Genomic DNA, 144,179 nt, shown 5'->3' on the forward strand with positions numbered 1-144,179 from the left:
TGAGAACATTCAAATCAAATCAAATGGTTTTTTTCAAAATAGGTAATAAATTACACTTTTTGATAGTCGGTTGTTGCATTTGTAAGAAAGCTACAAGGGTTCCAATCGCGCCCAGGTCTGAGAAGAGCCCACAACAAACTCAGCCGTGTATTATTTTTATTATCAAGATTTATTATTTTTGGATAACTCTCAGGCATGCAGATTTCCTCACGATGTTTTCTTTCACCGATAGAGCGCTAGCTTAAAATGCACATAACTTCGAAAAAATAGAGGCCCTACCCTAGATTATGTTTAGTAAACTTGTAAAAGCAATAGCGTTTATTCATTACTTAAAAGCCTTCGATTCGATTTCACACGCTGGTTAAAGTATCATCAAGAGATACCTAACAGCAAAATACATAGATGTTACAGGCCAACATAATATTAAAAAATTGTAGAGCCTTTGTGAAATTAGATAGGATTGGCGCTTAATTCCCGATAAACAGAGGCGTTAGACAAGGAGACCCAATCTCACCAAAATTTACGGCTAAAATAGAGCACATTTTTTACTAAAGCATCTATAGGTAAAGATGATATTAAAACACTTTTTTCTCAATTTAAGTATTAGTAATCACCCCGCCGCGCGGGTTAGTGCGGGGGCTGTGAGGGTGTGTGGGGCGTTACCTCTCGATTGCCATCTCGACCTGTGGCATACCTACTAAAAGTACTTATTCATATTACAACAGATGTGAAACCAATCGAATTATCGTTTTACATATTATATCAATATCAAATAGATTTGATCTAAAATCATAAAGTTAACGTTAGTAGATATCGTTAGTAGGATACTCTCAGGCCAATCGAATTAAGCCGTTAACGATTATTCGATACTTACTTAATAATAACCGGGATCGAGGCCTAACGAGGTTTTCTAAAGGCAGTTCCGTTAAAATAGGATCATTTATTATTATTATTCTATCGATTCACAAGTGATCTATTAAGTCGTAACAGAGTAGATAGGATAGAAACTCTTAGTTTAATCACATTATTTATACCAGTACCCGTACTATAAGATTTTACGTCTCACCAGACGTTGCTAGAATTCGGGTACTGTTAATAAAATATTTGTTGTTTAATCACTTAGTGCTTTTTTTGAGTACTAGATGGAGTTCGCGCGATGATGCCCGCGACTCCAGTCGCGGGCATCATCGCGCGAACTCCATTAGGTTACTGAAAATCCCGTGGGAACTCTTTGATTTTCCGGGATTCAATGTAGCTGATGTCCTTCCCCGGGATGCAAGCTATCTCTGTACCACAATTTTTCAAAATCAGTTGAACGGATGGGCCGTGAAAGGTTAGCAGACAGACAGACAAATGTTCGCATTAATAATATTATGATGGATTTATTCGATTTATGTGCTTAGGTAATATTAGGTATAACTTGCTCAGTTACAGTACAAACAGTTAAAGACAAAATAAACGTCTTAAATTACAAATTTAAAGTTTCGCGAATTTAAAGTTTTGCGTAATTGCTCGCAAGGATTAAAACGGCGTTTGCTCAAATTGTCGTTTTAAGGGTTCCGTAATCCGTACGCAAAGGGTAAAAACGGAGCCTTATTAATGTCACTCTGATATGTCTGTTTGTCCGTCTGTCTGTCTGTCTGCGTGTCAAAAGTCTCTAGCTAATTTACGACATGAGTTACAAACGTGATATTTGATGTAAAATACTGACCCAAAACTGGACTTTAAATTAGAAATTTGATTAAACTATTTTCCAGGGTGCTCCCATACATGACAAAGGAGCCAGATTTTTTTTAATTCTTACCCTAGCATGTGGGATATCATTGTCTATAACTCATTGATTAGAGCACAAAACTATTTTTTATTCATTTTTCTTAAAAAATAAGGAAATGGAATGGAATTGGAACAGCTATTATGACGTAGACATCTCTGCTAAGAAAGAATTTTTGAAAATTCAACCCCTAAGAGAGTAAAATAGGGGCTTGAAGTTTGGGTAGTCCACATGGACAAAGTTGCGGGCATAAGCTTGTGGTTAAATAAAGCAAAACGTAACATCACTGTCGATTATATAATTACAAAACATTTACTTCTTTGCATAAGATAAAATAATGTAGCTAGATATAAGTATTATCTCAAATCAATTGAAAAATGAGATAAGTCTTTATCATAATACAGATTATTCTTTTAATTAGGTCTACTATCAACAGTATTGCGTCATTGGAATACCTATGTGACTGAAATAAGATAAAAATTACGTGCGACAGAAATAGTTGGTTATTTATCTACCTACACTACTTCTTGTTCTCACTGTTCTACTTTGAGTGAACTAGAGTGAGGGTTTGATCCTAAATCAACGATATGTCAAATATTAGGCTATGGGGAAGTGAAATCGAAGAAAAATACGGCTACTTTAGCGTCAGATGTACTAACATTGAATGCCTGCCAGTGACGTCCAAGCATCGACGTTTTGTAAGAAGTTCTCTACCAGATCCTCGATTTTTTGTGGAATTTTTGTTTACTATTTTATAATTCTTAATTTGAAAGTATTAATAATATTTGTATGTAATAATATTATGCTATACTTAGTTGAGATTATTATGATATTTTTAACGTCATACGAGATAATATTATGATTTAACTATTTGAAAAACTAAATAAAAAACAGCAAAACACAAACTTAAATTTTACAAAAAGATGTTCTACTTAAGTGGGATCTATCTCTGCTAAATTAGCGAATGGCATAGAGCTACCGAAACAAAAGAATGAAATAAAAATAAATTAATAAAGATACTGTACAAAACTTAATACATCATAACTACACAAAATAAACACTAACAGGTTGCAACAAAAAAATCTAAGTATTTACATTATAACAATAATTATAAGACTAATAAACTAACTATTCTTAAATAATCACTGTTCTAATATATTTTTAACTTGATATTTGTCCTGTAAGTATTAAACACGAATTTTAAAATTGATTTCATTACCCAACACACAATAGCTAAGATTGTTACTAAAATTACGAATATAATAAGCACTAGCTTTATTTCATAGTATTCTGTCCACGGCATATCAGCAGCGGGCGCTTTTAAGTGTCCTCCACCGTACTTGATAATATGTTCTGTCCACCAAACAGCATTATCCAGAGGCTTAATGGGATATTCTCTCATAAGTGACTTTAGTCGTGTTATATTTTTCTTGAAGCTTAAACAAAATAACAACATCATTAATATCATGCAGCCATAGAGTGAACAATATTTTGAAAATAAGCGTAAGTACAAAATATTATAGCCTACCAGTTTGGAAAGTATAATAGGAGCTGACAATTCTATTAAGTAAACTTGAATCTAAATTAAAAGTAAAAACAAAAAAAAAACATTAAATTAAAACTAAAATAAATTAAATTAAATCTAAAACCTCATCGAGACCGCGCAGCGAGGCATTGTACCCAAGATGATGCCAGCATTACCCTTTGAATGGGACAAACTAATTCCTTGTCCAAGGTAGCTACCAGCTCTCGGGTTATCATATGATATTATTATTATTATATTATAGCCTACCTGTTATCATTCATAATTTCTTCAATAGATTGCTTAAATTTTTGTTCTGTCAAAGTCGTTATATCCAATTGTAGTCCAATATTATGGTGAACATATTTCTCAACATTATACCATTGATCCACTAACATCGGTATGCCTATCATAGGCACTTCAGCATCTATAGCTTCATCTGTCGATTGTAAACCTCCTTGGGTTATGAATAATTTAATTTTTGGATGTCCTGTAAAATTAAAAAAAAAAGTGAACAAAATGTTTCGTAAATGCAGTTCTGAAAAATTCAGAGTAGGCATATGTTTTAAAAAAATTAAAAATTATGAAAAAAAACTAGATGACGCTTATGACTTCGTCCGAGTAGAATTGGGGTTTTTTTAAAATCCCGTGGGAACTCTTTGATTTTCCGGGATAAAAAGTAGCCTATGTCACTCTCCAGGTCTTTATCTATAACGATGCAAAAAATCACGTCAATCCATTACACTATTGCGACGTGATTAAAGGACAAACCAACAAACAAACACACTTTCGCATTTATAATAAGGGTACTGACAGATTACAGTCATTCATAATTTTTAAATTTTTTAAAACGCATAAGCGTACTTTTAATGAAAATAAAATGGCAGTCAGTGGAGACTGCTGGCAGAAGTGAAAACTTAAAAATGAAATACCAGAGATTTTTTCAAATTAATCGTAGTGTCAAAAATTAAAATTTCACAATTTGTAAATTAAAACCAGTGACATTAGTTTAGTTTTTAGTTTTTTACATCTATAGGCACTCCGAGCATTAGCATGTCAGTGACGCAACTTCGAAGTTTTTACCCATCCCAAAATCCCTCAACGCGCTATCGATATAAATAGAATTATTAATCAATGCACGTAAAGAAATTTTCACTTGGTCCTCACTGTTCGATAGTACCTAGTGGTAGATGCATCCGACTATTCGAAAGTACTTGTAAAAGTTTACTTGAATAAAAAAGATTTTTATTTTCTATTTTATTTCACTATTCATTACTTACTAGTTATTACTATTTCTAAGAATATTGGGATTATTTTTCCAAGTTTTGCTACACAACATTAAGTATTATACCTGTATTAGAATAGCTGATTTTTTCTAGTTTAACTACTATAGTCCGTGACAGGTTGAGATGGCAATTGGGGTATGAGGGGCAGGGACACCCCACACACCCGCACGTCACCCGCGCTTGCCTGCACCGGGTTGGCACGGGGACTGTGCGGGTGTGCGGGGCATTCCCTCCCCGATTGCTAATTCAACCTGTCGCGTACTATGTACAGTAGAAAAACTCCGAAAAATATTCCCACCTCTGAAATGCCCACCCGAATACGATCTACTACTACTTACTTATAAGATCCGGTTGAGGAAACCACTTAGATATATTGATATTTTTTGAGCGTCCAGGCAAAATGTCTTTGTCATATTTCCACAAAACGTCATATGGTAATTCAGAAAAAACTTTTGTCATAATCTTGATCTTTTCTGGAGGAAGTAGTGATGGCAAAACGTTGGTACCAAAACTAACATATATTACTCCATGCTTTGAAGAATCTAAATAATTTTTAAGATCCTGAAAATGTGGTAAGCAAACATATCACAAAAATTAAAGTTGCTGCCTAAAGAAAAAAAATTGACAATTATTTTTTGTAGGTAGGTACAATTTTTTTTGTTACAAATATTTTTAATTTATATCTGAACTATTTTAGATAAATATTGAAAAAAATATAAACCACTTACTGTAGGCAATTCCTTAACTTTAGTTTCATGAATACCTCCAATGAAAAGAACGCTTGGTGGTACGGGATGATTGTCAGCCCATAATGGATGTTCATTCAGAAACAACATTTGAATTTTTTTCGTCAACTCTGGAAAGGTTGGAGTATCCTTGCCAAAAACTTTTTTCATTATTCTATGATCGTAATCATCAGATTCGGTAATTAAAAACTCGAACAAGAAGTGCCCTAACAGTTCAATGCTCTTTTCCAGTAGAGAAAGATGATATAACCGTTGTCTTCCAGGTGTTGGGTACAATAATGGATGTACTGGAGCACCCATAGTATGGTATTGTGCAGGGACAGCCCCAAACGAACTAATGGTAATAACCGGTCCATCAAATATATGTGAAAATCCCATCACGGCTCGATTACACGCTTCAAGTAGCAACAAATCAAAATAGTTCCTGTCCTTCTTTAAAATTTCTTTCACTTCCAATGTTTGCGCTTGTGCATAAAAGATGTTGGTAAATTTTTCAAAAACTGCTTTTACTTGCACTAATAGATCTCGTTTATTTCCTGTATGATGTTGATAAAGACCTTCCCAAATTTCATACGAGATGTCATGAACGTCAATTTCTGTTAAATTGGATGGTGTTTTCCCCTTTGGAAAGACTGGATCTGTCGTGACGACAATCACTTCATGACCACGCGCTGCCAAAGCTTGTGTTAAGGGACGAAATACCAGTTGATGACTTATTGAAGGTGTAGGAAAGTATGCTAATATCCTCGCACCTTTTATTCCAGTTATCACAATGGCAGTTAGTAAAAAAAATAAACTTTTATTTTTATCCATGATTAATTTTGAGTAAGTAACTGACGAGAATTTGTTGCAGAATGCCTTTATCGAATATGAATTGATATATTATAGCTGTTATCAATGACGAAATTGACTGTAGGCTGATTTTAACTGATAACGTGTTTTAATTTCATTAAGTAAATTATTCGAGGACGCCTGCCTATAATTCTGATGTCAAAATAACTAATAGATACTATTAATAACTATTGACCATAATATAATTTATTAAATACTTAAGTACATTTTAACAAAACAAATGACTATTAACTATAAATTACGTGTAATAGTTTTTATACATACTATTTTATTTTTCGACTCAAAATTCTAGTAGGTATCTATTTACAATATTATTCAATTATTCACATGCAATAAACAGACAATCCTTGTATCATGTTGTATCACACTTTATTAATTACATGTAACTATTTAAACAAATAAAAGAGACATTCTCACAATATTGTATTTTATTAGGCCACTTTTAACAATTGAACATTTTAGTGAGTACTTTCGACTCTCAAGACCATAGAGCGAGTACTGCTCACAGATACTAACCTATGATAGTATGCTACATCTTTCTCCTTACAAATACAATCCTAAAACCTAAAATTCTTAATTACTAATTACGATGAAGTATCATAATACTGCAAATAGTTAGGGGGCCTTATGAGTCTTTTGGGACGTTCATAGTTCTCCAATTTGGTCAATAATTTGTCTGGTGACAAATCTTGTAATGTTTGTTCTTCCAAAATTACACTTTTTTTAATCAACGGTTTTAGTTGAGATGTATTTCTTCTCATATAATTATCTTTATCATCCTTTATTATGAAGGATCTTGGAGAACTATGTGCGCTTACAATATCAGCTGGCAACCAAACATTATCTTTCAAAAACATAATCTTGTCCCCTTCTTTAAAATTATAATTAAACTGTTTAGCATTTCTGTCATAGTTTCTTTTATTTATTTCATTTCTTTTAACTTGAAACTCAGTAAAATTAGCTATGACCCTTGGTATCAATAATTTGTCATGCATTGGTAATATTGATCGGATATTCCTACTCATCAATAGTTGTGAAGGCGAATATGGACTATTAATCACTGGGCTGTTACGGTATTCTAATAGCATTAATTCAATATCTGACTTCACTTCCTTACACTTTTTAAGCATACTCTTTGCAACACCTACAAATCTTTCTATAAAACCATTTGATTTTGGATATAAGGGGCTGGATGTTACAACTGAAAAACCCCATTGTTTTGCGAAATCCTTAAATTCTTGTGAATTAAATGGCATATTATTGTTGCAAAATGTCAAAAAATCACAACCAATCTTTTGAAATGGGAGTTTTGGAATTTCATCAATAATCATAGGTTCCTTTGCTTTCTTCACGCTATATTTTTGGCACAATGGACATTGACTTACCAATGAAATAATATCATTTTTCATATTAGGCCAAAAAAACAACGACTTAGCCCTGCCCAAAGTTTTAGTTGTACCAAAATGCGATGAATGAACTTTTTTTAATACTATTTTCTGAAGTGAATCTGGTACTATAATTCTGTGATTTAAATAAACCAGTCCATTTTCCACAAAAACATCATCTTTGAATTTCCAATAAAACTTAGCATAATCTGGAACTTTATCAATACTCTTTGGCCACCCATTTTTATAAAAATCAATTAACTTCTGCATTAAAATGTCACTAACAGTTGCCTCAACAATATCACTTAAAAATTCATCACTAACATTGACTGAATGTACCACTACATCCAGAGAATTTTCAACACTCACACAATCAGCTTTAGAAGATGCTCTACTAATAGCATCTGCAATCAACATTTCCGACCCTTTTACATACTGTACATCAACATCATAAATATTAAGTTTTAACCTTATCTTTCTTAAACGCTGAGATGCAATGCAGTGAATTTCTTTTTTCATCAATGCAACTAACGGTTGATGGTCAGTTTGTATGATAGTGTGTCTTCCATAAATATAATAATGAAATTTTTTGCATGCAAATAATATGGCCAAAAATTCCTTATCAATTTGTCCATATTCACATTCAGCATCATTTAGACTTTTTGATGCAAATGCTATTGGTTGATTATTTTGTAATAATACACAACCAATTGCATCCTTTGAACTATCTGTTTGAATGGTTAACGGCTTATTAGGATCAAAATTTCTCAAAACAGGTGGACTAGTTAAAACATTCTTAATTTTTTGTATACAATTATCATGACTCTGATTCCAGACAAAATCAACATTCTTTTTTAATAGCTCTCTAAGTGGTCCAGTTAGTTCTGAGAGATTTGGAATGAATTCTCTTAAGTAATTAACCATTCCCAAAAAACGTTGCAAACTCTTCTTGTCATTAGGTACATCATAATCCATTAACGCCTTAACCTTATTCTTATCAGGTAACAAACAGCCATTAACTATTTCATGTCCTAAATATTTAACAACTTTTGGCAAATATTGAAATTTTTTCAAATTGAATTTTATATTTAACTGTCTAGCCCTATCTAAGACTTTTTTTAAATTTACATCATGTTCCTCCTTTGTATGTCCAAAAACCAAAAAATCATCAATATAAATAAATACATTGTCAATCCCTTTAAAACAAGTTTCACAAGTTTCTTGAAAAATTTCAGCGGAAACATCAAGACCAAAAGGTAACACATTAAATTGATAAGTTCCAAATGCAGTGGAAAAAGTACAAATTTTTCTACTGGACTCTGCAAGTCCAATTTGCCAAAAGGATTCTTTTAAATCCAACACCGAAATATATTTTGCATTACCAATCTTAGCTTTCAGGTCATTAATGGTGGGTATCTCAAAATATTTTTTCAAAATACATTTGTTCAAATCACGTGGATCTAAACACACCCTAATGTTATTTTCATCTTTTTCAACAACCACTATCCTATTAACCCATTCAGTAGGAGTATCCACTTTAGATAAGACACCCTTATTACATAACCGTTCCAATTCAAATTTGAGCTTTTCCTTCAATTTTAAAGGTATGCGATGTGGTGGTTTAGAAACAGGCACAGATCCTTCTTTTAGTAAAATTTTGTATTCGATAGGAAATTTACCTGAACCAGTAAAAACATCAATATATTTATCTATAAGAATCTGTTTTTCTGGGCTATCTGAACTTAGATTTTCCACATCTACGCTACTAACCTGTTTCTTTCGTTCTATAAGGCCTAATATAATGCAAGCATCTTTGCCAAGAGTTGGCTGAAAGCACGAGTCAGTTACTATGAAATCAATGTAAAAGTGCTTATCTTTTAACCTCACTTCCAATAAAACACTCCCGAATACTCTAATATTTGTCTGATTATAGGCATGCAATTTAAATTTACAACATTTTAAATTCAACTTCTTACTGTCGCATAACGAATGAAACACATTATATGGAATCAAATTGACATCTGAACCTGTATCCAACTTAAACTTACAACTCTCTTTATCTTCTAAAATGAGTGTCTCCGTCCACTCAATAGAACAAATATTAACATTTACACTATTACAATAAAACTCATGGCCAGATTCTCCTCCAGAAAACTGACTAAAAGCCACTGTTTTAACTTGCCTAGTACGGCACACTTTAGAAAAATGGTTAAACCGATTACACTTTTCACACTGTTTTCCTCTTGCTGGACAGAGTTGCAATTTCCGCTCATGCTCATCACCACACCATTTGCACCGTATCAACATGTTTAATGTCTTCTTTTCGATGAAATTTTTATTAACTTTATTAACCTGAACATTTGAAGTACCTTGAACTTCAGCAGCGTGCTGATTCTCAACCTCCGCCAGTCTTAATCTTTTTATAACATCATCCAATAAAACATCACCCTCCTTGATTAACTTTTTCTGAGTCTTTTTATCTGTAGTACCAAAAACTAACCTATCTCTTATGGCCTCCTCTTCTGAACCAAACTTGCAGCCCTTAGTCAGTTTTTTGAGATCATTTACAAACTGGTCAAAAGGTTCTTCCTCCTTTTGAGACCTTTGGTAGAAAAGGTATCTAGAATATAAAACATTTTGTTTTGGCTCAGAATACTCTCTGAACAACTGAATTACTTGCTCATAAGTAGCATCGCTAGCAAGGGAAAAATTATTAAAAATTTTCACGCCTTCTTCACCAATTATATTTAGAAGAATCGCAATTTTTCTCTCATTACTGGTTTTGTTAAGACCCGCGGCTGTTAAATATATGTTCACATTCTGTTCGAAAAACTTCCAATTTTCAGCCAAGTTTCCTAGTACATCCAATTTCTCTGGTAAGTTGAATGACGAAACCGCCATTTTGTTGCTTGATGTTTCTTGCTTACGATTTTATACGTAGGTCAACAAAGACTGCGCCATGTATCATGTTGTATCACACTTTATTAATTACATGTAACTATTTAAACAAATAAAAGAGACATTCTCACAATATTGTATTTTATTAGGCCACTTTTAACAATTGAACATTTTAGTGAGTACTTTCGACTCTCAAGACCATAGAGCGAGTACTGCTCACAGATACTAACCTATGATAGTATGCTACAATCCTAATATATTTTTAATTTTATGTTTGTTCTTAATAAGTAACAGATCAATTTAAAGCTCGATTTAATAAGCCAACCTAATAAAATTAAGACAGTTATCATTATTATCAGTATAAGAAGCACTAGTTTTACTTCATAGTATTCAACCACCGACATGTTAGCTGCTGGTGATTTGAGATGACTCCCGCCGTATTTAATGACGTGTTCTGTCCACCAAACAGCAAGGTCCAGAGGTTTAATGGGATATTCTCTCAAAATTGTCCGAAGTCTTGTAATATTATTCTTGAAGCTAAAAATTGGAAATAAAACAATTAATATAATTTTAGTTTGCATGAAATTAAAATTTTGACAAACTATTTTTGCTAATAAATGTATGATAAGTCAGACAAATGATTCTATAATAATATGTATAATAGTGAAATAAAGCCTAAACAAGTGTCCATAGAAGACAATATGAGAATGTTTGTCACTTTAAATACAAACAACTAAAGTTTCAATTAATTGCGCATATTATAGAAACAATTTTATTGCTATTTCATTACCTTTTATCATTAATTACTTTTTCAATGGAATCTTTCAACTCTTGCTCTGTTAAAGTTGTTATATCTAATTGCAGACCAATATTATGATAGACATATTTTTCAACATTGTACCATTGATCTACTAACATCGGAATACCAATTACAGGCACAGCAGCATCGATAGCTTCGTCAGATGACTGCAATCCTCCCTGGGTTATGAATAATTTGACATTTGGATGTTCTGCAAATGTGAAAAAGAACTTTTTTTTAGATAAAACTTAAAGCTAGCCTTATCTTATTACTAAACAAATCATGCCCACGTGGAATGGTGTCAAGAATACTGGCTGCATCTCTGCGCTGGACAGCGCAGAAATGCAGATGCATTAAAAAGAAGCAAAAATTCACGCTGAGATCATAAATAAATAAAAGCTTACTTAAAAGATCCGGTTGAGGAAACCATTTTGATAATTTAATATTTTTTGACTGTCCAGGTAAAACATCTTTATCGTATTTCCATAAAACGTCATAAGGTAGTTCAGAAAAGACTTTTACCATAATTTCAATACTTTCTGAAGGAAGAAATGATGGCAAAACATTGGTACCAAAACTAACGTAAATAATTCCATGCTTTGAGGAATCTAAGAAGTTCTTGAGATCCTGTAAAGATAAAAATCAAAATATTTTTTAACGGTACTGTTCTCTAAACATTCTATCAAAAAGCCATCTCCAAACTGATGTCATATTTTGTGATACTTTGGGTGTTTGCCCTTCTTGACAAATTTTGTGTATATTTATGAGTTTTTGGGAATGCATGATTCCGGTTCTATTAAATAATCTTCGAACTAGACCTTATTAAGAATTGGAAATACGTGTGAGTAAAATATTACAAAAAAAAAACAAGCAACTAACCGCAGGTAATTCGTTTTCTTTTATGTGATGTATACCACCAATATAGATAATGCTAGGAGGCACAGGGTGGTTATCAGCCCAGAATGGATGTTCGTTTAGAAACATAATTTGAATATTTTTGGTCAATTCATAGTATGTTGGAACATTTTCACCAAAGTTTTTCTGCATTACTCTATTATCATAATCATCAGTATCCATGATTAAAAATTCAAACAAAAAGTACGACACGAGTTGAATGCCCCTTTCCAGTAGTGAAAGGTTATATAATCTAAGGCTTCCAGCTGTTGGATATAATAGTGGATGTACAGGAGCACCCATAGTACTGTATTGGATCTGAACAGCGCCAAATGAACTTATAGTAATCACTGGTGCATTGAATATATGCGAAAATCCCAGAACTGCATGATTACATGCTTCAAGTAGTAGCAAGTCGAAATGATCTTTGTCCTTATGAAATATTTCTTTTACTTCCGGTGTTTGTAATTGCGCATCTAAAGTTGTTGTAAATTTTTCAAAAATTGTTCTCACTTGTAACAGAATGTCTTGTTTGTTTCCTCTGTGATATTTCAAAGCGTCGTCCCATAGTTCGTAAGATATGTCATGGACGTCGATTTCTCGCAAATTGGCTGGAGACTTTCCCTTCGGATAGACTGGGTCGGGGGTGACGACAGTTACCTCATGACCACGCGATACTAATGCCTGTGTGAGTTGACGAAATACAATTTGATGGCTTATTGACGGTGTAGGAAAGTACGCTAATATCCTGGCGCCTTGGATTCCCATTATCATAAAAACAAAAACAAAACAAAATGTACACCTGGTAATACCCATGACTATGTAATTAATACGTGACTGCCGAAAATCGTTAAGTATGCCAATAATATATTTTAACATTTTTCATACATATCTATTTGTTATCTATAGAGCAATATACCCATTAAGTAATTTTCAAATGATAACATTTTTTATTCACTAAATAATTGTAGTTAGTGATTGTACTCGTAGTTTTACTTGACTAGATGACGCTTTTAAAAAACCCCGTGGTAACTCTTAGATTTTCCGGGTTAAAAAATAGCCTGTATTCTGTACTAAACAGATGATAAGCAGACAGACAGACACACTTTCGCATTCATTCACCTGAATTTAAGTTTTGTTGTAAGTCCCGTGGGAACAGTCCGATGTTTTGAGATAAAAAGGATCAGAATATTCATTTCCAGGATGCAAGTTATCTCTTTAGCTAATACACGATTCCCACGAATAGATACGATATACTCGTAGGTTTTTAAAATTACGCGGGAACTCTTTGGTTTTGCGGAATAAAAAGTAGTCTATATCCGTTCACAGGCTGGAAGCTATCTCTGTACCCGTCAAAATTGGTTCAACAGATAAGCCGTGAAAACTAGCAGACCGACAGACAGACACAGCCATGTAAATCCATTCGACTGTATTGAAAAAACATTAACACTATTAATAGTACCTATGTTTATTTAAATGAATGCTCAATAATAGCTACTGGCGTCATTTAAACGACTTGATGTAACGTGACTAATGTTGTAGACAGACCAATTAACCGTTCTAATGGTTCTAATTTAGCGTCGTTTGATAAATAAATAGGAAATTCAATCAACCTTTCTTCTGCGTAGAATAGAAATGAATATTAAGTGAGAGTGAATAGGTATCTTCTAGACAGTGTATTATTTAATTTTTTATATATTTGTGGTGTCAGATATTCAACCTATCAAATAATTTGATGTCCAATATAACAATTAGATATGACCGCTATCAAGATCACGCAATCCTCTGTTCATAATAATTATTTCAAATAACCTTTGTAAACGTTTGGTACAGTACGCGGCCGAAAGTAATGTACATCGGCCTTTAAAATGACATTTTGGCTTTGTAGAGCTCTGTCTCTGTCACTCATTCCTATATGACGTTTTGTTGGCGTCAACGACAAAGACAGTGCTCTACAAATTTGCTATCTCCTTCTAAAGGTTGATGTACATTACTTTCAGCTGCATACTGTACAACAATGCTAATAACCACTCGTAAATAATCACAAGTTAATCCATTAAGCTCGTATGGATATTCAGTATACATTGAGATGCTTTGTCATAAACCGGACATTATGTGGGCGGTCATTTTCTGCCTGCCATTTAAGGCGGATATGGCTATTTTCTTTGGTACAAGTAACACGCAAGAGCGAGCAAAATTTCAGATTTTTTTAAATAATGTATAATGCGCTTGACGACTATCATGCGCACTGGAAAGCAGCGATGAGGCCTAGGTTGGAGTGAGCTTGTCTAGAAGATGCTTATTTACTCTTGCCTTCACTTCACCCGTGGCAGTAAACATAGACGCCGGAAGGTCAATCCATACCTAAGCGGTTCATATCAGAAACGCTGAGGAAACAAATCATGCTATTAGATTGGATGTTGACAATAGTGAATTTAATTCTTAATGAGAATAAAGTTCTTTAACCGTAGAAGGATGGCTCACGATTTCGCGCTGTTCTGTGGTAGAAAGATAAAGGAGAAACAAGGCTGTGACATTTTTTATATTAGGTACCTACCTAATTATTCTAAGCAGGTTCAGGTGAACCAAAGAGGAGGCTGACCGACACAAGATCGAAGAATGTACTTAATATGTCTTTGCAGTGTCACTTCATTTGGCTCATTTTTACACTGTTCATCATCCAGCGTGACGCTAGGCATTCAACAGGACGTTTTTGTATTGGAAGACCTAATTTTGTTCCTCTCTTACCACTATATTATTCTATTGGTTTGTATCATTTATACTCTAACTAGCCTCTCTAAATATATTGGCCCCACTTCTTCTATGTACTAGTTCTTCCTCCCCAGACACTGTCATTTTAGTAACTAAACTATGTAACTACTACGTGTTTACTATAGGTATGAGAAAGAGAAGGTGAAAGTGGTTAGTTACCTTTTAGGTAGCTTATCCATACTAATATTATAAATGAGAAAGTGTGTCTGTCTGTCTATCTGTCTGTCTGTCTGCTAGCTTTTCACGACCCAACAGTTCAACCGATTTTGATGAAAGTTGGTACAGAGTTAGCTTACATCCCTGGGAAGGACATGGGAGGCTACTTTGTATCCCGGAAAATTAAAGAATTCCCACGGGATTTTTAACAAATCGAAATCCATGCGGACGAAGTCACGGGCATCATCTAGTTTTAAAATAAGTTTATCTTGAAAAAAAAGAAAAAATAATAATACTCTATCCACATGATCTCATAACTTAAAATTATTTCATTTTGAAGTGACATATGATAAAGTTGAAGGACCAAACAAGGACTAACGACATCGATCTATGCCTACTCTAACCTAAAGCCTTTGTGATGATTATTTGTAAAATGTAACTTATTCCCAAGTTTTATGGGGAATTTGATGACAATAATTTCAGAGACACTTTACTACTCCAGTTAACTTTTGTAATATCCTTTTGACTATTTAAAATTACCAAACGCTCAAAGAATGAAATTATTGCTATTAGGTAGATAATTATGTGGTTAACAGCTGTTCACATCCACATTTCATTAAAACTGCGAAACCATCCATGTAGAGAAACCATTGTGAAGCTGAAGCTAAGTAGTAGACCTAATGGAAATTAATTTTAATATCTCATACCTAATCGATCATATAACATAAATTTAAAATTCCCGTATGAACATTTTATTTTACCAAGTTTTATGTGTCCTATTTATCTCCATATTTAATTAATACTAACTGACCCGGGCCATTTTTGTTCACCTATTCTAAAGACTGAGATATGATTCGTGTTTTCTTGTGCCGTGTAACCCGGATCTTGCAACCGTGCCACTAAACCCGCATAAATAGTTCAAAAGCTGCATACCGAGTACTGTAACTTACTCAGGGGGTGGCTCTTCCAACATCAATAGTTACTTATATGACCCATAGTGGGAGGTAAAGCCTTGCTTCTCGGTCTAGGCTAGTAATATCGCACTATTAGTCCCTTCAAGAGATCTAAAACCAGCAGTGGATATCTATATACCGATGACGATAATGTTGATGATGATAAAGACAAAGATATAAATATTTCTATAGACAAAGGCATGGATAGTATTTGCTGGTGCCGTGCCTGGGTCTTGCAGCCATTTGTGACCTCACTTGGTTTTTTTCTTTAGCCACTAAACCCGCATAAAAAGTTTAAAAGTTGCACACAGAGTACTGTAACTTACATCAACCATAGTGGGAAGTAAAGCCTTGCTTCTCGGTCTGGGGTGATTAGCACTCTCGCGTGCATTAGCGGTTATTGTTCAGGTGAGTAGGCTCCACGCACTTGGCACTTCGCCAGACGCCATTGTCACAGGTCTCATGCTCATTCGTGACTGGGAACGTTTATGCGAGAGAGAATCAGCAATATAATATCTCTACTACTACAAAAAAAAAAAACCGACTTCAATAACCACCAACGCTAAAAAGTAATAAATAATTTAATTTATTACCCAACATATTATGTACTAGCTGATTCCTGCGACTTCGTCCGCGTGGATTTACGTTTTTTAAAATCCCGCGGGAACTCTTTGATTTTTCGGAATTGTTGTCGTTGCTTGGTACCTACAATATGAATTCACTATGAACACTTCCTGAATCTTGATAACCCAGGCGGGCAGTAACCCTGCAGCATCAGGATTAAGGAGTTGAATCCAGAATTTTTTATGTGACCACGACGTAAACTTTTTTGTTGATTTAAAAAAAAATTTTGCAAATCGGTCCAGAAACTTTGAAAAAATCGATGTAGAAAAAAGAACCACCTCCTTTTTGACAGTCGGTTAAAAACCGATGACCTTGAAATATTTACGGAACAATCTTTAAAATATCCCTTTTCTAACAAAAAAAGAATGAATGAAATCGGACTACGCGTTAATGAATTACAACTCAGTATACATTTTAACTTTCGTCCCCTCTCCTACGGAAACCATGCTGAATTTCGGGATAAAAAGTATCCTATATTCTTCCTCATAGTATGACCTCAAATCGTACCAAGTTTCATTGGAATCCATTCAGTAGTTTCAGCGTGATGCGCGGCCGTGATACAGACAGACAGACAGACAGACAGACAGACAGACAAAAATGAAAAAAAATACAGTTTTGGGTTCAGTGCCCTCGAAAAAAAAATTTCAAAATATCTTCCATGTACAGAATTTGACCTGTTACAGTTTTATTATACACAAGAGTTAAAGAGTTATAGTAGCTCTATAGTAATATTTTTTGGAGCCGGTGCCAATTAGCCGCACGAACCGTCTATCGCCTACTCTTCATAGTGTTTTGCGACTCCACGTTGGCACCGACTCCAAAAAATATTACTATAGAGCTACAATAACTCTTGTATACATAATATATTGGGTAATAAATTAAATTCTTTTTTTACTTTTTAGTGTTGGTGGTTATTGAAGTCGGTTTTTTTATTTTTATTTTATTTTTTTTGATTTCATAATTTTTAGTGGCCCCATCGTACTAAAGTATGATATGCCTGGTTAAAAACCTACTGTTTACTAAGCTGTTACACTGATCGCGAGCAATTTACTCTTATTAATTGAGGAGTTCCGTTCTCCATCTCCGAAGATATTCATCAGATCTTTACCAAATTAAAATGGGACTACCTCTGAAGTATGTCCTAAAGAACAAAAAAAGAATTAGCAAAATCGGTTCATAATTGACGGAGTAATCGCGTAACAAACATACAAAAACATACAGTCGAATTGAGTACCTCCTCCTTTTTTTGAAGTCGGTTAAAAATATAATCAAACTAAAGCACACTAAAGGCAAAAATTTATTTGTTTTGTGTGTGTGTGTGTGTGTGTGTGTGTGTGTGTGTGTGTGTGTTTGTGTTTGTTACTCTTTCACGCAAAAACTACTGGATGGATTTGTCTGAAATTTTGAATGGAGATAGCTTATATCCTGGTATTTTTATTATATCTGGTCTCAATAACTTCGATTTCAGTGGCATTACTACAATAATTGAACTCGAAGCTATTGAAACGCTAAGATCAGTCAGGAAATATAATATAATTTATCATTTCTTTATTACCAAGTGGTGGAGACCACTCTTCGGTAGTTAAAGATTAACTTCTGAATGTATTCAGTCCTATCCAAACGCGCTTAGCGCATTGGTGCACTTATATTCGTTTTCGTAAAAATACGATTTGTACATTTTGTATGAGGGCCATTTCTAAACTTACGAAAACAAATGCGAATCAAATACGAATGAGTACACAAACACCCTTAGTTAGTACAAACCACCTGTAACAATATGACGTAGTGCTTTTGTACGTATTACAATAGTACCGATTACATTAATACAGTGTCCTTACCTATCTCATACGACCTACATACCTGAAACAGATACTGAAACGAGTATGCTGTGTTTTTATGCACAAACGCACAATAATGCTGTGTTTAGTGAACACAGCGTGTTACGCAATGCATTTCCATGTTTATACGCACAATAGAACCCCTACCTTTAGACACAATTCTTATTTTGTGCTTTATTTGGAGCTAAAATTAAAAAAAAGTAAAATCTTATTAAACCAATTATTATAGGTACGTAGAATCGCAAGTCGTAAAAGAAAATTTTACCCTTTAAGCCTGCTGCTAATTAGTCTACGTTTCTCTCGTAGCATTTCTGTCTCAAAGTCGTATTCTTTATACGTAATTAAGACTTATGCCATTATCTTTAATTATTACGTTTCTAAATTACATTTTCGTTATAATGATGTTTGGTCTAATGGAGTCTTCTTGTATGATTTGGATGAGTTGGAATTAAATAATTATTTTATAATATTTTGATAATACTACGTGTTGGTTTGTATTTCTCTAGTTTTATACAATTAGTGAAAAACGTATTCACAAAGTATCACAATTTTTATAGTTCAATCTGTACTTAGTCCGCGAAGTCGAGATGGCAATCATAAAATCGCACATCTCCCGCGCTAAACGATGCGGGCGAGCGCGGGTGACGTGCGGGTGTGCGTACTATAGTTACATGGATAGATTGCTATTTCTTATTAAGCTTATAAATATATTTTAAATACTAAAGTAAAATTGCTTCCTTCACTGTTGCGTAACGCGTCCACGAAATGGAAGGAAAAACAATGCACTAGCGTAAGCGCGGACAATCGGTATGCTCCGGATGGGCGACCTCAATGTGTTGAATCTGAATCTTGTGGTATGTGCAACGAGTGATGGGATTGGAAGTGAGAGTGTATTCTTAATAACATAATGGATCTGATTTGGTTCTTCACAAACCTCTTATAATATCCATTGGCAGGTGAAAGAGCTCAAAGCAATCACTTTAAGCTACGAGTACCTACACTGTGAAGTACAATCCACCCTTTATTGTCAAACACAAGTCCGCTCCGTGCTCATAATCGAGCAGTTGGCAATGGCTCTCGTCTCGTCAAAGTAACTCTCGGTTTAATCCTGAATCGACGGCATAATGTCAAATATGCCGTCTATGGGTGACATGAAATCATGGAATTAGGAAGTGGTTCGTAAACTGGGTACCTACCTACTAGTACTTAAAAATTCTTTGCATGAAATCTAAGAAAAATAGTCGTTTCATGGCTAGGTAGGCCAAATGTAGGTAACAATTGACGCCTGTTAGTGACGTCGAAGCCTCGACGTTTTGTCACAATTTCCATTACTGTCGTGAACTGTGCTGTTGTCAACTGCTATCCGTTGTTCTAGGATCAACTGCTCGAGCTGTCAGTGTATGATCTCAAAGACACAAAAAATGGGCGTGGCTGAGGTTGTGGGTGCAAGTGCAGGTGCGGGTGCGAGCGTGCGTGCGGATGCGGGCACGAGACCAAGCGCGGATGCGTCTGGATTGAACATATTATATTGAGTCGTGCTTCATAAACACATCGATCGAAATGTGAATGTTTAAACTAGATGCAATAACCAATCGCACTTGGCCAGCGTGGTGGACTATGGCCAAACCCTTCTCTTACTGAGAGGAGACCCGTGCCTACTGCTTAGTAGTGAGCCGGTAATTTGTTGATCATGAGATCATGATGACGCAAGGCCAAGGCACGGTGTAAAGTAATTAAATCAGAAACAAAGATATTAGTATCTACTGCAGTAAACGTACAGATAAGGCGGCTCCTCTAGTGCTGCAAATGTTCATGGGCGGCGGTAATCACTTAATATCAGGTGACCCGCCTGCTCGTTTGCTCGCTATATCTCCGGAGTTATTTTGAACGATTTGACGTCATCAAACTTGGACCTCATTAGGGGAGAAACGTTTCTGAGCTCGTTTTCTATACCAACCTCTTGAAATATAGGTTAGTGGGAAACGTTTAGCATCAGAAATAAGCGCGCCATTTGATGATTAACACGTGTAAAATAAATAAAAATAAGTACTTAATTTTAGCGTTTAAAGTTTAAACTATCGTGAATGATATCGTGAGGGTTCGAAACAAGTCGGAAAGTGAAAGTGATCCTATAAGGGTACCTTTTTCCCTTTTGAGGTCCGGAACCCTAAAAATTAGCGTTGGTAAATACCCAAATAAATTTTAGTAAGAAATAGGTCAATAATTGGTGATCATATGCATTATCTAACTCACATGAAATTGAAAAAAGACTGTTAGATTAATCTTACAATTCAGTCCCTTCAAAAAAGAAAATTAGGGACACTGAGGTAGGCATGATTTATATCTTGGAATATGAGTAGGTCGTAACATTTATAATTTCAAGATTTTGAGAATCTCAAGGATTTTCTTTTTGTTACTTGACTTTATGATTTGTTGACTTTAGGGTAGCTACTCTACGTCCATGCTTGAATGAACATAAAAACATTAGTACGCTCACACTAATTAGAGAACTAATAAATAGGAAGGCTTCCATAAAAATATCTTCGACAAGCAAGCTTCATGAAGCATGTTGACTTAGGTAATTATTTTAACTAAAGTAAAATTAAAGACCTAGAAAGAATTATACAAGGTCTACCTTGAAAAAACTTACAGATGCCTATTGAATACTGACTTCAATTGCTTGTGTTCTAATTAAACTTGGGAAAAACTTTACTTACCTGTAATATAAATTTTTCTTTTCATTGATTTTTTTTAAATTTTAGGTCTAGATATTAGTTAGATACTCGTAGATAAAAATATCATTTTTATCAGTTCGATGAATCATTTCAAATATAAGTTTCATTTCCCGTCTAGGCTATGACCTTCTATGAGATAAGAATTTAAAGAAACACAAAATTAAAAGAGAAGGCTTCGACTATTATAACAATGTGTAGAGCTTGGTTGCTTATGGCGACTACGTTCAATGTTGCTTATTATTGCTACTACAATCTAAATATATAAAGGGAAAAGATGACTGACTAACTGACTGACTGACTGACTGATCTACCAATGCACAGCTCAAACTACTAGACGAATCGGACTGAAATTTGGCATGCAGATAGCTATTATGACGAAGCCATCCGCTAAGAAAGGATTTTTGAAAATTCAACTCCTAAGGGAGTGAAATAGGGGTTCGAAATTTGTGTATTGTCTGTTGATGCGTCAACACTATAAGCACTATGAAAATGTATGACACCGTTTCGGAGTCCCTGGCCTCAGACGCGTGCGGTTGACGTCATACCATTTCATTTGCATTTCATAGTGTATAGTATTGTAGCGTCAGCTGCAGCGCGTCTGTCGCTTTGGCCGCGACCCACGCAAGTCTATCTTAAAATACTCCTGAGACAGTAATCAGACTTCTTCTAAGTACAGAGGTCATCAAACCTGGGACTAAGTATCTATTCGTTTGATAACATTTTAGAATTTTCCACAGGTTCTTGGCGCATCGTGATTTATACGTGAAGATTAAATATTTTAATCTTATAATTAATGACTTCCTACTTAGACACCTACATAGATAATTACGTAAGCAAAAAGTGATTAAACGAATGATTTTTATGTCTATCTTGATTAAATTTTGTAACTAATGCGCAACGACGGAACATGTTACGCTGCGTTTCAAACTCGAAGATATCACACCAAAATCCGGGAATTTTGGCTTCATATCAATGCAAAGAGGAAGAGCATCTGTGCACACATCCGTGAAATCACGGATTCCGTAAAAATACAAATCGAATGAGTATGTATTTGCATGACGGCCACTTCCAAGAATCACGGATACGAACCGAATACGGATGAGTGCACAAACGCCCGAAGCCAGATTTTTTAAGGTATTTGATATCCCTCATGATATGGTCGGTCCAACCAGATAACCTAATCTACTTTTCATATTTCCCGTCCTATTTGCGCTACGTTTTCCTTCTTCCTACGTGATATTTGACACGAATTATTTGATGTACAATTGTCGCATGGTAAAAATCAAAATTAGCTCTATTTATTAATTATTATTGCGAGGAATTTAAATAAAGAGCATGAGAGAGCGGCTACCACGCGGTGGCCGCACGAAAATTTTCTAGTGGTTTGAACTTAGCTGTATTGTAGCTATAGACAATACGGTATTTGACAACTACTTAGTCAAATCTAACTTTTTATCAAACGTCAAAACGCGCGCTTAGTATGCCAGATTCTATGACATACCGGTGTGTGACGTCACAATCATTTGACGTACTTTTTTTAGTTTAATCGATAATTTAAAATGGTTATTACACTTAAAACCAACAAAGGACGTGGATTTTACTTATTTTGGAAGACCCTCTATTTAATAATCACTGAGAAATAATTTCCTTTTGATGTAGTCAAATACCCAATTGTATAGGTTATTTTCTCTGGAGAAAATATTACCTCATACTCTAGTCACCATCAGTAAGTGCGTAATTATTATTATATCCCATCTAAATAAAGTTAAAAATATTTTTGTTATAAGTGACGATAAAAACGTAATTTTGTTATTAATTAACTTCTTTTTCATCTCAAAAGAAACGTAGTTAAATATAACTTTATTTGCCCCCACGGACAAATGACGAGAAATTCGGTGTTTAATTCATAAGGGCAGAGCGCGACCTAATAAATATAAAAGACTTATTATACAAAGGATAATTATATTGGTACATTCTTAGCTATACGCAAGCTTTGCGTATGATACGCTAGAGTGAACCGCATTACGCAAGAATGGGGTTCCGGAAATAGAGTCACGAAATTGTAAGAAATGGCATTTTGTAAAATTGAAATGAAGATAGAGCTACTCTATAAAATTTTACTGAGTACTATTCTTTCACCTTTCACATTATGGCTTGGGACTCATTAAGTAGGTAAATAGTTTGCGGCTGACTGTTTGCTTTAGCTGATGCTGCCACTTTATTTGAGTGAATTTAGTTTTTGAAAATCACTTAGGAACTCTTTGATTTTCCAGGACAAAAAGCAGCTTATGTCACTCCCCAGGTCTTTAACTATAGGTACTTATGCAAAAAATCCCGGCAATCGTTTTTCCATTGGAACGTGAATGAAGGACAAACTAAGAAACAAACACACTTTCGCATTTATAACATTAGTTACCAGAATCATAATGAATCAAATAGAATAAGTTATGGAAATATGGTATATTTAGAAATGACGATTGGCCATTAAAGGTAATAACGTATATTGATAATACACACTACGTCTCATATTTCTGTAGGTATATACTATCACATAGACGTACATAAATAAAAATCAATTTAAAATTATTAATACTTAATTTATTTACTGTCACATCTATTACATCTTCAGTCTATATTAGAGTCCTTATAATAAGATATTTAATGGTAACAGACCCCGAAATAAAATGGCGGAATGTCGCCTTCGAGGAAATTATATTTTAGCTACAAGACTTCATAATTGCGAGCTTATTATGTTAGAACAAATTACCAAATGGTTGTTTTGACGGCTGGCGTAGGCACACAATAATAATAATATATACCCATATACAGGATGTAGCTAATCCTAGGACGCTATCGAAGCGCTATTATCACACAATCTAAACATTATCCAACACCAATAACCATTTGCCTTATGCACTTGTAATTTTAGATATTTAGTTTTTTCAAACTCGCTATGTAGGTGTAGCGTGCAAGACTTGGGCTAAATGCCTAACCTACGACGACGCGGCATTGACCGCGGGGCACCTGTCTACGTCAGTCAAATGTTTTATTTGCAATCAATTGAAAATGGTTTGAAAGTATATGGTTTTTTCCTTTTTTCTTATTTTTATTTTGTGGTAGGTAGATATCTTATCAATAATCACCTGTCTCCTTTTTTGCCAGCGTTAAATTACATCCCGTAAGTATATCACATATGGACGTACATTTTTTATTATATGTACATAGTAAGTTTTGGATTTTTAAAACAGAGTTTGCTTATTAATACTAACCATATTGATAAAATATAATTTATAACACATAAAAACAATAGACAAACCCTGATGATCAGAAATAGGTATCAGATGCGATTCCGTCCTCTAAGAAGGATTTAGTTAAAATAAATGAATGTAGTGCAATGTAATTCCAACAACCGGTTAAGTGCGAGTCAGACTCGCGCACTAAGGGTTCCGTAGTACAATCGTATTTTATCGACATTTTGTACGATAAATCAAAAACTATTATGCCTAAAAATAAATAAAATTTAGTTTTAGAATTTACAAGTAAAGCCCTTTTATATGATACCCCACTTGGTATGCCGTATGATAATCTTACTTTGAAAGTGGAAAATAGCAATATTTGTTCATGACCACAATTTAATTCTTTTTGTGTGATGTAACCACAAATTCACGGTTTTCAGATTTCTTCCCCAAATGTCTGCTACAAGACCTACCTACCTGCCAAATTTCATGATTCTAGGTCAACGGGAAGTACCCTGTAGATTTCTTGACAGACAGACAGACAGACAGACAACAAAGTGATCCTATATAAGAGTTCCGTTTTTTCTTTTGAGGAACGGAACCCTAAAAATAAAACAAATTCTTTTCATTTTTTTTAAATCTTTCACATAACATGTGTAGGTACCATCACGCGCTGTAAATGGACTGTGCGACTGTTAATGTAGGTTTAACTATTTTTATAGCAGTACTTCGCCTGATTTATCTTCTCATAAACATACACTATCAGCACTCGAATAAAACCCGCACTTTGCAATGAAATCGCAAATAGTGTTCTTATCCATACTTAATCCAATAATTCCCAAGCATTAAAATCGTGGGTTTTTTCGGTTAATATTTTTGACTTTGCTATCAATGCATTGAAATCTAAATACATACTCGTAAATATAAAAGGAAAAGGTGACTGACTGACTGATCTATCAACGCACAGCTCAAACTACTGGACGGATCGGGCTGAAATCTTGCATGTAGATAGATATTAAGACGTCGGCATCCGCTAAGAAAGGATTTTTGAAAATAAGCCTAAGCTAGTGAAAACTATATTCAAAATACGGAAGTTTCTTTAAAACCTATTTGTAAATATAGAAGCTCCCTGCTATACTCACGGGATTAGTCGTAGTAATAAGCCCGACTAGTTTCGAACCAGTGGCGTGCATAGGGTTTAAAGCCAAGGTAAGCAGTAGTTAGGTAAGCAAGTCAAAAGATAATGAGCATTGAGCAATTTCAACCGAGTTAACTATTTCTTGGGTAAGCAGCGCTTTTATGCCTCTATGAGTTGCACGCCACTGTTTCGAACCCACCCGTGGTCCTTTTTCACAGCGACTCAGCTCGGGCCCGGCGCGCCGTCGCGGCGGTTGAAAAAAGGACTCCAGATGAGTTCGAAACTAGTCGGGCTTATGTCGACTAACTACGTGAGTACAGCCGGGAACTTCTGTATTTATACCTAATGGAAATCACTCACGATAGTTTAAACGTTAGTATGTTTTTTACCATTATTAAATAAGCTAACAATAGCTCCATCCACTTTTTAATTAAAGCTAATACTTGAAATCAAAGTTTTTGCGCTTACCGGTTTCTACGAGAGATGATTAAAAAACTATACTTAAAAGTTTCTAAAGTAAATAACTCCACTTTACCTGGATCGATGTAAACCTAGTTAGAAGTTAACGATCTGTTTGAGTCTAAGATTTGTTGGACACGAGCTATCGAAACTATTGGAAGTAAAATAGACCAGTACAATGAGATACAACGGGACACTGTTAAGGGAAAGCTCTGTGATAATACTTTTTTATAATTTTAGAAGATGATAAACAAAACGGTATAATTGCAACGGAAAACTTTACAGGAGGAGCAAATAACTGAATGAAAGCTTTTGAAACTTCACTGTATTTGTACCGTTTTGATCGAAATCACAAACTTTGGACTCCTTTATAACAGTTACGTCGTTTTGCTTCGAAATAAGATCAAGTTGATTGAAATCATCCCGTTGATGATTTTACAAAATTTTAATGTATGTAATAAGCACAGAAAGATAAAAATTATAATATAAATAAGTATTTATTACAAATAGCAGTCTTATCTTAAAAAGAGTCATATCCCTCTACTTGACTACCTTTAGATTAAGAATCACAAAGTTAATTTCTTATAATATAGTTTACAATAGATATCAATAAAATTGTGTTATTTGTACTAATAATTTTGTTAAATTGCATTCAAAATAGTTGAATGTTATTACTTAGTAAATTACCTAATCTTAAACTCTTTTCTCTTCTTTAACAATAAAAGCAACATTCGAAACCGTTTAATGTTGTTTGTTTGTATTTGAAAGGAACTTCGCCATGAGATAAATAACACAAACAAGAGCTTTTTTACCGAACAAATGTAAATAGCTCGACAGTACTAGAGCGAGCAATGAGCTTACTGACTATGCGCTTTGTTGTTCTAACCACTTTTGTTTTCCATTTAACGTCTTCTTTTATTAATTTAATTATGAATCGTTAAATGTTAACTTTTAATATGAGTAGAATATTGTTTTTATTAATTAATAAAATAGATTTCAAAATTTTGTAAAACATATTTCATATTATCATAGCGTCATTTGTCCACGCACAACATACGGAAACGTTTAAGTGCGGAAACCAGCCCAGAGTGAAGAAGAAGAAACTTCATTTATCATATCATTAATATGAAATTTTAAAAAGTGAACCCATAAATGAAACTACTTTCAAATTATTCAAGAAAATTCACCAGACTGTATGCATTCATTTCTAAGTAATATGCAAAGCCCTTTTGAAGAGCACGCCACCAAACTCGGTCCTTTGCCTTTTTGACGGTATTGGTCCAGTGTTGTAGACGTCGCCACATTGCCAGAGTGAACTAGAGTAAGTGAGCTCTCGGTTTGATCCTGAATCGATGATATGTCAAATGTTAGGCTATGGTGACGTGAAATCAAAGAAAAATAGGGCTACGCTACCTGCGTCAAAAACTAACAAATGTTAGTTTTTGACGCAGGTAGCGTCAAAAACTAACATTTGTTGCCTGCCAGTGACATCGAAGCCTCGCCGTTTAGTTAGAAGTTCCCTAACTGTCGGGAACTGTGGCTTTGCGCTTACCAATACGCGGTCCCCACACCAGTACACGACGTCTGCCCCATCAGATGTCGTTTCTGCGACATACATTACCTGCCCACTTTGACATTAGCTTGCTAGTCGTTTGAGCTATTTCGGGTCACTTGTTATTTTGTGAACGTTAAAATAATACAATACTTTTAAACAAAGTAGCTTACCCTTAACTGATAATTAGAAGAACAGTTCGGATATTCGTTTGGCGATACAATCTTCCGCTCTATTTACCTCGCAAATGGAAAGAGTACTTTTTAATCGAATTACTGCAGTAGACCGATTACAAACTAGAGTTACATCGATCAAAAAATCACTTTCAATGTATTCCTACATAATGTAGGTGAACATTTTCGCTGTTTTCAGAAATGTATTATGATGTATTTACACATTCGCAATAAACGGCGAGGACACAAGTTACCTGTTCACACATTCGTCTACAGTCTCGTCTTTTTAAATCGCGTAGTGCACAATAAAGAGATATATGCATGCTACAGCCCGATCCATCCAGTAGTTTGAGGTGTGCGTAGATAGATCAGTCAGTCAGTTTAGTAGTTAAAACTAGTTGTACCTTCTTATTAAGGGCTTCCAGTCAGAAGTAGTATTTACTAGATATAAATGGGCTTAAACACAAAATAGGTTCTAACTGTGACATACTAGTATACATACCTATTATTAGGATGCAGTAGTTCTCTGGCTTTCTAGGATAACACGGTTCCTTATCCGCGTTGAATATCTTGCTAACCTGCATTGCATTACCTTTATAAATGAATGAATGAATGACTGAAATAACCTACACCAACAAAAAAGCACTAAACTAAAATAGAAGTAGCATTTAATTTCAATTTTTCAACTCAAAAAATATAATCGAAAGTGACAAAGCAGTAAATAGCGATATGCTGGCAACATTCTTTGTATTTTCATTCATGCTTCGGAACAAAAAGCTTCCTCTCGAAAAGCGAGGGTATTCTACCATAATCCATCAAGCTACTCCACTGTGAATACACGTCTTTAGAATTTATTTTCAGCCCAGCGCGATATAAGAAAATATTGGAGTGCTGTAAAGTAGGTAAGTACTATATACGTACGAGTATGAATGAATGTGGATAATACAGTTTATGAGCTGAGTCCCTGCGAAAAACGACTCCGGACGAGTTCGGAAATCGGAACTAGTCGGGCTTACGTCGACCAAACACGTGAGTACAGCCGGAATAATCTACTTATATTTATAACTAGCTGATGCTCGCGACTTCGTCCACGTGGATATAGGTTTTTAAAAATCCCATGGGAATCCAATCCCAGAAAATATTAGAGTGCTCTAGTAAAGTAGGTACGATATACCTATGAATGTTCATAATAGAGTTTAAGAGAAGAATCCTTGTGAAAAACGACTCCAGATGGGTTCGGAAATCGGAACTAGTCGGGCTTACGTCGACTAAACACGTGAGTAAATACAGCGGGAATAATCTACTTATATTTATAATGCAAATCACTCACGATAGTTTAAGCGCTAAAATATAGCTTTATGTCCAAACTGTAAACTCCATATCTAATCTGAGTAATATAAAACAATCGTTTATAGGTTCACGGCCGAATTTAGTAAGCGATCTATCTGTTATCTGTAGGTAAGCTACTTCGCAACGCAGTTATTTTTCATTATAATTCAAATCAGTTTTTCAACATTAGATATCATTTTAAACCGACTTACAAGAAGGATGAGTATACAATTCAGCCCATTTGTTTTTTATTCGCAAGATTTGTGTTGATAAGGATAGCTCTATTAAAAATTTACAATGTTTCATACAAGTACGCTCGACCGAAATTGGCAGCGCACGTGGGTAAACTGTTTGCTTTGCACTTGATATTGTATGAGAAAGGTGAGAGGCACGATGATTTTCACCGAAATCAAGCGCGCGAAAAGGGTTTAGGTAAAGTATTTTTGAGAAAAAACTACTGAATTTATGTTTACAAAGTATAGTTATTTCAACTAATGAATAAATAAACTTTTTAGGTCTTTTTGTGAAAACAATTTTGCATAGGTACTCAATGTTTTGGTCAAGCTTGAACTGTCAATAAATGTCGATTGACTCAGTTTCATGTAAGAATCATTTCATTGTACAGAAATAAATAATTCGGGACGGAAATAAATAAGTTGTTCAAATTTAAACAATTATTTTTCCATTCTAAATAATAACTGTCCCGGCTGTACTCACGTGTGTAGTCGACGAAATTCGGGTACGTCGCACTACATACGATTCGACAAGGTTTCCGTATTGTCCCGGGAAAAGTTTCTAGTACCGCGGAAGATACGGGAAGCGATCGAAATTAGTCGCCACCCGAATTTCAATCGTGACAATGGATGGATGCTACCCTCAGCGTGGAAACCGCTTTTTGATGCTAAGACAAGGGCATCAGTCGTGGGACGGGACACCATTAGCTCCGCGTGCCTGGATGTCGGTGACGGTTCCAGTGATGAAGAACAGCAGGAACTGTCGGGAGACGATCGGCAGCTGTCTCCCCCCCACCCCAGCCACCCTCACAACGGGCGCTACGGGCAGCGGCACGTGCGTCCCGCAGTCAAAACCGCGGCGCGTGCGCGAACGGACTCCCTTGAAAAAGGACCCCGTATGGGTTCGAAACTAGTCGGGCTAACGTCGACTACACACGTGACTACAGCCGGGACAGATATTATTTAGAATGGAAATCACTCACGGTAGTTTAAATGCTAAAATTATTTTTCCATGAAATGATGTAAGCACAAATTCACAGTTTTCGATTTTTTTTTTCCTTTAATTGTGCTATAAGACCTACCTACCTGCCAAATTTCATAATTCTTTGTTAACGGAAAGTACCCTTTAGGTTTCTTGACAAAAAGACAATAAAGTAATCCTATAAGGGTTCCTTTTTGCTTTTGAAGTACGGAATCCTAAAAAATGATAATAGTCTAAATGTTACACGGACAAAATCCCAGGCAACACCTAATCACAGTACGTGGCAGAAAATAATGTACATCGACCGTAAGAACGAGATAATGGTCTTGTAGAGCATTGTCTCAGTAATTGAGACCGACAAAACGTTACATAGGTATGAGTGACAGAGATAACGCTCTACAAAGCCGAAATTTTATTCTAAAGGTCGATGTACATTACTTTTTTGCCGCGTACCGTAAATATAACTATCATAATTATATTACCCCGCACGGGGCTACAGTATGCTGATTTCTACAATATTCGCTGGCAAAATGATTTAATTTTCCTCAAAATTGGGTGCCTACCATCATTGTCAATAAAGCCTGCAAATTGTCTGCTTTGTTGTCGCCATTTGATTTGTGCCCGCTATTTATTGTAGCCGTTTCGGGCCGCGTTATAATAAGCTTCATTCCCAATACGGCGGAAATTCTCTGTAAATATTCCGAAATAGCAAGAATATAATATTTTTGCATAATTGTTATGGCTCTTCCGGCTCTTCCTATATCTTCAGTACCCTTACTTATTATAAATGCGAAAGTGTGTTTGTTTGTTGGTTTGTCCTTTAATCACGTCGCAACGGTGCAACGGATTGACGTGATTTTTTGCATGGTTTTTTGCATAAAGACCTGGAAAGTGACATAATCTCGGAAAATCAAAGAGCTCCCACGTGATTTTTAAAACCCTAATTCCACACAGACGAAATCGCGGGCAACAGCTAGTACAAAATAAATTGGTGTATTTTTATAAATTGTTGATTTTAAGTCTCTATCAAGATTTGTTGTATTTTTGTTCTAGTAGGAGGCTTTCGCAGTGGCTAGTTACCACCCTACCGGCAAAACCGTGCCGCCAAGTGATATAACGTTCCGGTACGATGTATTGCAGAAACCGATAAGGGGTATGGGCTTAATGAAGCTGCTATACCCCTTCAAAGTTAGCCCGCTTCCATCTTAGATTGCATCATCAATTACAATCAGGTGAGATCGCAGTCAAGGGCTAACTTCTATCAGAATAAAAAATAAAAAGTACATATCAAAACAAGGACTGTTTACTTATATGAAACTTATTTAATAATTTTCCTTCTTTTCGAGGATGTAAACAGTTTGTAAAGCAATTCCGGTTTCACCTTGCCCTGCCTCCTGTGTGAAATACGAAGATTTATGGGGCCAGAGAATGGGCGTTGCCTTTGTTGCTGAAGCGCTTCACTACACTGAATTTAGTCGTCTTAAATGGTTCAGTTACTTAATTCAGGCAAGTGTAATCGAATTTAGCAAGTTAGTATTCCAAAAAGTAACCTAATTAGGAAAAAGTATGGTAACGTACTTAGTCATTCAGCATCCTAATTAGGAAAGGATTTAGGAAGGTGTAATAGCATTTAGTCGCATGATTGATTCAGTCACTGCGTGTCCTTTAAAGGAAAAAACCGGCCAAGTGCGAATCAGACTCGCGCACTGAGGGTTCCGTACTACAATCGTATTTTATCGACATTTTGCACTTGGCTGTTTTTTTCCGACTTAGAGACTATTTTAACTAGATAGACTAGATGATGCCCACGACTTCATTTGCGTGGATTTAGGTTTTTTTTTAAATTCCGTGGGAACTCTTTGATTTTCCCGGATAAAAAGTAGCCTATGTCCTTCTACGGGATGTAAGCTAACTCTGTACGCATTAAAGTCGGTTAAACTGTTGAGCCGTAAAAGCTTGCAGACAAACAGACAGACAGACACACACACTTTCGTATTTATAATATTAGTATGGAAGTATGGATTATTAGCTGGTACGGTCTCAACTCGCTGTTTTGGTAGCTCGATACAATCCTTACTTTAGCATTCCTTTCGAGGCGCTGACAGAAATTGGCCTCGACAAAATGAGAGTGATAATTCGGTTAATCCGTGACTTGCCTGGTAATTCGAGTATTTTAATTTGTCAGTTGTTTTCTATTGTTTGTTGAAATTTATCCGACTGCAACTGGGTGATTTGGGCATCAGGCATGTTTATTGATCTAAATGAATACTGGATTTTTTATAATTTTACTAAAGTGTTTTACTTTAGGAAATTTTGATTTTTGTAAAATATAAAATCAATTACAGAACCGCGGCAGGGATTGAACCTTTTACAAAAATATTAACACTGGTTAAGTACGACTCAAAGTCGATCTGTTGACCAAAAACGTAACTAAGTGGGTCCAATAGCCGACAAGAATTAATATTGTACTTACATCAACCATTAGAAAGAGATTTCGTGGTCTGTCTGTCGGTTTCGTGGAGCGTTATCTCTGTCGTTGAGATCGACAAAACGTCACATAGACAACGCTCTACAAAGCCGAAATCTAAAGGTACTTCTTGCTTGCTACTGTACCTATTGCTGATTGTGAAGCTGTAGTAGCCTAGTGGTTAGGACGTCCGCCTTCCAATCGGAGGTCGGGGGTTCGATCCCGGGCACGCACCTCTAACTTTTCAGAGTTATGTGCGTTTTTAAGTAATTAAAATATCATTTGCTTCAACGATGAAGGAAAACATCGTGAGGAAACCTGCATGCCTGAGAGTTCTCCATAATGTTCTCAAAGGTGTGTGAAGTCTGCCAATCTGCACTTGGCCAGCGTGGTAGATTATGGCCAAAACCCTTCTCACTCTGAGAGGAGACCCGTGCTCTGTAGTGAGCCGGCGATGGGTTGATCATGATGATGATAATGATGACTGTACCTATTTAGTTTCGTTTTAATGGTCATTACATCCGTATTTTACGACCTTTAGTCGTACTTGACCAGTGTTATTATTAAGTCGTAATCTGGTCAGGTAATTGAGATAAACACTTTTTATAACCTACCGAATCTACTGTGCATTTTTTCCGATGCATTTCCGGCTGTAAAAACTCCACCTGCTCCATTTTGATAATTTATAATTTTTTGATAAGTAGTTGATAAGAATCATATTGAAATAATCCAAGGAGATCAAAGCTAAGTATATCTTGAAACAAATACCTAACAAATTCCTTCGTATCTGCATTCTGCATATCATCATCATCATCATCATCATCATCAGCCTGTGGACTTCCACTGTTGGACATAGGCCATCCCTAAAGAGCGCCACCCCACCCGGTCCTCTGCCTTCCTCATACAGCTACTTCCCGCCAGCCTCTTTATATTATCGGTCCATCGTGCTGGAGGGCGTCCCACACATATTAATTATGTATATACTGTTTCAAAAAATACAATATAATTTTTGACAAAATAAATAACGACGTTGAGATTACAGATAAATTAATTAAGTTACGATGTTAGACCCAAATATCTATGTAAAATTTAAAACTTTGTAGTACCTAACGACTAGTTTGATTAAACACTGTGGGCTAAGAGCCAGCACGTGCCAGACCTTTGTTATTTTATAAAAGATCAAAGTTTCTCTGCGTATTTTCCCCAACACTGGAAGGAACGTTTGTTTGGATGTTTGTTTGGATCATGGTGGCTTTGGTATAACAGGTAATAAAGGTGAATCTTACGTATAAAATAGTACTTATTAGAAATCACGTCATGTATTGCCAGACAGTGTCGTGGCAACCCCATACCAGACCCCTTTAAATTTTAAAATGGCAGCCTCCTGCCAGAGACCCTTAAACTTCAAAAGTTGAGTGGTGTCTGGCAGGGGTTTGCCACGACGGGGGGTTGTCTGGCAATACATGACGTGATTTCTAATTTACTATTCCAAAGAAAATATAAAAAAATTAGACTTTTTACACTTTGACGTAAGATTTTTAAACCTTTATTAAGTACCTGTTATCTCTCAAAGCCACCATGATCCAAACAAACATACCAACAAACGTTCCTTCCAGTGTTGGGGACAATACGCAGAGAAACTTTCAGCTTTTATAAAATAACGAAGGTCTGGCACACGCTGGCTCGCCCTCTATGGATTAATGTAGGGTCCCCGTTTTTGTTAAACGCATGGGCGGGGACATTATCAAAGTTTATGCTTAGGAAGACAAATTTTCAGGAGTGTTTTACCCTAGTGGCGGCGGTTTCAATTGAATTGAATTATTTATTTGCATAAAATATATAGGTGTAGGTATTTCATACAGACATTACAAAACTTTGGCTCTTATGAGTACCTACCACCATACATAGCCATACAATTTTGTTCCAAATGTGGCTGGCTGGTTTTAGGGTTCCGTAGCTCAAAAGGAAAAAAGGAACCCTTAAGGATCACTTTGTTGTATCACAGAAGATATAAGTTGTATGTCTGTCTGTCTGTCCGTCTGTCATGTCTATCAAGAAAACCCATAGAGTGTTTCTGGCTAACCTAGAATCATGAAATTTGGCAGGTGCCTTATAGCACAAGTAAAGGAAAAAATCCGAAAACCGTGAATTTGTGGTTACATCGCAAAAAAAAATTGTGTTCATAAACAAATAATTAGTATTTTTTTTTTCGTCGTAAGATAACTATACCAAGTGGGGTATCATAATATGAAAGGGCTTAACCTGTATGCATAATAGTTTTTGATTCATCTTGCACGCAGTACGGAACCCTCGGAGTGTCCGTCCAACTCGCACTTGGCCGGTATAGGTAAGAATTAAGAACATAATAAAATTATAAATTCAACATCTATTTTAAGCCTAGGAGGGGGATTCCAACATCAATGATTTTAAGCCTTGCAAAAAGTCAGAGGCAAATAAATCACCCGAACAATCTGCTCAGTTCAAAGTCAATGGACGAGTAAGTATTCTGCTCTATTATCGTGAATTGTAGTTTGATTTTAGCGAGCAATTGCGCTGTGTACCATAAATAAAGATTACCATTGCGTTTCAGACCAAAACACCCCTTGGTTTGGGGCCAGAAAACCCACGGGTTCTTAAAACATTAAGCACACAACATCAACATTAGAAGTTAGGATTTTTTTTTGTCTCAACTGCAATCACAGGCTCACTACTGAACATGGGTCCACTCGCGAAATGAGATACCTATTACCTACTTATTACGGCTTACGGCACGCACTTCCGTCATCCGAGTTATCTACGACATAAACAGTATCATAAGCTCCCATACAAGACAAAAAGGAACGTATTTTCACGGACTCGGATCGGATGAGTGCGTAACCGCCGTTAGGCCATAGTCCATCACGCTTGCAAGTGTGGATTGGCAAAAGTCACTCGCTTTGAAAACATTGTGGAGAACTCTCCGCATACAGGTATCCCCGTCGTAGGATTATTGTTTGTGTTTTAAAAATAAGATTTTATAAGTACCTACCTAATTTTAAAACATAAAAAGTTATTTGGTAAATGAATGAAAATGAAAATTATGTATTTCATGTAGGTAGGTCGCACGGTTTGAAAAGCATATTCACAAAAATGTTTCAAGATAAAATACAATTTTGTAATAACCTCTATTTAACAAATACGTTTTTTTTTTTTTCATTTTAACAGTAAATATATAACTCGTAAATCCTTGCACGTTCCTGTCATTTAACAGGGCCTGCTTATTATTCTACACAGATTTGATGAACTGCAACGCTATACGTGCAGTGATTGCTATCTGACCTCTGCAACCATTTAAGGATGTCCTTAGCTCTAATAAATTTAAAATCACAGATCTCAGTAATCAAGGAACATAAAAGCGCAGTGCCTTAATCTTGTAAATCAAGAAAATTGTAAAATAAAAGGTTCTCCTTATTAATGGCCAAACACGCGAAACGACAACGTCCCTCTGTCGTTATCATCGGTCAGTTTAGTCGTTAAGCCTTAATAAGGGACGATAAATATGCCAAAATGAGAATGCTCCGGTACCGCAGCAGTCTTAAAGTGATGACAGGGACATAGTGGGTCTCTGTAATTGGTCTTATGACCTTATTTACGGAATAGGGTTGTCCAAGCTTTTTCCTGTTAGTAAGCTGTTAGGTGTAGGAACTTGAATTTATTTATCGATGTGCCTAATCTGTTTAGTGGCCAGCTATGATCGTAAATCTGAACATAGATCGATAATAAGTTACTTTAACATCGTCATCATCCTACTGCTGGACATAGGTCTCTTGTAGGGACTACCACGTGCCACGATCTTGCGCCGCCTGAATCCAGCGGCTCCCCGCGAGTCACCTGATTTCATACGTCCACCTAGTGAGAGGTTTTCCAACGCTGCTCTTTCCGTTGCGAGGTCACCATCCCAACACCTCTGAACCCCAACGTCTTTCGGTATTTAGGGTTCCGTACCTCAAAAGGAAAAACGGAACCCTTATAGGATCACTTTGTTGTCTGTCTGTCTGTCTGTCTGCCTGTCTGTCCGTCTGTCTGTCAAGAAACCTACAGGGTACTTCCCGTGGACCTAGAATCATGAAATTTGGCAGGTAGGTACATCTTATAGCTGACATTTGGGGAAAAATCTGAAAACCGTGAATTTAGGGTTAGATCGTACAAAAAAAAAATTGTGGTCATGAACTAATAATTAGTATTTTCAACTTTCGAAGTGAGTGACTATATCAAGTGGGGATATCATATGAAAGGTCTTCACCTGTACATTCTATAACAGATATTTATTTATTTTTAAGCATCATAGTTTTTGAATTATCGTGCAAAATGTCTAAAAAATACGACTGTATTACGGAACCCTCGTCGCGCGAGCCTGACTCGCACTTGTTTTAAATAAATGTGTCCTGTCCATTGCCACTTCAGCATCGCAACCCGCTAAGCTATGTCGGTTACTCTAGAGTCTAGTTCTCCTACGTTCTACTCTCTCCTCGTTCTAATTTGATCCCGTAGTGTACCTACGTATTGCAGCCCTTACCGGGCACTAACTATAAGTAGGTAATATAAGTTGATCTTTAACAAATTCGTATCATTGATTTCATTTATCCACACATCCCAACTTTGTTTGTTAAGGCTAACCCAACAGTATTATTTTTAGTCTTTTAAATAACTTTGGGTGTTGTTGTGAGTTTGCAAAATGCTATAAGCTCAGTTTGTAGTCATTTTCTTCCACTCGGCCAAATAGGTACTATTATTGACTCAATAATGAAATTGACATAACTTAAAAATAAGTAAACCAACCAAGTTATTTTAAAACACTTAATGAAACTCCTAGAATTTCTTTCTGTTATCTTTAGAATATCTTCGTTGATCAAAAGAAATTTTGATCAACGAAGAAATTTTCTTAGAATACAACTTTCTCGCATTTCCTTTTTTTATTTAAAAGAAATCCACATAAGTTCTTGCAACTTATTCATCGATGTAGTCTGAATTGTAACGTCTTATCTTATCTAGTAGAACATAAGGCGATGCAGCCAACCATGAAACTAACTTGTTTATTGTATATTTTTTTAAACTTAAACAGCCATATTAATATAGGTGTTTCAATATTGATTTACAGATTATGATTTTAATTCTAAGAAAAATGTTGCAAAGATACTATTATTTTAATACGTAATTAATACTTTTTTATCGATCCGAAATAAAATCCTAGGTACCTAGATGTACCTGCTTGTAGATATAATAATTTTATTATTCTAAAATATTTTTACGAAACTGAAATTGTGATGTTAATTATTACTTAAACAGCACTTCTTTTTAGGAGGTATTATAAAATATATACTACCATTAATCACAGGTATTTTTAATCAAACAGATACAAAACAAAACAACCAACATTATTATTCCAGGTTTTAGATATTTTTCATCACATTCTTAGGAGGTGTGCTAGTCTTAAGTTAAGCCCTTGATCGTCAATCCATTCCCTCAAAGCTGATATCTTGGCGTACACGCCAGGGTACTGAGGTCTAGCGCAGCCCAAGCCCCATGAAACAATTCCAGCAAGCTTCCCGTTGCTAACCAAAGGGCCACCGCTGTCTCCCTAAAAAATAAAAATAAATATTTTCCTTTTGCACAAAAGAAAACTAAAATTCAACTATTCTTTAATCACTTGTCTCTCAAGATATGTTTTGTGTAATGCTTGACGACAATGCTTGTGGGCTTTTTAGTGGGAGGTCCCGGGTTCAATTCCCGGCAGGGGACATTTGAGATTTTATAATTTCTAAATTTTCTCTGGTCTGATCTAGTGAAGGCTTCAGCCGTGGCAAGATACCTACCACCCTACCGGCAAAGCCATGCCGCCAAGCGATGTAGCGTTACGGTACGATGATGTGTAAAAACCGATCAGGGATATGGGTTTAATGAAACTGCAATACCCCTTCCAAGTTGGCCCACTTCCATCTTAGATTGCATCATCACTTACCATCAGGTGAGAGCAGTCAAGGGCTAATTTGTATCAGATAAAAATAAATCTTTTCCATAGAAATGTTTTCAGAATGTTAATAACATCATCATCAGCATGATCAACTCTTCACCGGCTCACTACTGAGCACGCGTCTCCTCTCAGAATGATAAGGGTTTAGCCATAGTCCACCACGCTCAAGTTCGAATAAGCGGACTTCACACACCTTTGAGAACATTATGGAGAACTCTCAAGCATACAAGGTTTCCTCGTGATGTTTACTTTCACCGTTACAGCAAGTGATATTTAATTACTTAATTACGCACATAACTCCCGGGATAGAACCCCTGAATACAAAGGCGGACGTCTTAACCACTAGGCTATGGCGGCGTTAATTATATAGAATATATTTTTATTTACAGTACGCGGCAGAAAATAACGTACATCGACCTTTAGAAAGACATAGCGGTTTCGTAGAGCGTTGTCTCTGTCGTTGAGACCGAATAAACGTCACATATGTAGGTACAGATACTTCAACTCATCTTGGCGCGCGGCTCTAAGTGTGCGTGAAGCTCGTATAGATACAGTGACTGCGTGTGCGTGACAAGGACGACATCTGCTGCGTCACTGTCACACAAATCAAAGCTGCATATATTTACAAAAACACGCACACATAGAGCCGCGCGCCAAGATGAGTTGAAGTATCTGTATCAGTGACAGAGACAACGCTCTACAAAGCTAAATTTCATTCTAAAGGTCGATGTACATATTTTCTGCCGCGTACTGTGCTGGTATAATAATGTACCTGGCAAGCATCTTTTCCTCCTCCAGGCATGCCAGCACATAGCATCCTGGGTGTGATACTGTACAAAGGCGCGTATGCGTCGCTGCATACCTCTTCGTTGACTTTAGGGATTAGGGCTACCTGTAATGTCTTCGGCATACCACCACCTTCCTGGTATAATACAACGAACAAAATTTTAATTCGTTCCAGATGGGTAAATGTTTCAGGAAACCATTTCTGTGTTGTCAGCATTTATACTCTCCTAGACTAGATGATGCCCGCGACTTCGTCCGCGTGGATTTAGGTTTTTAAAAATCCCGTAGAAACTCTTTGTTTTTCCGGAATAAAAAGGAGCCCATGTCCTTCCCCGGGATGTAAGCTAGCTCTAATACCAAAATTCGTCAAAATCGGTTAAACTGTTAGGCCGTGAAAAGCTAGCAGACAGACAGACACACTTTCGCATTTATAATAATTATTAGTATGGATAGAAAACTAAGTGGCTTCGCTATAAAAATGGTAACTGGATATATCTCAAGTCTTTTGAATGAAATATTTACTCACAATATTATCACCATCATGATCAACCTATTTCGCTCAGAAAGAGAATAATCTCAAATGAGGGTCTCCTTTTAGTATGAGAAGGGTTTAGGCGATAGTCCGACACGCTGGCTTAATATAAATTGGCGGACTTCACACACCTTTAAGAACATCATGGAGAGTTACTTATCTGCAGTCATGCACGTTTCCTCACGATATTTTCCTTCACAGTTAAAGCAAGTGATATTTAATTGCTTAAAACGCACATAACTCCCAAAGTTAGAGGTGAGTGCCCGGGATCGAACCTCCGACCTCCCGAATAGAAGGCTGACGTCTTAACCACTAGGGTATCAACTATCATCGCAAGAATATAATCACAATATGTACCTATATTATACTCTAATTTAATCCAAACAGGTGACAAGTGACACCCAGGATTTCGTTTGCCAGACGAAAAAGTACAGTACGCAGCCGAAAGTAATGTACATTGATCTTTAGAAAGAGATAGCAAATTTGTATAGCACTGTCTCTGTTGTTGAGACCGAGAAAACGTCATATAGGTGTGAGTAACAGAGACAACGCTCTACAAAGCCGAAATGTCAATCTAGAGGCCGATGTACATTACTATCAGCCTCGTATTGTACCGCTGTGACTGCTAATGAAAAGAATCTTTGAATGAAATCCCATAAGGCTAGGTTTCATCCCAATCAGTCTGATAGTTTTACTGTGATACGAAATAAAAAGAGTTTCTTTGAAATACTATTTTGTAATAGTTGACATATACTTACTCTGGTATTACCCCAGCCTGATACTACTGTCAAATCACCATCGTTGATCTCCTCACCAGCATCAACCAGAGGTATAGGAGCAACACTGTCACCAAGCTCCAAGGGTTTGGTCAGCCATAGTAGCGCAACGTCACTGTCCATTTTGCTATAGGTAAACTCGGGGTTCCACGCAAAGTCACCAACTTGGTACAGTTCCCCACCGGTTTGACTGGAGGAAGATCCTGCCCGAATTTGAAGGTTTCTTGCTGAGCTCCTAGAAAAGTAAAAATAATAAGTAGCTTTTTTTTAATACTCAGATACAAGTTAGCCCTTGACTGCAATCTCACCTGGTGGTAAGTGACGATGCAGTCTAAGATCGAAGCGGGCTAACCTGGAAGGGGTATGGCAGTTTTTAATAAATCGCACAAAAAAAATTAAATTGTTGTCATGAACTAATAATTAGTATTTTCAATTTTCAAAGTAAGATAACTATATCAAATGGGGTATCAATGAAAGGGCTTTATCTGTGCATTCTAAAACAGATTTTTATTTATTTTTATGCATCATAGTTTTTGACTTATTGTGCAAAATGTCAAAAGATACGTAGTAGGTACGTACGTATACGTACTGTAGTACGGAACCCTCGATGCGCGAGCCTGACTCGCAATTGGCTGGTTTTTAAATATTTCTACCTAATTGCAAAGCTGGAGACCGTTTCCACCAATAACACGTCAGATCAGAAAAATAAAGTTGTAAGAAGTACCTACCTGTCTGTAATTTCAAAATAACTCGTTTGAAAATGGTCATCATGTTTGTCTTTTTGTTGCAGCTAAAATCTACGGAATGGCTGAGCCAAAACTTCATAGGAAGTTCTTATGTAATCTTTGTTAAAATATCCTCGCACCCGAAAGCACAGCATTGGAAGATCGCCTCTAGATGGACGGATGACATCAAGCGCGTCGCAGGGAGCCGCTGGATCCAGGAGGCGCAAGACCGTGGCGTGTGGAAGTACCAACAAGAGACCTATGTCCAGCAGTGAGCGTCTATTGGTTGATGATAATTATGATGAGGTAAGTAACTAAGTGAAGTTAGTTGAAAGAAAGAAAGAAAGAAAGAAAGAAAAACGTTTATTTTTTAAGGCTGTACCACACATTACCATTATTAGGTTAGGTTATCCCGGCGCCTCTTATACTTGAGTAGTTGATAAAATCTTACCCAATAACACAATGAGCCGCAGTCAGTACGAGATCAACGTCGATGATAGCACCACCACATGAATGCCTTCCTCTGTTCAGCACCGATACTTGGTAAGGAACTTCCTTTATGTCCACATCCTCCCCGCCCACTATTCTTGTGTCTTCTTCGAGTGGTTTTGATGCTGCGTGTCAAAGATTTGTCATATTACTAGAGCAGCAATTCCCCAAAAATGCACTCAACCTGCCTGATGTATAGCGATCGCAAAACAAGTAGTCTAATCTGAAGTTGCAATCCTGTGCAAGTCATAGAACTAAGATTAAATACAGAAGCTATGATCTGTTTTAGTACCTACAATGTGCAGTCTTGCCTCGTGTTTAGATTGGTCTACTTGTTTGCGGGCTATAATTGACCGAACGAAGCGAGATTCCTGAGTAGACTGAAATTGCACTTGTCCGTCCATCCGTTTGTCACACCCTTATAACTTCTGAATTACTGAACGTAAATATGTAAACTGATGGCATTCAGCGGAATATTGCATAAAAAAAATATAAAAAGCTTTATGTCAGGGGGGCGCCCATATGAATTGGGGGGCTTCAAAATGGAGATTAAATGCGACGCTATAATATGTCAAAAACAGCTACATATAAGAAACTGAAACTGCTGTACAATTTGTACTTGTACTTGAACAACAAATACTAAAATTAGATAAATATTATAAAGAAACAAAATTATTTCATTTTGAATGGGTATCAGTATTTTTAACATAACTTTACAATAATGTTAATAGATGGGGCTGTTAACATTATACCGCGAGGTCTTACTTCGGGGCAAACCACTAGTAAATTCATCAGTCAGTTTTGTCATCAAGGATCAGTTGGATACTCGTATCAGGCAGTTAAAGTAAGGTAAATGATAAACTTTGACCAAAAAATCAACGTAACTCAAGTAATAATTATTCATATCCCCATAATTAAGGTTTTGGTAGAATCTGCTGTCTAAACCCGCGGTGGTAGAATTACAGACGTAGCATAAGAGACGCTAGTTGTCCAACACGAAATAAATTTTTAAAATTTGATTTAAATATTTAGTTCCATACCATTTGCTCAACAGTACTAGCTATTTATTATTATTAAAAAACTCTCTAGTAGTAATTAATATTCACTTACCAGCACATCCGATACATATAAACAGTAAAACTTTATACATTTTGCGGTACAATAACCACTGGCCATAGCACCCACCGTTGGGGCTTCATTTATATCTAGGAGTTACAAAAGAAAGAATATTGAGTCAACACAATTATCAAATATCTGATAACATGGACCTTCACACCGATTCGTAGATAAAGATTATGTTATTGAAGATTAATTGTTCTATAAGTGCTGTGACCCTTTAAGTACCAATTTGTTGGCCCACTCCATCTTGAGGCTCAATCTAATGCTTGTGTGTGATAGATATAGAAAAAATATGCCAAAATTAGAAGTATCCTATACACACAAAGTATCACACAAACTGACCGAAAAATAACGTATCGTTACGACGGTAATGTGAGTACCTGAGCATTGACCTGAGGTTTCGGGTTTGTAGAGCGTTGTCTCTATCACTCATACCTATGTGACGTTTTGTCGGTTTCAAAGACAGAGACAACAATTTACTAAATCGCTATTTCTTTCTAAAGGTCGATGTACAATATTTTCTGCCGGGTATTGTAGAGTACGCGACAGAAAATAATGTACATCGATCTTTAGAAAGAGATAGCAATTTTGTAGCGCATTGTCACTGTCATTGAGATCGACCAAACGTCACATAGGTATGAGCGACAGAGACAACGCTCCACAAAGCCAAAATCACATTCTAAAGGTCGATGTATATTATTTTCTGCCGCGTAACTGTAACTCCTTGATCATCAGGGACTATTTTGTACTTAGATCACAAACTGATATTAATTTAAGTATATAGAAGTTACAACAATTTTATTTTACCCTTTAACCCTTTATTTGTTTTGCACAACGCAAAATAAATAATATAGATCACTTAAAATAATTTAACAACTAACCTACTTAGAAGAGTATAAAAACATAATTATCAACAGTTCTTGCGCATATATTGATATCTTCACGCATATTTGAATTGATCAGTTAATCAATTTGCCCAGCAGAATCGGCAATCCCTTTTTATGGAACGATCACGTCAGTCTACGGTTGATACTGATTGATAAGAAACTTAACTTGCGATCGAGATATTTTCTCAATTGTAGTGAGATTATAAACTTACCTACACAACGAAAATGTACTTACTTAGTCGACAGAATACCTAACAAGAAGTTTCTCGAAGAATATTAAGTCCAGATTTTATAGACCAGACCACCCGCCACAGTTTCAATGTATCTACCTAGATAGGAACGTGAGCGTCACTTGCAAGATCTTAAAACTAAGACCCTGGGTCATGTAGGTTCTTAACGTTCATGTACCTTGCTACTCTTGCCTGGGAACGTTACGGCATTCTGAACCGGTGGTAAATATAACTAGTTGACGATTCAGAAGCACTTGTAAAAGTTTACTTGGATACAAATATATTCTATTCTATTCTAAATATTACAAAGTAACTTCCGTCAAAGACCGACAAAACGGCATATAGGTATGAGTGACAGAGACAACGCTCTACAAGGCCGAAATGTCATTCTAAAGGCCGATGTACATTACTTTCGGCCGCGTACTGTAACTTGTCTAACTTAGGAGATACTTTGTTTGACGTCAAACCACTCAATCAGGATATCCCATGAGTACTTACTATAAATTATTGTGATTTGTGATGATAACAAATTTATGTCAAGGTATACGACACTTAATTAATTTTACGCAATGAGATTAGTTAAATTATCACCTCATAATGATGAAACACGTGAATTGTATCAAATTATGTTTTTCACGTGACTGTGAGGCACGAACGGCGGTTGCTCTTTTCAAATATTTGAAAAGAGCAACCGCCGAGTTTCTTGCTGGTTTTTCTCGGTAGGAAAGGCATTCCGAACCAGTGGTAGATGCATCCGACTATTCGAAAGTACTTGTAAAATTAATTTGATTAAAAATGTTTTTTATTTTTTATTTTTGTATAGAACGCGTATTGAGTGAGCACAGTGAAGCCATTGGGACAGTGCTTTTTTGTTAGCAGAAGTTTTTCCAGCGCTCTCCATACAAATGTAGTTTGGTTCTTATATTTTAACTAGCTTATGCTCGCGACTTCGTCCGCGTGGACTACACAAATTTCAAACCCCTATTTCACTCCCATAGGAGTCGAATTTCCTAAATCCTTTCTTAGTGGATGCCTACGTCATAATAGCTATCTACATGCCAAATTTCAGCCCGATCCGTCCAGTAGTTTGAGCTGTGCGTTGATAGATCAGTCAGTCAGTCAGTCAGGCACCTTTTCCTTCCCGCGACTTCGTCCGCGCGGACTACACAAATTCCAAACCCCTATTTCACTCCCTTAGGAGTAGAATTTCCTATTCCTAAAATCCTTTCTTAGCGGATGCCTACATCACGTCATAATAGCTATCTGCATGCCTTTCAGCCCGGTCCGTCCAGTAGTTTGAGCTGTGCGTTGATAGATCAGTCAGTCAGTTACCTTTTCCTTTTATATAGGTATTTAGACAATCAAACTCAATAAAATTTTGTATACAATATTACAAACAAATTATATCTATGTGTATGATTTACCAGATTTTCGTAAAAATGTGTAGTTTCAAAGTTACACGGACTCAGAGATTTGACATAAATCTCAGAGTTGCGTAACTAAAAAAAACGCCCGCCCATATTGTAGGTCAGATGCGCCGTTCTTTGAGTCTCTTCCGTTTTTAGTAGTCTAGTCTATACCTACCGCTACCACTAGTAGTAGGTACCCACCTATTAGCCAAAAGTAAAAGTCAAAAGTCAAATGACTTATTCAAAATAGGCAGAAAATAGGTAATGAATTACTCTTTTCAATTGTCAGTTGTTGGATTTGTAAGATATAGTGGTAATAATTATTTCTCAAACTTAAAACTAAAGCTACGAGGGTTCCATACTTTTTAATCCTTCTAATTCATAAAAGATGGAACGAAGCGAAATCTCGATGCGTACAAACTCTTAATTTGATCAAAAGCTGGTATTTAACTATTCATAGGGCCTAAGACGATTATCAGCTTTGCAGAAGAAGCTTAACCTTATTAAATGTTAGATTGAAAGTAATAATGGATTAGTTAATATAAGAAAAATAAAAGGACCAAGCGACATAAATTCCTAAATAAATAATATTAATTATCCCTGAATAAATAATGACGATTACTTGATGATGCCCACGGCCCACTTAGGTTTTTAAAAATCCCGTGGAAACTCTGTAATTTTCCAGTACAAAAAGTAGCCTACATTTTGTGCTCGGGACCATCAGCTATCTCTGTTCAGTCAAAATCGGTTTAACGGATCGAGCAAGCATTCCGGGGAAGGGTACTTTAAGCTACTTTTTATCCCAGAAAATTATAGAGTTCCCACGGGATTTTTAAAAACCTAAATGTACGCGGACGAAGTCGCGGGTATCATCTAGTATTTAAATAAAAACAATCTTTTTCATTATGAGTTTGTGAATTGTCTCTAATTAATGTCTTTACATTCAACCCAATTTGAACAGTTTTTTCTTCGAAATAGAATTCAAATCTCCTTATCTAACATCTTGCAATTTAAAGGAACATGATTTATGAACTGCGGATTAAAAAGGGATTTGAATCAAGTCCTTTGAGTTCTGACGACATTGATCTGCATTGTAATCCATCATGTCCGTTCCAAATTCTGTGACAATGCAATCGCTTAGCATCTTTGAATAATTATATATTTTGTAACATCCCAGAATCTCTCTCTCTCTCCGTTTGCGTCATGATTTTCATTGCTGAGGGTCCGATAGAAAAAGTATAGACTACCCTTTCCCAGGATATAAACTAACTCTGTATCAATTTCATCAAAATTGGTTAAACTGCTGAGCCATGAAAAGCTAGCAAACAGACAGACACACTTTCGCATATTTATGATAGTAGTATATAGTATGGATTATCATAGATATTATGCTTTCAGTTTTTACAAGTGCGTGTCGCGTGAGCTCTTGTAGGTCCTTAAATGTCTCATCATATTAACCGATCAGTTCTACTCCCCTACTTCATCAACTTTCCTAACGTCACAGTACCAATAACCGCTAAATAACAGATTTTTGCCATATCATTTCAACGTCATACTCTAAATGGATTAAACGGTTCCCTTTCATCGCTCTTTAACGCTTATGATTGATGAAGGATTATTATTAAAAAAGGGATCTGAATGAAGTTTCTTTGAATTATAACGACATTAGACTCATTCCGATTCCTCACATCTTTTCACAGCTGTATGATTTCTGCTTCTCAACATAACATAAAATCGCTCGACGAACCGTTTTATCTTGGCGATTTTTTTTTTATCAAAAAGATTCCCGCGTTCACCAGAGTGTGAAACTATCTTCTTTGACGTCATTTGATACTTAGTCTATTTCAAAATAGTTAGGTATGTGGTGATCAAATCAGAAATGAGGAGATCCGTAGGAGAACTAGAATAACCGTATATCGGTTATTCTCAGCGGGTGGCGAAGCTGAAGTTGCAATGGCCAGGGCAGATAGTTAGAAAAACCGATAGAAGTTGGGATCCCAGGGTGTTGGAATGGTGACCTCGCATTGGAAAGCGCATCGTTGGAAGACCCCCCTCTATATGGACGGACGGACAGACGGACATAAGGCGAGTCGCAGGGCGCCGTTAGATTCAGGCGACGCAAGTCTGTGGCGTGTGGATTGTGGAAGCCCCTACAAGAGACCTTTGCCCAGCACTGGACGTCTATCGGTTGTTTTAGTTGATGATGATGGTGATGAATTCAAATGGGAAGGACCGGAATACGCTAACGAAACCTTTGTGAATAGGTTGCACTTAATTCCTTTAAAAAAACGAAAAAAAACGTCGTCAAAGTCATGGAATGCTGAGTGAGTTACACCGGCGGCGGCGGGGTGAATACGTATCTCGCGACAGGCTTGCGACAGGCGTAAATCTCGCGATCATTGCTGTCAAACGTCCGGCTAGAGAGAGACAGCAATAGCCACAAAGCAAAATAAGAGATGAAGAAGAGAGACAGCAAATGAACCATCGCATTGCTACTGCTGTCGCGTTGCTGTCGCTACTGCAAAGTTTTACGTAATCACGCCGCCGAATTCATAGTCAAGATAGGGTCTTCTTTAGAGGACGATTCAGACGACATAATCACAATCTTAATACATTGCATAAAGGTTGAATATGACACAATAATATGTCGTTTGATGCGTCTCTAAAAATTTCAGTGTCCGATTCATGTACCTATTGAATCCTTTCAATTTTAGTAAGAACCTATAACATTTTCACATAAGCATTATTTAGGGAAGTTCAGTCTAGTGACATCGGGGCAAGTTTCTTGTTTGATACAATCAAAATAATTGGCTTTACATAGGTAAATAAAATCACAAGAGAACTTAATCATATTAAAAGGATTAGCGCAAAAACAACTAGATATTGTATTTTCAGGAAATATAATACTAAAATACCGCGCGCACAGCATTTAACTCCCGCGGGATTTTCGCTACAGTCCACAAAGGATTTACAGGACATTTATGTGAAATTCTCATGCTCTAGTAACCATGATATTATATTTTTTTATACAATGGTACGAGTAGGTAGCTAATTTACCAGTACAGAGACCAAACATAATTTCAGAACAAAACCGCACAGTTTTTCTTGAATCTACGATTATTTATAATTTACATAATTCCGTTTTATAAGAGCAGAATGTGGGTATGTTTGCTTACTCGTTTATTATTTTTATAAACAGATAGACAAAGAATGGACTAATTTGATTCGAAACGAAATGACATTAATTTATTTCATACTAGATGATGTCCGCGACTTCGTCCGCGTGGATTTAGGTTTTTAAAAATCCTGTGGGAACTCTTCAATTTTCCGGAAAAAAAGTAGCCTATGTCCTTCCCCGGGATGCAAGCTATCTCTGTACCAAATTTCGTCAAAATCGGTTTAACGGTTGAGGTGTGAAAAGCTAGCAGACAGACAGACAGACACACTTTCGCATTTATAATATTAAGTACAGCACACAGATAGGACAACATGTGCCACTTAGAGAATATGATAAGACAAAGACTCTACCACATTTTAAAGTATAACGGTGAATACAGTTTTTTTTAATGCTGCTGTAATAGCAATGGAAAGTCGTGGGAATAAGCTAGTATTAGTATAGAAGTATAGATGTGAAGTGCGTCTGTATGTGTGCTAGCTTTTCACGGCCCATCCGTTTAACCAATTTTGACGACTTTTGATACAGAGATAGCTTGCATCCCGGGGATGGACAAAGGCTACTTTTTAGCGCATTATTAGGTATACCAAGAAAATTCCTAATATGACTAAAGGTGGCACAAGAATCAGCATTGAGAAATTCGATACATAGAAAGAAAGAGAGTAAAGTTCTAGAATTCCTGGAATACAAACATTGAAGCGGAAGTAATTATAAAGAACACAGTTTTCATTAAGAGACCTTATATAAAGTTACTGTATTAATTAATTTTCTCATGCTTCTTCCGCCTGACATATTTACCTAATTGATAAATTAATTACAAATTATGGCGGCCTTATGGCTTCGTACATTTTTGGATGCCTCGCGAGGCATTATAGCATGTAAAATATAACTCCTCACGCGCCATTTTAACTTTTTGTACCAAATTTCATGTCAAAAGTACGATTTTAATCCTTATTTTAAAGGTGAACCGTACTTTTGACATGACAGTTGACCCATAGAGTTGAAATGGCGCGTGAGGAGTCATCTTGTACGAATTATAGTTGGCATGGCAGCACAGCCTTTATAGACACGTCTCCATAGAGAGAATAGCGCATCGCTCGATCTAGGCAGAGCGGCGCGGCGCGGTGCGGTGCGGCGGCATGTTGATACCTACCGGACTACTGAAAAAATAACGAATTAAAAGGCAGACATGCTTAGTGGAGACACTGCTAATGACTGATTTAAACTGGAGCCTACTGCCTATATCTGTATAGGTATATTAAAGGAAAGACTGACTGATCTATTAACGCACAGCTCAAACTACTGGACGGATCGGGCTGAAATTTGGCATGCAAATAGCTATTATGATGTATAGACATCCGTTAAGAAAGGATTTTTGAAAATTCAACCCCTAAAGGGGTAAAATAGGGACTTGAAATTTGTGTAGTCCACACGGACAAAGTCGCGGGCATAAGCTAGTATTAATAAGGAAACACTGACTGCCATATAAACAGCTCAAAATAGTGAAAGTATTCTTAAAAATTCCACTTGAGCGAAGCCATAACTTGGGTTAGCTAGTATAAAATAAATAACAAATCTTTATATGGAAGGAGCTTATAAAACCTCTTAAATCCTTTATCACATCTACGTTAGATACTGAGCCCAAAATCCATTAGGCCCTTGATAACATCAGCTTGATTAGATTTTAATCTTGTTTCACTAATTTTATATGGGTTAAAGGAAATTAGTTTTTGGTTACCATAATAAGCGATATTGTGGTAAACTCCACGAGGGCAATGATAGATTAGGCTATAGTGCGCGACAGGCCGAGATGGCAATCAGGGAGGGAACGCCCTGCACACCTGCACAGCCCCCGCGCTAACCCGGTGCGGGTGAGCGCGGGTGACGTGCGGGTGTTCGGGGCATCCCCCGCCTCATACCGCGATTGCCATCTCGGCCTGTCGCGTACCTACTATAGATATAAGTTTATTGTATCATCCACACTAATACAGGGTGTAACCAGAACGCTAGCAAAAACTTAGCGTTATTTTTATGCCACCTAAACACAATCCAATACCAATAACCATTTGCCTCATTTTGTAAATTTAGTATTTTTCAAATCCGCAATGTATAGCGTGCAAAACTCGGGTTAATGCCCCGCCTACGACGCGACATTGACTCCGAGTGGCCTACTTACGCAACGTTCGTTGACCTCTAGCGTCGGTCAGATGTTTTATTTGTAATATTATATCGTAAAAGTTTACAAAATGATAGACTTTTTATATATTTTTCCGTTTTTTTGTGGTATCATATTATCAGTAATCATTAGTACTATCACCCGTTTTTGTTTTTGCCAGCGTTCTGTACCCGTAGTACAAGATTTTACGTCTCACCAAACCAAACCAAATTCGAGAGTCGAAATACTTCCGCGTTACAGTAAACTGGATCTTAGAGCCTTGTTTTAAAGCTCAAGTTTGTCTACACTTCTACAGCCAGCGCTCCAAGCGGAAACATTGCGAAATTAAAATCAGTGGCATTGAATATTTGACTTCAATTCAAGGCTGTTTAGGTCCATTTTACTGTAACGCGGAAGTATTTCGACTCTCGAATTTGGTTTGGTTTGGTGAGACGTAAAATCTTGTACTACGGGTACTGGTTACATTCTGTATTATGCGAAATGCGAAAGTGTATTTGTCTGATAAAAAAAACGTATCTCGCTTATCCTAAGTAGGTATTACTATTTTCTTCTAGTACCAATTTTCTTTTATAGTCAAAGTTTCTAGATGTCGGACGCTTATTTATAGCTTACACGATTAAACGACAGTAGGTCACCTTGCGGCATATGAGGCATACATCTTGGACATTTGCCAAACTATTGGGGTCATCAGACTATTTCTATTAAGGTATTTAGAGGGCAACATATTAAGGCTACAGCAAACTAAACGCGGGGTGGAAACATGTCCTACACGACTTCATAAAGACCCTGTCCCACTGCAGTGCATAGTTACGCTACTCACGTTGACCGGTCTGATGGAAGGCTTCGGCCGTGGCTAGTTACCATCCTACCGGCAAAGCCGTGTCGCCAAGCAATTTAGCGTTCCGCTACGATTCCGTGTAGAAACCAAAGGGGTGACGGTTTAATAAAAAACTGCCATACCCCTTCCAAGTTGGCCCGCTTCCATCTTAGACTGCATCATCACTTACCACCAGGTGAGATTACAGTCAAGGGGTTACAATTAACAGAATCTGAATTAAAAAAAAAACAATAACTTAGCTTTGTTTTGTTTGAAAATGTCTCTGGTAACGTTAACTCTAGGCGGCCTCGCTCCATCTTAGGCTGCATCCTCCCTTGCCAGCTGCCAGGTCTGATTGCAGCCATGCGCTAGTCTAAATAAAGAAAACATAATGTACGAATATGTGGTTGGTTTGCTACATGCGTGGCATACTCGGATTTACATACCTGTAGGCTAATATTCGTGTATAGTGTGTGCTGTAATAGAAACGTAGACCCACGCTGCCTAACAAACGGACTTACACAGCTAAAGTGCGCCGCGTGTCCGTGCATAGCGTGTGAAACAGTGTTAGTTGTAATTTAACCACATAAGCGCTCTACCACCAATTTGAAAAGCAGATTTTACTTATAAGAACTGGCAAAAATTGGTAGTTACTCATTACACTAATGAGTCATTAATTATGAATAATTGCTAAGCTTCTTACCCATTTAATAATATTATGTAAGTATAATTCTATAAATTATTGGCATTATGAAACTCTTTAATAATAATAATATTATAATAGCCTCGCGAATACTTTTGAGCCAAGTATTCACGAGTTTCTCTACGTGATCAAATCAGAAATGAGGAAATCCGTATTCCGTAGGAAAACCATAGAAATCGATATGGCTAAACGGGTCGCGAAGCTGAAGTGGTGATGGGCAAGGCACATAGTTTGACAAAACGATAAACGCTGGGATCCCAAAGTGCTAGAATGGCAACCTCGTACTGGAAGACGCACCTTTGGGAGACCCACTAGGGTGGACAGACGACATCTATCGGTTTTTCGAACTATGTGCCCTGCCCATTGTCACTCATTAGCATATTATGAATGACGCTGTTACGAGTTTATGACGGTTTTTGTCTTCAAAGTAAATTATATAAATTCAACTGATTTCTCTCCACAGTAAGAATAACTTCAACAGACTACTGATAAAGCTAAAACTTTTATTCAAAGAGCATTTCAATAGCTTGCTTCTATAAAACTTCTTGAAACATTCAAGTCTTTTATACTCAACAGAACCGGGTTCAGATCTAAGCAAAACTATTTAGATAGTATTCCAACTTAATCGGAGTCTTAGAACAATGTTCATACCCGTAGTTATCCAAATTATTTTATAGTTACTTATAGCAATACCTATATCGCATCGCACGCGAGTTCTAAATATAGGTATTTCTAGGAGCTTAAAAATTTACTTATTAATGATAAACTAGCTAAGTATATTTAAATTATTATAAATGGCGTCCGTCTCCTTTTAAGCCCAATGGCTGCGGCTTAACGAGGTTATATCATATATTATTATGTAAATACCTTAAATTATTGGTAAGTAATTCCAATTTAATCCATACACTTCTAAAATAAATCGACTGACTGATTGCCGTAAACTGATATTGCAACGTAGGTACAGCCTTGTGGTACAGCTTAAAGGTATGATTCCGAACCACGCTGCATGCAGCAGTGCTGCCGCAACAGTGCTGTCGCAGAACTACTGGTCACCATACAATCTCTGTAAGCTTATATGAGATTATATTACGAGCTAGGCAGCAATGTCGCGGCAGCAATGTAGCTATATGCCCACATTTCGACAGCTTCTACTTATACGGTTCCTGAGGACTCCGTTAATGGTCTACGCCTCACATCCGTATAATAGTATGGGCTAGACGTAACAGCGTAGTAATCGAGTGCGCAATGAGATCTGAAGACTGCAGTTGCAGAGTACTTTTCTTCACTTTGCTAAAGATACTTTGAGCCACCTCAATTTGGGTTTTGATTTCCTGGTCGCTATTCCAGTTTTCACTTAACCACGTATCCAAATATTTGTATTTTCGCACTCTTTCCAGTTTTTGGCCTGCTACTGTAATGTCAAAGTCGTCAATGTTATTCTTAGATATAATCATGGGCTCTTTGACTGCACTCATTCACTCGAATGACAATTCTTTGAATATCCTTAGCAGACGACGCTATGAGGATTGTATAGTCGGCATATTATCTAATATTATTTATGTTTCGGCCATTTATTTTGACTCCACAATCTAAATCCTCGACAGTTTATGTTGTTATTCTCTCGCTACATCTAACTAATATCGCGCGTTGTGTGTTTCATACCTTATTATAAATTCGTGGAATCGCAAAGTGCTGACAAAGTTATTACACTCAGTGCCATCTTTAAAGTCGTTAACCTGGGTACTAAATTCCTTGTCACGTACTTACCTGGATTATGAGAGCAGACGCCTAAGTTTAAGGATAAAGTCTGAGTTAGATATTTAGTTTAACGTTGTTATAAACTGACTTCTACTTTAATTGTACTTTCTATTACAAAGCGTGCGAAGAGAACGATTCTAGAATGTGAAACTGAAAGCGTACTAAATAAGGCCTCGTTCAGAAAAACGTGGAGCGTTGTGCAGAGCGTTTTATGTAGCATAGCGCGACGAAATGACTGAAACTTAGAGCGCGTTGAACAAAATTATGACCTACCTTTAAAATGTTAAAGAAGTTTTGATTATCTTTTAACTAAGCGATGTTTTCCCAGCGCTCTCAATACATTTAAATATGAATCAATCAAATTCAATAAAAATTTGTATATACCTACTTCCTACGTTGGTGGTTTGCCAGTTTCTAGATAGTATCTATTTTTATTGGGATCGATTGGTGAATATTAAAATGAAATTTATTGTTATTTTGTTCCCTATAAACGAAGTGGACACGTCCAAGCAATCCCTTATTGAGGGATTTTCGAACCAGCATTCGCTTTTTTTATCAGTCTGCCGATGTACGTGTTTGTTAAGAACTTTTTAAGGTGAAGTAAGGTAAGGTACCTTCAAGGAAAAGTGCTGAAAGAACAAAATGACTTACTCAATGCCATCTTAAATTGTTAACCAATTTTATTCTGTGCTACGTGATCAGGTTTTGAAATAGCCTCGCAGATTTGTATGACATGAACATTTTATATGTATCTCGAGTAACCAAATTTGTGGTTTTGGCTGCAGGCTGCAGCTTCACAATTTCGTTGACAGTTCCTATATCCTGTATTTTCTAATGTAAAAGTGAGTATTGAAATTAATGTTTTGAAATAAATAAATAAAAATTGAAAGTACAGAGCATTATTTTATGAACTGAGTTTATACGAGCTTTTGTAAGTCTATCACCTTGTGTTAAAGTCAAAAACCCTCACAGGTTTGAAAGTTTTACGCTATAAAAGTTACAGGATATTATCTTTAGGAATATGGGATATTAAAAACACAAGGGTCGTCGAGTCTGTGTAATGCTCGAAGACCTTTAAGAACAATATGCCTATTGTGAGTTGATATTGTGGGTAGGTACATAGTCATTGAATATCGAATCCAACTCTTCAATCCTGATGCTGCAATAGTAACGTCTATTGCCACATAAGCTTTGAAGTCGGAAGATCTGATGATTATGAATTAATATTATAGTAGGAGTAAAATATTTTATGTTAATTCACTTGTCTTCTTTTATTTATTTACTTAGTTATATGTACATAAAACACAAAATACATATGTTTATACCTGTGTCTGTTTATAGACTAGACCATCCAACCAATGTGCCCCAAATCGGTTTCATTTTTTATTTTTTATTTAGATACAAGTCAGCCCTTAACTGCAATCTCACCTGGTAGTAAGTGACGATTATAAAGGCATTATGCCTTTAAAGGCAAATGTAAGGCCAATATAATTTGTAGTGCACTGTGCACCTAAGTAGCACGCGCCGGGTATCCGCTAGTACATATTTTATAGAATAAGAATTTTTAATCTGAAATTGGATGAAATATTATGATTTAAGAACAAAAGCCCAGTAGTTTTATTCCTCTCTTTAGAGTCATTAATATCGGTGCTTCCAGTTCTTTCAATATGATTTCTGTGGAATGAATTTTGTTGTTCGTCGTTGGTTTTCTAAAGGCTATTCAAATACTTGGAATGGATAAGCGCTTAAATATTATTTTAAGAGCAGTTTGTTTCAATATTAACCCTTAGCGACACTCTAGAGTAATATTGTGATAATGTCCCAAACAACCATTATTTTTTCTTTTTTAAGGTTCCGTACCCGGAGGGGGCCAACTGCCAATCTATTATCTACTAGCGCTGTCCGCGGCTGTCTGTCTGTCAGCGGGCTGTTACTCGTGTAGCGTAATATTAGATGGAGCGTTGAAGTTAACACAGAATGATTTCCGCTAAATCAACAAATAATAAAAATTACAAATTAGCCGCCATGAAAATCAGTAGCCAATTATAAATGTGAGTATGTTTGTTTGTTGGTTTGTTGGTTTATTGGTTTGTTGGTTTGTCCTTCAATCACGTCGCAACGGATCGACGTGATTTTTCGCATGGTTATAGTTAAAGACCTGGAGAGTGACATAGGCTATTTTATCCCGGAAAATCAAAAAGTTCCCACGGGATTTTAAAAACCTAAATCCACGCGAATGAACGTATTGTACGTTGAGAGTATGTATTATGTTTCGAAACATTCATGCAAGTGTCAACAACTACCTCCTGTGCAACGAAATGAAGTCTTTAAAAATGTAGGTACAACTTAATAATATTCGAAAAACCATATAGGTACTTAGTACAAGACGGAGAATTGAGAAGTACAAAGTTACTTATATCCCAGGGAAACTCCTACAAAATTAAAAAATATCTAGAACCATGCGAACAAAGCCACAGGCAAGAGCTATAGGTAGGTATGTTAAACGTTCGATTCGAATATTTTCTCAAAGAAAAACCGGTTTCATAATAATAAAATCGTACAGTCGCAGAATCCTGTTTGGAGTTTATTAAAGCAAAAAGTATGGTATAAAATACAAACAAACCTTGAACAAGTTTTTAATTTATAAATTATCATTTGTATTAAATAATCTCTATGTTAGTAAGTATTCATAAGTATTATTACAGCTATTACATAACAATGACACAAGATCAAGGGTTTTAGCTGAATTAACAATTTTAATTAGCCTCTTTCATATGTTAATTCTTGCAATTGAAATATCAATTAGGTTCTGGGTCTATTATATTATACTTAGGGTGAGGCCACAACACTGCGGCCAATATCGGCCATTAGAATGACATTTCGGGTTTGCAGAGCGTTTTCTCTATCACTCATACCTCTATGACGTTTTGTCGGTCTCTACGACATGGCAATGCTCTACAAATCTGCTATCTCCTTCTAAAGGTACATGTATATTACTTTCTGCCGCGTACTTTGTAGGTAACTTACTATCTTCTTGGCAGGTAAGTAATAATCATCATCATGATCAACCCATCGCCGGCTCACTACAGAACACGGGTCTCCTCTCAGAGTGAGAAGGGGTTTGGCCATAGTCTACCACGCTGGCCATGTGCGGATTGGTAGACTTCACACACCTTTGAGAACATTATGAAGAGCTCTTAGGCATGCAGGATTCCTCACGATGTATCCTTCACCGTCAAAGCAAGTGATATTAAATTACTTAAAACGCACATAGCTCCGAAAAGTGGTGCGTGCCCGGGATCGTACCCCCGACCTCCGATTAGAAGGCGGACAACCTAACCACTAGGCTATCACAGCTTATATAAGTAATAATATCTTCGATCAATTTGAATTTTATCAAAAGACAAGGGAGTAGAGAATAAAGATCTGCTGACAAAGTATAATAAACTGATATTTCTCAATAAAATACATAATTAGGGTCAAACACTGAAACTCATTTTAATACTAAAGAACATCAATCAATCATCATCATTACATATTATCTGATTTTGAAATTTTGTCCATATAACAAATGTCAAAAAATACTTACTAATCATGCACTAATCACATTTTCTTACCATTTGGAAAGCACTTATTGAAATAAAAAATATCATCTACCTACGTCGTTTTTATCTTGGTCTTGAAAGCTGGTAACATTAGGTTCCTCAGGTAATATAAAACAAAACTCAACAATAGTGTGACAGAAAACAGGACTAGAGCTACCATTGCAACTAATTCAAGCTCTAAGTATTGCACCCATGTAATATTAGCACCGGCTGCTCTCAAATGTTTTGCGCCGCCATGTCTTAAGACGTATTCGGTCCACCAAACTGCGCGTTCTAGAGGTTTCTGTGGTTCATCTTTCATGATGGTTCGTAATCTTCTAACATTTTCTCGATAACTGCAAAGAAAAAAGAATTAAGTACAGTTAAATAAGTTGTATTTCTATACTATAACCAAACTGATACTTTAAATACGAATGTTATATTTTCACGGCCCATCCACGTAACTGTTTTCGAAGAGTTATTTACAGGGATAGCTTGCATCCCGGAGATGGACATAGGCTGCTTTTATCCCAGAAAATCAAAGATCTCCCACGGGATTTTACAAAACCTATATCCTATGAAGTTGCGGCTATCATCTGATATTTTAATACTTAAAAGTTAAAAAACCGGCCAAGTGCGAGTCGGACTCGCGCACGAAGGGTTTCGTACCATCTCTACATATAAAACGGCAAAAAATCACGTTTGTTGTGTGGGAGCCCCCTGAAAAAATGTTTGTTTTATTTTAATTTAATTATTTATTTTGAAGTGAATAAACTAAAATATATTCTGTGAATATTTCAAGCGCCTACCTGTTGCCGTTATTAATATCAACCAAAAACGAGCAAAAAAAATCACGTTTGTTGCATGGTAGCCCCATTAAATATTTATTTTATTCCATTTTTTAGTATTTGTTGTTATAGCGGCAACATAAATACATAGGTATACCTAATCTGTGAAAATTTCAACTATCTAACTATCACGGTTCATGACATAGGTACAGCCTGGTGTCAGCCGGACAAATGGACATACGGACGGACTGCGGAGTTTTAGTTATAGGGTCCCGTTTTATCCTTTTGGTACGGAACTCTAAAAAGGGGTAAGCATTTTTTGCAGACTAAAGATTCAATTAAAAGTATGTGACAACGTTTTGACCAAACTATACATCTAATAGGTATTACGTTTATTAACATACTAGCTTTTGCCCGTGACTTCATCCGAACGACGCGTGATTAACTATATATATACACGCATAAGCATATAATAGCACTCTGGAATAATACGTACCTTTTATCAGTAATAACTGTTTTAATGGCTTCCCTAAATATTTCTTCGGTGAGTGTAGGCATATCAAGTTTTATTCCAATTTTATGGTGCGGATATTTTTCTGTATTGTACCACTGATCCGCAAACATCGGTATGCCAATGAGTGGTACTCCAGCGTCAATAGCTTCATCTGTAGATTGAAGCCCACCTTGCGTGATAAACAGTTTGATTTTGGGATGCCCTGTAAATTACAACAACGGTTAACAATTTTAGTATTTGCACTGCATATTATAATATGAGATCATTCATAATAGCTCACTCAGACTTTGATATTATGATGAAACTAAACAGTCTTGTTTTTTAAAACACGAATATTTATTACAAAACCCCAAAATACTATTAACATTAACTAAGCTATTAGAGAGGGAGCCAGCGCGTGCCAAGCCTTCGTTATTTTATAAAGCTGAAAGTTTATCTACGTATTGTCCCTAACACTGGGAGGAACGTTTGTTTGGATGTTTGTTTGGATCATGGTGTCTTTGGGAGATAACAGGTAATAAAGGTGTAAAAAGTCTTACGTCAAAGTAATCAGTCTAATTTTTTTATATCATCTTCGGAATAGTATTAGTAATCACGTCATGCATTTCCAGACATTAATTGTTGTGGCAATCCCCTGCCAGGCACCCTTAAACTTTAAAACTTTAAGGGTGTCTTGCAAGGGGTTGCTAGGGTTTTTACATCTTTATTACCTGTTTTCGCCTCTTTCCTCCCAGTGTTGGGGATAATACGTAGAGAAACTTTCAGCTTTTATAAAATAACGAAGGTCTGGCACGCGCTGGCTCTTAATCCATATTATTACTACTAGGTGATGCCTGCGACTTCGTCCATGTTAAGTAAGATTTTTAAAAATCCCGTAGGAACTCGATGAAAAAACTAATTAAATCGATCAAATAACAAAAAAGTTATAAGCATTTAAATATTTCTGATTAGACAGAGATAGCAATACAACAGTTTGACGTCACACCTACTAATGCCATTGTAGCTTCGTGCGGTTTCATACAAATTTTCGTTTTGCGAGAAAGGGATAGCAGACCCTCCCACTCCAAAATTAAAATGTCTGTGACTTTGTAAATCTTTGTTGGATTTTAATATTTCTTTCAGTGTACCTACGTCCTTATTTTTATCCTAGTTTCTAATAAAGTAATAATCTTTATCAAATTCAAAAGTAGGCAAATACCCAATTATTTATTTGAAAATAACTACTTACTAAGAAGGTCTGGTTGAGGTAGCCATTTGTATATCTTGATGTTTTCTGTTTTGCCAGGCATCGAATCTAGATCCCACTTCCATATAACTTCATATGGGAGTTCTGAGAAAACTTTTACTAACATCTGTATTTTTTTCGGTGTCAAAATTGATGGTCTCACATTCGTACCAAGACTGAAGTAAATTACACCATTTTTGGATTCATTTAACAGTTTGTCCAAATCCTGTAAAAATGATTAATAACAATCTTATTCTACAAGAAATCAGAATTTATCCAGTTATAGTTTTATTATGTAAGTATTGTGTTGCATGAAGTTTATTGGCCTAGCTTACCAGTGAGTAGGTATATGATATAATATATTCGCGATCATTTTTTTGGAGTACACAATACACAGATGTAAACGGATTTTTTATATAAAAGATTTAAGGTAAGCAGGTCCCAAGTACGCAACGAATGTAGAAAAGTATATACCACGTAATTAATCTATATATATAAAATTTAAAGTCCTGACTGACTGACTGACTGACTGACATATATATGGAAATTTTTGGAAAATTTGCCCATAAGGGTGGTAAAATAGGGGATGAAAGTTTGTATAGGAAAGCTTTAACTTTGATATTATTTACTTGAAATTTGGAAAGTAGAATTTTTCTTGAGGTTAGGTGTCAGCTACGAAACGAAAATTCTGATTTTGCTTTGGTGGTCCATGATCGTGCACGTCTAGCTATTCGCTATCCTTCATATAGCTCTTTTCATATCGAGATTGTGTTATTCGGTGCTGTTCAGGGTGCGCGTGCTGATGTTATAATGTTTGTTTCTGAAAAAAAATGCCATTTGTTTCCTGTAGGCCACGCGGGCGAAGCCGCAGGCAGAAGCTAGTATTATTATAGAAGTCGTTGTATGTAAGCACTATGTAACGGTGCACCCGTCACAGTGAAAGTTATAACCTAAATATTTTTTGAATATCAAACGAGTTATGTCATAACCTTGCATTTTTGCATGAAGTAAAATACTGTATAAACTGCATTAAAATTGTGTCGTGATAAAAGGTATATATTCAATATTATTATAAAGAGGTAAACTTTGTAAAATTTATAGGAAGTAATTTCTATAACTACTGAACCGATTTTGAAAATTCTTGCACCAGTAGAAAGCTACTTTATTGCGGAGTAACATAGGCTCGATTTTATTATCAAGAAAATTAGAAGTCCCTATACTAGGCGAGCTTCACGCTTTGATTTCTAGTTGGTAATAACTGTTTTGTCACACTTGGAAACATACTGGTACACTAGAGTATGTCAATTCATATGTTGTATAAGTAGTAATTTTATAAAATATGTAAAAGTGTGTTTGTGTGTTGGTTTGTTCTTATAATCACGCTGCAACAAAGCAATGGATGAACGTGATTTTTTTTCATGGGTAGACAAAGACCTGTCTGACATGGCACTGGAAAAAGCCATATATTAAGAGAAGAAGAAGAAGAAGAACAAAGACCTGGAGAGTAACATAATATTATGTTACACTGATCGCGAGTGATTTGCGGTTACCTATTAAGAATAATTAATCCTCCTCCAAAACTATTTATCAAATCTTCACTAAACCTAACAGTACAAAATTAGTAAAAATAAAATTAAAAAGTTTGAATTTTAGTGTTTAAACTATCGTAAGTGATTTCCATTATAGGTACATGTAGGAGAAACTGGCTTTACTCACGTATTTAGTCGACGCTAGCCCAACTAGTTTCGAACCCATCCTCATTTATGAGTCCTGGCAAAAAAGGACCCCGGATGGGTTCGAAACTCGGGCTAACGTCGACTAAATACGTGAGTAAAGCCGGTTTCTTCTACATGTATAATAGTTCGAATTTAATAAAGTAAATCCAATCAAAATTTTGATCACATGTTAACCCGGAGTATAGATATGTCAAGTCATGTTCAAATCCACTCAGTAGTTTCAGCATAAAGTAGTTTTAAAACTTACTGGTCAAATTGAAAACTTAACTTACCCTTGGTAATGCTTTCGGTGGGTTAGTGTGTATGCCGCCAATATACACAACACTCGGTGGAACTGGTTGATTATCCGACCAAATAGGATGAATATTCAGAAAAAGCATATGAACATTATTAGATAATTCGCGTATGGTTGGAAAATCCTGGCCAAATATATTTTTTAAAAGTATATCGTCTTCTTGCTCCAATGAGCTAAATAATTTTTCGACCGTCCACCGTTTATATAACTGCTGTAGTTTTTCATAATTTGTTAAATTGTATACTTTTTGGTTTACTGTCGCTGGATATAGAAGAGGGTGTATAGGAGCACCAACTGTCTCAAAATTAAATTGTAGTCCACCAAACGAACTTATTTGTATCGTGGGCACTTTGAAAATGTGGGTGAAAGCTAATGTGAGTTGTACAAAAGCTTCTACAAGTAATAAGTCAAACTGTCCATTTTTCTTGTTAATTATATTCTGGATTTCGTAAGTCGCTAACTGGGCTTCGAACACTTTTGTTACAGTTTTCATTATAACTTCTATTTGAGATAATAAATCATCATCTTCGCTTCCAGTTTTCTTTTCTCGAAATGTATCTATCCATATTTTGTAGGACAGGTCGTGGACGTCTATTTCTGTTAAATTTAATGGTGCATGGTCTTTTGGAAATGCAGGATCCGTGGTTATAACTGTGACTTCATGTCCTCGACTGACCAATTCTTGTACCAGTGGTCGAAATACAACTTGGTGACTAATTGAAGGGGTAGGAAACACTGCTAAAATTTTTGCACCACTAATTGGAGAGATTATGTTTATAGTAACAACATAATATAATGGTATGAAGATTTTCATTCTAGTAAACATTGCAACGTAATAAGATTGCAACGAGTAAGTTCCCATTTATATAAAAGTTGGCACTAAAAGATATATTATCATGTTTAAATGTTAACTCTACAAGGTTATTTCAATGACTCAAAGTTGGAACAAAAAGATAAAATTTCTATTCAAGATGTTTGTATTCAAGTTACGAACTTAACGTAAGTAGTTAGTAGGCACATAAAATATGTATTAAATTAAAGAAGTAGGTAACTAAGTACTAAGTTATGCCTGGAAGATATTACTTTGGTGATAAGTTAGAGCTTTATTTTACAATATTATGTTTCCTGTACTTTTATTTCGTATAATATAAGCAATAGAGTGGTTTAAAAAGAATTATAACATCCCCAATATCTGATATTTTTATTTATAATATAATAATATGATGCAGGTGCTTATGAAATATACAGTGTGTTTTTTTTAAACTGGGACAGTATGAGGAATCCATGAGGAGGAGGAAAGTATGAGGATCCAAAACCATAGGACGTACCTACATGGAAACTGTCTCAGAAAATTTCAGCTCGTTTTTCGTGGAAACAATTTCGGCATAGTCAACTTTTTGGTCAAGGATGAACTGTCCATAAAAATCAATAAAATTTACTAATTTTTTTTAATGAATATCGACTCAGTTTCCTGTAAGGATCATTTGATTTTATCGAAAGAAAAAATCAGGACAGTAGAAAATTAGTCAAATTTCGATAATAGTAGTAGTGAAAGATTATTACAGATACAAATAAAATTACCTTTTACGAGTCACCAAAACTAAAACCAATGTCACAATATTATTATTAGTTATATTATTTTTATGCACTAGATACGCGATATCAATTAGGTGCTGCAACGAAAAAACTATATTATCACGGCATTGACTGTATCGCAATAATATTCAAATAAATTAATCTCACTGATGTCTTGAGTATCACAACGATACGATTATAATAATGAAAAAATAAATAAAAATATAGTAAAAGTGCCAGTCATTGTTCACAATTTATTCGATCTTATGGTTTGGCGTCTTATTGGTTAAAGAGATTATGGACTAAGAGCCAGCGCATGCCAGAACTTGGTTTTTTTACAAGCTGAAAGTTTCTCTGCGTATTGTCACCAAAATAGAGAGGAACGATCAGCGACTATGAAGTTTGGAATTTGGATCATAGTAGCTTGATCTAAGTATTGGAAATATTTAAACAACATATTAGGTACCACGTGCGAGGAGCTGGTTTATCGATGTTAGGTACCACAAAACACTGTATCTGCTGATACAGTGTATTGTCCTCGCAAGGCAGCGCTGTTACAATCATAAAAATTGACCAAGTGCGAGTCAGGCTCGCGCAACGAGGGTTCCGTACTAAAGCCGTATTTTTTCGACATTTTGCTCTATAATTCAAAAACTATGATGCATAAAAATAAATAAAAATCTGTTTTAGAATGCACAGGTAAAGACCTTTCAGATGATACCCCACTTGATATAGTTATCTTACTTCGAAAATTGAAAATACTAATTACTAGTCCATGACCACAATTTAATTATTTTTGTGTGATGCAACCACAAATTCGCGGTTTTCAGATTTTTCCCCAAATGTATGCTATAAGACCTACCTACCTACCAAATTTTATGATTCTAGGTCAACGAGAAGTACTCTGTAGGTTTCTTGACAGACAGACAGACAGACAACGAAGTGATCCTATAAGGGTTCCGTATTTCCTTTTGAGGTACGGAACCCTAAAAACGTGGTAAAAAACCTCTCCGTTTATGCACATAGCAACAACTTGTGCTCAGGGTAGTATCTCGTTTGTTTACTAGGATTACTAGCATATCTTTTGCGACAATATTATGTTTCCTTGATAACTGATTATAGTATCTACGGCGTGTGACGCGCAAAGATACAAATGGCAATAGGACATAATATGGTAGCAATAGGACAACGTTTATGCATTCGAATTATATCATACGGCCAAAACCGATGTGCATGGGATTAAGAACCACCTCCTTTTTGGAAGTCGGTTAAAAAGGGAACCAAATACTTGTATCCATACAAATCACACTAACTATATGTACCTACTGAAGTGAGGTTTGTAACTTACTTATAGGACTTATTCATATAAAACAGATACAATAACCAGGCGCCGTATTTTTTTGATATTAATTTCAATAAGTAACGTAGAATAAAATAAAAGTGGTAATTCAAGTATAGCTACCATGAAATACTATATTTTATGCTTATGTTATGTACTTTTCCAAGCTATATACACTTATTGCGATTGATTTGCTGTTACCCATTGAGGAGTTCCGTAGTCTTATCTCCAAAACTATTCATCTCACCAATCCTACATCTTCTCGGTAGGAAAGGTATTCCGAACCAGTGGTAGATGCATCCGACTATTCTAAAGTAGTTGTAAAAGTTTATTTGAATAAAAAAGATTTTTAATTATTTATTTATGAGACTGACCTGACAGTAACAATTTTGTACAAAAAAAAATTGTGAAAATCAGTTCAAAGACAGACTTATGGAGCAAATTCAATAAAAATTTTGCTCCCGTATCCCGAAGAAAGTATCATAAGTTAAAATCGGGATTGAAACTGTCATATATGTTAACCTAGAGTATTAGCTATAAATATGCCAAATTACCTTCAAATCCGTTCAGAAGTTTCAGCATGAAGCTTGCACAGACAGACATATAGACAAAATTCCAAAAAATTCGTTTGGGGTCCATATCGATGATAAGGTTTCTTTCTATTTTAACATTCAAAATATGTTTAGTATACAGAAATCACCCAGATACAGTTTTATTATAAGTAAATAGATAACTACGTGTAACTCTAGTTTTAAAACTTACCCTTGGTAATGCTTTTGGTGGGTCAGTGTGTATCCCGCCAATATACACAACACTCGGTGGAACTGGTTGATTATTCGACCATATAGGGTGAATATTCAGAAAAAGCATATGAACATTATCAGATAATTCGCGTATTGTTGGAAAATCCTGTCCAAATATATTTTTCAAAAGTATATCGTCTTCTTGCTCCAATAAACTAAATAACCTTTCAATCGTCCACCGTTTAATTAACTGCTGTAGTTTTTCATAATTTGTTAAATTGTATACTTTTTGATTTACTGTCACTGGATATAGCAGAGGGTGTATAGGAGCACCAATTGTCTCAAAATTAAATTGTAATCCACCAAACGAACTAATTTGTATCGTAGGCACTTTGAAAATGTGAGTGAAAGCTAATGTGGGCCGCACATAAGCTTCTAAAAGTAATAAATCAAACTGATCCGTTTGCTTGCTAATTATATTCTGAATATCGTTAGTTGCTACTTGGGCTTCAAATATTTTTGATATAGTTTTTGTTATAACTTCTATTTGAGATAATAAATCATCATCTTCGCTTCCAGTTTTCTTTTCTCGAAATGTATCTATCCATATTTTGTAGGACAGGTCGTGGACGTCTATTTCTGTTAAATTTAATGGTGCATGGTCTTTTGGAAATGCAGGATCCGTGGTTATAACTGTGACTTCATGTCCTCGACTGACCAATTCTTGTACCAGTGGTCGAAATACAACTTGGTGACTGACTGAAGGGGTAGGAAATACTGCTAATATTTTTGCACTACTTATTGGAGAGATTATGTTTATAATAAAAAAAAATACCGGCATGAAGATTTTCATTGTAGTAAATATTGTTACGTATTAAGACTACGAATAAGTTTTCATTTATATGAAGGTTGCCACTAAAAGCGCTCTTTTTATACAAGTATGTGGACATGTTTAAATATTAAATGTAACAGGTTATTTCGATGACTTAAACTTGGAATAAGAAGATAAAAATTGGATTATTAACATGTTTGTATTTAAGTTACAAACCTAATGTTAGTAATAAAATATGTATTAAATTATAAATTATGTAAATATAAAGTAGTCTTTTAACTAAAGGAGATTGGCGAATTTGGAACCAGCTATTTTAAAAACCATACGAGTATTCTCGTATTGTTAGGGTAGGCTTAAAGCTATGGAGCGTCTCCCTAAATAACTATCAAGGAAAAAAGGCAAATATTTTTTTGAAAAATCTCATTACAAGATAGCCTTTGACTGCGATCTCACCTGATGGTAAGTGATGATGCAGTATTAGATGGTAGCGGGCTAACTTGGAAGGGGTGTGGCGGTTTTTATTACACCTATATTTTCCACTTCGTGCCCAAACCCCTTATAGCTATCTACACTGCATTGTACCGGAACGCTAAATCGCATTGCGGCACGGCTTTACCAGTAGGGTGGTAACTAGCCATGGCCGTACCAGACCAGACCAGATACATTCTACAAATTATAAATTCCAAAATTGCCCAAGCCAGGAATCGAACCCGGGACCACTCATTTATAAGACAACAGTGCTTACCCCTGCGCCAAACTGCAGGAAAGTCGTCAAAAAAAACATTAGAAATAAGATCAGAGATGATCGTGTATTACATTCTCTCTTATTAATCAACTGTAATAAATAGTCCAATATTATCCACAAGTGGAATTACGTATTTGCACACTTTTGATACTGTCAAATACAATTATTAATATAATTATTTGGCTGTCTTCAATAATATAATATAGACTTTATTCATATAAAACGTGTATAAAACACATAATTAATAACCTATGACTCTTTTATTTTAACTGAAGGCCAGCCGACATATTTTGATATTGCGTAACGTAGACTGCAATAAACTAGTAGTACAGCGGAAAATAAAACTAAAAATACATAAGTCACTAATTCAAGTTCTAAGTATTGTGACCATGAAATATTAGCACCGGCTGCTCTCAAATGTTTTGCACCGCCATGCCTTAAAACGTATTCTATCCACCAAGCAGCGCGCTCTAGCGGTGTCTGTGGTTCGTCTTTCATGAATGTTCGCAGCTTTATTATATTTTCTCGATAACTGTAAAGAAAAGAATTTTAATTTTAACCTTAATTATTTACTAATTTTTTTCTTTTCAAATAATTAATTGATTAATAAAACGAATCTAAACAATTGAACATAAAAATTACAGATCGAAAATATCATCTAAACCACTGCAACGAGGCAGGGTGCCCAGAACGCTGGCAGCGTTACCTCGTTGAATTGCCAGACTAATATGCTGACCGAAGTAACTGCCAGCCCTCCGGTCACCCGTGGATTCCGCGAGACGGGATGAAAGGTCCTTAAAAAAGGATCTAGCATCCTCGCCCCACGAACCCATGGTCTCCACCCCAAAAGGCACAAATATGAAACTATTTTCTATATTCTCATTTTACTAAATTGAAGTAGCAATGGGCAGGGCATATACCTAGTTCGAAAAACCGACAGACGTTGCCGCCCCAAGATGCTGGAATGGCGACCTCGCACCGGAAAACGCAGCATTGGAACTTAGAAGACCCCCCACAGGTAAACGGATGACGTCAAGTAAGTCACAGGGAGCCGCTGAATTCGGGCGGTGTGCAAGACCGCGGCGTGTGGTAGTCTCTACATGAGACCTATGCCCAGCTGTGACGTCTATCGGTTGATGATGATGATGATGATGATTTTGTAAAATTTAACTATATAAGTTTTCATAGGCACACGAATATTAAGCACTAAGATTATGCCCGCGACGTATACGCGTGGATGTAGCTTTTTCAAAATCCCGCGACAATTTTCCTTCTTCAATTTTTTTCTGCTGATTTTATCGTTTAGTTAGGTACAGAAAATCTTGCATTCGGGAGACGGACATAGTCTACTTTTTCGAATAACCAATTTATCGATATTTTGTTGTGTAGTGCAGTGTGGATGACGAAAATGTTATGGAGACAAAAGTTGCTTATGGGTTTTTGCTCTTACAATTCCTCACCTTTATTTATCATTCACTAGATGATGCCCGCGACTTCGTCCGCGTGTATTTTGGTTTTTTAAAAATCCCGTGGGAACTCTTTATTTTTGCGGGATCAAAAGTAGCCTATGTCCGTCCCCGGGATGTAAGCTAACTCATACCAAATTTCATCAAAATCGGTTAAGCGGTTGGGCCGTGAAAAGCTAGCAGACTGACAGACACACTTTTAAATTTATAATATTAGTATGGATTAATTAAATTTAAAATGAAGAGCGGCTACCGCCTAGTTATTAGAACATCGACGATAATTCAAGAGGTCAGGGGGTTCGATCCACGATATTCATTTCCAACTTTCCGGAGTTATATGCGTCTTAAGCAGTTATGACTTGCTTTAGCGGTGAAGAAAATCTACATGCCTGAGAGTTCTCCATAATGTTTTCTAAGGTGTGTGAAGTCTGCCAATGCGCACTGGGCAAGCGTGGCGGACTATGGTCTAAACCTTTCTCATACTGAGAGGAGATCAATACCGAATAAAAAAATGGAAATAAATATTAGGTACCTTTGGTCAGAAATTACGGTTTCAATGGCTTCCTTAAATAGTTCCTCGGTGAGTTCCGCGAGATCTAGTCTGATTCCAATTTTGAAATATCGATATTTTTCAGTATTAAACGATTGATCCCCTAACATCGGTATGCCAATAAGCGGAACTCCAGCATCGATCGCTTCGTCTGTAGATTGAAGTCCAGCTTGGGTGATGAATAGTTTAATTTTTGGATGCTCTGGAAATTAAAAATTTAATGATTTATTGATATATCTTTTGAAATAATAATAATTAACTAATAAATAAGATATGGAAAATATCAACCAAACCTAAGCAATATTTACTAGTAAATATCATAATTTGTAATTAAATATTTACTCACTACCGCGACTTCGTCTGCGTGGAATAAGGTTTTTAAAAATCTCGTGGGAACTATTTGATTTTTCGGGATAAAAAGTAGCCTACGTTACTCTCCAGATTTTAATTGTTTTCTTTCTAAAAAATTAAACTCACTCAGAAGGTCTGGCTGCGGCACCCATTTGACTAGTTTGACATTTTCTGTTTTCCCAGGCATCGAATCCTGATCACACTTCCATATAACATCGTAGGGAAGTTGAGAAAACACCTTTATCATCGCCTGTATTTTTTCTTGTGGCAAAATTCTAGTGTTCACGTTCGTTCCAAGACTGAAGTAAATAACACCGTTCCTGGATGAATTCAATAGCAAACCAAGATCCTGTGAAAATATTGAATCGTAATTTTACTATAACACTACTAAGCCGTGGTAGCATATTCGGGAGGTCGGGGATTTGATCCCGGGCACGCACCCGTAACTTTTCGGAAATCCTACCGGTTCCGCAATTTTTGATATGTAGGTAGGTAGTTAAAAAATATTTAGAAACTTTTTGGAGTTATGTGTTCTAAGCAATTCTTATAATATTATAAATGTGAAAGTGTGGATGTTTGTTACTCGATCAGGCAAAAAAGGCAGAACGGATTTGGATGAAATTTCGAATGGAGGTAGATTATACCCTGGATTAACACATTCAGCAGACTTCATTTCATCCCGGAAAATCAAAGAGTTCCCGCGGGATTTTGAAAAATGTAAATCCACGCGGACAAAGTCGCGGGCATCAGCTAGTAATTATATAGTAGGTACTTGCTTTAACAGTGAAGGAAAACAACGCGAGAAAACCTACACGCCTGAGAGTTCTCCATAATGTTTTCAAAGGTGTGTGAAGTCTGCCAATCAGTACCTACTCGGCCAGCGTGGCTGACTATGGCCTAAACCCTTCTCATTCTGAGAGGAGTCCCGGGCTCAGTAGTGGGATGGCGATGGGTTGATCATGATGATGATATTCTACTAGGTAGATGATGCCCGCGACCTCGTCCGCATAAGTAGGTACCTACTCCCGTTTTGAAACCCCCGTGAGAATGTTTAGATTTTCCGAGAAAAAATAGGTTGTGTCCATCCACAGGATGCTAGCTATCTTTGTACCTTTCGTCAAAATTGGTTAAGCAGATGGGATGTGAAAAATTGGCAGACAGATATTTTTGACACAATTTTGCATTACCTAATAATATTAGTAAATACCTAATGTAAAATAAAGACTGATAAAGTTATAATAATAACCTTAACCATTGATAAGAGTTATATATTTATTATAAAGTTGGGTGCGTCAGTTATATAGATAAGTTTATATTATATCACAAAGCTCCGATAGCAAATTCTACAAACAGTATAAATAGGTTTTCATCGTCATCATCAATTACCCATCGTCGGCACATTACTGAGCACAAGTCTTCTCTCAGAATGAGATTTGAGAAGGATTTACACCTATTCCAACGCATTGACCAAGTGCGGTTTGGCAGACTAATACATTATGAAGAACTCTCACACATTATGGAACATTATGGAGAACTCAAAGGGATGCAGGTTTCCTCACGATGGTTTCCTTGACCTTCATTTCCAAAGCAAATTATGTTTAGGTAATTGCTTGAAACCCAGGGGTTGAATTTTCAAAAATCCTCTCTTAGTGGTGTCTACATCAGAATCGTTATCTGCATACAAATTTCAGCCCGATTAGATCGGTCCAGTAGTTTGAGCTGTGAGTTGATAGGTCAGTCAGTCAGTCAGCTTTTCCTTTTATATAAATATATATATTATAGATGAAGAAGATTATTCTATAACTTTAATAGATTTTACAAAACTTACCTTTGGTAATTCCTTCGGGGAATGAGTTTGCAATCCTCCAATATGCACAACATTCGGTGGAACCGGTTGGTTGGCCGTCCAGATAGGATGAATATTCAAAAAAAGCATGTCTATATTATTAGACAACTCTTTTATGGATGGAATATCTTGTCCGAATATTTTTTGTAAACGTTTATTATCTTCTTCTTCAATTTCATAAAAAGAACTTTCCAACCGCCATCGATGGTATAATTGTTCAAGTTTTTCATACGTAGATAAATTATATATTCTATATTGTAATGGCGAAGGATACAACAACGGGTGTACAGGAGCACCCACCACCTCATAATTATATAATAATCCACCAAATGAACTGACATGAATCGCGGGTGCTTTAAAAATGTGGGTTAAAGCTGTGACGGGTTTTATACAGGCTTCCAATAGTAACAAATCATAGTGTTCTTGCTTTTTACTAAATATATCTTGGACTTGTTTAGTAGCTATTTGAGCTTCAAATATTTTTGATAAAGCTCTCACAATGAGAGTTGCTTGAGAGTAAACACTATCATTTTCACTTCCAGTTACTCCTTTCAGCAAAACTTCTGACCACATTTTATAGGATAGGTCATGGACATCTATTTCTATTAAATTTGAAGGCGCCTGACCTTTTGGATATTCAGGATTCGGAGTGATGACTGTGACTTCATGCCCTCGTCTGATCAGTTCATTTGTCAAAGCCCGAAACACAACATGATGACTAATTGAAGGAGTTGGATACACGGCTAATATTTTTGCAGAGCTCACTAAGCACGTGTTAAAACTAACTAACAATACTAAACAAGAGATTATTTTACTCGCAGACATTCTTTGTTACTAACAGTTCGCATGTCCAGATCTTGATTATATGCGAGCTGTTGAATATAATAATAATATATACCTACAGCAAACAACAATAATAATTATATCAATGTGTTCTGTTAAGATAATATTATCCTTTATTGGTGTAATTCGTCAGATATTTCGCAGTCTTTTTTTTCATCACTACGCATATCCATACTAGTATTATAAATGCGAAAGTGTGTCTGTCTGTCTGTCTGCTAGCTTTTCACGGCCCATCCGTTCAACCGATTTTGATGAAATTTGGTACAGAAATAGCTTGCATCCCGGAGAAGGACATAGGCTACTCTTTATCCCGGAAAATCAAAGAGTTCCCACGGGATTTTCAGAAACCGAAATCCACGCGGACGAAGTCGCGGGCATCATCTAGTATCATTATAAATGCGAAAGTGTGTTTGTTGGTTTATTCGTTTGTCCTTCAATCACGTCGCAACAGAGCAACGATTTGATATGACTTTTATGGTTCCGTACCTCGAAAAGAAAAAAACCGGTCAAGTGCGAGTCAGACTCGCGCACCGAGGGTTCCGTACGACAGTCGTATTTTTTCGACATTTTGCAATGTATACCTAAGTCAAAAACTGAAAAGCCCTTTCATAATATTATGATACCCCACTTGGTATAGTAATCTTATTTTGAAAATTGAAAATACTAATTACTTATTGAAGTGATGTAAATCCACGGTTTTCGGATTTATTCCTTTACTTTTGCTATAAGATCCTAGCCTACCTGCCAAATTTCGTGATCCAACGGGAAGTACCCTATAGGTTTTAAACAAAACCCTATAGGTTAAAGGATTGGCTCAGTGGACAGTAATGAGCATGGGCCTCCGCTCAGCATGAGATATTAATAAATTTTTATTTATACTCAAAGATAACTGTAATTATTTGTTATTGGCAAGTTCAAACCTATATGAAAGGTTATCAGCTACTATGATAAGAAGTCCAAGGATTCTCGCAAAATGTGGCAGCGTGGTGGTTGCTCCAATAAAATGCTGCTCTCATTTACATTATAAAAAGTATAAAAGCATAATACAAGTATAAAAAGTACATAAGTGCAGCGTTTGTGTAATAGTGCTTGTGCTACTTTATTTTTCTAGGTCACAAGAACATAGTGAACTGTAAACTGTACGTGTTAGAATAAACTAAGGACAGTTATTGGACTGTAAATTAGATTTAAAAATTAATCATAAGTAGAAGTTTAAGCTAGACTAATATTACTAATTAGCCCATAGGCTAGATGGTAGTAGTAATAAAGCTGCCATTTTATAATGGTGCTTTATGGTAGGAAAAAAAAAAAAAAAAAAAAATTTACATTATGACGTATTTACAATATAATTGATTGCTCACATTGATGATTTGAGCTGAAAATAATGACACTCCTAACGGACTACTCCGCGAGCTTTATACAGTGGTAGTTGATTTTCTTATTATATAGTTAATACACAAACTGGATGTCTCCGACCAGACCAGGTCTGTTATAGACTCGTTATGGTGGAAACGTAACTGGAGCTTGATGCTCGGCAGTGTGGTATAATCCTGTGACTGTCTTGATGTGAATAAAGGTATGATTCCGAACCACGCTGCACGCAGCAGCGCTGCCGCAACAGTGCTGTCACCAGCTGTCACAGTCCTGTCGCGGCACTACTGGTCCCCATACAATCTCTATAAGCTAAGCTGATTGCCGCGACATTGCTGCCTAGCTCGGAATGTAATGTCATATAAGCTTATAGAGATTGTATGGGGACCAGTAGTGCCGCGACAGGACTGTGACAGCTGGTGACAGCACTGTTGCGGCAGCGCTGCTGCGTGCAGCGTGGTTCAGAATCATACCTTAACGCGAATGCTGTGAATGGAATGAGGCTCTTGTTGCTTTGCGAGGAGGATTTTTGTATGTTTTCCATATTTGAGCGATGTTCGAATTGACAGCGAGTAGAGGTGGTATACCTCTACAATAACAAAGGCAGCAAAAGAGCGTTTCATTGCGATTATTTTTAACAAACGCACCAAAGAATGAGGTGCCAAATTCCAATTCTGATTTGCTACACGCTGCGAGCTGATTTGCCCAGCCGGGAAAGCATAAATGTATGAAATTGTATGGCATGTTTTTCCCCTTACCGGCGACGGCGACGGCACCAGCTTCATACATTATTATGCCTCCCCGGCTGCCACACCGTTGCCGTGCAGGCTAGTGGAACACCCCCTTATTATACTAAATTACAAACAAATTGAAGAAATTAAACCTTGTCATAATGACTTTGTGATTTACGATGACTTGATGCTCGTCTCCAGGTTATCGCGTCATTGTGAATAAAAACTCATGTTTAGGGTTCCGTAGTAAACCATAGTAAGACAAAGAACTCTAAAGGTAGATTCTGAGCTGCGCAAGCGACGCTTGGGATGGGAGGCAATCACCTCAAATACCTACTCCCTCCATACATTTCTGTACAAAGCACTATGCAAGTGTCACCTTCAGTGTCGCGTGTCGCTATCACGTGTCACTGTCATGTTACTCAAAGTCTAACTTTATAATTTCATTCATTCATTCATCGTTACCCGTGCTACACAAACATATATTTTAATTCTTTACATAGGTACCTGTATACGCACAACAGACGGAAACGTTTAAGTGCGGAAACCAGCCCAGAATGAAGAAAGAAAGAAAGAAGGTACCTGTATGTTTACCATAGTTTATGACTTTGACTTTAGTTTATTGTTCATCGTAGAGTGTATAGATGTAATTGTTACTTACTCCCTAAGTAACAATATAGTTCGAGTAAGTACGAAGTATGAACGGAACGTGATAATTTTGTCTATAAATTAAAAAAATCAACATAACATTTTTTTACAATAATACTTATCTTAATATACTATGTATTATCACTTGTTAAACAATGACACAGGACTAATTATATCAATACAGTAGAATCGTATAAAAGATTTAAAATAAAATAATGATCTTTAGTATCCACTGATTCTACAATCTGTATAATATTAGAGCGATGAAAAATGGGACTAAAATTACTATCAGTAATATGTTACGTGATTGTATTAATTAATGTAGAATCAGCAAGAATCTTAGCAGTGTTTCCATTTCCATCAATCAGCCATCAAGTTGTATTCCGGAAACTGACGCAAGAGCTTACTAATAAGGGTCATGATATAACTGTGATAACACCTGATCCCGCGTTTCCCAGAGGTGGAGCACCCTCAAACCTCAAAGAAATAGATTTACATGAAATATCTTACAAGACATGGCAAAAAAATTTTCAAGATGACTTCAATGTTGAAAAGAATAGTTTTACTTCTTTTTCTGAAATAAGGCGTGTATGTATTTTGGTGAGAAATCTATTTAAAACACAGTTGCAAACTCCCAAGGTACAAGAATTATTATCAAATACCACACAAAACTTTGATTTGATACTACTAGAAGGCTTGATATACCCTGGACTTGTATTTTCTCATATCTACAAGTCACCAATCATTCTCTTGAGCTCTTTAGGAGCTGTTTATAATAATGAAAAAATTATGGGTTTACCGATGCATCCATTATTATATCCATCTCCTTTACATGAAAGAATTTATAATCTGACAATTTGGGAAAAGTTACAAATACTCTACTATCATTATTCGGTTGAATATGCACTATATTTGAATGAAGCTGATGATAACAACTTCATTCGTCAATATTTTGGACCCGAAATTCCACCCATACACAAATTATATGATAATGTTGACATGTTATTCATTAACATACATCCTATATGGGCAGACAATCAGCCTGTTTCACAAAATGTTGTTTATATGGGTGGAATACATCAGTCACCCGAAAAAGAGTTGCCCAATGTAAGTGTGTTCTTTTGTATTATTAATAACTTATATTTATTTTTGGCTACAAAAAGAGTAGGTATGCAAATTATATTTTTGATAACAATAATTTGTCACTTAAGTTACATTTTTATAAAAATAATTATTACAGGATCTAAAAGCTTATTTAGAGTCATCGAAACATGGTGTCATATATTTAAGTTTTGGAACCAATGCATTGTCAGGAATGATACCACACGATAAAGTACAAACGATAATAAAAGTTCTTTCCAATTTGCCCTACGACGTTTTATGGAAATGGGATAAAGATGAACTACCAGGAAAATCTAATAACATCAAAATATCTAAATGGTTCCCACAATCGGATTTGTTAAGTAAGACATAATAATATAATGGAATTAAAATACGCTTATAATTTTGAGATTTTATCTGAAATACGATTCCCACACAATAAATTGTAATTGTAATGTTTTTGCTCTCGATATAGATAAGAATAACTTTATGACCGTTGTTATCTAATCCTTTAAAGTGAACTTCGTATTATAACCCATCAATCTTTCAATTACAGGGCATTCTAAGGTTAAGCTATTCATTACACAAGCTGGACTTCAATCTACAGATGAAGCGATAACAGCTGGTGTACCACTTATTGCAATACCAATGTTGGCCGACCAGTGGTACAATGCGGAAAAATATGTGAAACACGGCATTGGTAAACAGCTGAACCTAGAAACCCTTACAGAGTATATATTAAAAGATGCTGTTGAAACTGTGATCAACGATGAAAGGTAGATTTTAAAACATATTTTTTTAAATATACAAACATTGCTTTCTAAATAAATACATATTATTATAAATTTATATTATATAGTACTTAGTAACTATGACTATCTGTATTACGCGTAAGCACTATCCAACACAGCTAGCATCTCTTTTCACCAAAAGAGAGACTAGGCCTTTGCATACATTTTTTTAGTTTTTACTTAGTTTCTTGGTTTTGTCGTTGTTTTTTTTTTGTTTTGTGTGCAATAAAGTTTTTTATCCATCTACTATTTGTTTGCCCCGAACTAAGACCACTTTCCCATAACAGCGCCATCTATTAACATAGCGCAGCGCGGGTAACTTAATAAATGACACAACTAGCCACGAGGCCCTAAGCCAAGATAGCGGGCCCTAGCCGGCGAAATTACGGCTAGAAGGCCAAAACGGGTGTAACGTGAATACCCCGCGCCCTACCCGGGTAAGGAGCCAACCCCTCGAGGCCCGTACCCCCACTTGGTGGGTACACACCCCCCACAAGACCCTGTCGTCGATGCCCATAAAAAAATAAATAATTTCATTTCTTTATAATATTTATCGAGTTTTAGTATTTGTTGTTGTTCAAGTATATATAACTGAAATTATCACAAGTTACAGTTTCTAATATGTAGCCATTTTTGGAATATAGCGTCAAATTCAATCTCCACATTAAACCCCCCATTCCGTATGAGAGCCCCTTTTTTATGCAATATTCGGCTGAAAGTTATCAGTTTACATAATATTATGTTTAAAAAGTAATTACGTTCAGAAGTTGTTAGACGTACAGTCGGACAAGTGCAATTTCACTCAAGTAAACTCAGAGACCTTGCTTCGCTCGGTCAATTAAATTACTCTCATACTCTTTTTATCGAACAATGCGCAACGAATAAATAAAATGAAAGTTAAATTAATTTGCTGGTAGGAAATATTGTATTAAATGGATGTTATAAATGTATCTTTTTTACAGTTATCGGGAGAATATTATTAAACTCCGTCAGCTGATGCGTGATCAACCAGAGACACCATTAGAACGTGCAGTATGGTGGGCAGAATATGTCATAAGACATGGTGGAGCCAAACATCTAAGAGCAGCTACAGCAAATTTATCATATGCGCAGTATTTTGAAGTTGATCTTATACTAATTGTTTTTTCAGTGTCCTTGATAATTTTAGCTGCATTTGTATTAGCTATTGTACGAGCCATTAATTTTGTAAATAATTTAAGAGGAACAACTAAAATAAAATTTAAAATCATTTAAAATTCATTAAAAAATCGTCGTTAAAAATAAGAGCTAACAATAAAATGTTTACAGAAAGACTTAAAAAATAGTAACTTATGACTTTGAATATTTTAATATAACTAGGTTATTCCGGAGACTTTCTCAAAATCTTTCATTAGTGTACCCCTAGGATTTTAAAGGTAAGATCAAAAAATCTCATTTTTCTCAGCCTCAGTTTTAGACTGTGGGTTGTCTCTTAATCAGTCATACACGTTTTACAGTTACAGTACCCGGCAGAAAATATTGTACATCGACCTTTAGAAAGAGATAGCGGTTTCGTAGAGCGTTGTCTCTGTCGTTGAGACAGACAAAACGACGTTAATGGTCGATGTACAATATTTCTTCCTGGCTACTGTAAGTACTATTTTATGTGTATATTTATAAGATTGGTACAAAAAAGCAAACGACAACGTATCTTAGTGTTATCTATTCATAACATTATACTTATGTAAGAGCTACTGTGTGACTTCATGACTTGACATGAGTGACTTCATATATATTATTTTCTAAGATATTGCTCATGTAACACGATATAGTTATTTAAACCTTTTATATAAGTTTTAAGTCATAGTTAAAGCATTTTAGTGAAACCATATTTTATTAAGTTTGTATTCCTACACACAACAGTGTTATCACAAATTTTACAAAGCCATTAGTACAGTAGAGTAGTCTTTAAGTAGTTATTAGTGTACCTATTTAGTATATTATTTATTATTAAAAACACGACCATACATGTCTTAGTAAATCGTTAGTGTGATAGAGATAAAAATTATTAAAATGGTGTCAAAACTTGTGTATGTGTTAATATTTGTGTGTGTAATAGCAAAAATAAAACCAGCTAGAATATTGGCTGTGTTTCCTGTACCTTCAATTAGCCATCAAGTTGTGTTTCGTCCGATAACTCAAGAACTTGCTAAAAGAGGCCACGAAGTCACAGTTATAACACCTGACCCAGCATTTTCTGATGGAAATACTCCACCAAATTTAAAAGAAATTAATGTTCATGATATATCTTACAAAACATGGCGCAACTTATACATGAATAGCTACAAATCTGACGGCAGTAGTACAAATTTTAATATTGTACGCGTAAAGTGGACATTGCTAACAAAAATAGTTGCAATACAGTTAAAATCACCTGAAATTCAGGAAATTATCAATGATAAGGATAACAAGTTTGATTTAATATTGCTTGAAGCTATGATACGTCCTGCACTTGTTTATTCTTATTTTTTCGAAGCGCCAGTAATTTTAGTGAGTTCTCTAGGTGCTATCCTTAGTAACCCGAAGGTTATGAGTATGCATACACATGCAATATTATATCCTACACCGCTTCAGAAAAGGATTTACAATCTTACGACCACTGAAAAATTAATTACACTTTATAAGTATTACTCTATTGAATTTGCTGACTATTTAAATGAAATTGATGAAACTGACCTGTTGCAAAAGATGTTTGGCTCAAAGGTTCCACCTCTAAGTGAGCTTTATAACAACATTGATATGTTGTTTGTCAATACTTATCCTATTTGGATAGATAATCAGCCAGTTCCCCCAACTGTTCTGTGTATCGGCGGAATCCATCAAACCCCAGAAAAAAAATTACCAAGGGTGAGATTTTTAAAATAAAGAGAAAAATCAAATGTTTCATTCTAACCTTAGTAAAGTTTTACTATCTTGCTCTAAATTCTGAATTGTTTTCCTGATAACTTATTTTCTTTTCTTTGACAGGATCTACAAACATATTTAGATTCTTCAAAGCACGGTGTGATATACTTGAGTTTTGGGACAAACGCACTAGCAGGTGCAATACCAGAAGATAAAGTACGAATAATTGTCAAAGTATTATCTGGTCTTCCGTATGATGTTTTATGGAAGTGGGATAAAAATAAATTACCGGTACAATCTGAAAATATAAAACTATCAAAGTGGTATCCTCAATCTGATTTATTAAGTAAGTTGGTCAGATTAAGTTTTAAGATTCTTACGGCCAGATAATGAAACGAAATTTTACAATTAAGAGCGTTCCAACGTCGATAATTGTTTCTTTTAGTCTTTTTTATGGACAAAATATCAATTGTAACATCCCTAACAATCATGAAATTTTAAAAGCATTACAATACGTTGCAGTATTCTTAGAGCCTATTTTAAAACATAATTTTCGAAAATGGGTTCATAGCTTAAATGTATAGAAGTTTTCAGGACATCCTAAAGTCAAACTATTTATAACACAAGCTGGTCTACAATCAACGGATGAAGCTATAGCTGCTGGTGTACCTCTTGTTGCTTTACCATTGTTTGGCGACCAATGGTATAATGCAGAAAAATATGTGAAGCATGGAATTGGTAAAAAGCTTGATATAGAAACCTTATCAGCTGAAGAGTTTAGAGTTGCCGTTGAAAATGTAGCAAAAGATGATAGGTGAGCATGCCTTTTCATCAATATTTCAATTAATGTAAGATTTGCAAGTAAATAATTCAAAATCGTTTTATTTTTAGCTATCGGAAGAATTTAGTAAAACTGCGACAATTAATGCACGATCAGCCAGAATCTCCTCTTCAAAGAGCTATGTGGTGGGTGGAATACGTCATGAGACACGGTGGAGCAAAACATTTACGTCCACCTTCAGCAAATATATCTTATGTTCAGTACTTTGAAATGAAAGTGTTATGTATTTTACTTTTAAGTGTAATAATAATATTAGCAATATCAATTATAGTTATAGTTTTTATATTTAATGCGTTTAATAGATTTATTAAAGACAAAATGACAGTCAAATGTGAGCTATGATACATAATCTAAATATATAAAAGGAAAAGGTGACTGACTGACTGACTGACTGATCTATCAACGCACAGCTCAAACTACTGGACGGATCGGGCTGATCGGGCATGCCGATAGCTATTATGACGTAGGGATCTGTTAAGAAAGGATTTTTGAAAATTCAACTCTTAAAGGAGGGAAATAGAGGGTTGAAATTTGTGATGAAATTACGAACATAAGCTAGATGTAATATAATAATGTTAAGAAGATGGTCTCGTATTTTATGATTTTTTAGGGTTCCGTACCTCAGAAGGAAAAACGGAACCCTTATAGGATCACTTTGTTGTCTGTCTGTCTGTTTTTGTGAAATTGTATTTTTTTTGTTGTATGTCATGTTGTGTTTGTACAAAATTTACGAAAGAAATACTTTTGTAAAGATCTAGATTAAGACGTTTCTTCTGTATTATAATATTATCATAAAAGTTTTGAATGAGCTTGGCTTGACCTATATGCCTAAACTTAGCTATTAAGGTTGTATTTAGTTTTATTACCCCGATTCGTAATCAACCAAGAACACAATTATTATATCAATCAAAAATATTCCATTATTTACTGAGCTGTTGAACTGTAAAAACTAATTTAAAAAATAATCACAACTGTATCAGCTGTCAGAGTATAAAGTTGTAAACATAGTTAAGGTCACATCACCTATGTATTTGATAGTATATCTCTAATGGGTTAAATATATACATCGATGATTAAATAGTGTTCAAAATAAAAATAATTTCAAATACATATTTAAAATGGTGTTCAAATTTTTATCAGTGCTACTATTTATGAGCGTAATTGCAGAAATTAAACCTGCAAAAATACTAGCTGTGTTTCCTATGCCTTCAATAAGTCACCAAGTTGTGTTTCGTCCATTGACTCAGGAACTTGCTAAAAAAGGCCATGATGTTACAGTTATAACGCCCAACCCTGCGTTTCCTGAAGGGAATTTCCCACCAAATTTAAGAGAAATAGATGTACATGATATATCTTACGAAGTTTGGCACAACACATTTCAAAATGATTACAAAGTTGATGGCAATAGTATGAATTTCAATGTTATGAGGCAAACAACACTATCGATAGCAAAAATGTTTGTAGCGCAATTACAATCACCTGAAATCCAGGCATTAATTAATAACGACAGGAAAAAGTTTGATTTAATTTTAATCGAAGCTGTTGTACGACCTGCACTTGTTTATTCTCACATTTTCAAAGCACCAGTTATTTTAATAAGTTCTCTTGGTGTGGTTCTCAACCATCATAAGGTTATGGGGATGCATTCACACCCATTGTTATATCCCTATATGCTACAGCCAAGGATTTATAATCTTACGCTTACGGAAAAACTGGACCAAGTTTACAAGTACTATTCTGTGGAATTTGCGGACTACTTAAACGAAATTGATGAAAACGAAATATTGAGAAATGTTTTTGGTTCAAAAGTCCCTCCTTTGAGTGATCTTTACCTCAATATTGATATGTTGTTTCTTAATATTCATCCTATTTGGGCAGACAATCAGCCATCTCCCTCTAATGTTCTTTATATTGGCGGAATACATATTTTACCGGAAAAAGAGTTACCAAAGGTAAATTTTTAGAAGTTATTATTATTATTATTTTTTCTAGTAATATAGAAATAGAACAACACAAACTATTACTGAATACGCAATAACACTATACTATATTAATGTTATAATATTATGTTAATTATTATACTTTCACAGGATCTACAAGAATATTTAGACTCTTCAAAGCACGGCGTCATTTATGTGAGTTTTGGTACAAACGTTCTAGCAGAAATGATACCTTCAGATAAAATAAGAGTGATTATTAATGTTCTCTCGAAACTTCCTTTTGATGTTTTATGGAAGTGGGACAAAAATGAATTACCAGAACAACCTAGTAATATAAAAATTTCGAAGTGGTATCCACAAGCAGACTTATTGAGTAAGTAAATAGTTGGTATTTAAAATATTAAACTTTTTAATCTGTACTTAACTTAATAATTAAAAAATTACAGGACATCCAAAAGTTAAGCTTTTTATCACACAAGGTGGACTCCAATCGACAGATGAAGCTATTAATGCTGGCGTTCCTCTTGTTGCAATACCTATGTTAGGAGACCAATGGTACAATGCAGAAAAATATGTTAAATATGGTATTGGTAAAAAACTTGATATAAAATCTTTAACAGCCGAAGAGCTCAAAAGCGCTGTTGAAACTGTTATAACAGATTATAGGTGAGTGAAATATGAAATATTTATTAAAAGAAATTCTCGGTGGTTAAGACTGCATATCTCTATATATAAAAATAAATCGCTGAATGTGTTGCTGATCGCAAATCTCGAGAACACCTAAACCGATTTCGCTAATTCTTTTTTCATAATATTCCTATTTCCTTGAAGTACGGGGGTGGTTCTTACGGAGAGAAAAATTTAAAAATTTCGGTACGAAGTTCGCCGGGGCAGCTAGTTATCTATAAAATTCACGGATTTAATAACCTAACCTGAGAAAGAAAACAATTTTTATCACTTAAGTGGTATAATGATTAGAAGACGTAAATCGAACCTACTTGGGCTAATGAGAGACATACATGTAATGGAGGTAACAAGGTAACTTGACACAAGCGCTGGCTGCATTCAGAAAATATAATCGTCATCTAAAACTTTTTTTAAGAAAACCAGCTAATGCCCATGACTTCACCCGCGTGAACTCAAGTTTATAAAAACCTCTTAGGAACTTTTAGATTTTTTGGAATAAACGTAGCCTAGCATATCACTCTCCAGGTCTTTAACTACATCCATGAAAAATAACGTCGATCTCTTGCTCTGCTGCGGCGTGATTGAAGGAAAAACCAACAAACAAGCATACCCGCATTTAAACTATAGGTACCTAGTGAAATTAAAAGTATTATTTTTTCTTTTCAGCTACCGAAACAATATAATAAAACTTCGAGAGTATCGGCGTGATCAACTAATGTCTCCTCTTGAAAGCGCTGTATGGTGGACCGAGTATGTCATAAGGCACGGTGGAGCGAAGCATTTGCGATGCTCTGGTGCTAATTTATCTTATACTGAGTACTTTGAATTTGAAATCCTGTTAATCGTTATGTCAGCAGTATTAACAGTTTTGATTTCGATAATATTAATCGTGGTTTTGGTCATTAAATTTATTAAAAAAATGTTAGGTTAAAAATTTAAAGTCAAAACAAAATAACTGTCAAAAAAGCGTATCTCATTGTTTGAGTTATTAATATTTTTTATACTATGTTCTGTGTCATATTATTATTAGTATTGTATAATACCCCGCGCCGGCCCAAGCAAACGTGGTGCCCTAGGCGAATGACTGGAGTCACGCTGCTTGAGACAAAAAATTCCGTAACCGAATGGTGCCAACAGGACCCTATTACTAAGCCTCCGCTGTCCGACTCTCTGTCCGTCCGTCTCTCAGCGGACTGTATGTATCTCATGGACCGTATAATAGGTAGGAGACCTATAGAGAGTTGAAATTTTCCCAGAGTGTGTGTTTTATAGCCGCTATGACAACAAATAAGTAACTTTCAAACTGGCTGCCATGCAAATATTTAAAAAAAGTACATACATACTGTCACATTTTGTATGATGGTACGGAATCCTTCATGTATGAGTTCGACTCGCACTTGACCAGTTTTCAGTATTTGTTGTATAAACAATATTAATATATATATTATATATAGCTGTTCTGAGTGTTCGTGCTGATTCACTGACTCACTCACTCACTCATTGATCACCTCTCCTGAACATTTTTGTATGAAAAATTTTTTTTTCACTGTTGGTTTCGTATAGAAGACCAAAAAATTCATTCGGAGGAAAGATACGGAGAGAGCTGATGATTGAGGATTTCGGCGACGGGTGAAGAGCACGCTTAAGGTATTGAAGATAGGGGGGGGGTGCTTGAGCAAATGTCACTCGAAACGTCATTCAATTGCCAATGAGCTTAAAAAAAAATGCAAAATGGCGAAAAAAAGATGGCCGCCATACAAACTCCGTCGGCGTCTATCGCGGAGAGTATAAAAGATGGAAGAGTAGTTTCTTTGCAAAAGATGATCAGGATCCGAAGGTGTACTCGATGAATAGAAAAAAAATCAAGATGGTGGAATTTATTTTCCATAGAAAATGTATGGCAAATAAAGTTCACATTAATTTGAAAAACCAACGCTGCATGCTCGCGGACCACTTCAGTGGTCCGCGCACCCACGCACCCTACTAGTTATTTGTAGTATACAACTACTGTTCAGTGTAGTCACAGATGTGGGAAGCGGAAAAGAAATGAAATTTTTACGTCACTTATTCGGTTGACATTTCCACGGGACGTGACAGAAATTGCAATAAAGTGACAAAACATTTCATACCTACCTACACTTTCAGATTTTGTATGAACTTACAATTTGAAATACGTAGCTAAAACTATATTCACGTACCTACCTATACGTCCATAGGTAGATATGATGTATTTTATACTTGGATATCGTAGAGAAATCATATTTTTTATTTAAAACTATAGTTCGCGACAGGTCGAGATGGCAATTGGGGTATGAGGCGGGGGGACGCACCACACACCCGCACGTCACCTGCGCTATCCCACGCCGGGTTAGCGTGGAGGCTGTGTGGGTGTGCAGAGCGTCCCCACTCCGATTGTCATCTCAACCTGTCGCGTAGGTACTATAGTTTTTCTTCCGGTATCTACATCTACACTAATATTATAAAGAGGAAAACTTTGTTTGTTTGTTTGTTTGTTTGTTTGTTTGTTTGTTTGTTTGTTTGTTTGTTTGTTTGTTTGTTTGTACTGAATAGGCTCAAAAACTACTGGACCGATTTTAAAAATTCTTTCACCATTCGAAAGCTACATTATCCACGAGTAACATAGGCTATATTTTATTTTGGAAAAAAATAGGGTTCCGTAAGATATTTGGGTTTTTCGGACACAAGGTGTAAAAAATCAACCAGAAAAGTTACTTATTTTGCGTACGCTGCCTAAACTATAAAAGATAGAACCATAAAATGTTCTAATTAATTGTAGATCTTATAAATATCTACAAAAAAGTCCGCGACACACTATACCCATCTATGTCGAGTGAGGCACAGCAACCATTTTTTTATTTAAAAATCTTGAATTTTTTTTGGACTACATTTAAACGCGTTTATTTTACTCATGCTATTAATCCTTATCAAAATAAATGATTTCATCACTAAGAACAGTTTATGGAGATAATATTTGGTCTTTGAATGATTAAAATTGGACGTTTGGTTTTGAAGTTATGGCGAAATTAAAATATTACGATTTCTGCTGCACGGCCCGTTGTATTATATAAAGAGGTAATGTCGTTAAGTTTGTTTGTAGGGGGTAATCTTTAGAACTACTGAACCGATTTTAAAAATTCTTTCACCAGTAGAAAGCTACATTATTCCTGAGTGACATAGGCTATACGGGATCTTTAAAAACCTAAATCTACGCGGGCGAAGCCGCGGGGATCAGCTAGTCTATTATATATTACTTACTACTAAACTAAACATCGTGAGGAAATCTGCATGCTTGAGAGTTTTCCATAATGTTCTCAAAGGTGTGTAAAGTCTACCAATCTGTTCTTGGCCAGCATGGTGGACTGTGGTCAAACCTATTTCATTCTAAGGGGAGACCCGTGCTCAGTAGTGAGTTAATGATGATGATGATGATGATGACTAGTTACTACTGCTAATTTACTACTAGCTTTTGGCTACGATTTTAGTGAATAAGTGGATGGAGGTCTGGGTTAAAGAAATAATGTGGGTACCTATATCATATTTGGACGATTCCGTCCGCGTGGATTTACATTTTTCAAAATCCCGCGGGAACTCTTTGATTTTTCAGGATAAAAAGTAGCTATGCTATATGTTAATCCAGGGTATAATCTATCTCCATTCCAAATTTCATCCAAATCCGTTCAGCCCACGGAACAGAACTGTTTTTTCTGTTCCGTGGTTCAGCCGTTTTTGCATGATTGAGTAACAAACATTAAAACATCCACACTTTAACGTTTATAATGGGTATTATTGGATTTATTGGATAAAAACATTCGGAATTTAAAGTAATGAATGAAACGGTTCCCAGATTAACATAGCAATACGAGCTCCAATTCTGGATTTTGGCTGTTGAATTATTAATTTGCTTAAGGAATATCAGTGTTAAGCTGGTACGGGGGTAATGGCTGTTGCATGGATGGAGTCTTGTTAGGGGGCTTTTACATTTGATTGATCTATCTTCTATATTATGTATATTAAAATGAATCGCTGAATGTGTTGCTGATCGCAAATCTCGAGAACAGCAGCTGGACCGATTTCGTTAATTTTTTTTAATAATATTTCTTGAAGTACGAGGATGGTTCTTACGGTGAGAAAATTTTAAAAAAATCCTGAAAAAGAATCGACTGTTAGGCGGTACGAAGTTCGCCGGGGCAGCTAGTTTCAAATAATTTATGAATTACAATTTATTACAATTGGATGTTGTTTCGCAAAAAGAATCCAACCCACATTGTACTATGATTTTAGACACGTCGTTGACTATTATTAGCTATTATATTTTGACCTAAAAGTAATTAATTTTTTCTTCAAAAATTCAAAACATGTTACTGCTGCTTGTGATTTTCCATGATAATTGATGATTTAGATGATGTCCGCGACTTCGTCCGTGTGGATTCAAGAATTCTTTGATTTTCCGAGATAAAACGTAGCCTAAATAATTTTAAATACATATCAAAAGTTCCGGACCGGCAGGATTCGAACTCGCGTGTCCTGGGATCGCGCCTGACCTGGGATAGTGAAAGGCATCCGCTAAGAAAGTATTTTTGAAAATTCAACTCTTAAGGGGGTATAATAGGGGGTTGTAATTTGTGTAGTCCACACGGACGAAGTCGCGGGCATAAGCTAGTACTCTTTAAAGTCTAAACTAAACTAAAATGACAGCTCTATGTACTTCTTTCATAACGCTCCGTGCGAAAACGAATAACAATATGTACTTTTAACCTATTTACAATTAAACCTGTCAACTTAGTTTAGAGATTGTATGTATTTATTGGGTAAATAAATGAGTGTGAATGGTCCTTTAATCACTTTGTTTACTTTCTTAAGATGGCGTCAGATTCTCAGTAGTCTTGATACAACATATTTTATTTAAATGACCTCATGTCTCGTTGAACATTGAAAAACAAATTGTTTTTTTTGAAGATGGGGCGAGTCGTTAGTAACTTTATGAATATTTAATTAGATATGAAAAATACCTACACACAGTTTAATTTATTAATAAAAAAATATTTAAAAAACCGACTTCCAAAACCACTACAAAGTAAAAAGTAACTTTTATTTCTACACGTGTATGTATGTTGAACATGACTGAATTTGAGGTGTGTGCCCAGAATCGAACCCCCTGCCTCCCGAATAGGAGGCAGATGTCTTAACCACGACTAGGCTACGATGCCTTATTGAACGGATTTGCAGGTATTAGGTATAAGTTTGTAAGCCCAGTATATAAGGCCAAACCACACATATAAACTCTCGTAAAACAAAATGAATAAAATTATGCTCTCGCATATTGAAGAAGTTAGTATTGCTCATAAAATCCTTACCAATTTTACTAGCAGTGGTTTATTACTCTATGTATTTTTATAGTGAACTAGCTGATACCCGCGACTTCGTCCACGTGGAATTAGGTTTTTTAAAAATCCCGTGGGAACTTTTTGATTTTCCGGGATAAAACGTAGCCTATGTCACTCTCCAGGTCTTAATCTATACCGATGCAAAAAATCACGTCAATCTGTTTCACCGTTGCGACGTGATTGAAAGACAAACAAACAAACATTAATTTCTACTTATTCCTTCAATACAACAAAAGATTAATTTTGTTCCAATTTTATAGTCTCCATCACGTGGTAGGTATACGTAGGCATTCGGCAATAGTTTCAACGGCAGTAACTCAATATAATAAATCAAATGAATGTTAAAAAAATTCTATAACAAACATTGACAATTTGGCAAGGATTTTCAGTTCGCTCTTTCTCTATTTGCGTTTCACACAAGGCGAGTGGAAATCGAACGTGGCGGGAATTGTAATGCAGAAACAGTCATGTACACAGAGTAGAACTACAGAGTACAGAGCCTCCATATGTATTCCTTTACAGTTCACAACATGACTGGTGTTATGGTTTCCTTACATTTAAAGCGGAAAGATTTTTTATGAAATCCATACATAATCTTAATCTAAATAATTATGTATATATAAAAACCTGCCAAGTTCTAAATAAATATATCATGTACATTACCTTGCAAACTTCCACCGAAAATTGGTTTGAACGAGATCTAGTAAGTAGGTTTTGATTTATACTGTAAAATGTCGAAAAAATACGACTATAGTACGGAACCCTCATTGCGCGAGCCTGACTCGCACTTGGCCGGTTTTTTTGGTTTAAGTTGAGCTGACACAAGAGTTAACATTACAACTCCCAGATTCTTAGAAGAAACAAAGATTAAGATTCGTGTATGCCAATTTGTAAATATTCCGGATGTTCTCCATATCACTGTAGTAATGCTTAGTAGGTACCTAGTAGGTTTAGGATATACTACTCCTGCGCGATAAGTTGAGACTCGCCTGGAATGCAACCCTCCGCCCGCTTGCCCTGTAACTTCCCCTCAAGCTCCCGTGTTGTACTGTAGACAACGCCATTTTTTTAACATCTTAGTCTCGTACTTGCTTACGTCACGCAACGACGACGCGCTCCGATTTTTGTCCACAGTACAACCACGCGTCTGTGGCGTCACCGCCCCCCAGGTCTCAACTTATTGCGCACGAGTAGTAATATGTAATTACTATACAGTAGGTACCATATTATATTGCTTGATAATGAATTCAGAAGCACGCTGTCATGTGAACGTTCGAGGTTCTTGCTACGTCGTTTAATGGTAATAGTTTTATGCAAAGCAGAAGCAAGCAAAATTTAGAACTAAAGTTATACAAACATGAATATAATAGTGCCCGTAGCAGGTCATTTCTGTTGTAAAACCGACACCCGTTGGTACAGAAGTATAATGTGGAGTAGATGAAGATCGCGTGCAGGGAGCAAAGTGAGATAATACCTCCACTATAGTCACTATTTAGAATTGTGGCTGTAAAAGTGGAGGATCGTGTAGAACGGTGCGCTCTCGGAAAGATCTAGGCATCCGTCTTAGGCTGTATCATCACTTGCCAACAGGTCTGATTGCAGCCAAGCGCTAGTCTATTAATTTTAAAAAAATAGAACTAAAGTATTTACAAAAGTGGAAGCATATACAAGCTGTAAATTAATGGTAAAATAACTTATAAACTAAAAACAGATAACAATTATTTTATAAAGCTAGCTGCTCAAAATTTAACTATTAATAATATTGACAGTCAACGACCTGAAACCTCTTCTGGTATAGGTAATAATAATAACTTAAACTTGTTAAGGATAATTATTAAACTTCTGAACAGTGTTTTAGATTCAAAGAGATTCAATTTCTTTCCCAAGTTGAGATTATTCTCGAAACTTAGGTACAGGGCCCTTTAGAATAGATGAAAAGACTACTAATACATAGGTATCCTGAAATCTGACGTTAAATACTTTCTTATATTTTGATGACATCACAGTTCACTGTCATCAAAATAAATATCTAAGAGTAAATCAGACATAATATTATAAAGTTTAATTTACTAGGTACTTACCAAATTTAATTTGATATGCATGTCATATATTTTTTGTTCTGAGAAGATATTACAATAAACTCAGCTGGGTAATAATTGTATCGACGTAAAAATTGCTCGTTTTATTGCATTTTTTATATTCGATGTTTCTACACGGCATCGTATAGGGACTCTCCGGTTACCGGCACATCTTTGCCGTTGGTAACTCATCCCAGTTGCAGTTGAAACACCAGGCTACCCAGAAACATTCCTGGGTCTTCTTGGGTGGTTCCTGGTTTCTGGTGGCCAACCAGAAAATTGCTCCTACTTTTAAACGTAGATCTGATAGAAAACTTAAACCTAATAGACCACAACGTTTATCACTGCGGTAGAAAGGTTACCAAGAAAATGTTTAGCATAGGTAATAGGTATATTTTGCATAATATTGTTTCTTGATGACTGTTTAGCAATAACCGAGGTTTACGAGAGCAGTAAACGTATGTCGTTTAGAATGAATACATTTTAACGAACAAGTAGATCACTGGTTTACATGAGAATGTAAAGTCAGTCTCATATTACTTATTGTTTTATGTACACCGTGATGGGTATTTGCTTTGTACGACACTTTGAGAAAAAAAAACCATTTAATGTGACCCTGTAAACTTTATACAAAAGCAAAATCGTTTGCCTGCAACTTCATCCGAATTATTTGTCCATCATTATCATCGTCGTCATCGTCTACTGATAGACGTCAACTGCTGGACCTGAATTCCTTTATCTGTGACCTGAACCCAGTGGCGGTTTGATGTTGTCTGTCCATCCAGTGGAGGGTCTGCCAACACTACATTTCCCGGTACGAGGTCGTCATTCTAGAACCTGGGGAATCCAATGTCTATCGGTTTTTCAAACTATGTGCTCTCCCCATTGTCAATTTAGCTTCGCAAGCCGTAGAGCTATGTCAATTAAGGCTCTCCTCATTTCTGATTTGATCACGTAGATAAACTGTTTGTTTACCTGACAAAAATTTGTTGTCCTTAGTGTGTTTGAGGTGCTAGTCGCTAGTGAGGCCTTATTAGAATGCATCCTTATCTAATTGTTCTGATTGCAAATTGAAACTGACTGTCTTGTTAAGGCGTACGAACAACAGACAAGTTACACACAAGAAAGTTCTATTACGTGTTTGAGTACCTACGCCAGTCGATTCGATTCGAGATTGTTGCCACGGAACCTCTCTAGCTTCAAGTGTATTTGCAATCTTATAAGAGTGCGGTAATATTGTGCGCTGTATTGACTGGTTTTCCATCCAATCAAGCAACAATATTTGTCCCTTTTAATAGGTTTCTTCCTGTATTGAAGACTGCTTGACCCGCCTCAGCTCTAGTTTATATGTAGAGAAAACTTACATGCAAGCATTATTGCAGATATCTAATCTATCTTATTTACTTTTTTCACCACCCACAATATCATTGAACCCATTTTGATGATTGATTTAAGAAATATATTATCTTAAATGGAATTTCAATATTAATAGTTAAAGTTTTGGGCACCGGATACTTAATTGAGTAAGTATTTTACCTATTTTAATTTTTGATAAATTTTTAGAGCGACACTCCAAAAAACTTCCAGGATCCTTAAAACTCTTAAATCGACGTTGATAGTCGCGAAATTCAGCTAGTAAATAGATATCTCATTAATTTTTATTATTTTTACCTTGTGATAACTAACAGGTCTCGCAAAGTAAATTTTACACGGACGGTTGAGCTCATCTCATATACCTAAACTTAATTAAAACTAGAAATTATTATAATTTTACAGGAGGCCCAAAAGAACAACGAAAATGAGGTCAGAGTCCGCCACAAGGGAAGATCCTAATGCTAGTTAGCATTTTAAGTAAAATATGGGAAACCAAATTAGTTTTTCATTTCACAATTACTTCTATTGCTACAATAATGCATAAAAAATGACTCCTCTCGCGCCATTTTATTTTTATATCTCTGAATTCATGTCACAAGTAGCATTTTACGCCGGCTCCACACGTTGGCCCTAACACAGGACCCAACACTGTTCGCCCAACGTATGGATCGGGAAATTAGTTTTGCCAACGTTGGGGCCAATGCTAATTTCTTGATCCACACGTTGGGCGAACAGTGTTGGGGCCAGCGTAAGTCTTTATTTCAAAGGTGAACCGTACTTTTGACATGACAGTTGGCCCATAGAATTAAAATGGCGCATGAGAAGTCGTTTTTTACGGGCTATACATTATTTCAGTATTAAATTCCACCACTGTCGATCTGACATTTTGCTACAGTTAATAGAATTTTATTGGAATCTCGAATCAGTTATTTTGGGCGTATATCAGCCTTTTTATATAAATTGCCGTCGTCAGCCTTCGTCATTCTAAATGTAGTCACTTATCCTTTTTATCCTTTGTGATTGAATTGCCCGAAAAATTCTTTAGGAGGTAAGTAGCCTACATTGCTTAAGGATTCTGTTAGTAGGAACATAGACTATCAATTTTAGCTAGTAGGATTGATGGACGGACAATAAGATGTGAGTACCAACATTTCGTTCTAGACAAAAAAAGGTCCCCACGGGGTTTGTACAAACCTATAGTGCGCGACAGGTTGAGATAGCAACTTTTTTTTGAGTTCAGTGGGCGTCCCCCCCCGCCTCGTACCCCATGAGGCGAGGGGACGCCCCGCACACCCGCACATCACCCGCGCCATTCCGCACTGGGTTAGCGCGGGTTGGCGCGGGGGCTGTACGGGTGTGTGGGGCGTTCCCTTCCTGATTGCCACCTCGAATTGTCGGTCTTTTACAGAGCACGGGTCTCCTCTCAGAATGAGAATGTTTTAGGCCATAGTCTGCCACGCTGGCCCAGAGCAGACTTATGTATTACTAGATGATGCCCTCGACTAGTCAGTCGTCCGCATGGATTTAGATTTTTTAAAATCCTATGTCAATACCTATGTCAATTTCCGGGACGCAAGCTACCTTTGTACCCATATAAATCGGTTGGACGGGGCCCTTAAAAAATCCCGTGGGAAGTCTTTGATTTTCCGGGATATAAAAGTAGACTATGTCCGTCCCCGGGATGTAAGCTAACTCTAAACTAACTAGTAGACAGACAGACAGACAGATAGACAGACACACTTTTGCATTTATAACATTAGTATCATCATCATCATCATCATCATCATCATCATCATCATCATCATCAACCCATCACCGACTGACTACAGAGTACAGGTCTCCTCTCAGAGTGAGAAGGATTTTGGCCATAGTCTACCACGCTGATCACTTGCAGATTGGTAGACTTCACACACCTTTGAGACCACTATGGAGAACTCTCAGGCATGCAGGTTTCCCCAGGATGTTTTCCTTCACCGTTAAAGCAAGTGATATTTAATTACTTAAAACGCACTTAACTTCGAATAGTTAGAAGTGCGTGCCCGGGATCGTACCCCCCCCCCCCCCCCCCCCCCCCCCCCCTCCGATTAGAAGGCGGACGTCCTAACCACTAGGCTTTCACAGCTTAGTAGTATGGATATGGATAATATGGAAGTATGGATTTACTTAAAAATACTAGGACTTACGAGCACGGAGATAGCAAATTGTGAAGGAAGCGAAGCAAATGAAGCGAGAATGCGATTATATAGCTCGGGACTTGAGAAGATTTATGCAAAGTGAGCTATTTATTCAGCTACGTTGGCTTGGTAGTATTACGGAAGGTCGTGCTATTTGATACTTGTTTGTAACTCTCAAGAAATAAACTGACTTAAATTTTCTTCACATTTATTTCTATACCTAGTACTTACCTACTACCCACGGCCTACAACACAGGATTACCCAGTGTCTACCATCGGAAAAACTAAAAATTGACTTTAAATATTGTTTTTGGTTCATAAATATTTTTCAGTTTTTTCATTTATATCCATATTATACCTATATATTAGAATGTCATTGTATATATATAAGGAAAAGCTGACTGACTGACTGATCTATGAACGCACAGCTCAAATACTAGACGGATTAGGCTGAAATTTGGCATGCAAATAGCTATTGCGTAATAGCGTATATAGCGTAAACATCCGATAAGAAAAGATTTTTGAAAATTCAATCTCCAGAGGGGTAAAACAGGGGTTTGAAATTTGTATAGTCCACGCGGACAAAGTCACGAGCATAAGCTAGTCTAGTATACAGAAGTAAATGAAACAATACCCATCCCATGCCCATCCCTAAGTTGACTTACGAAATTGCAGTCAACCATGACAAGAAATATTTTGTAGGCCGTAAAGGAAGTAAAGGAAACTGCAACAATAAATAACCTTAGTAAAGGAATTTCCTCAATTCCCGTCCTAAGAGAGAAAAATATAAAGAAAACTTATTGCAATATTTTTTCATTATTCAAGGTCGGTTGATATTCAAAATTATTCCAGGAATTTCTGTTTTAACCGTAGTGTACATTATTGTAAGTTCACAGCTGCGACTTTTTGTTTCGAAATCGGTTTGTCGCACTCCAAGTTTCCAACCCCATTGTTTTAGTCAATGAGTCGAGAAGAAATTCACACGAGCATAGAAGTATATTATCTCCACACGTCAGAGATTGTCCTAGCCTCTAGGGATTCCTGTCACCATTACTAGCAAAGAACGCCTAATACCAAAAGGTTGAAAATGCTTAGAGCCTCAATAGCTCAACCGGTAAAGGAGTGGACTGAAAACCGAAAGGTCGACGGTTCAAACCCCGCCCATTCCATTCATTTGTCGTACCTACTTCTAGCACAAGCTAGACGCTTAGTTGGAGAGGAAAGGGGAATATTATTCATTTAACATGGCTAATATTCTTTTAAAAAAAAACTAAAAAAAAAAATAACGCAGGCACCGCGCAACGTTTTTTCAAACCGTGCGATACCAAATATTATAATCTAGAAGAACGCATGAATTAAGGTTTTGTTAAAAATCCTACGAGAAATCCTTTTTTGGTTTTCAAGGATAAAAAGTAGCCTTTTATAACCAGGATGCAAGCAAGCTAAGTATTGAACAGACAGACAGTGGCATGCAGATAGCTATTATGACGTAGGCATCCGCTAAGAAAGGATTTTTGAAAATTCAACCCCTAAGTGGGTAAAATAGGGGTTTGAAATTTGTGTAGTCCATGCGGACGAAGTCGCGAGCATAAGCTAGTTAGTAAATAATTTAGTAAATTGCAGTATGCAGAAAAGACAAAACTAAATAGTAAGTAGTCAGTGTAAACAATTTTGAAACAAAATGTCCAACAGAGGATGTAAATGGCGATTCAGTCGGTAAATAAGCAATTCAGTAAAGTCTAGTACCACTAAACTTCGGTCGCCTGCCCAGCTAACGACTTGGGTCAACGTTGCTAAACCCGTGCAATTATTTGACAAACAGTTGCAAATTCAAAGTTGTTTAGGTTTCACTTCACCTGCATTGGAGTCGCAGTTTCTCCAAACTTCTTCTACAAGTTATATCCATCATCATCTCAACCCATCTCCGGTCCACTACTAAGCACGTGTCCTTATTCATAATGAGAAGGGCTTAGACAATAGGTAACAGTCCACAATGCTGGTCAAGTGCGGATTGGCAGACTTCGTACATCTTCCGAAACCCATGCATGCAACATTTTTATATTTTTATAGTGTTTTTACCTACACTTCAAGGAAATTTCTAAATAATTTTATATACATATCAAAAGTTGCGGACCGGCAGGAATCGAACCCGCGTCTAGACTAGTTTATAGCATCTAATTTAAATTAATAAAATGGCAAAGCTGAATGATTTCTGTACCTACATTAAATATATTATACTTTGAAATGTGTATATTTTAAAATTTTAATCGCAGAAAGCATTAGGTACTTATCCTATTATCGATTTACCTATTTGTAGAGTCCAAAACAATTTTTTTTGTCTATCTGTGAGCGTGTGAGCGCATCACGCTGAAACTACTAAAAGGATTTAAATGCAACGTTGCATAGATACTTAATAGTCAATACCTGTGTCAATAATATTTAAAAGGAACTGATGGATGAACACGTGGATTCAGGTTTTTAAAAATCCCGTGGGAACTTGTTGATTTTCCGGGAAAAAAGTAGCCTATGTCCCTTTCCAGGTTTTAAGCTATACCCATGCAAAAAATCACGTCAATCCGTTGCTCCGTTGCGACGTGATTGAAGGACAAACCAACAAACAATCACACTTTCGCATTTATAATAAGGGTACTGAAATAAGGGTACTGATAGTTTTTGTCTCGAAAAACAATACAGTTCTTTCCGGATAAGGAATAAAAATCTTTGTTAATATAGGCACTTCAAAACTGACTGACAATTCTTTTTTCTTTAAAGATTGTACTTACTATCTGGTTGATCTCAACTCTCATTTTGTGCAACATTTATAATCATTAGCCTATGAAATAGGTAAGCCCACCAGTGCGAAGCCGGGGCGGGTCAACTAGTGCTTATGTAATTTTCCGCTATTCTCCTCCAGTTGTTAATCCCTACAATTGTGGGGATACAACAATAAGGCCAACTTTACGTGCAATCATATCAAAGGAATCTCTACCATATTTTGAAAGCAACAAGTGTGTTAAAGTTAGCTAAATATAAATTGACCTATGCTTACCAGTGCCGTGTCGAAGATAATGATTTACATTCTTGACTGCAGTGCAGATTTGGTGCTGGTTTACTTGCCTTTGTGTCCCAATACATATTGTGAAAACAATTGGAAAACATCGTCCATATTGTTGGTACGAAAGTCTAAAAATATTTAGTTGTATGTTTAGTCAAAAATCACAACGCATACTTAGATTGAAATTAATTGAACCTGAGCAGCATCAATCAGCAGTAATCAGAGGCCAAGACTTATGCCCGAATAGTTTCGACAAGTAGTCTGGGGTCTTTTTTCCATGGGCCACATGCCTGGACTACAATAACGGGTACCAGTGACGAAGATCTGCTGTAACCACAGACTTTTGGCTTACTCCTCGGGGGTTGTAACTGTCGAGAGATGATAAGCACACAGATGAGATTATTTATCTAAGCCCTAAGGCCGGCCTTACATGGGTAGCTCGACCAGTCATTGATCAAGAGCTTAAAGCTGGCACTGATAACTGCTGCTAACTGCTCGAGCGGTTTCAGGTATGTATGGAAATAGGAGACTGTAGTTCACTCAGTTGCAGTTTGAAGCAGTCAATCCTGACTGCTTCAAGCTGCCCGTGTAAAGCCAACCTAACATATCGATGTACTTAAAGTTCATAAACAACAAAACCAACATTGCTCGAGCACACGATAATACCCCGCGGGTGTTAACAAAAACTTTGAAATGTTTTCAGAATCCCGGATCAGGTGAAAATTTAACACGGATTTCGACGAAGCTAAAGGATTGACGTTGTTTATTATTCACAGGTGCTGCTAATCTGCCACCCACCACAAGTTTTAGCCGATCATTCGTACTGGGATTGACCCGATCGATGTATGCTATCTCGGTTAGGGCGATATATGTTTACTACCGATCCTAGTTATGTCTAAACTCTAAATCCCAATAAAGTGTGGTGATAGCTTAGTGGTAGCACATATCGACCTCTAACTTTTCGGAGTATGTTACTTGCTTTAACCTTGAAGCAAAACAACGTGCATGAGGAAACCTGCATTCCTGAGAATTGTCCACAATGTTCTCAAATGTGTGCAAGGTCTGCCAATTCGCACTTGGCCAGCGTGGTAAACTATGACCAAACCCTTCTCAGAGACCAGTTCTCAGTAGTGAGCTGATGGGTTGATTATGATGATGAAGGGAATGTGGGAAGCGGCTAAATGAGGAAAGCTAAGAACATGGTATTACGTAGCCTTTACGTAATTAATCACCACCATTATATCAATAATAATAATTAATCTGACAAGTTCAATAATTGACAATCAAAAGGTGTACAATGTTTTATGTTAGATAGATTGTACACATTTTGATTGCCAATTATTGACTTTGATTAACTTTTATTGGCTTGAAAATTATGAAGATATACCTATTATTATAATACATAAAAGTTAATACTCACAGCTCGCTATATCCAAAACCAAAGCAGTTTTAGAAGCCTCAAGTTCAGACCGGAATCAGATTGCTCAAGTTTCCTCTACGAGGCGGTGAAAACTTTTATTTTACGGTGATTCGTGATTAAGTCGACACACCGAAACTTTTAAATGCTTATAAGTACATGTTGTTTATGCTTATTTTGTTGCTATAACCGTGAGTTTGTGCTGACGAAACATTTACATTATAACATAAAACATGTTGATAATGATGTTTAGTTTCCTATTGATGTATCGAACAGCGTATGCATTGTCGTATAATTTGTTAAAGAAGAAGAGGAACTTATATATAACTTATAGCGTATAGCCTGCGAATGCAGTTAAAAAGGGGTAGGTAATTTAAAATAGTTAATATTATTTTTAAACAAATAATAATTAAACATGACACAATAATTAAATTAACACGTTTTGTCATTAACTCTTCCTTTTTAGGGTTCCGTACCTCAAAAGGAAAAACGGAACCCTTATAGGATTTTTTTTTGACCACTTTGTTGTCTGTATGTCTGTCAAATTTGGCAGGAAGGCAGGTCTTATAGCAGACATTAGGGGAAAAATCTGAAAACCGTGACTTTGTCGTTACATCACACAAAAAAAATTGTGCTCATGGACTAAAAATTAGTAAGTATTTTCAATTTTCGAATTAAGATCAAGTGGGGTATGAATGGGCTTCACCTATGCATTCTAAAATAGTTTTTTATTTATTTTTATGCATCATAGTTTTTGAATTATCGTGCAAAATGTAGATAAAATACGATTGTAATACGGAACCCTCGTTGCGCGAGCCTGACTCGCACTTGGCCGGTTTTTTTGTGTTCCGCTGACTCTGCCGGCATGTGTTAAAACCGTTTTATTAAGAAAGGAGTATACATTGATGATGTGCCAGAAGTGGTGCACAATATACATACCTAACAGTAACTTTGTATTCTCTTAATGCATATCGTATTCGAATCCTCTTAGCATAGTTATTAATGCAACGTTTAATCCTTTAAGGTGCTATAATAATATACGATAATATGTAAATGTGCGAGTATACATGCTAGATGAATAATTGATGGCATATAAATAACTAGCTTATGCTCGAGACTATCTGCATGCCAAATTTCAGCCCGATCCGTCCAATAGTTTCAGATGTGCGTTGATAGATCAGTCAGTCACCTTTTCCTTTTTTATATATTTAGATAATAATACGTTAACACCCTAAGCCATTCATTCTAAAGGTAACCGAGTCTACCCCAGAATCCCCTCTCGCCAGTGGGTTGGCGATGAGTTGACATGGTGATAAATAAAATAAAAGAGAGTGAGAGAGAGAGGAAGCGGGAAAGTGTACTCAAATCTTTTAATACTAAAGAAAGTACTTAAATACCTATGTAACTCTAAAGATGTGAAGTTTTTTTACGATATAATTCTTCTTCTTTGAACGAAATTTCTTCGACGTTTGTCCACGTTCACGCCAGGGCACGCTTTTATGCTCTCTTCTTCTTTTTTCTGTTTTTAAGTCTATTCTACATTGCACGTAGATAAACGTACTAAGTAAAATAGACACTACACCTACTACTGAGGTTGCATCAGTGTGGAGAAAAACCCCAGAAAATAAAAATCCAGCTTTTGAAAAACCCCATATTATAGTTGAGGGGAACATTGTGGTTGGAATCTGATTCTACAATTCATATTATGACGTGATAAAAGCAGTAATGAGTAAATATACTTATTATTTTGTGAAAACTTTTTCAGTTTCAATCAATTTATAGTTATATTATTATTTATAGGTTATATGAATTTATTATTCTGATTGTATATTTCATTCTCATTGTTATGTTGATTTAATATATTTTACCCGCTTTAATGTACTGACAATTGTTATTTAAATATTAAACTCAATATTCTGATTGAGTGCACGCATTACATGGTTTATTTTTGTAGATTGCACTTAACTATATTAGGTTATAAATGAAAAATGTACTGCTCATGAATTTCAATATTTATTTTTAGTGTTTGTTAATGGATTAACAAATATGAAAAATAAATAGAACACGCTTTGCAAATGTTGGAGTTCCTTTTTAGGGTTCCATACCTCAAAAGAAAAAACGGAACCCTTATAGGATCACTTTGTTGTCTGTCTGTCTGTCTGTCTTTCAAGAAACCTACAGGGTACTTCCCGTAGACCTAGAATCATGAAATTTGGCAGGGAGGTAGATCTTATAGCTGACATTTGGGGAAAAATCTTAAAACCGTGAATTTAGGGTTAGATCACACAAAAAAAATTAAATTGTGGTCATGAACTAATAATTAGTATTTTAATTACTTTCGAAATGAGTGACTATATCGAGTGGGGATGAAAGGTCTTCACCTGTAAATTCTAAAACAGATTTTGATTTATTTTTATGTATCATAGTTTTTGAATTATCGTGCAAAATGTCGAAAATATACGACTGTAGTACGGAACCCTCATTGCGCGAGCCTGACTCGCACTTGGCCGGTTTTTATAAAAATAAAATTGACGAGCTATAATTTATACCAACGCGCGGTGGACACGAGCCGTGCCAGTTTATGCTTCACCGTGCCGTGTCCGTGCACGGACGTCACACGGTGAAGTATTTTTTTTATTTATTCAGATACAAGTTAGCCCTTGACTGCAATCTCACCTGGTGGTAAGTGATGCAGTCTAAGATGATAGCGGGCTAACCTGGAAGGGGTATGGCAATTTTTATTAAACCCATACCCCTTTGGTTTCTACACGGTATCGTACCGGAACGATAAATCGCTTGGCGGCACGGCTTTGCCGGTAGGGTGGTAACTAGCCACGGCCGAAGCCTCCCACCAGACCAGACCAGATTTGAATTGAGTCTTTGGCAACTTTAATATAACTTTTTAAACTTATTATATTAATTAAAAAGTTATCATAACTCGCAGAACTAATTTCAACCTTTAGCACAGCTTTAGAATAATTTATATTATTTTACCAAATATTAGTTATAATAGTGAGGTAGCCTTTGATGAAGCTTGTCGGCCTGTACTCTTATTTAGGGTTCCGTACCTCAAGAGGAAAAAGGAACCCTTATAGGATCACTTCATTGTCTGTCTCTCAGTCTGTCATGTCTGTCAAGAAAACCTACAGGGTACTCCCCGTTAACCTAGAATCATGAAATTTGGCAGATAAGTAGGTCACATAGCACAAGTAAAGGAAACAATCTGGAAACCGTGAATTTGTGGTTCCATCATTTAAAAAAATTTAAATGTGTTCGTGAACAAATAATAATTAGTATTTTCGATTTTAAAAGTAAGATAATTATACCAAATGAGGTATCATAATATGAAAGGGATTTACGTATAGGTACATTCTAAAACAGATTTTTATTTATTTTATGATTAATAGTTTTTGATTTATCGTGCAATATATTGCACAATAATTTATTACTAACATTGTGTGCTATTCTGACCAAACTGAGGCTAAGATGTATAAAGCGTGCCTACTTTGAGATACCGTTAAAACGAGGCGGCATTATATCGCTGACGTAAATCTGTCTTATTTTAACTGAAACTTAAGTCTGAGCAAAATCAGAGGATACTCTATAAGAAACTGTATATAGAGCGTTTTATTAACTGGGACAGTAGGTATAGGGAAATCCAAAACTATAGGAGATACGGAAAAACTGTCGTACGAACCTTTAGGTCTTTTTTTGTGAAAACAATTTTGCCATAGTCAAGTTTTTGGTCAAGCGTGAGTTGTACATAAAAATCTATGAAGTTGACTAAAATTTTTTTAACGCCGGTTGACTCAATATCATGTAAGAATCAAGTATCCTTAGACAGCTTCCCTGTATCTCCTATGGTTGCGGATTTCCCCATACTGTCCCATTTTTAAAAAACATACATTTTTAAAAATACATACAACAACAATATATATTAAACTGTATATTCAGACTAGTTACATATAAGCGGCAGCCAGTAGGATTTTTGAAGGAAGCGAAGACATAATTTTATCAAATTTACTCTAAAATCCTTACATTTTAACCTAACCTAACGTCTGCACTCTGCACCAAGGTTAGATGCAGAGTTTCACATTATGACGACCTAAATCTAATCTAATCTAACCTAACTAAGAGACTGCGTCGAGATGTGACGACAGAATGCACCTCTTCACATCTCTTACTTCGTTTAAATAGCACTTCACTAGCAGCTAATATTAAAAATGTAGATAAGTTCCAATTAGTTGGAGTCACGTATGACAAATTATTGAATAACTAGCTTATGCTCGCGACTTCGTCCGCGTGGACTACAAAATTTCAAAACCCTATTTCACCCCCTTAGGAGTTGAATTTTCAAAAATCCTTTCTTAGCGGATGCCTACGTCATAATAGCTATCTGCATGCCAAATTTCAACCCGATCCGTCCAGTAGTTTGAGCTGTGCGTTGATAGATCAGTCAGTCAGTCAGTCAGTCAGTCAGTCATTCAGTCAGTCAGTCAGTCAGTCACCTTTTCCTTTTATATATATATAGATAAATATTTTTATTTAAAATAAAATCATTTCATTTCATTTCAAATTTCTTGCTGACGGTGCGCTGGACTCATGACCTAGTGACCCTTCGAGAATGATTTGCTGCATAAGTGATATGAACTAGGCTATCGTTAGGATATTGAACAGACTTGGGTTGAAATCTCAATCATAATAATAACAAGGTCCAACATGAATACACCACGTTCAAGATAATACTATCTAACAGGGGACGGGGTATTCATGGACTTGAGAGAAGATGCTAGATGCTTTTACTGCAGCGAAGTAGATGATGCGATGCACACAATATTTGCATGTGCAAACTGGGAAAAAGAGAAAAGAGGGATTGTCAGTAGAATGGGAGACTTAACAGTAGAAAATATAATAGAAAAAATGCTAGAAAATGAGGAAAACTGGACAGCTATAACAGACTTTCCTGAAATAATAATGAAGGAAAAAGAAGAAGAAGAGAAAAGGAGAAGAAAAAAGTAAAAGACAATAATGTTGCTGTGTTGTAGGCTGAAAGGCGGGTACACGGTCAACAAGAAGACAGCAGGGATTTTTAGCCGGTAAGATTCCGGCTCTATCTACGGGTGTCCATGAGGATTTTCCCCTGCTGTATAAACAAAAAAAAAAGATAATACTATCTTGCCAAGGCTATCTTGAATGACAGTAACAAGACCACAAGACGAATCGTTCCACCCTTCCGTCGGTGCTATGTGAGTAGGACTAGGACCTTAGTCAGCAAATCCCATCTGGCGTTTAAATTGAACAACTTGCAAACTCGGCAGACATGTGCAGTTTCCACGTCCGTCAGTTAGTTCTCCTCCAACTTTCCAAGAGTAACTTAACATATTTTAGTTAACTGGTTTTACTTTAAGTACTGTGAACTATTTTACAATCTGGACACTAGCAGAAAGCAGCTAGAAATACCAGATAATGCCCGCGACTTCGTCCGCGTGGATTTAGGTTATTAAAAATCCTGCAGGAGCTCTTCGATTTTCCTTCTTCGGGATGCAAGCTATATCTATACCAAATTTCGTTACATTCAGTTGAACGGACGGATCGTGAAAAGCTAGCAGACAGACAGACACTTTCGCATTTATATTACATGGTAATATAGTAAAAGTAAATAGTAAAATAAAGTAAATATAGTAGGTAAATAGTATGACACGACTGTGACACAACCTTGCGTTAAAAATACTTATCAGAATCCAAAAACCATCGAGAAGAAGTGTCCACCACGCTGTGATAATGTTATGTAGATTATTAGTGAGAAAGAAATAACTACTTTTGTATGAGAAAAGTAACGCAAATGAGTTTCTTGGCGCCCTCAAAGAAACTTTTTAACCTTAATGCGCGTAATTCAATGTTTGCGTAATTTTCTTCTTTCTTTACAGAAGAAAAACAACTGTCTGTGAGATAAGGAAAATGCTAACGCTTCTCGCATCACTTCACTAAGAATAAAGACTATAATTTTTTTTATTCAATGTGCCTGAGGGTTAATTCCGTTTACACAATCACTAAACTAAATTGACAGGTCCAAATCTAGTGCTATTCTTTTCTGTTGGGAATATTATGGAAGGGATAGCAATATTATATTGACTTAGAGTTTGTTATTTTACTTAGTTTAGCAATTGTGTACCATCACAGTTCACGACAGTTAGTTAGTAACTTGTAACAAAACGTCGAGGCTTCGACGTCACTGGTAGGCGTCAAATGTTCCTACATTTGACGCTAGGTAGCCTATGGATCGCCTCTTTTTCTTTTATAAAAAAAGAAGTGTCAAGGGTGTCTGGCAGTATGTTGCAAAACTTTCAGCTTTTATAAAATAACGAAGGTCTGGCCCTCACGTTCTCTTAGTCCATAACGACAGAAGCACCTAACTACGTAACAATGACCATAAACTCGACCCGCGATGGAACGATCGTATGTCAAGTGGCGCGGAAAGCGATAGCGCGATTTATGTTATCCCTTCGCGCTACGTGTGATATATTAGAGTTTTGCGACCAGCGAAATATTTGCAGCGAACAACGTTATTAGTGTTTGAACGTTGAATCCAACTCGGCTGAACAGCGTCGGGGAAACTTCGAGATGTTCTCTCATTCAAAATTCCTCTGTGCCTGAATACAAGAGTATAACAGTGCGTGTTGCGTGTATTGAAAAAAGGTATTGGTAGCAAACTATGTGATTCATAAGTATACTTTATGCACGATGGAGAGGAGCTATGCCGTAGCTTCTTATTCAAAATGCGTGTGTGAGATTTTTAGATAAAGGGTTAAGACAGTGGGCTTTAATAGTGATGGCTAATAACATCTAATGATGACTAATCAAAGTTATCATCTATCAATTAACTGAAATGTAGGTAGTTATAATTTTGTCAGGTAAGGCCAAATATTAAGTAATTAAAATTAAAGCAAAGCATCTGCTGTATTATTAACCAGCTAAAGTGGCTTATAAAATAATTAGAAGTTAATAACCTAATGTTTACTTTTATCTCAATGTATAAAATAAATAGCACAAGAGGGTAGGTGATAAATACAGAAGTAAAACCAACCAAGTCGAATAATAATTGAATTGTATTGTTCAGCATTGATCTATTTATATTAAAATGAATCTACCACCCATTTCGCTAAGGTGTTTAGTCATGGAGAAGAAAGGGCAAAGAAACTCCATAACACACATCTTTTAAAAACGTTACGATTACCAGATTCCATACACAGTACCTAAAACGTACGTAAACGTGGCACTGTGTACCAGATGGTACATTATAATAAAATATAAGAATACTTAACTTTAGTAAAGTCCGCCGTGTTTGCTCTGGGCTGAAGAACCTCACAGATTGACTGTCGATACAAGACTGTCCCCTCTCTGTCAAGGTAGGGTACTTTTATAACACTGCCATCGCAAACCAGGCGGATGTCGACTATCACGTCATGATCTTAATATTAATCATTATTTATTTTAGGTTTGTTGACAAAAGGTATATTGACACACCCAATTTACAATAATAAAATCAGTGACATTGATGGTCTACGTATTAATAATTTACAATAATAATAAGCGACTTAAATTGTCAGTTTACACAACATTATTATTTCACATAATAGCTATTGCCAACTGTATGTTGACAATAGCTTAGTATAATGTCACTCTTAGTACATTGACAGTATTTAATTTACAATGAATAATTAGTTACCAGTATTGACAATTCACATAATATTATTTATCGTATTGTCACATTCCTAAATATTAAATTAAACAACATACAAGAAAAGATACTATTTAAATCATACCCTTTCCGTACATTGACATTGAATCCGGAAACGGAATAACGATTCTGTTTTAAATATTACAACAAATATTTATTTCGGACTCCCAATTTTATGATTAGATGAATTTTAGCATAATAATTATGTATCCAATTTTATCGTAACACAACACGTGCGTGTAGATGGGATGTCGACGACATAAGGATGGAAACTCGCCAGACGTCTTACTTAAAGATTTTACTATAAACAGCAAAACAAATCAAAAGTATTTGTAAACTTACCTACGTGTGTAGGTAAGTTTACACCTAAAGTGGCCCAATACCTACCTATAGTACGCGACAGGTCGACAGTACTATACTTGGCTAGCACCATACGTTTTTGAGTAAATAGACGTTGAAACACAAGGCACTGTGGAACAACATTTTGCTTCTTTCAACAATCCCTGTAGGAATAAGCAAACCTCAGCTAACATTAGTGGGAGACAATAGCGTAGTCGAGCAGCGTCGCCGACGAACTTAGCTTCACTTAGTCCGTAATTAAATTAGTTACGAGCTGCGGTAGACTAAGTAATGGTATTTAACTGTAACTTAAATGCCTCAGAGAAAACAGGGAACTTATAGTTTTGTTTAAACTAAAATTGAATGGACATCAAGGAAAACCGGGGTCATATACCAAATGATCAAGACAAACAAGTTTGTAATCTTTTAAGTGACAGTCATATTGTAATGTTTTTTAACAGAAGAGTTTTTGAAGATCTTGAGTGGGACGTCTAGTATGAATAAACGTTTAAAAAATTCAGTCTTTTCAGGTTTTACTTATGGGCCTCTAAGAATCCTGTGGGAACTCTTTAGTTTTCCAGGAAAAAAAGTAGCCTATGTCTAAGCTAACTCTGTACCAAATTTCATCATAATCGGTTAAACTAGCACTGAAAAGCTAGCATTATTTTTGCATAAAATTAGCAAATTATGGATTATTCTGTGTTGCGGAGCTGCTTCTTTAACGCCTCAGCCCTCACGCATGAGTTTTGCTCCTTAATAAATTTAAATCTCAAAGGAGGAGCAAACCTCATACATCAGACGTAAAGCTCACATACCATAAATAAATTTAAACTACAGTTCAGAGAAGCGCAAAACACATGCACGACAATTTGACTCTCTGAGAACCAAACTTATATGGCTCAAGCACAGAAGCTAAAGTTTCCACCACATAATGACACACTACATCATAATTTACTTCGCACAATCTTGAAAATTTTGCTTAAATAAGAAAACTTTGTTTACTATAAAACTGCAAGTTTTTAGACACAGTATAGTATTAAGACGCTGGAACAGTGAAAAATTAATCTAAGTTACAGCTCAGTACTTTTAGTTGATAATGGTTTGGCTTAGTAGAACTTTTTCATTCTCTTTATGCTTTGTAGGTGTATTATTATGTAGTAATACTAGCTAACCTCTCCCGGATTTACACGGGGAGTCTATAGTATAAGACTATGAAATATATTTTTAATCCATACTAATATTATAAAGGCAAAAGTGTGTTTACTGTCTGTCTTTATGTCTAGTAGCTTTTCACTGTTTAACAGTTTTGACGTTTGCCACCGAGATAGCTTACATGCAAATGGATGCATTGGAAGGACACACATAGCACATGTACCTAATTTTGTCTTGAAAAATCAAAGAGCTCCCAGAGGAATTCTTAAAACTTAACCCTTGCGGACGTAGTCATCTAGTAAAATATTTTTTTATACACAGAAAATTTATCCGCGATAAAAGTCGAAAGTTTGACGAAAATTTGTATAAAGAACCGTGCATTCAACACTTTGCGCTTTTTGAAATTCAAACAGATAGAAGCAGCAGGTCTATTAGAACTAACTTTACTAACTAGCTTTGTAAATTCCACTGAAGTGCAGCAAAGTGGAGTAGAAAGGAGATGTGTTCAACATACCAATCACATTAAAAGATGATAAAATTATGACGTCATTCATCAATAATAATTTTATTAATTACTAGCTGCCCCGGCGAACTTCGTACCGCCCTGTGGTAACGCCTAACAGTCGATTCAATTTTTTTAAATTTTTCTCTCCGTAAGAACCTCGTACTTCAAGAAATATTATAAAAAAAAACCATTTGACTAAGCTTAGGACCTAAGTTAGTGATGTTTTCAATTTCTTATTTTTCTTTCAGTTCGCTCGAATTTCAATGTCCGTAGGGCATTTTAGTGAATTACATTTCACATCCAACAAAGGACATCAAATCCAGAGACGGAAAAGACCAAGATTTCAAGTAATAATAAACCCATACTTATACCCACATAAATTGCAGATATTAACAATTGAATCTCTTGCTGCCCCAACTGAAGACCTTTTCAAGAACACTTTTGACCAGATATTATATTGGATTTAGCTAAGTATTTATCACGTGTGATCGACGGATTTTGGTTTGTATATCGTTTAGATAAGTCTTGCTTTAATAAAATAGCCTGTCAACGGACTTGATATGACAGGATAGTATATTTCGCGACAGATTCAGATGCCAATCGCGGTATAAGGCGGGGGGACGTCCCCACACACCCACAGGTCACCCGCGCTCGCCGGCACTGGGTTAGCGTGGGGTAGGTTTACTCCCCGATTGCCATCTCAACATGTCGCATACTATATGTCACATATAAATTATCCTCTCACAGCTCTATACTATCTACACTGCTTGCAACTTCTATTCCCCGAGTTTTTGAAGAATAATAAAAGAAACTTGGAACGGTGTAGACTAATCTGTGGTCCGTCCTGGTCTGGCGTCCAGAGCTATATGGACTGAGGACCTCAAGATTGTGAAAAGCAGGTGAATGAGGAAGGCGATTGACTGTGCTAGGTGGCGCGCTCTCGAAAGGCCTATTTGTCCAGCCAAATCATAATAATATACAGTTAGATCACTAGTCCAGACTTATATGCATGCAGACTGATGGAGGGATAGAAGACTTCGAACATATAAATAATACTGTCCTGCTGAACAAAATTCCATATCTCCATAAAGATAAGCCATCTGCACGAGAGATGTGTGTTCGCAAACGCAGGTGCGCTCTCTATTGCCTTACTCTAATAGGCCGATGGGACGGAAATCTGACACGGCGGGAAAGAGATCTACGACTGGGGGTCTTCTCGCATCTCGTGTGATTGGGAGGTCTGTTCGGGGCGGTTCTGCTCCCTGCAGATGATTGTCTAACCGCGTGCCGTGAACACAGCACGGTCCTTGTGATAGCTGCGGGTTAATCTGGGTATAGGGAGTAGTCCTCACGGTTTATGGTCTTAACCCCGCCGGGTGATCAGGCGCAAATCCGACGGCTTTATATGTTCTCCGAGGCACGGACGTAAAAATCCGCTAATTTCTTAACTCAGTGCTAGTAATGGGAATTTCCAAAAAAAATCCCAATACATCCTAAACTATTTTTGGCCCGACTTTGTAACCACTAGTACCAACGAGGCAGTTATTTATCTCAATTTAACTCACTAGACGTACTAACGATCTCCTTCCTAAAGGCATTAACACTTATCTATCCCAAAGTGTACAAAACTTTACCGAAGAATTTCATCATCACCAATATTGGACTACCACGGGCGTCGTTACAAGGGATAACTGCCTGTAAATGTGTCTTATAAGCTAAAGGACAAACCTCTAACTTGGTCTAAGTGTTTATTATGAATCATTCGTGACCTATTAGATAAGCGAGTATTTGCGTAGAGGAAAGTTTAAGTTCACTGCCATAAATATTGCATAGCATAATACCACACCCCTGACACTCCATACTAGCGAACTGATTTAATTACTTATTACTACATCCAGTACACCAGCCTGTCCGCACACGATTTGTGACACTGATAGCGGATTGCGCTGTGATTTGGGCGAAGTTAATCAGAGAGAGCGGGAAAAGGAATATCACTTCTTTTCGCTCGCGTGACAAGCTAAGAACCGAAAGACGCTAATGCGGCAGTGCCAGTAGCCGTGCCATTACATTACTGGCAACAATAAATTGTTGGGGAGAGTGAGGGTCGCTTCTGTACTTAACAACAGTAAAAGTTTTAGGATTGTTTCTTAATATTCGCCTTAAACATTAAAATCTAAATTTGTAAAAGGAAAAGGTGACTGCCTGACTAACTGACTGACTGATCTATCAACGCACAGCTCAACCTACTGGACGGATCCGGCTGAAAGGCATGCAGATAGCCTATTATGACGTAGGCATCCGCTAAGAAAGGATTTTTGAAAATTCAACCCCTAAGGGAGTGAAATAGGGGTTTGAAATTTGTGTAGTCCACGCGGGTAAAGTCGCGAGCATAAGCTACTCGTAGTTTATTAATAAGGGAACAAAAATATGACTATAAATTTGAAATTATATTTTGAGGTTCATAAAAAGGTGACATAAGGAGGTAAAAAGGATAAGTATATCACGTTCAATTTCGTTATTAGTCAGTTTTTATTTTTCTTACATACAATCGTAATGTACGTAATATTATAAATATTAATACTGCTAATAATAACATTAATGATATTGTAACATATAATATTAGTTTTATTTCGTAGTATTCCATCCAGTCCATATTAGCAGTGGGGGCGCGCAGGTGTTCTGCCCCGCGATGACGTATAACATATTCTGTCCACCAAACAGCTTTCTCCAGAGGTGACTGTGGTTGATCATGCATTACTGATTGTAACTTGATAATATTTTCCTTGTATCTGTTAAAATAAACATTAAAAATTATGTATTAGTGAAAGGCAATGTGCTGAAAATATTATTGTAATAAACTTGCATTGTCATTATTTCAGACATAGTGTCAAAAGATAATAGAGCCAACAAAAACTGTCTCAAAGTACTTAACAAACAAACTTATGTTAGAACTTGTTCAAGACCATGTTGTAAACGTGGTGTTATAATTACTTATCTATAAAAGGAAAAGCTGACTGACTACCTGACTGATCTGATCTATCAACACACAGCTTAAACTACTGGACGGGTCAAGCTGAAATTTGGTACGCAGATAGCTATTATGACGTAGGCATCCACCAAGAAAGAATTTTTGAAAATTCAATATCCAAAGGGGTAAAACGGGTTTGAAATTTGTATACTAGTCCACGCAGACAGTCACAGGCATAAGCTAGTGAGTCAGTAAAATTGCAATATTAAACTTAATAAAAACCATACCTTTTATCACCGATAACTATATCAATAGTATCTCTTAGTTTAGTTTCAGTAACAGAATTAATATCCAGTTGTAAACCAATTTTTAACTGTACGTATTTTTCTACGTTAAACCATTGATCCCAAATAATTGGAATTCCAATAAGAGGAACGCCACCTGCAATAGCTTCATCAGTAGATTGTAATCCTCCTTGGGTAATGAAAAGCTTTACTTTAGGATGACCTATAAAAAAATCAAAAATTGTAATACTCATGCTTTGGACACATGAAACACAAAGACTGGTATTAGGTATAGGGTAAACTTACGTAGTAGATCTGCCTGAGGAAACCATTTCAGTACTTTAATATTTTTTGTCAACCCTGGCAGGTTTTCATCATTCCACTTCCAATAAACGTCGTACGGTAATTTAGAGAAAACATTAATAAATATTTGTAGTTTTTCGGGAGGTAATATTGCCGGATTAACATTAGTTCCAAAACTCACGTAGATTATACCGTTGCTTGAAGAATCAAGATTCGATTTTAATTCCTGAAAATAATCATGTTATTAAAATATGAAGTCTCATCTTATATAATAATATCTTCGAAATCATCAAAATCAAATTATACTGAACCTTGGGTAATTCTTGTTCTGGTTTCTGGTGAAGACCTCCTAAGTATATAACATTAGACGGCACAGGACGATTTGAATCCCAAATCGGATGTATATTTAAAAAGAGCATATGTATATTTCTTTTTAGCTCATGTATAGTTGGAGTATTTCTTCCAAAATGTTTCTTTATTATTTCATTGTCTACAATTTCCGCTTCATTGTAAGCTTTTTGTACACGATATAGTAGAAGTAACTCTGAAATTTTTTCCCACGCTGAGAGGTTATGATATCGTTTTCTAACGGCGAGTGGGTATAAAATTGGGTGTGTTAAAGCACCTACTGTCTCAAATGTTTTAAACGTCCCTCCAAAAGAACTTATTTGTATTACTGGTGCTTTAAGTAGATAAGAAAAAATTAATGTTGATCTCATGCAGTCTTCCAGGAAAATTAAATCAAAATAATTTGTTCCCTTTTCTAGGAGTAAATTTTTAATATTTTGTAGATCTAATATTCCCTCTAAAATGTCATTACTTACTTTGAAGGTACTTACGAACTGAGAAACCAGATCTTCTGATATCTTAATTTCTTTTGTCAATAGGTGTTTTAAAACGTCTTCTGTTTTTTCACGTATACTGATCTCCGTATAGTTTGCTGGCATTTGTTCTTTGGTATATAGTGGTAAGGCAGTAATAACTGTTACTTCATGCCCACGTTTAGCCAGTTCATGTGTTAAAACTCGAAACACCATTTGATGACTCAGGACAGGAACTGGTAATACTGCTAATATTTTTGCTGTTCTCGATATTACTGTTAGATGTACCACAATCAACAAACACAATATATTTTTCATTTTGATTTTAAATACTTATAAATTTTAAGTACAAAGTAAGTAAGTACTGTTAACACTACAAATTTCCAAATGAAAACTTTTATGATACAAAATAATAAGAGCACAAATAGTATCAAGAAATACCGGACAACTTTATTCTGTTGAAGACAAAGTTGTTATAAATTTAGAATCAAATGCAGATAAAATTGTTGTGATAATATTGCAGTGTTTGACCTTTGTTATCGTTCCTGTCATCAGAATGTAAGTATGTATGTCTTTTTATTGCACACTAAAATACCACACAGGGGTAGATTACAAAAAAAACTCAAAGAGTAGGTACAATACGGCAGTCTTATCGCAAAAATAGCTTCTTTTCCAGACAACCTTGAAGGTAGACTTCCGAGACCGGCGGCAAGCGGCAGCGACTGGAGATGAAGATATAATATCTTGAGCACGTATTGCTTAGGTCTCGTTCGTAATAGGGCAATCATACTAATCTATAACCTTTTGACTTACGAGTCGCTATAATTTATAAGCTATGTACTATACTTATTATTACCTACTATTTTAAACAGTTTCCTATTATGTACATCGTTATTTGTAGTCTTTGAATAATAGATATAAATGATAAATTCCTAACCTACTATCTTAAAAATTATTATCAATAATATACCTACTTATTTCATCTCATAGTAAAAGCTGCTTACTCAGGAAGCCCAAAAGTAGCTAGAACCATTTTTCTATAATGAAAATGCAAGTTACGTCAGTAGCATTAGGCGCGTTGTAAAGTGCCACGTTAGTCTTGACCTCTACTAACAGACGTCATCATCATTTCTTTAATCCACCCGATGTGGTCGAATGTGGACCCAGGCAAAGATATTGTTATAAAAATTACGTAATTTTAAAAATTAAAAAACCCCACTCATAATAAATAGTAATGGTAACTGACAGCTTTAGGGATTCATTTTCAAAATCCTGTCTTAGCGGATGTCTAGTAGTCCAGTAGTTTCAGCTGTGTGTTGATAGATCATTCAGACAGATTTTCCATCTATATTTATATAACCAGCTGATGCCCGCGACTTCGTCTGCGTGAATTTAGGTTTGTAAAAGTTCAGTGAGAACACTTTGATTTTCCGAGATAAAAGTAGCCTATGTCACTCTCCAGTCTCTCTTAAACTATATCCATGCAAAAAATCTTGTCAATCCGTTGCAGCCCTCGCGCCTCTCTAAGTCTCTAGTCTCTACGCGCCTTCTCCACTCCTGTCCCGCTGGCAAGTAACATATCGATTTCAAAGGCCAATGCAAAAAGGAATGTTAGTAGGATTTGGAAGCAAACGGCCGCGGCATCGCGTCGGTTTACTTGTTCCGTTTTCTAACCGACTTAGTAGACTAGATTTTAAATCACCACGATTTAGGAATGCAATTCCTTACAGGATCAGGGTTGAAGATTAGGTTCTCGAGTTCAACGATAGCGTTAACCTCCAATATGGATTTATAACCGACAGTTTCTAAATCCCATAAATTTAGGTGGTCAGGTCCCCTGCAGCATCAGTATTGAAGAGTTGGAATCCAAATTTTTCATGGAACAATGTCGCAAAGTTTCTCTATCAATTAAAAAAGAAACGCAAATCGGTTCGGTAATCTCGGAGATTTCGATTGTATATAGGTAGAAAAATACAAGTCCTCCTTTTTTGAAAGTCTGTTATAAGAGTATTTGAAAGTCCCGTCGAAATAAGTTCAGCCGTTCCAAAGATTAGCCTATTCAAACAGACAGACAGATTTTAAACGTTCGATTCAGTTATGTTAGGTACAGTTCAAATAACCATATGAGCTTAATATGAGCTAGTTATTTCGAAATAACAGACAGACACTTCAATTTTATTTATTATAGTATAGTATAAAGTATAGCTATAGATTATGAATTTGGAAAATAAATTTTGCGGTTCATAACAACAACGTGATCAATTATCTATTTCAAGTTTCCTTACCATCAGTCTATTTTTATTTTCATTACAAACTTTCGTAATATTGTTAATGATAATATTGCTAAAAATAACAATAATGGTATTGCAATGTATAATACTAGTTTTATTTCGTAGTATTCCATCCAGTCCATATTAGCAGTGGGGGCGCGCAGGTGTTCTGCCCCGCGATGACGTATAACATATTCTGTCCACCAAACAGCTTTCTCCAGAGGTGACTGTGGTTGATCATGCATTACTGATTGTAACTTGATAATATTTTCCTTGTACCTGTAATATTTAGAACTACGTATTAGTGAGAGGCAGTGTGCTGAAACTGTTACAATTGTAATAAACTTGTATTGTCATTGGTACTGATTCTGAGCACAACCAAATTTTAGAGTATTCGCATCCTCTTCTTACTAATATAATATGAAAAGGGCAGACAGTTTGACAGTTTTAAATTTTATTTTTAGATGTTAAAACCCGTGATTTTAGCGCACAGCCGCGAGCATACTGTTTAAATTTGTAGCGTGCACTAAAATTTAGAGTCTTTATATGTAAAGTTCATGTTCTGTCCTTTTTTAGCATTGTTAAAAAGAAAAGGATGCAGATACTCTAAATTTAGTTTAGAGAAAGACAACGGAATCGGTGCCATTGTTTCAGACATTTTAGTTTCTTCATTAAGATAATAAAGCCAACAAAACTATCCCCAAGTATCAAGCAAGTTTTGTATACAGACAGTGTCACAATTTGTATAAGACATTTGTAAATGTGGTGTTATAATCTAATCTAAATAATATATAAAAGGAAAAGGTGACTGACTGACTGACTGATCTATCAACAGACAGCTCAAACTACTGGACGGATCGGGCTGAAATTTGGTAGGTACGCAGATAGTTATTATCACGCTAAGAAAGAATTTTTGAAAATTCAATCCCTAAGGGAGTAAAAAATAGGGGTTTGAAATTTGTGTAGTACACGCGAACGAAGTCGCCAGCATAAGCTAGTTACTTATAAGTTTACTAGCTGATGCCCGCGACTTCGTTCGTGTGAATTTACGTTTTCAAAACTCCGCGGGAACTCTTTGATTTACCGGGATAAAAACCTATGTGTTAATCCAGGGTATAATCTTTCTCCATTCACAATTTCAGCCAAATCCGTCTAGTAGTTTTTGCGTGATTGAGTAACAAACTTTCAAACATCTACACTTTCACATTTATAATATAATTGATTAGAAATTAGGATAATACTGTGGCTAATTCCGTTGTACACAATCTCTAAACTAAACTAAAATGACAGGTCTAAATCTATTGCTATCCCTTTCATAATGTTGCTTGCGGAAAAGGATAGCACTAGATTTAGATCTGTTAATTTAGTTTAGTTTAGAGATTGTGTACAAGAGAATCGGCCCCCTTGCCATAATAAACTTAATAAAAAAACATTACCTTTTGTCGCCGAGGACTATCTCAATAGTATTTTTTAGTTTGGTTTCAGTCACAAAATTAATATCCAATTGTAAACCAATTTTAAATTGTATGTATTTTTCTACATTAAACCATTGATCCCAAATAAATGGAATCCCAATGAGAGGGACACCGCCTGCTATAGCTTCATCAGTAGATTGTAAACCTCCTTGGGTTATAAAAAGCTTTACTTTAGGATGACCTATAAAAATAAAAATAAATAAAAAAAACATTGCGTAGGTTTTATTCATTTTATACATATCATGAAACACTGGTAATAGTTATGATATGATATAAACTTACGCAGTAGATCTGCCTGAGGAAACCATTTTATTACTTTTATATTTCTTGGCAACCCTGGCAGGTTTTCGTCGTGCCACTTCCAATAAATGTCGTAAGGTAATTTAGAAAAAACATTAATAAATATTTGTAGTTTTTCGGGAGGTAATAATGTTGGGTTGACATTAGTTCCAAAACTTACGTAGATTATACCATTGATTGTCGAATCAAGACTTGATTTTAAGTCCTGAAAATAATCATGTTATTAAAATACTAGCTTATGCTCGCGACTTCGTACGCGTGGACTACAAAATTTCAAACCCCTATTCACCCCCTTAGGAGTTGAATTTTCAAAAATCCTTTCTTAGCGGATGCCTACGTCATAATAGCTATCTGCATGCCAAATTTCAGCCCGATCCGTCCAGTAGTTTGAGCTGTGCGTTGATAGATCAGTCAGTCAGTCAGTCAGTCAGTCAGTCAGTCAGTCACCGTTTCCTTTTATATATATAGATTATGTCTCATCTAAAGTATTGCATCTTCAAAATTATCATAACCAAACTATACTTAACCTTGGGTAATTCTTGGTGTGGTTTCTGGTGAAGACCTCCTAAGTATATAACATTAGACGGCACAGGACGATTTGAATCCCAAATCGGATGTATGTTTAAAAAGAGCATATGTATATTTCTTTTCAGCTCATGTATAGTTGGAGTATTTCTTCCAAAATGTTTCTTTATTATTTCATTGTCCACAATTTCCGCTTCGTTGTAAACTTTTTGCACACGGTATTGTAGAATTAACTCTAAAAAAAATTCCCACGCTGAGAGGTTATGATATCGTTTTCTAACGGCGAGTGGGTATAAAATTGGGTGTGTTGAAGCACCTACTGCCTCAAATGTGTCAAATGTTCCTCCAAAAGAACTTATTTGTATTACTGGTGCTTTGAGTAGATGAGAAAAAATTAATGTTGATTTCACGCAATCTTCCAGGAAAATTAAATCAAAATATGTACTCTTCTCTCGAAGTAAATTTCGAACATCTTGTAGGTCTAATATTCCATCTATAACGTAACGAGATGCATTAAAGGTACTTGCAAACTGAGAAACCAGGTCTTCTGATGACTTAATTTCTTCCGTCATTAGGTGTTTTAAAATGTCTTCTGATTTTCTACGTATATTGATCTCCGTGTAATTTACTGGCATTTGATCTTCAGCATATAGTGGTAGTGCAGTAATAACTGTTACTTCATGCCCACGTTTAGTTAGTTCTTGTGTTAAAGTTCGAAACACCATTCGATGACTCAGAACAGGAACTGGTAATACTGCTAATATTTTTGCTGTTCTCGATATAACTGACAGATGCACCAAAATCAACAGATACAATATGTTTCTCATTGTGATTTTGAATACTTATATCTAAAGCACAAAGTAAGTACGAATTTTCAAATGAAAACTTTTATAATTGAAAATAATAAGAACAATAAGAATATATATCAAGAACTATATTCCAAACAACTTTATTCGGTTAAAGAAAATATTGCAATGAGTTTTGAATTTAATGCATTTACTTGAAATATTTGTGATAATGTTGCAGACCTTTCAAATTATTCCTGTTATCAGGATGGTAATGAGTATGTTTATATGTTTTGTAGCTGATCCAAATTAAACTTCATTGCACAGTTACATTAGATACACTTTTGCTGTATACAATGATTATGGAATGCTGAAAATACACTCCTAATGAATAACCTGCGATACTGCTTAATATAGGTATGTACGTTATTATAACGCTTATATCTGACAAGACTGACTGTCTTGTTGTGCTGCTGAACGTCTGGATGTGAATGCAGCTCTCACCTCTCAAAGAAACAGCAGATTTTATGAATGAGTTCCAAGTTTGAATGTTGCTCCAAACAGCCATATCTAAGGATAAGTATAATAATTATATATTGATAATCATTTGTGGGCAGCAACACATGAGCATTGAATAAAGATGGTAGGTAGAGGTATCTCTACAGTTAGTTGCACATAGCAATCTTTATTGCACACCACAAAACACATAAGTACAGATTACGAAAAAAAAAATTAAAGCGTAGATACTTAAAATATGGCAGCCTTATCGCAAAAATAGCGATCTTTTCCAGACAATCTTGAAGGTAGACCTCGGAGACCGGTGGCAACTGGTGACGAAGATGTGTTCCGAGCAGGTACTACGACACTGCTGCGGTGTCTCTACGAAGACCAGAGACGCAGTTGCAGTGACGCCGTACTTACCCGGAATATAATGTCATCTTCACACAAAGCCATAGAAAATTGATAGAAACAAGTAGTGTTGCTTGCGGTCGGTGGCACGGTCGTTCGCCACTGTCTCCAGTTGCTGTGCTAGTCGCCACCTTGGAATTCGAGCCTCGCTAGGGCGAAACTGAACAAGTGGACACTAGGAGTCCAATATAACTACTATAGCATAATCTATACTAACATTATAATGTATGCGTTGCCTGGAAGAGATCACTATAGTGTGATACGGTCGCTCTTTGTTTTTAAGCATATCCTGTATTTTTTATTCTTTGTCAGAGTATTCTAAATATATAAAACGAAAAGGTGACTGACTGACTGACTGATCTATCAACGCACAGCTTAAACTACTGGACGGATTGGGCTGAAATTTGTCGTGCAGATAGCTATTATGACGTAGGCATCCGCTAAGAAAGGATTTTTGAAAATTCAACTCCTAAGGGGGTGAATAGGGGTCGGACGAAGTCGCGGGTATAAGCTAGTTAAGCAATAAAGATGTTGAAGTTAAATTAAATTATTAGTGTGAAAGTATTTGTTTGTTTGTTTGTTTGACCTTCCGTCACGCCCTAACTAAGCAACCAAACGACTTGATTTTTGGCATAGAGATATCGTACGCGACAGGTCGAGATCGTAAGGAAACCAATATATGATACCTGAGAGTTCTCTATAGCTGTTAATATCTCAAACGTGTCTGACGCCTGCCAATCCGTACTAACCGGCGCGGGCGCGGTAAAAATAGCCTAAATCATTCTCATTCTGACTGGAAGCCCGCTGCGCGTTTGCGGGAGAATGACAGCTACAATGTCACGATCGCAATCATCTCTGATTGCTTAACGCTCGCTCACTATTGGCTACAATGCATTGTTGCAACAAGAATCGCACAAATTCAGCCAATCAGAACAATTGAGATTGTAATAATGATTGATGCAGGTGTTAGACAATCGCCCTACCGCACTCAGTTGGACCAAAGAGGTGTTGGTTTTTTTAATCTTTGTGGCAATAATTTTTTAATGGCAAGTCTACTGGTTGATATTATTGAATCCTGTTCTTTATATTTTGTCTTGACTGTTTTATCGATCACTAAGACAGTTTCCATTCCAGCGTTTTCCTATTTGATGTTCACCGCAGGACTCAAGAAGTCCCTGAGGCAATAGAGGTGAAGTCGAACCAGATTCCTTATATGGCTTTCGCAACTATGTTACTGTACTTCGACCAATGTTGCACAGCTGTTTAGTACTAAGATGGAAATCATTAGAAAAAAATCAATAACATTTTAGATTTCTTTTCAATCAACAAAAAACACAGTACGTAGGTATGTTTTTATCTGTTACGGCTGTTACAGCAGAATGCAGCTAAAAATGGGTCAAATCATGTTTTTTTAATTTACAGATTGGCTGCGGTCAGACCTGCTGGCAATTGATGATGCTGTCTATGAAGCGCGCTGGCTTAGAAGATACCTATTCACTCCCGACTTAAAGATACTAAAAGTGGAGGGGAAAATTATTGATGCCGGCAGGGCGTTCCATATCCTAGAGATTAAATTAGAAACGAGAAGCCCAGAAAACCGAAAGTTTTGTTATTTTTTAAATCAAATGTTCCAGATGTATAGGGATAGTCTTGAAGGCAGTTTCCAATTTAACTTCACTGTATTTTTAAGCACACGTTTCGCCTACGAATATGATTTCACAATCCAACCGTGTTTATTCGATTCTTTCATTTTTATATGTGTTTGACAGATATAATATTTTTAAAGGAGGTGGGTACTTGTTGAACATTTTGACAAATTACAAAGTGTTATCTGTGACACACATCAATAAATTAATTACTTACGTAAATGACTAAATATAGTTCATAATCCTTTCTCGCAATTATAAATAATAATAATTAATCTAATATACATAGATATAGATGTGTCTGATCCAGATCGAGGCAGCATCATGAGGTCGTTTCTAACATTAGGCAAGAAAGTTGCGTAAATGCGCAAATGATATTATTAAAATTATAATTGTAATACATAAAACGGGTAGGTACATACGACGATTAATAACGCGATTTTTTATCGTGGTATGGACCCGTTTTATACAATACATTGGTACCTACTGATTCTAAGCACAACTAAATTTTAGAGTCGCATCCTGTTTTTACTAATTTAATATGAAAAGGACAGACACAGCTTGACAGTTTTAAATTTAATTTAGAGACGTCAAACCCCGTGATTTTAGCTGCCAGTCGCGGGCCTCCTGTTTGTAGCGTGCACTAAAATTTAGAGTTTTTAAATGTAAAATTCATGTTCCGTCCTTTTTTAGCAATATTAAAAAGAAAAAGATGCAGATACTCTAAATTCAGTTTAGAGAAAGACAACAGAATCGGCATTAAACCACGAAATAAGCTTAAAATCGTTAAAATTATAATAACTTATTCAAACAATATCCAAAATGCATCCTCATTGCAATCACTTCTGAAACTAGTTTACGTCGATAGATAATAAACAAACATTAAACAATAGGTAGTTGTTTTAACTTGTGAGTATAATTTTTTGATACACAGACATATTTATTCCTCCAAGGCCACTCAATTCCACAATGAAGAAGTTACATTACACTATCAGAATACTTAATTAACATTTAAAATCTATTTTAATAGTTGCTTAGCCACATTTTGAAGACTCCTTAACTTTAAGAAATAAGTTTTATTAACCGACTTCCAAAAAGGAGGTGGTTCTCAACTCGGCCCGGTTATTTTTCGACTTTTTTTATGTATACATCGATTTTTTCCATGTTTCTGGACCGATTTGCAAATATTTTTTTATCAACAGAGGATGTTAAGGTGGTGGTCCCATTTTAATTTCTGGATCCAACTCCTCAATCCTGATGCTGCAGGGTTACTGGCCACCTAAGTTATCTAGATTCAGGAAGTGTTCATAGTGAATTAATGTTGTAGGTACCAAGCAACGACTTTATGCTTGTACTCCAAGTCCCAACTCCTCAACTCTGATGATGTAGGGTACAGCACTCCTAAACTATAGTGATTCAGGAACTGCGGATGATGCAATATTATTTTTGGTGCCAAGCATAGACTACACCATTGAACTTCGGATCCCAACTCCTCAATGCTGATGCTGCAAGGTACTGAACTCCTAAGCCATGGGGATTCGGAAATTTCTGATGGTGAATTGATATTTTAGGTACCAAGCAATGACTACTTACACTAAGAAGCTTAAAATAAAAAAAAAAACGACCAAAAAGTTATTTTTTACTTTGGAGTGGTTTTGGAAGTCGGTTTTTTAATATTTTTTTATTTTATCTATAATAATTTTAACTTAATCTATATATAAATAACTAAGTCTATGCTTTATCTACACATATTTTGAGGAGGTAAAATTTGTAGTTTGGATGCAGAAGTAATCTCCGGAACGAGTGATCCAATTCTAAAAATTCTTTCGCATCTACGAAAGAATTTTTAGATTTTTTAGCTGTCTAGCTACGTTGTCCCCGAGGAAAGAATTAGTTATTAAAAAACCTTATTTAAGAATTGGCCACTCAACATAAGGACCAAGGTCCTTTTATTTTTCCGATTGTCTTTTGTTTGTTATCTAATAATTATTACTCTACAAGAAAATGTTACAAGCAATATTATTCAATAACCCCTAATTTCTCCATAAACTTTTCCTTCCCATTAATCACAGAGGACATCCGAAAATTTGTGGGGAAATTGCTTTCGTCATTGTCGTGGAATCTTGTTAACTTCAAGATGTTTTCTGAACTAGGGTATATACCAAACGAACCTACCTATCAAACGAAATTTTATATCATACAAGCTATGGCATGCCCGCCGTTTAATATGCTTGTTTTTTTTATTCAGATACAAGTTAGCCCTTGACTGCAATCTCACCTGGTGGTAAGTGACGATGTAGTCTAAGATGGAAGCGGGCTAACCTGGAAGGGGTACTTAATACTTATGGCAGTTTTTAATAAACCCATGCCCCTTTGACTTCTACACGGCATCATACCGGAACGCTAAATCGCTTGGCGGCACGGCTTTGCCAGTAGGGTGGTAACTAGGCACGGTCGGCCTGCCACCAGAGAACCATCTTGACGACCCACCCACCAGCTTTACGACTCGTGCACTACCTATAATTGTTGTAAGTGAATGTTACTATATCAGAAACCTTCATTCAATAGCTGGACTCGGCAAGAGCCAAAAACAACTGTACAAAGTTTCAACTCAACAGAATGCACGTTATGAGAAGCACAGGTAACGAACAGACCGAGAGCATAAATTTTATATGAAATTATTTAAAAGGCAGTTTACAACCTTTAGGGCCTTTTTTGTTTTTTTTTTTAAATTTAGTACCGTTTATCTGGAGAATTTATACGAAAAACCAGTTTTTATATTGGAAACCTGTTAAAATGACTTTATTCGTCAAATAAAGGTTTGGCAGCTGAGAAACCGTACGAGTAAAGAACAGGTTTATAAAATGTTTTACATTTTATTTAACATTCGTCAAAGGTAATTAAGAAAACGTAAGTATGACCATAATTTGGAAATCATATTTTGTGGATCATAACAAAGTGATCAATTTCAATTTCAAGTTTCTTGACCATTATCACTCTATTTTTACTTTACTTACAAACAGTCGTGATATTAATAATACTATTATTGCTAACAATAAAATTAATGGTATTGCAATGTATAATATTAGTTTTATTTCGTAGTATTCCATCCAGTCCATATTAGCAGTGGGGGCGCGCAGGTGTTCTGCCCCGCGATGACGTATAACATATTCTGTCCACCAAACAGCTTTCTCCAGAGGTGACTGTGGTTGATCATGCATTACTGATTGTAACTTGATAATATTTTCCTTGTACCTGTGTGTTTACAACTATGTTAGGACGGACAGAGACATGTGGCATAGTTGTGACAACGCATATCAATTGCGATTATAAAGCAACGTGAACCCAAGTCGGTAACTGGATGGTTGACCGACTTTGGAGGTCCAAATCTGGCCTTTAAGCTTCTTTTCCTCTATAAGTACCTCGGAGAGCGCGTTAGCCGTAGGTCCCGGATATTATCACCGACATTTGAAAATAACTGTAAAACCTAAGAATCGAAATCTCGTTCTCACGTTAGTAACACGCACGTTACCCACGCTCACCCGCATCGGGTTACTACATGATCGCACGCGCCCCTTCGTAATCTCGCACCCCTTGGCATGTGCATAGTTTGCCTTAGGGATAATCCGCCACTGGGTACAGCGCAAGTTAGCAATAGTAATAGGGCCCTGTTAGCCCCTTCAGATTTGCTATAAACAAACCTTTTGTCTCCCAGAATTGTCTCAATAGAATCTCTTAGTTTAGTTTCAGTGATAGAATTAATATCCAATTGTAAACCAATTTTTAATTGTACGTATTTCTCTACGTTAAACCATTGATCCCAAATAAATGGGATTCCAATAAGAGGGACACCACCTGCAATGGCTTCATCAGTAGATTGTAGTCCTCCTTGGGTTATAAAAAGCTTTACTTTAGGATGCTCTGTAAAATAAACAAAAAATATAAAAACTAGCTGATGCTGATGATTAAGGTTTTTAAAAATCTCGCACGAAGAGTTTTATTTCCGGTATAAAAAATAGCCAATTGTCACTCTCAGGTCTTTAAAAGTCTATGGTCTTTAATTACACCCATGCAAATAATTTCGCATTTATAGTATGGGTAGTGATAGAAAAATATTAAAATAAACTTTCACAAGTGCTTTTAAATCTCTACAGTAAGAAACAGTGCCCTAGGTATAATAATAAACTATATACACATAAAACACAAAGGCTGGTAGGCGCCTCTTAGGTTTAACTTACGTAGTAGATCTGCCTGAGGAAACCATTTCAATACTTTAATATTTTTTGTCAATCCTGGCAAGTTTTCATCATTCCACTTCCAATAAACGTCGTAAGGTAATTTAGAAAAAACATTTATAAATATTTGTAATTTTTCAGGAGGTAATAATCCCGGGTTAACATTAGTTCCAAAACTCACGTAGATTATACCATTAAGTGAAGTATCAAGATTCGATTTTAATTCCTGAAAATAATCATGTTGTTCAATTCAATTCAAATCATTTATTCAACGTAGGTACTATTGTAAGTACTCTTTTTGATTGTCGGGATACAGATGATAGTGGTGAAACAAGGAACCCTTATAGTTTTCACCTGTTTGACATATTTTGGTAAAGTGAATTTGATACACTTTGTCTTTGTTTGTTAAATATTATATTATCTTATCTTAAGTATTATATCTGATCAGTCATCATAATAATATAATTACACTTAACCTTGGGTAATTCTTGTTGTGGTTTCTGGTGAAGGCCTCCTAAGTATATAACATTAGACGGCACAGGACGATTTGAATCCCAAATCGGATGTATATTCAAAAACAGCATATGTATATTTCTTTTTAGCTCATGTAAAGTTGGAGTGTTTCTTCCAAAATGTTTCTTCATTAGTTCATTGTCCAAAATTTCTGCTTCATTGTAAGCTTTTTGTACACGATATTGTAGAAGTAACTCTGAAATTTTTTCCCACGCTGAGAGGTTATGATATCGTTTTCTAACGGCGAGTGGGTATAAAATTGGGTGCGTTAAAGCACCTACTGCTTCAAATGTGTCAAATGTTCCTCCAAAAGAACTTATTTGTATTACTGGTGCTTTAAGTAGATGAGAAAAAACTAACAGTGATTTCCCGCAGTCTTCCAGAAAAATTAAATCAAAATATGTTCTCTTTTCTCGGAGTAAATTTTGTACATCTTTTTGGTCTAATATTCCCTCTGTAATGTGATTAGCTGCTTTAAAGGTTCTTACAAACTGAGAAACCAAGTCTTCTGATATCTTAATTTCTTCAGTCAATAGGTGTTTCATAACGTCATTCACTTTTTCATCTACAGTAATCTCCGTATAATTTACTGGCATTTGATCTTTCGGATATAGTGGTAGTGCAGTAATAATTGTAACTTCGTGGCCACGTTTAGCCAGTTCTTGTGTTAAAACCCGGAACACTATTTGATGACTCAGAACAGGAGCCGGTAATACTGCTAATATTTTTGCTGTTCTCGATATTGTTAACAGATGCCACAAAACTAACAAAAATATTTTTTTTCTCATTTTGATTTTGAATATATTTTAGGCACGTTAGGTATTAAGTAGTTAGCAATAAGTACTGTTAACACTACAAATTTCCAGGTGAAAACCTTTATAACACACAATAATAACACATAATATATTTTACGCAACTTTAGTCTGTGAAAGACAATATGATAATGAATTCGGAGTTGAATTTATTATTTTATTTGCAATTTTTATGATAACAGCCCGTACACAGTCTTTCTAGATCGCAATCTGTGACCAAAATTAAATATGGTTCCGACCCAAATTGATAACGTACGCAGCAGCCGGATTAATGAATCTGGTCATGGAATTATCTAGAGAAATCAAGTTGCTCGTGTAAGTACAGAATCACATCAGTCACCACCTGAGCATATAAATAAGAGCTTGGCGTGTAATCTAACATGCCAAGTTTCACTAATAGATTTAAACTTTTATTAGATTTAAACTAGCTTATGCTCGCGGCTTCGTCCGCGTGGACTACACAAATTTCAAACCCCTATTTCACCCCCCTAGGGGTAGCCAATTTTCGAAAAGCCTTTCTTAGCGGATGCATACGTCATAATAGCTATCTGCATGCCAAATTTTAGCCCGATCCGTCCAGTTGTTTGAGCTGTGCGTTGATAGATCAGTCAGTCAGTGAGTCACCTTTTTCTTTTATATATTTAGACTAGCTTCTGCCCGCGGCTTCGCCCGCGTGGCCTACAGAAAACAAATGGCATTCTTTTTGGCAAAAACATAGCACTTTCTTTTAACCTTTCAACCCTCATTTTACCCCCTGAGGCCCGTAAGATTTTCGTAAAAAATCTTATCTGACACCTACCTTCCAAACTTCAAGTTAACAGTAACGATGATCCCCTATTTTACCACATTTAAGGGGAATTTTCCAAAACAACTTATACAGATTTTTATTATTTAAAGCTGACGACCTAAAATATTATGTTGATTTCACGTCTGTAACTTTAAAAACATAGAACTTTCATATAACCTCCCATCCCCATTCCACACGCTTAGGGAAGGATTTTCTGAAAACCGTTTCTTAGCTGACACCTAAGTCTTATGAAGAACCTACTTTCTAAATTTCAAGTTAATTACTAATAATAAAACTTTCCCATACAATATTTCATCCCCTATTTTACCACCCTTAAGGGAAGTTTTTTCAGAAAAACTTCTACAGGTTTTATAATTGAATACTAATAACCTAAATCTCGATTTTCACGTCTGTAACTTCAAAAACCTAGGACTATCAATTAACCTTCCAACCCCCATTTCATCCCTTTAGGGGGGGATTTTCTCATAGTCGTTTCTTAGCTGACACTTTACCTCAATAAAAACCTACTTTCCAAATTTCAAGTTAATAATATAAATAATTAAAACTTTCCCATACAAACTTTCATCCCCTATTTAACCACCCTTATGGGCGAATTTTCCAAAAATCCCGAAATACGTACTTCTTCATTTGTGACCGAAAACCCAAATACCAATTTTCGTGCAAATAACTTGAAAAATGACGGACTTTCATACAAACTTCCATCCCCCATTTAACCCCCTTAGGGGTGGAATTTCGAAAAATCCTTTCTTAGTGGATACCTACTCTTTAAAAATAAATAGACCCTCCAAATTGCATGTCTTTAGGACCAGTGGTTTAGGCTGTGCGTTGATATATAATTATGTCAGTCAGTCAGTCAGTCAGTCAGGACTTTTTAGTTTAATATACTTTATTGTACACCAAAAAATAAAATAAAAAAGACACAAAAAGAAACATGTAAAAGAAGAACATACAATCAGCGGCCTTATCGCTGTGAAGCGATCTCTACCAGGCAACTAGGTTGAAGAGGATTTAAGGGCTAGTGAAAACTGGGTTTAAGGTGTACGTAAGTTGTTAGGGAACATAAAGATAATAATTATAATATAAGTAATATGTATATTAATAGGCACAGAAATGCCTTAAAAATAATATATAGATAAAGATATACACAGGTACATATATAATACATAATATATATACATATATTAATATATAATATAGTGATAGATGAATAATAAATATACAACAATAATATTATGAGTAATATTGATGTTTTAATTGTAGGATAATATATTTAATAATGTGTAATTACATAGAAGGGTTCTGACAGTTTAGATAGTGTTTATATACACGAGTCTTGAAAACGTTAAGAGACGGAGCTTGTCGTACCTGCTGAGGAAGGGCGTTCCATAGCCTGATTGCTGTCACAGTAAAGGAATCTGAATATAGCGCCGAGTTGTGTTTCGGGTAAGCAAGAATATCTATATTTGAGGATCGCTGAACGCGACCTAAGGAGCCAAAGGGTTTAAAACGTTCTTTCAGGTATATAGGAGAGCATGGGTCATTGAGAATGCCATAGAGACAGGCAAGAACGTGCGCATTCCGGCGATACCGAATATTGAGCCACCCTAGTTCGGAACGGAATTTTGAGATGTGATCGAACTTACGCAAACCAAATATATACCGAATGCATAGATTGAGTAGACGATCGAGTTTGTTCAGTAGCTCTTCTGTAAGGTCAGTGTAGCAAATGTCCGCATAATCTATAAGGGGGAGCAACAGAGAGTTAACAAGCACAAGTTTTGCCTTTGGGGGCAACATATTCTGCATCCGTTTAAGTGCGTGCATAGAAGCAAAAACCTTCCGACTAATTTCCCCAACGTGAAAAGACCAGGAGAGACCTTGCGAGATATAAAGCCCTAAGTTTTTGACCTGAGTGGTGTATGGTAGATTTAAGTTGTTAAAGATGACGGGAGGAAGTGAATTTAAGTCCAGTTTTGAAACTTGCCTAGGTCTACCAATTAACATAACCTGTGTTTTAGAGGGATTCACGAGGAGACCATGGTTTACGGTCCAGATACGGATCGCCTCTAGATCTCTATTGAGTTTCAGAATGGAGTCTAGCGCATTTTCAGCATTGAATGAAATGTACAGCTGTAAGTCATCTGCATACAGGTGATAGGAGCTGAAATTTAAGATGGAGACTAATGTGTTGATGAATACTGAAAAAAGTAAAGGAGAGAGCACTCCGCCTTGGGGAACACCCATACTAGTGTCAGCCCATTCAGATGTAGCCTCCTCAGTACGAATACACTGCTGACTTTGAATTTTATATACATAGTATGCGCTGGAACCATGTCTCATTAACATCGAAATGATGTCAGACGAAATAAAAATATACCATCAGCTCGAAACTTCAGTCTAGTGCTGACGTCGTTAAAATCCGCAGGCGCATTAGCAATTTACGGGACTTATACCATTTTTGTATCATTCCCAAAAACACTTCAGAAAATATGACACCCGTAGCACAGAATCACAAAATCGATTACAGTAGCCGGCCAGAAATATTGTACATCGACCTTTAGAATCAGATTTCGGCTTTGTAGAGCGTTGTCTCTGTCACTCTTACCTATGTGACATTTAGTCGATCTCAACGACAGAGACGACGCTCTTCGAAACCGCTATCTATCTCTTTGTAAAGGTCGATATAGAATAATTTCTGCCGCGTACTGTATAAATCATTTAACAATGCCATTAGTTAATACTTAATAGTTGTACAGTTGAGAGATAAATAATAGTACATTACAGTCCTGGCCTGAAATAAAGCGATTACTGGCCGAGTACTATTGGAAGGCCGAGGCGAAGTCGATGACTTTTCAAGTAATTTTTAAACAACGAGGTTGGTAATCGCTATTTCAGCCGAGATTTGTATAATATTTTTCTTCCAATTGCGAGGAAACTATATAAAATAAATAGAAGAAACAAAGTTTTAATTCATATGAAAATGTATATTGTACAGTGCGACAAGGCTCTTTTAGCGCGTCGCAAAAATCGGAATTAACGTTGCCGTCAAGTGTCCCCTTTGTTCTTGTTTGGGTAGTCTAAGCCTTTGTTCTCCAATACCGCCTCCCTGTCAATGTCACTCAAGTGCCAAAAGAGCCTTGTCACACAGTATTATATTATGTACCTACCAATAAAAATTAAAATAAATAATAAAAAAATAAAAAACTCAACAAAATAATGAAAAAATCATTAGAAAAATTTAATAAGAAATAAAAAAATAAAAACAATATTTGAAAAAGGTACAAAATTTAAAAAAAAGAGTAAAAAAATCATTAAAACTTTGCGAAATCAAAATCAGTGGAATCAAATTTTTTACTTCAATTCAAGGTTCTTTAGGTCCATTTTACTTTGACGTTATTATGTTTCGACTCTCAAAAACTGAATTCTAGCAACGTAGGTGAGACTACTAGGCGTACTGTTCTCTGTAGTGAAATCCTTTCTTCAGTAAAGTAAAGAATTCCAAGCAAGTGGAAGAAAAAACCATTTACGTTTTCCTATTAATCAGTTTTCATTTTACTTTTACACACTCGTAATATACGGAGTGTTATTAATGTTAATATTACCAGCATAAAAACTAAAGATATCATAATTAACGCTACAAGTTTTACTTCGTAGTATTCTACCCAAGTCAAGTTTGCTGATGGGGCCCGCAAGTGTTCCGCGCCACGATTACGTATAACATATTCTGTCCACCATACAGCACGTTCTAGAGGCGACTGCAGTTGATCGCGCATCACAGAGTGTAACTTGATAATGTTCTCTTTGTAACTGAAAAATTAATATGGAGATGAATCAAGAGAATGGACCTAGAGCAGACCCAAGTTAGGGAACATAATCGCGTTAGAAGTAGAACTTATACAACCATCATTATCAATCGATAGACATCCACTGTTGGACATAGGGAGTAGAGACTTCCACACGCCACAGTCGTGCGCTGCTTGAATCCAAGCGGCTCTTTGCAACTCACACTGTATCCATCCATATCCATACTCCATACTAATAGTATAAATGCGACAGTGTGTCTATCTGTCTGTCTGTTTGCTAGCCTTTCACGGCCCAACCGTTCAACCGATTTTGACGAAATTTAGTACAGCGATAGCTTGCATCCCGGGAAAGGACATAGGCTACTTTTTATCCCGGAAAATCCAAGAGTTCCTGCAGGACTTTTAAAAACTTAAATCCACGCGGACGAAGTCGGGGGCATCATCTAGTCACATCATAATCTGTCTTATGTCTGTAACGATTTTGACGCAATTTGGCACTTGAATACCTTTGTATCCTTGAGATGGTTATAGGCCACGGGAATTCCACCACTAGGTAAACAACATCAAACGAGAACCGCTGTATCCAGGTGGCGGAAGACCATGTACCTAATGTTGAAGTCCCTACAAGGTCCAGCTGTGGACGATGAAGAAACAGGTTAGCTCTGACTAGCTAGACTATTGAGCAGAAAACCAGCCTTAAACACAATGCGTTTCTTGCTGGTTCGTCTAAGAGCATTCCAAACAAGTGGTGGATTTTCTTGACGATTTAAAGGCACTACTTATACTTAGTACACGACAGGTCGAAATGGCAATTGGGGAGGAATGGAAGTATGAATCAGCTTAGCACCAGATGGTACCAGACTAAGTACACAGCAATTACAATTTATTATCATTATTTAAATTGTTAGCTTATAGACATTTTTATCTTTATGAATATAATTAACAAAGGTCTCTTTATTTAGATCTAATAAATTGTAGTTCTGTTCAGGGAAATTAAATTTTAAGTTATAAGATTGTGTTAAGGCCGCGCTTAAATATATAATCGTAATATATTCGATTCTTTCATGACCACGATAAATTTAAATCTTATCAATCAATCAGCCTGTTTGCGTCCACTGTTGGTAATAGGCCTTCCCAAGAGCACGAGAGTGGTGGACACACGATCCTCTGCCTTCCTCATCCGCCCACTTCCCGCTACCTTCTTAAGGTCGTCAGTCCAGCGGGTTGGAGGTCATCCCACACTGCGCTTGCCGATACGCGGTCTCCACTCCAGAATACGTTTGCCCGAACGGTCATCACGGTCGGTTATTATTTGAAATCTTATTATCTTACCTAAAAACCTACCTTTTATCTTTTATCACTGATTGTATAGCCTCTCTTAATTTATTCTCGGTAATGAAATTAATATCCAATTGTAGTCCAATTTTTAACTGTACGTATTTATTTACATTATGCCATTGATCCCACATCATTGGTATGCCAATAAGAGGAACATTGCCTACAATAGCTTCATCTGTAGAATGCAATCCTCCTTGGGTTATGAACAGTTTGATTTTAGGATGTCCTGTAAAGTTGTTGTAACGTTTAATGTAAAATATATTGAATATACATTCGTGACAATATATAAATAAATGGCATCACCGTGTGCGCCACTGTGAAAGGCAACGGACAAAGCCGATGCTATCTGACTGCCAATGCGAAGTCAGTCGCAACTCGCATGTCAATCGCTAGCGATCGGCAGAGCTGAGTGCGGAACCAGTGAACAGTGTTTTATTATACTCCAAATACTTACCCTTGTGACAGTGGACGTCACAGTTATAAACCGGTAAATAACATTTTGTTCAAATCTTTTCAGATAGATATGTGAAGATAAACTTACGAAGTAGATCCGACTGAGGAAACCATTGTCGGACCTTAATATTTTTCGTCAATCCTGGCAAGTTTTCGTCATTCCATTTCCAAAACACGTCGTAGGGTAATTTGGAAAAGACATTTATAAATATTTGTAGCTTTTCAGGAGGTAAAAATGACGGATTGACATTAGTCCCAAAACTCACGTAGATTACACCATTGGTTGATGAATCAAGAGATGATTTTAATTCCTGAAAATAATAATTTAAAATCACACTATCACACTGATATTATAAAGGTGAAAGTGTGTGTGTATGTTTGTTATACTCTTTCACGCAAGAAGTACTGGACGGATTTGGCTGAAATTTGGAATGGAGATAGATTACACATAGATTTTATCCCGGAAAATCAAATAAATAAATAAAAATCTTTTTCATTCGAATAAACTTTTACAAGTACTTTCGAATAGTCGGATGCATCTACCACAAAGAGATTCCACGAGATTTTTGAAAACCTATATCCACATGAACGAAGTCGCGGGCACAGCTAGTCATACAATAAATGGCGTCTTATTATTATTTTAAATATCAGCACTTTTATGTTTTAAGAAATTACAAAAGTCGTTATAGACTAACCTTGGGTATTTCTTGTTGCACTTTTTGATGGAGACCTCCTAAGTATATAACATTAGGAGGAACAGGACGATTTGAATCCCAAATAGGATGAATATTTAAAAAAATCATTTGTATTTTTTTCTTTAGTTCATCTATCGTTGGGGCATTTATTCCAAAGTATTTTTTGAATATATCATTGTCCATCAACTCGTGTTCATGATATGCCTTTTGTAAACGATATTCCACATGCAATTCTAAAAGTTTTTCCCAGACAGATAGATTAGTATATCGTTGTCTAACGGCGAGGGGATACAAGAACGGATGCGTCGCGGCACCTACAGCCTCAAAAGTTTCAAAGGAACCTCCAAACGAACTTAAATGTATAACTGGTGCATTAAAGATGTGAGTAAATATCAACGATGATTTGAAACAATCTTCCACAAATATTAAATCGAAATATGTACTCTCTGTATTTCGGATAAAATCTTGAATAACTTTCATTCCGAACAATTTATCATTTATCTCAACTGATATTTTAAAAGTACTTAAAAACTGAGGCACCAAATCATCCGATATCTTTAACTCTTCTGTTATCAGATTCGTTCTAATAACCTCCATAACTTGCTGTACATTAATCTCTGTATAATTAACTGGCGCCTGACCGTCTGTATAAGATGGAACTCCAGTAATCACCGTGACATGATGACCGCGTTTAACAAGTTCTTGTAGTAGTACTCGAAACACCATTTGATGAGTTGGCATGGGGACCGGTAATGCTGCTAATATCCTCGCAGGTTCAGATATTGCAACTAAATGATACAGCACTAGAATAAACACCAAATCTTTGCTAACCATCATTACGTTTTATATTATAATTTATTATTAAACGCACACAATACAACATATTTTATTAACTGAGCTTCCAACACTATAAAATAATGTTATCACGATGCTGCCCCTATAACAAGTAGCCGGTAGCCGCTGCAGTATCACGCACATACATAATGATACCTACCTTAATAGTTCAGGTCCGTTTCTATATTAAGCCAAGGTTATTTAAATAACTAGCAGATGCCCGCGCCTTTGTCCGCGTAAAATTTCTGGTTTCTCATGAGATCTGAAATTTTCCCGCTGCAAAAGGCCTCACTTACCTACTCACTCAGTCTCACCTTAAGACACGGAATCCAGAATACCTAAATGCCAATTTTCATATCTCTAACTTCAAAAACATAGGATTTTCATATAACCCTTCCAATCCCATTTTACTCCCCTAGGGGGGGAATTTAGTAATATCCTTTCTTATCTGATACATCCTAGAAATAGTCTACATTTCAAATTTCAGGTAAAAATAACAATAGTTAAAACTTTTCTATAAAAACATCTCCCCCCTATTTTACTACCCTTAAGGGGGGAATTTCCCAAATTGACTTATACAGATTTTTATTATTTAGAGCTAATAACCTAAATGTCGATTTTCACGTCTCTAACTCCAAAAACATAGGACTTTCATACAACCTTCGACCCCCCCTTTCACACCCTTAGGGAGGGAATTTTTCAAAACCGTTTCTTAGCTGACACCTACGTCCTAGAAAGAACCTACCTTCCAAAGTTCAAGTTTGTAGGCTTTATAGTTTCTGAGATTTCGTGATTAGTCAGTCAGTCAGTCAGTGAGTGAGTGGTATTTCTCTTTTATATATTTAGATAACAACTACACGCGACTTCGTCAACTGATATTTTTACGGTTATTCTGTGTCCAACTCCAAGATACAAGCTGTAGGTGCCAAATGTCAGTTAGAGCTTGATCCGTGAAAAGGTAACAGACACAGATTTTAATAAAACTAAATACAAACATGTACTAATTATTAGCAACTAGCTGACCCGGCTATCTTCGTACCGCCTAACAGACCCAATAGAAAAGTGTTGTTTTTAGACTTTTTCAGGCAATTTTTTAAATTTTTCTCTCCTTAAAAACCATCCTCGTACTTCAAGGAATATTAAAAAAAGAATTAGCGAAATCAGTTCAGCTGTTCTCGAGATTTGCGATGAGCAACACATTTAGTGATTCATTTTTATATTATAGAGATTAATCCTTTCAGCAATTATGGCAGCCCTCTGTCTGACTAATACATCACTCACATACAGACTAACAAATTGTATCTCATTATAATAGTAATATTAGATTGTGAAAAAAATATTGAAACATAATTTACCACAAAAACAATTAAAACGCATTGAAACACACTAAGTTATTTACAATATTCGTAATCATTATCTTATGAACATTATTTATGTTACATTCAATTTGGAAGAGATAATAAACTTATCTCAGTTCATTAAAGATACCCAGTTGTTAATGTCGTAATATTTGTTTATCTAGGTACTCTCATTTAAAATTTGAATTATAAAATCAAAATGTGTCACATATTTGCTTACTTTATTTACTACTTTAATATTAAAAAAATCATTATAAAATTGTTTCGATATGAAAATATTTCCAAATAATGTTATAAAATAATTTTTTTCCATTAAGATACAGTCATACAGTTCACGTTCAGTTCATGGCATATTATTATTGACAAACAGACGGACTGGACGAACCTACGTTAGCGGCGTTTTTTGTGGGTTAAAAAAAATTGGTTTCTTATAATAATTAACTAATCTAGTGTTCTTTCCGAAGTTAGGAAAACAATTTTGTCAATCTATCTAATTTTACTTATAACGAAATATCGATCGCGACCTCAATAGTTGTTTGCTTGCATTGGTGGGGTATGCGAGGTCTTCAAAATCCATAGGGCTGCGATATATAATTAGTAATTACTTACATGGGTTCCTTGTTTTACTACAGAACCTTAAAAAACTGTATAACAAAAATAACCTTATCAAACTTAGTGCGGACTAATATGAAATTGATAGCATCCTTGCCCAGATAATGGATATTGAACCCCGATACAATATTTTGGTCACGAACCCTTCCTTCACCGGAGATAACAATTTTGTCCATAAATAATATTGCGAGAGAAAATTTAATACTGTTCAAATTAGTTCTGACAACATGAAGCGTTATCTAGGGATACATAAAGGTAATATTGTGAAAATAAAACTACAATAAGTAGGTACCTAAATACTAAAGTAGTGTCCGAGAAGACACTTCATTTTGTAAGCGACCTACGTGAAAATAAGTTAAATGTTAAAAACTTTTGAAGACAAAGTTTTTTATAAAAAAAATCGATCAAATGCGAACCGGACTTGCACACGAAGGGTTCCGTACCAAGCAATGGCACAAAAAAATTACACATTAATTTTATTTTATTTTCATGGCAACTGTTTTGAATTTACCGGTTGACTGGTTTTTAAATATATTACAAAGAAGTTTATTTATACACAACAATTTTTAACTGTTCCAAAATCGCGGGCAGGAGCAGCTGGTCAAACATAAACATTAACTTCAATCAACGAATTTTATAATTGAAGCTTATCCCCAAATGACTTATTTGCAATCCATTAAAAATCTGCTAACAGTTGAGGGATGAAACGAAAATAGATCGATTCATCAAAGAAGAAGAGGACTAAGAGCCAATGCATGCCAGACCTCCTTTATTTTATAAAAGGTTAAAGTTTCTCTGCGTATTGTCCACCACACAGGAAAGAACGATCAGCGACTATGAAGTTTGGGTCATGGTGGCTTTCAGTTCAGGTAATAAAGGCGTATAAATTAAAAAAAAACATTTTTTACTTGTTATCTCCCGAAGCCACCATGATCCAAACTTCATAGTCGCTAATCTTTTCTCCCTGTGCGGAGGTATTGCGTGTGATTTATAAGCAGGCGTTTTCTAATAATGATAATTTATTGATAATGCATTTGTATCAACATCAACAGACACTCGTTTCGCCTACGAGAAATGTAACGGACCGATATCATCGCAACTAATCTCTAAAGTTTATTCACCCCAATGTATACCTGAATATACAGTGGCACTTAGTTTTTAGGGTTCCGTACCTCAAAAGGAAAAAAATTACATCACACAAAAAAATTTAATTGTGATCATGAACTAATAATTAATATTTTCAATTTTCGAAGTAAGATAACTATATCAAGTGGGGTATCATATGAAAGGTCTTCACCTATGCATTCTAAAATAGATTTTTATTTATTTTTATGCATCATAGTTTTTGTATTATCGTGCAAAATGTCCAAAAAATACGACTGTAGTATGGAACCCTCGTTGTGCGAGCCTGACTCGCACCTGGCCGGGTTTTTTTTTATTGTACTTATCTACCTACCTAATATATAGTTACCTACCTACCTAATATATAGTCACTAAAAGGAATGACTCAGATATTTTTAGAAGCCCAGAGCTAGCGATCTTAGTTGTCTTGAATCCACAATATTAACTGGCACCATGCACTGTTCAAACTTCAAAGACTTTGAGGAATATTTCCGAAGCTCTTAAAGCTCTCCAAAGTTGCCCAGCTAACTTGGATTCGGCTGCTCATCTCATTTTCGAAACTGAACCCACATCGCTAAGCATGATAATTCAATAGCATTCGACTTAGTTTAAAAAAATTCGGAGCTATGAACCTATGCGATTAAAATACCACTTGCTCTAACGATGAAGGAAAACATCGTGAGCAAACGTGCATGCCTGAAAGTTCTCCATACTGTTCTCAAAGAGTGAAATTTACCATGCCCAATTGGTCAGCGTGGTGGACTATGGCATTCTGAGAGGAGACCAGTGCTCCGTAGAAAGCCGGTGATTGGTTTTGATGATTCAAGTTCGTTTATGCTCAGCTATATTAATTAATAATTATTAGTTACTAGCTAATGCCTGCGACTTCGTCCGCGTGGAATTAGGTTTTTTTAAAATCCCGTTGGAATTCTTTGATTTTCCGGGATAAAAAAGTAGCCTATGTCCCTCTCCAGGTCTTAAACTATAACCATGCAAAAAATCACGTCGATCCGTTGCTCCGTTGCGACGTGATTGGCAAAACAACTCAACAAACCAATTAACCAACAAAAAACACACTTTCAAATTAATTATAATATGGGTACTGATGCATTTCGTTACAAGTGCAGAAAGGAACCCTTATCTTACTTATACTTTAAGTTATAGTACATCAATCTCAACTAAGCTCGGAATGTTCTCAGTGACAGAGGTAAAGTAGCAAATTTTTGATCCCATCTAATTACCGGCTGAGTGAAGCTTGAGTCAATTAGCGAAGTTGCTGACTACAGTATAATTAATGGGTTCACGTCTTAAGCCTGTAATTATCTAAGTAGCCGTCTTTTGTGACTAGATAAACAGAATTCAGCCTTATCTTCTTTATTTCTGTTAATAATACCAGAGGTGATACCTAATACTGGCGGAAAATACGAATGATAATGTCATCTAACTAGAATCCAGATCCGTAGTGAAGAAGCTGATGATAAATATTTTTAAATATTTTAACTATTTTTAAATATTTTATTCTATTGACAGAGACTTAATCAGACCATGACAGCAATTATTTAATACTACTATACTTTGACCTTATTTTTATTTTGTACTAATCTTGCTTTATAATAAATTCTAGTCAACATTCTCATAATATAATAATATATAAGCATGCAAATGAATAATATTTAATATCTAGTAATGATAATTTTAATAATTTTAATCCTATTCGTATTGTATCTTTAATATTTACCATTTTATTGTACCTAAAATTGTATTTGCAACCCTGACAAGGTCTCATGTATTTAGCTTTTAGCTTTAAGCACCCACCATCAATTAATGTAAATGTACATGAAAGCAAATAAATAAATCTGAATCTGAATCTAAATGAAGCTGTTTAAGCCTAGTGATTAGGACGTCAGCCTTATAATCGGAGGTCAAGGGTTCGATCCCGGGCACGCACCTCTAACTTTTCGAAGTTATGTGCGTTTTATATAATTAAATACTTATCATTTGCTTTAACGGTGAAGGAAAACATCGTCGGAAACCTGCGTGCCTGAGAGTTCTCCATAATGCTCTCAAAGGTGTGTGAAGTCTGCCAATCCGCACTTGGCCAGCGTGGTACACTATGGCAAAGCCCCTTCTCACTCTGAAAGGAGACTAATTGGGTATTTGACTCCAATTTTTTATTACTTTATTATAAACTAGGATAAAAATAATGACGTAAACTGAAAGAAACTAATTAAATCGATCAAATAACAAAAAAGTTATACTTAAGCATTTAAATATTTCTGATTAGTCAGAGATAGCGAAATAGCATTTTGACGTCACACCTTACTAATGCCATAGTAGCTTCGTGCGGTTTCATACAAATTTTCCCCCTCCCACTCCAAAATTAAAATGCCTGTAACTTTGTAAATGTCTGTTGGATTTTAATATTTTTTTCAGCGTACATCATTATTTTTATCCTAGTTTATAATAAAGTTATAATATTTATAAGATTCAAAAGTAGGAAAATACCCAATTGCAATGAATGGTTATGTTCGAATCCTACTCTAAAATTCGATACTGGCACAAATACACCTACCAAGGAGGGAAAATCCAAATCTACATATCAAACCGCTAGTTCTAGAAACCAACTAGAAACTGAAGTTTCTGCATGCATCTCTACTATCATTTTCGGCGTTTCCAACTTCAAATTTTTTCCACAGTTCTGGGATTTTCCAGCCAAAACAGTGCCTGCGTGCAAGCGCTCGTACGTGCGTCCAATTTTGAGTGCTTTTCCGCAATTTTCCGCAACTCGAAAAAAGGATTTCGCTAAGAAATTATTTTCAGAAATTCCACTAGAGCGACGCCAGGGGAGACACTTAGTTAGATCTCTCAAGTAACAACATATCCAGAGCGAATGAACTGAAACGTGTATATACCTATTGTAAACAGGAAACAGGAAAGTAACAGGGAAACAGCAATGCAGCTTGTTTGCGAGCTGCAATACGTCTCATGTTGACTGACAAACAGTGATTGGAGACCTCGCTTAGTGCTCTGAATTGTATCCGATACCACCATCTATGGATACCACAGATACCACAATATTGTAGTTATGGAGGAAATAAAGGAGAAACCAACTGAATGAAACACTATCGACATATCTACAAAATCAAATCGCTAGGTCTAGACATTGGTCTAAAACTCTGCTTGCAAGTTCTCTTTATTATATGTAACGTCCACCAAGAAAAGATTTTTCAGAAATCCCAGCTGAGTGACCCCAGAGGGACAGCTAGTTGTATCGCTTAAGTAGCAACATATTATTATCCAGAGCGAATGAACTGAAACATGTACATTGTAAACATAAAACAGGGATGTGAAACATTCCCAGAGCGAGCGAGCGAGCGTTGCGAGCAATGCGGCTTGTTTGCGAGCTGCAATACGTCTAATACCTACCTACTAGTTAGGTACAATATTGATTTTCCGCAACGAAAAACGCGAAAAAGGATTTCGCTAAGAAAGAATTTTCAGAAATTCCACTAGAGTGACGCCAGGGGAGATAGCTAGTTATATCGCTCAAGTTGCAACATGTCCAGAGCGAATGAACTGAAACGTGTACATTGTACACAGAAAACAGAGAAGTGGACATTCCCAGATTTGATTGTTGCGAGCAATGCGGCTTGTTTGCGAGCTGCAATACGTCTCATGTTGACTGACAAACAGTGAATGGAGTTGTGTTCGATACTGGCACAAATACCTACCACATAATGTAGTAACGGAGGAAATAAGTAAGTAGGTACTGTGTTTCAATTCTATTTGCGTTCTAGTAGTAACAGGGAACCCCAATAGTTTCGTCGACGCCATCTGTCCGTCTGTCTGTGTGTCAGATCCATTTTAAAATATATCTAATCTGAGAAGTAAAGTTAAGTACAGTTATTGAAACACTAGCTGATGCACGCGACTTCGCCCGCGTGGACTTACGTTTATAAAAATCCTGTGGGAACTCCTTGATTTTCCGGGATAAAAGTAGCCTATGTCACTCTCCAGGTCTTAAACTATACCCATGCAAAAAATCACGTCGATCCGTTGCTCCGTTGCGATGTGATTGAAGGACAAACCAACAAATCAATAAACCAACAAACAAACACACTTTTGCATTTGTAATATGGGTAGTGATGAATAGGGTAGTGATAACCTTTACCCGAAGGCATATTGAAATATATAAAACGATCGAATTATATAAGAAACATATTGAGGGCTCTTACAACAAGGCCTTTCATATTTTAATATGACACGGTGCAGTTCGCAAAACTATTTTTTAATTTTCTAATTTACCCCCAAAAGACTTGACGTAGATATTCAAAATTCATAGTAAGTACCTACTTACATTACAGCTCCATGTTTGGGATGCGTACCAAATTTCAACCCTATCTGTCCAGTAGATGCAGAACAACCAATTGGCAGTGACAGGCGGACAGACAGATACCCGAGTGATCCTATAAGTGTTAAATTTTTTTGTTATGTACGGAACCCTAAAAAGAACCAGATCCAGTCTAATATATAAAGTACACGCATAAAATATCACAAAATAACATGAAATCAAAACAAAATGGTAGGTACGTTAAACCCCAACTGGGAGTATTTAAATATTTACACCCCATTTTACGTCAAAAGTTTTTAATACGTGCCAGAGTTCACTTTCAAAGTTAATTCATTACAACGCGAACAGATGGTACAACCGGGAAAACGACATGTTTTATGTAGTGTCGTCCGTTAGAGCGATCGCACACTCATCCGATCCGAATCCGTGAAAATATGGATATAAAAAATATCTACGTCATATGTCTTAGGCTACGTCATAGTTCAATGACTACTTCGGAACGTATTTTCACGAACTCGGATCGGATAAGTGCGTAACCACACTTAGGTCTTACTTACACGCAGTTACGTCGAATTAGGACGTACGAACCGACTTTCGAATGGCATCAATCTTAGTGGATTTACTTTTAGGACACGAAATACAACTTTTGGCCACAATTGGCTAAAAATGAAAACTGATTTGAAGTAGATAAGTAATACATCTTTATTTGATGAGCAGTTTCATTTTATTACAAAGTATCAACTAGATGATGCCCGTGACTTCGTCTTCGTGAATTGAGGTTTTCTTAAAATCCCGTGGGAAATCTTTGATGGATAAAAAGTAGCCTATAACCGTTTCGGGGATGCAAGATTTCGCTGTACCGAATAGATCATGCCTGCGACTTCGTGCATGGATTTTGGTACCAACCTATGTTCTTCCCCGGGATGCACCGGAAAGCGTAGCCCCCGCCCCCACCGCTTCCCCCCCACCCCCCCCCCCCTTTCCCCTCTTCCCCAAGGTGGACAGACGACTTCAAACGAGTCGCAGGGAGCCGCTGGATTCAGGCGGCGCAAGACCGTGGCGTGTGGACGTCCCAACAAGAGACCTATATATCCAGCTGTGGACGTCTATTGGTTAATGATGATGTGAAAAACTAGCACTTAGCAAAGGACAGACAAACAGATGGACTGACGGACGGACGGGCGAAATTTAAAACTAAGCCATTGAAACTTCAACCCGTAAGTACCAACGAACGAATTGTATGCGCCAGCCGGCTAGTTCACTCCTATCCGGCGTCCATCATAAGCTATTTCCAACCCTCTCTGGGTCTATTGTAATAAAAGTTCCGCTTCGGTCGTTAGAACCATTAGGAAATGCTTTATCGTTGGAAGTAAAGGTTAACTAACCATGAAGATTACTAGTTTCATTGGTTTATCACTGGTTTATCTGTTATTTGATAGAAAATTAATGGTAAATTCGGTAAATTATATATAATATCTAAGTCTTATATCATTTTGTACTACCCACAGTCCGCGAGAGGTTGAGATAACAATCGGGGTATGAGGCAGGTGCTCGCCCGCACCGGGTTAGCGTGGGGGCTGTGCGGGTGTGCGGGGCGTTCCCTCCCCGTTTGCCATTTCCACCTATCGCGTACTATATAGGTATACATATATATTTAACTCTACTGTATTTCAGATGAACGTAAATCAAGCGAAAGTCATTATAAAGCGATAAAGGTTTTATATTATTGAATGCTAAGCTTAACCTTTCGCTGGAGAAGTGTATCTTTTCAAAATACAATAGAATTGGATCGGAAAAGTTCTATTATTTTTATTATCTCAACCAAGTCAGTTCTTTGTACTACCATAGTTAGGTATTATAACATTCGGTCGACGAAAGAAAGTCTGCATCTAGTGTATTTCGAAA

General features: G+C 36.1%; 9 protein-coding genes across 13 annotated transcripts; 3 read left to right on the top strand and 6 right to left on the bottom strand.

The window, feature by feature from the left end:
* Window positions 1-2,197: 2,197 nt before the first annotated feature.
* On the bottom strand, window positions 2,198-6,141 carry LOC117984034 (UDP-glucosyltransferase 2-like). The gene is made up of 4 exons (XM_034970683.2): window positions 5,308-6,141; window positions 4,918-5,140; window positions 3,564-3,783; window positions 2,198-3,207 (listed from the first exon to the last, which is right to left on the bottom strand). The coding sequence occupies exons 1-4, from the start codon at window positions 6,136-6,138 to the stop codon at window positions 2,922-2,924; spliced, it is 1,560 nt and encodes a 519-aa protein (XP_034826574.1). The 5' UTR covers window positions 6,139-6,141; the 3' UTR covers window positions 2,198-2,921.
* Window positions 6,142-6,761: 620 nt separating this feature from the next.
* On the bottom strand, window positions 6,762-66,190 carry LOC117984036 (uncharacterized). The gene is made up of 11 exons (XM_034970685.2): window positions 62,512-66,190; window positions 60,507-60,729; window positions 59,261-59,480; window positions 58,164-58,332; window positions 11,664-11,886; window positions 11,251-11,470; window positions 10,786-10,997; window positions 9,932-10,360; window positions 9,333-9,389; window positions 8,945-9,241; window positions 6,762-7,003 (listed from the first exon to the last, which is right to left on the bottom strand). The coding sequence occupies exons 1-11, from the start codon at window positions 63,394-63,396 to the stop codon at window positions 6,762-6,764; spliced, it is 3,177 nt and encodes a 1,058-aa protein (XP_034826576.2). The 5' UTR covers window positions 63,397-66,190.
* On the bottom strand, window positions 38,165-43,345 carry LOC117983803 (vitellin-degrading protease-like). Of its 2 annotated transcripts, none has more exons than XM_034970425.2 (5): window positions 43,229-43,345; window positions 42,081-42,243; window positions 40,887-41,139; window positions 39,583-39,732; window positions 38,165-38,417 (listed from the first exon to the last, which is right to left on the bottom strand). In XM_034970425.2, exons 1-5 carry the CDS (start codon window positions 43,266-43,268, stop codon window positions 38,244-38,246), a joined length of 780 nt encoding a protein of 259 aa, XP_034826316.1. In that variant the 5' UTR covers window positions 43,269-43,345; the 3' UTR covers window positions 38,165-38,243. The 2 variants fall into 2 exon arrangements, with proteins under 2 accessions (XP_034826316.1, XP_069355793.1); XM_069499692.1 differs by having other exon boundaries at window positions 39,583-39,728; window positions 40,883-41,139.
* Window positions 66,191-67,203: 1,013 nt separating the features above from the next.
* On the bottom strand, window positions 67,204-72,875 carry LOC117984037 (UDP-glycosyltransferase UGT5-like). The gene is made up of 4 exons (XM_034970686.2): window positions 71,964-72,875; window positions 70,262-70,484; window positions 69,767-69,986; window positions 67,204-68,300 (listed from the first exon to the last, which is right to left on the bottom strand). The coding sequence occupies exons 1-4, from the start codon at window positions 72,804-72,806 to the stop codon at window positions 68,018-68,020; spliced, it is 1,569 nt and encodes a 522-aa protein (XP_034826577.2). The 5' UTR covers window positions 72,807-72,875; the 3' UTR covers window positions 67,204-68,017.
* Window positions 72,876-75,399: 2,524 nt separating this feature from the next.
* On the top strand, window positions 75,400-78,741 carry LOC138402210 (UDP-glycosyltransferase UGT5-like). 2 transcript variants are annotated; one of them, XM_069499659.1, is made up of 5 exons: window positions 75,409-75,504; window positions 76,608-76,681; window positions 76,815-77,037; window positions 77,232-77,451; window positions 78,429-78,741. In XM_069499659.1, the coding sequence occupies exons 2-5, from the start codon at window positions 76,640-76,642 to the stop codon at window positions 78,718-78,720; spliced, it is 777 nt and encodes a 258-aa protein (XP_069355760.1). In that variant the 5' UTR covers window positions 75,409-75,504; window positions 76,608-76,639; the 3' UTR covers window positions 78,721-78,741. The 2 variants fall into 2 exon arrangements, with proteins under 2 accessions (XP_069355759.1, XP_069355760.1); XM_069499658.1 differs by having other exon boundaries at window positions 75,400-76,681.
* A 776-nt stretch (window positions 78,742-79,517) lies between these two features.
* LOC117984038 (UDP-glucosyltransferase 2-like) lies at window positions 79,518-82,254 on the top strand. The gene is made up of 4 exons (XM_034970687.2): window positions 79,518-80,352; window positions 80,473-80,695; window positions 80,944-81,163; window positions 81,241-82,254. The coding sequence occupies exons 1-4, from the start codon at window positions 79,519-79,521 to the stop codon at window positions 81,530-81,532; spliced, it is 1,569 nt and encodes a 522-aa protein (XP_034826578.2). The 5' UTR covers window position 79,518; the 3' UTR covers window positions 81,533-82,254.
* Window positions 82,255-82,307: 53 nt separating this feature from the next.
* LOC117983457 (UDP-glucosyltransferase 2-like) lies at window positions 82,308-84,858 on the top strand. The gene is made up of 4 exons (XM_034970013.2): window positions 82,308-83,142; window positions 83,281-83,503; window positions 83,577-83,796; window positions 84,484-84,858. The coding sequence occupies exons 1-4, from the start codon at window positions 82,309-82,311 to the stop codon at window positions 84,746-84,748; spliced, it is 1,542 nt and encodes a 513-aa protein (XP_034825904.2). The 5' UTR covers window position 82,308; the 3' UTR covers window positions 84,749-84,858.
* A 26,706-nt stretch (window positions 84,859-111,564) lies between these two features.
* Window positions 111,565-118,917, bottom strand: LOC117984039 (UDP-glucosyltransferase 2-like). 3 transcript variants are annotated; one of them, XM_034970688.2, is made up of 5 exons: window positions 118,524-118,858; window positions 112,921-113,153; window positions 112,613-112,835; window positions 112,310-112,529; window positions 111,565-111,843 (listed from the first exon to the last, which is right to left on the bottom strand). In XM_034970688.2, the coding sequence occupies exons 1-5, from the start codon at window positions 118,825-118,827 to the stop codon at window positions 111,573-111,575; spliced, it is 1,251 nt and encodes a 416-aa protein (XP_034826579.2). In that variant the 5' UTR covers window positions 118,828-118,858; the 3' UTR covers window positions 111,565-111,572. The 3 variants fall into 3 exon arrangements, with proteins under 3 accessions (XP_034826579.2, XP_069355655.1, XP_069355656.1); XM_069499554.1 differs by lacking the exon at window positions 118,524-118,858 and having other exon boundaries at window positions 112,921-114,138; XM_069499555.1 differs by lacking the exons at window positions 111,565-111,843; window positions 112,310-112,529; window positions 112,613-112,835; window positions 112,921-113,153 and adding exons at window positions 115,693-115,979; window positions 117,137-117,356; window positions 117,458-117,680 and having other exon boundaries at window positions 118,003-118,917.
* A 5,253-nt stretch (window positions 118,918-124,170) lies between these two features.
* On the bottom strand, window positions 124,171-134,935 carry LOC117984047 (uncharacterized). Its single transcript, XM_069499920.1, has 10 exons — window positions 133,998-134,935; window positions 133,391-133,613; window positions 132,856-133,075; window positions 131,246-131,515; window positions 129,693-129,869; window positions 129,074-129,192; window positions 126,052-126,881; window positions 125,579-125,801; window positions 125,042-125,261; window positions 124,171-124,595 (listed from the first exon to the last, which is right to left on the bottom strand). Exons 1-10 carry the CDS (start codon window positions 134,832-134,834, stop codon window positions 124,334-124,336), a joined length of 3,381 nt encoding a protein of 1,126 aa, XP_069356021.1. The 5' UTR covers window positions 134,835-134,935; the 3' UTR covers window positions 124,171-124,333.
* Between the last annotated feature and the right edge of the window lie 9,244 nt (window positions 134,936-144,179).

Source organism: Maniola hyperantus, chromosome 7 (assembly GCF_902806685.2).
Source record: "Maniola hyperantus chromosome 7, iAphHyp1.2, whole genome shotgun sequence".
Classification (NCBI taxonomy): Eukaryota; Metazoa; Arthropoda; class Insecta; order Lepidoptera; family Nymphalidae; genus Maniola; species Maniola hyperantus.

What these genes read in the sequence shown, in the direction of transcription:
- LOC117984034 (XM_034970683.2), bottom strand. Translation starts at nt 6,138, where the DNA reads ATGGATAAAAATAAAAGTTTATTTTTTTTACTAACTGCCATTGTGATA. An exon ending in TCCTCAACCGGATCTTATAA is followed by an intron (nt 3,784 to 4,917) that starts GTAAGTAGTAGT and finishes TTAATTTTACAG; the next exon opens with GACATCCAAAAATTAAATTA. An exon ending in GAAATTATGAATGATAACAG is followed by an intron (nt 3,208 to 3,563) that starts GTAGGCTATAAT and finishes ATTTTGTTTAAG; the next exon opens with CTTCAAGAAAAATATAACAC.
- LOC117983803 (XM_034970425.2), bottom strand. Translation starts at nt 43,268, where the DNA reads ATGTATAAAGTTTTACTGTTTATATGTATCGGATGTGCTG. An exon ending in CAGGCTGGGGTAATACCAGA is followed by an intron (nt 39,733 to 40,886) that starts GTAAGTATATGT and finishes GTATTATACCAG; the next exon opens with GAAGGTGGTGGTATGCCGAA. An exon ending in GAGGAAAAGATGCTTGCCAG is followed by an intron (nt 38,418 to 39,582) that starts GTACATTATTAT and finishes TTTATTTTTTAG; the next exon opens with GGAGACAGCGGTGGCCCTTT.
- LOC117984036 (XM_034970685.2), bottom strand. Translation starts at nt 63,396, where the DNA reads ATGGGAACTTACTCGTTGCAATCTTATTACGTTGCAATGTTTACTAGA. An exon ending in TCCTCAACCGGATCTTTTAA is followed by an intron (nt 11,471 to 11,663) that starts GTAAGCTTTTAT and finishes TCACATTTGCAG; the next exon opens with AACATCCAAATGTCAAATTA. An exon ending in TGACCTGAAAGCTAAGATTG is followed by an intron (nt 7,004 to 8,944) that starts GTAATGCAAAAT and finishes TTTGGTTGCCAG; the next exon opens with CTGATATTGTAAGCGCACAT.
- LOC117984037 (XM_034970686.2), bottom strand. Translation starts at nt 72,806, where the DNA reads ATGTCTGCGAGTAAAATAATCTCTTGTTTAGTATTGTTAGTTAGTTTT. An exon ending in CCCCGAAGGAATTACCAAAG is followed by an intron (nt 70,485 to 71,963) that starts GTAAGTTTTGTA and finishes ATATTTTCACAG; the next exon opens with GATCTTGGTTTGCTATTGAA. An exon ending in GCCGCAGCCAGACCTTCTGA is followed by an intron (nt 69,987 to 70,261) that starts GTGAGTTTAATT and finishes TTTAATTTCCAG; the next exon opens with AGCATCCAAAAATTAAACTA.
- LOC138402210 (XM_069499658.1), top strand. Translation starts at nt 75,845, where the DNA reads ATGGGACTAAAATTACTATCAGTAATATGTTACGTGATTGTATTAATT. An exon ending in CCGAAAAAGAGTTGCCCAAT is followed by an intron (nt 76,682 to 76,814) that starts GTAAGTGTGTTC and finishes TAATTATTACAG; the next exon opens with GATCTAAAAGCTTATTTAGA. An exon ending in CCCACAATCGGATTTGTTAA is followed by an intron (nt 77,038 to 77,231) that starts GTAAGACATAAT and finishes TTTCAATTACAG; the next exon opens with GGCATTCTAAGGTTAAGCTA.
- LOC117984038 (XM_034970687.2), top strand. Translation starts at nt 79,519, where the DNA reads ATGGTGTCAAAACTTGTGTATGTGTTAATATTTGTGTGTGTAATAGCA. An exon ending in TCCTCAATCTGATTTATTAA is followed by an intron (nt 80,696 to 80,943) that starts GTAAGTTGGTCA and finishes AGAAGTTTTCAG; the next exon opens with GACATCCTAAAGTCAAACTA. An exon ending in AATGTAGCAAAAGATGATAG is followed by an intron (nt 81,164 to 81,240) that starts GTGAGCATGCCT and finishes TTTTATTTTTAG; the next exon opens with CTATCGGAAGAATTTAGTAA.
- LOC117983457 (XM_034970013.2), top strand. Translation starts at nt 82,309, where the DNA reads ATGGTGTTCAAATTTTTATCAGTGCTACTATTTATGAGCGTAATTGCA. An exon ending in CGGAAAAAGAGTTACCAAAG is followed by an intron (nt 83,143 to 83,280) that starts GTAAATTTTTAG and finishes ATACTTTCACAG; the next exon opens with GATCTACAAGAATATTTAGA. An exon ending in ACTGTTATAACAGATTATAG is followed by an intron (nt 83,797 to 84,483) that starts GTGAGTGAAATA and finishes TTTTCTTTTCAG; the next exon opens with CTACCGAAACAATATAATAA.
- LOC117984039 (XM_069499554.1), bottom strand. Translation starts at nt 113,748, where the DNA reads ATGAAAAATATATTGTGTTTGTTGATTGTGGTACATCTAACAGTAATA. An exon ending in CAGAACAAGAATTACCCAAG is followed by an intron (nt 112,836 to 112,920) that starts GTTCAGTATAAT and finishes GATTATTTTCAG; the next exon opens with GAATTAAAATCGAATCTTGA. An exon ending in ATAGTTATCGGTGATAAAAG is followed by an intron (nt 111,844 to 112,309) that starts GTATGGTTTTTA and finishes TTATTTTAACAG; the next exon opens with ATACAAGGAAAATATTATCA.
- LOC117984047 (XM_069499920.1), bottom strand. Translation starts at nt 134,834, where the DNA reads ATGATGGTTAGCAAAGATTTGGTGTTTATTCTAGTGCTGTATCATTTA. An exon ending in TGCAACAAGAAATACCCAAG is followed by an intron (nt 133,614 to 133,997) that starts GTTAGTCTATAA and finishes TATTATTTTCAG; the next exon opens with GAATTAAAATCATCTCTTGA. An exon ending in GGAACGCCCTTCCTCAGCAG is followed by an intron (nt 126,882 to 129,073) that starts GTACGACAAGCT and finishes ATATATTCAAAA; the next exon opens with TCAAAATGAGAAAAAAAATA.